The sequence below is a fragment of the Ips typographus genome, linkage group LG14 (assembly GCF_016097725.1).
Source record: "Ips typographus isolate SLU linkage group LG14, UJ_Ityp_2.0, whole genome shotgun sequence".
Classification (NCBI taxonomy): Eukaryota; Metazoa; Arthropoda; class Insecta; order Coleoptera; family Curculionidae; genus Ips; species Ips typographus.
Window position 1 is genome coordinate 3,079,885 of NC_138435.1, and position 108,839 is coordinate 3,188,723.

Here is a 108,839-nt window from a genome sequence, read left to right on the forward strand (position 1 = left end):
ATGGTAAAAATTACAAATCTCTAACCTAAACCGTTCCCGAGATATTTAGTAAAAGCGGTGAAAAGGTTTAGTCAACTTTGACGCCCTCTAGCGGCCAAACGGAGCAACTTAGCGCAGCCCGCTCAACGTCACGTGATAGCCCCATTTATTAGCTTTCTTTTGTTATTTAGTGTTTTTATACAGAATGTTTCAAATAAGCGAGTTATTAGCAATTTTTTACTAAAGTGCACCGAAATTGTGCTTAAAATGCCTGATTTTCCTGGCCTACTATACTGACAGTCGCCATATTGGATTTCAACCTGTCAAAGTGGTCATTTCTAATGACTAATTTCGGTCTGAAAAACACGAATTTTGGGTCCGTTTTGCCAAAATTGGTACCATTTCGGACATAACCTAAAAAATAGTGTTTTTTGGATTTTTTGGCAGTTTTCAGGGCGTGGCACCCGTAAAAAATGACATTTTTGACAAGTGACACTTGACGTCATGTTTCTAATGATAATTAAAAAATATTCGGCCAATCAAAAAAAAATTCAAAATTCAAAATTTTTTTCCTAAAATTTGGTGGAGGAACCCCCTTGAAAATTGTCAAGAAAACCGTTTTTGATTTTTCTCGGACAAACGGTACGTTTTTCGAAAAAACTGTATAAAAAGGAAAAGTTGCGTGGTACTGTTGTCCATCCATGGTAAAAATTACAAATCTCTAACCTAAACCGTTCCCGAGATATTTAGTAAAAACGGTGAAAAAGTTTGGTCAACTTTCACGCCCTCTAGCGGCCAAACGGCGCAACTTAGCGCCGCCCGCTCAACGTCACGTGATAGCCCCATTCATTAGCTTTCTTTTGTTATTCATCTGCTATATACAGAATGTTTCAAATAAGCGAGTTATTAGCGATTTTCTGGGTTGGTGCACCAAAATTTGGTCTAATTTTAAGGTTTTGGCTCAATATTGTAGGAACCGCCACCATTTTGTCACTATTTCAATGAAACCGTCCTTTTAGACTAATTTGGGTCTGAAAAACACGAATTTTGGGTCTGTTTTGCCAAAATTGGCACAGTTTCGGACATAACCTAAAAAATAGTGTTTTTTGTAATTTTTGACAGTTTTCAGGGCGTGGCACCCTTAAAAAATGACATTTTTGACAAGTGACACTTGACGTCATGTTTCTAATGATAATTAAAAAATATTCGGCCAATCAAAAAAAAATTTAAAATTCAAAATTTTTCTCCTAAAATTTGGTGGAGGAACCCCTTTAAAAATTGTCAAGAAAACCGTTTTTGATTTTTCTCGGACAATCGATACGTTTTTCAAAAAAACTGTATAAAAAGGAAAAGTTGCGTGGTACTGTTGTCTACCCATGGTAAAAATTTCAAACCTCTAACCTAAACCGTTCCTGAGATATTTAGTAAAAACGGTGAAAAAGTTTAATCAACTTTGACGCCCTCTAGCGGCCAAACGGTGCAACTTGGCGCCGCCCGCTCAACGTCACGTGATAGCCCCATTCAGTAGCTTTCTTTTGTTATTTAGTGTTTATATACAGAATGTTTCAAATAAGCGAGTTATTAGCGATTTTCTGGGTTGGTGCACCAAAATTTGGTGTAATTTTAAGGTTTTGGCTCAATATTGCAGGAACCGCCACCATTTTGTCACGATTTCAATGAAACCGTCCTTTTAGACTAATTTTGGTCTCGGAAACTCGAATCCACTGTCAGATTTGCCGTAAATGCCGCCATTTTGGCTGTGACCCTGAATTTAGGGTTTTCTTGACAGTTTTAAGGGCGTGGTCCCTTTATAAGGGTTGCAAAGGCCTTTTGGCGCCCAACCCTATCTTTTGACCGTTAATACAAAGACTTTTGTTTGGTCAAAAACAATTTTTAAAAATTAAAATTTTTCTCAAAAAATTCACTGGGTTTCCCATTAGAAATTTTTAAAATTTACAGTTTTTATTTTTTTACAGTAAAACGGTGCGTTGTACAGAAAAAGTGCTTATTAGGTAAAAGTTTCGTTTAGCAGAGGTGCGTCCATGGTAAAAATTTCAAATCTCTAACCTAAACCGTTCCCGAGATATTTAGTAAAAACGGTGAAAAAGTTTGGTCAACTTTGACGCCCTCTAGCGGCCAAACGGCGCAACTTAGCGCAGCCCGCTCAACGTCACGTGATAGCCCCATTCATTAGCTTTCTTTTGTTATTTAGTGCGTTTATACAGAATGTTTCAAATAAGCGAGTTATTAGCGATTTTTTGGGTTGGTGCACCAAAATTTGGTCTAATTTTAAGGTTTTGGCTCAATATTGTAGGAACCGCCACCATTTTGTCACTATTTCAATGAAACCGTCCTTTTAGACTAATTTTGGTCTGAAAAACACGAATTTTGGGTCTGTTTGGCCAAAATTGGCACCATTTCGGACATAACCTAAAAAAATTGTGTTTTTTGTCATTTTTGACAGTTTTCAGGGCGTGGCACACTTAAAAAATGACATTTTTGACAAGTGACACTTGACGTCATGTTTCTAATGATAATTAAAAAATATTCGGCCAATCAAAAAAAAATTCAAAATTCAAAATTTTTTTCCTAAAATTTGGTGGAGGAACCCCTTTGAAAAGTGTCAAGAAAACCGTTTTTGATTTTTCTCGGACAAACGGTACGTTTTTCGAAAAAACTGTATAAAAAGGAAAAGTTGCGTGGTACTGTTGTCCATTCATGGTAAAAATTACAAATCTCTAACCTAAACCGTTCCCGAGATATTTAGTAAAAACGGCGAAAAAGTTTGGTCAACTTTGACGCCCTCTAGCGACCAAACGGTGCAACTTAGCGACGCTCGCTCAACGTCACGTGACAGCCCCGTTTATTATCTTTCTTTTGTTATTTATTGTTTTTATACAGAATGTTTCAAATAAGCGAGTTATTAGCGATTTTTTGCTAAAATGCCTGATTTTTCTGGCCTACTATACTGACAGCGGCCATATTGGATTTCAACCTGTCAAAGTGGTCATTTTGACTAATTTCGGTCTGAAAAACACGAATTTTGGGTCCGTTTTGCCAAAATTGGTACCATTTCGGACATAACCTAAAAAATAGTGTTTTTTGGATTTTTTGGCAGTTTTCAGGGCGTGGCACCCGTAAAAAATGACATTTTTGACAAGTGACACTTGACGTCACGTTTGTACTGATAATTTAAAAATATTCGGCCAATCAAAAAAAATTTATAAATTCAAAATTTTTTTCTTCAAATTTGGTGGAGGAACCCCCTTGAAAATTGTCAAGAAAACCGTTTTTGATTTTTCTCGGACAAACGGTACGTTTTTCGAAAAAACTGTATAAAAAGGAAAAGTTGCGTTTTACAGTCGTGCATCCGTGGTAAAAATTTCAATCCTCTAACTTGCGTAGTTTCCGAGATATTTGCAAAAATGTTTGAAAATTTTTAATCAACTTTGACGCCCTCTAGCGGCCAAACGGCGCGACCTACCGATGCCCGCTTAACGTCACGTGATAGCCCCATTCAGTAGCTTTCTTTTGTTATTTACTGTTTTTATACAGAATGTTTCAAATAAGCGAGTTATTAGTGATTTTTTGCTAAAGTGCACTAAAATTGTGCTTAAAATGCCTGATTTTCCTGGCCTACTACACTGACAGCCGCCATATTGGATTTCAACCTGTCAAAGTTGTCATTTTAGTTAATTTCGGTCTGAAAAACCCGAATTTTGTATCTGTTTTGCCAAAATTGGCACCGTTTCGGACATAACCTAAAAAATAGTGTCTTTTGTAATTTTTGACAGTTTTCAGGGCGTGGCACCCTTAAAAATGACATTTTTGACAAGTGACACTTGACGTCACGTTTGTACCATTAATTTGAAACTATTTATTCAGACAAAAAAAATTTAAAATTCAAAATTTTGTGATTCTGACAATTTGGTGGGGAGACCCTTTTGAAAATTGTCAAGAAAACCGTTTTTGATTTTTCTCGGACAAACGGTACGTTTTTCGAAAAAACTGTATAAAAAGGAAAAGTTGCGTGGCACTGTTGTGCATCCCTGGTAAAAATTTCAAACCTCTAACTTGAGTAGTTTCCGAGATATTTGCAAAAATGTTTTAAAATTTTTAATCAACTTTGATGCCCTCTAGCGGCCAAACGGTGCAACTTAGCGCCGCCTGCTCAACGTCACGTGATAGCCCTATTCAATAGCTTTCTTTTCTTATTTAGTGTTTAGATACAGAATGTTTCAAATAAGCGAGTTATTAGCGATTTTCTGCGTTGGTGCACCAAAATTTGGTGTAATTTTAAGGTTTTGGCTCAATATTGTATGAACCGCCACCATTTTGTCACTATTTCAATTAAAATGTCCTTTTAGACTAATTTTGGTCTCGGAAACTCGAATCCACTGTCAGATTTGCCGTAAATGCCGCCATTTTGACTGTGACCTTGAAATTAGGGTTTTCTTGACAGTTTTAAGGGCGTGGTCCCTTTATAAGGGTTGCAAAGGCCCTTTGGCGCCCTACCCTATCTTTTGACCGTTAATACAAAGACTTTTGTTTGGTCAAAAACAATTTTTAAAAATTAAAATTTTTCTCAAAAAATCCACTGGGTTTCCCATTGGAAATTTTTAAAATTTACAGTTTTTATTTTTTTACAGTAAAACTGTGCGTTGTACAGAAAAAGTGCTTATTAGGTAAAAGTTTCGTTTAGCGGAGGTGCGTCCATGGTAAAAATTTCAAATCTCTAACCTAAACCGTTCCCGAGATATTTAGTAAAAACGGTGAAAAAGTTTGGTCAACTTTGACGGCCTCTAGCGGCCAAACGGCGCAACTTAGCGCTGCCCGCTCAACGTCACGTGATAGCCCGGTTCATTATCTTTCTTTTGTTATTTAGTGTTTTTATACAGAATGTTTCAAATAAGCGAGTTATTATCGATTTTTTGCTAAAGTGCACCGAAATTGTGCTTAAAATGCCTGGTTTCACTGGCCTACTACACTGACAGCGGCCATATTGGATTTCAACCTGTCAAAGTTGTCATTTTGACTAATTTCGGCCTGAAAAACACGAATTTTGGGTTTGTTTTGCCAAAATTGGCCCCATTTCGGACATAACCTAAAAAATAGTGTTTTTTGGAATTTTTGACAGTTTTCAGGGCGTGGCACCCTTAAAAAATGACATTTTTGACAAGTGACACTTGACATCACGTTTGTACCGTTAATCAAAAAATATTTCTTCAGAAAAAAAATTGTTAAATTCAAAATTTTGTGATTCTGACAATTTGGTGGGGAGACCCTTTTGAAAATTGTCAAGAAAACAGTTTTTGATTTTTCTCGGACAAACGGTACGTTTTTCGAAAAAACTGTATAAAAAGGAAAAGTTGCGTGGCACTGTTGTGCATCCATGGTAAAAATTTCAAACCTCTAACTTGAGTAGTTTCCGAGATATTTACAAAAAAGTTTAAAAAAATTTAATCAACTTTAACGCCCTCTAGCAGCCAAATGGTGCAACTTAGCGCAGCCCGCTTAACGTCACGTGATAGCCCCTTTCATTAGCTTTCTTTTGTTATTTATTATTTATATACAGAATGTTTCAAATAAGCGAGTTATTTACAATTTAGTGCAAAAATGCACCTAAAAATTGGTCCAATCCATAAATCACCCCTAACCTAACTTAACCTAAAAAAATAGCAATTTTCAGTGTTTTTTAGCGGTTTCAACTGTTCCGAAACGTCAAAGAAACTGTCATTTAAGTGAAAAACAATCGAATAGTCACTAAAGCTCAAATTGGCTTGAAATTTGTAGGTTTTTTACAGGGAATTTCCCATAAAAGCCCCAAAAGGCTGTCAAGCCAAAATGAGCCTTGAAAACACCAAAAATTAAGAAAAAAAACGGGAAAATTGATTATTTTTAACGCTTCCAGCGCCACCTACACGCAACCCCATCAAACTGCAACCAGAAATGACCGACTGACAAGTCAATCGATTGTTTTTAATTCAGTTTCACCGTTTGGCCACCAGAGGGCGCTCCACGCAAGCGTCGCGCTTATCATTTGTTTGCGACGTTGCCAAATCAAACCCGTTTTACAATTTTTTAGTTTTTTTTAGTAAAAAATTCCTAAAAATGTCATTAAAGCTCAAAAATTGGGTTGTAAATGTGTTTTCCCTGTAAAAGAGCACAAACCAAAATGACCTTTAAAGGAAAAGTGAAATTGAGGATTTTTCTGGCCTGAAACAGCCTGAAGGTTTAGTAGGTTGTGTCCAAGGTTTTTTTCCAAAATTTTCTTGGTCAAATTTGGGAGATTTTTGACCCCAAAATGGGGGGTTTTGGGTTCCAGCCAGTTTGGTGGGCAGCGCCACCTTTGATTGCCCACCAAAAATTCAGTTTTTAGGTTAGAAGGTTGATTTTTTTTGGTTAACACAGCCTTGGTACTGTAGATTTAGCCTGAATTTTTTCAAAATTTTCCCCCACCAAATTTGGGAGATTTTCCAAAAAAATGGGGGCTGTTGAGAAAGTAGGGTAAAGGTAAGTGCAACGCAACCTTTGATCCTTTGCCAAAATTGCAATTTTAAGGTTAGTGCCTTGATTTTTCGTGTGTGGACAGCCTTAGGCTGTGGCTTTACCCAGAAAAAAAAATCAATCAAATCAGTTGAGTAACAAAGTTTATTAACCACAAAAACTTAGTAGTAATCCTTGACAACGTCCACGAAGGAATCGTCCTCCAAGTAGCTGTCATCTGGGTCTTTTCCGTCACTTTCTTCCTCCGAAAGCTTCAGTTTCTTCGCAGCTGGTTCCAGACAATCCCCTTCTTCTTTCCCAGCTACTTCTTCCCCACTTCCATCATCATCTTTCAGAGAATCTTCTTCTGGAACTGCTTTGATCTCTGAAACGCCATTTTGGTTTGGTTCTTCTTCGTGAAGAACGTGAGTTTCTTCTGGAATTTGCGGTTGATCCAGCTCCGCTGCATCTTGACGCTTTTCTTCTGCGAAAGCTTCGCTTTCTTCGCGAATTTCATTTGGATCTTTGGAAGAACTGGGCGCTTCTTCTTCTTCGCGGTTCGGTTCCTCCGAATCGTCCAAAATTTCGTTTCCATCTTCGCTGGGAGCTGTCACTATCGGTGGACCGTGTGCTGGAGCTTCTGGAGCTTCTTCGCTGACTTCTTCGACGCTTAAATCGCGGTGAAGAGCGCCGCTTTCGCTCAAAGCATCTTCGATGGTCGATCTGTCCGATTCGGTGTACTTAACCTGATATTCCGTGACATCCTGGTCGCTTTCCTGGCCCTCTTGATTTGGTTCTATGGATTAGATTAAGCCTACTTACTTTCAAAACGGTTTGGGAAGAAACTAGGGAAGTTTTGAAGGAATCACATTTTTGGTCCATCGAACCAATTTTCGTGCAATTTTCGTAAATTAAGCAGGAAAGTGCGAATCACGTGACCTAAAACGTTCTGGGTAATATTGGATCACGTGACCAGAGGCCCTGACTATCCTAATTTAACCTAAAAAACAGTTTTTGGGAAGAAACTAAGGAAGTTTCTAAGAAAAGACACTTTTGGTCCATCGAACCGAATTTTGTGCAATTTTCGTCAATTGAGCAGGAAAGTGCGAATCACGTGACCGAAGACGTTCTGGGTAATGTTGGATCACGTGACCAGAAACACTGAGTAACCCAATTTAACCTAAAAAACAGTTTTTGGGAGAAACTACGGAAATTCTTGAGGAAAAACACTTTTGGTCCATCGAACCGAATTTCGTGCATTTTTCGTAAATTGAGCAAGAAAGTGCGAGTCACGTGACAGAAAACATTCTGGGTCACGTGACCAGAGAGCCTGATTATCCCAAATTAACCTGAAAAACAGTTTTTGGGAAGAAACTAAGGAAGTTTCGAAGGAAACACACTTTTGGTCCATCGAACCAAATTTTCAGCAATTTTCGTAAATCAAGCAGGAAAGTGCGAATCACGTGACCGAAGACGTTCTGGGTAATGTTGGATCACGTGACCAGAAGCCCTGATTATCCCAAATTAACCTGAAAAACAGTTTTTGGGAAGAAACTTTGTAAATTCCTGAGGAATCACACTTTTGGTTCATCGAACCAAATTTCGTGCGATTTTCGTAAATCAAGAAGGTGAGTGCAAATCACGTGACAGAAGACGTTCTGGGTTATGTTGGATCACGTGACCAGAGGCCCTGATTATCCTAATTTAACTTAAAAAACAGTTTTTGGGAAGAAACTTGGTAAATTCCTGAGGAAAAACACTTTTGGTCCATCAAACCAAATTTCGTGCAATTTTCGGAAATTAAGCAGGAAAGTGCGAATCACGTGACCGAAAATGTTCTGGGTAATGTGGGATCACGTGACCAGAGACCCTGATTAACCCAATTTGACCTAAAAAACAGTTTTTGGGGAGAAACCACGGAAATTTCTGAAGAAAAACACTTTTGGTCCTTCGAACCGAATTTCTTGTAGTTTTCATAAATTGAGCAGGAAAGTGCGAATCCCGTGACCGAAAAAGTTCTGGGTCACTTGACCAGACACATTGATAACCCAAATTAACCTGAAAGACAGTTTTTGGGAAGAAACTAAGAAAGCTCCTAAGAAAAGACACTTTTGGTCCATCGAACCACCAAAAAGTGAGCAACAAAATTTTGAAAATTCACATCTCCGAAACTATCCACTGGATTTCGTTGATTTTTGCTGTGTGGCAAGCTTAAGGCCTTGGCTTAACCCAGAAAAAAAATCATCAAAATCAGTCGAGTAACAGGACCGTACCGGAAGGGAATCCCACATTGTAACTTGGAGGCCCAAACTTCAGTTCTAACTGAAAGCAACTTGGAAAATTCACATCTCCTAAACCACTTGAAGGAGACATTCGATTTTTGGTGTGGCGCTAGCCAGAGGCTTTGGCAATGTACCGGAAAAAAATCATTAAAATCAGTTAAGTGACAGGGCCGTACTGGGCTAGAGTTCCAGGCCGTTGTCGGGAGGAGTTAAGTAGTGTAGGTTTCAAAAAATCTCCTACAAAAACTGCATGCAGGAAAATTCTGATTTTTTTATTGGAAACTGTTTAGGGTTAAGGGAGGGTGTGGTAAAAGTTTCATCGAATTCGGGTGAAAAACTGCACTGGAAGGGGCTAAAGTGTCCCTCCCCAGAAAAACTTACCATTTCCAGTAAAGTCCTCTGCGGGCTCCGCCCGCAAGTCCAACGAAGGACAAACGGGCTGACACAACCCCTCCAACACCCTCAACCCTTCTGCGCAAGCCTCTCGCGCGAATCGGTCGTTTCCGCCAGCTCCTCGGCTTAGAATCGTCAAAGCGGCGTGCAGAGGAGGCAAAAGGGGCACGTTTTGCTCGTAAAAACCCACCAAAATTTCGTAGAAACCCTGAGGATGAGCGACGAAACGTCGCCCCGATTGCCAATCGCGCAAAGTGTCGAAAACTGCTCGGTACAAACGCTGTTTTAAGCAAAAAATTCGGTTAAATTCGCTCAAAATTCACGGTGAAATCTGACCTTTAACAGCGACGCTCTAACTGACAGATTAGTGGTGCGCACGAGACACTTGACAGCTGTCAACGTCTGTTTGGCTGTCAGTTGTCTAAAAAACGTCAAATTCAGTGTGTAAGACACCTGTCAAAGTGAGACAGGTTCAAAATACAAACTCGTTGCGTTCGGTTGTCTCTGTCGCTCCCGCGATTATGCGATCGGTCATCGCTCTCCTTTTCGCTTTCCCAGTCAAATTGTCGGAAATTGTCAGCGTGATGGGGGCTTTGGCCGGCGCAATTTGTTCGATGAAATTTTCGAGCAAACGCGCTTGAAATTGCGGGTGCAACGAGCTTTTGCACACGCCCAACCACTCGGTTAGAGCGGCAAACGCCGATTCCCGGTACAAACTTCAAAAAAAGTCGTTTTTTTGAGGTTAGGGTTGGAGTTGGGCCATTAATTTTAGTTGCGTTGGATTCCGCGTCCCCGAATTAGTCGAAAACGAGTATAATGTCAATTTTTTGACGTTTCAATCTGTCATTTTGCTGTCATCTGTCAAAATGTCAAAAAATCGAGTTTATACTCTTTTTCGACTAAATCGGGGTCGGGGAGTTCAAAAACGTCACTTTTTTGCCAAAAATTTAGCGATTTCTGAGGTTAAGGTTAACGTAACGTGACTAAATCACTTTCAAGCAAAAAACTGATTTTGAGAATTTCTCCTGAAAAAACTAGTAGGCGGATTGTTACCATTTTTGGGTTGGGGCATCCCTAGAGGGTAGGCAACCACCAGAAAAATTTACAACAATGACAGTTAAATGACAGGTCTGTCATGAACCAAAATGTCGGATGGTGACTTAAAGGGCCAAAGGCAACTTCAAACAAAAAACTAATTTTAAGAATTTCTCCTGAAAAAACTAGTAGGCGGCTTGTCGCAATTTTTGGGTTGGGGCATCCCTAGAGGGTAGGCAACCACCAGAAAAATTTACAAGAATGACAGTTGAATGACAGGTTGGTAATGAACCAAAATGTCGCATGGTGACTTAAAGTGCCAAAGGCAACTTCAAACAAAAAACTAATTTTGAGAATTTCTCCTGAAAAAACTAGTAGGCGCATTGTCACAATTTTTGAGTTGGGGCATCCCTGGAGGGTAGGCAACCACCAGAAAAATTTACAAGAATGACAGTTGAATGACAGGTCTGTCATGAACCAAAATGTCGCATGGTGACTTAAAGTGCCAAAGGCAACTTCAAACAAAAAACTAATTTTGAGAATTTCTCCTGAAAAAACCTGATAGCGGATTGTTACCATTTTTGGGTTGGGGCATCCCTGAAGGGTAGGCAACCACCAGAAAAATTTACAACAATGACAGTTGAATGACAGGTTTGTCATAAACCAAAATGTCAGCTATCGTAAAACACTCAAAATGAGTGCGTTCCAGTCGATTTCCATTTGGCGGAGAGCCAAAATCAACCGAAACGTCACTGTCAAATGTCAAAATACCTGTCAAACTTGTAGCAGCGGCAGGAACTGGTACGTTCCACGCTCTCCACGATCATTCGGGAAATTTGATAGGAAAAGGGCAGCAAATTGGTTCCGAGCCTGCGCAGAAACGTTCATTACCGTGCGATACAACCTCAATATCGCCCATTTACCACGCGAGCATCAGTTTGAGGCATTTCAAGGCCTGCTGCTGTAGTCGCAGCAAAACAAACGAGCATCGGTACTCGTCTAGCGAGTGTTGATCGCTTTTTGACAGACATTTGTGAAATGACAGCGCCGTCGCTAGGATACCGAGCAACAGTGACGGTTTCACCTCTTTGGCCACCGGAAATCCCGTTCTGCAATTGTTTTTTTTAGTTTAGTGTGCGACCGCAACGACAGAGAGGGCGCTCAAACCTCATCGCGGTCTGCACGAATTCGAGAATGTTCTCGATTCGCTGAGAATTTAGCTGGAAATCGTCCGGAAGTTGGAAATTTATAATTTCGTCTCGATTTGGTTCGAACGAGTGGTCTTCCACAATTCGAGCGTAAAGCGAGCGGAAAGTGTGGCACAGTTTGTGCAGACTGCGAGCGAAATTGGTTTTGTGGTTGTCTCCGTTGGTGCCGGCTCCTCCCACCTTTAATTGGGGGAATACATTTTTGCAACAACGTTACACTTAATCTACGATATCTCAGCTAAATTCAGTAAAAAAATCAAGGCTGTAAGTTGAAAATTGAATTTTTGGCGACAGTTTAAAGGTACAGTGGTCCGGAGCGTTCTAACAACTCGCGCGGACGGCCATTTTGGGTCACCACCACCAAAGTTGACGTAGAAAAATGTTGTACTTCTTCCCACTTAATCTACTTGGTTTTAGCTGTATTATGTCAAAAAAATCAAGGCTGTAGCTCAAAAAGTGTAAATTTGGCAAGAGGACAAAGGTTTAGTGTGCCTGAGCGTTGCCACAACTGTGAAGGAGTCACACATTGGCTTCGCATTACTAGAGTTGAGGGAGTAGAATTTTGGTCCTCTTCCCACTTAATCTACTGGGTTTCAGCTGTATTATGTCAAAAAATCAAGGCTGTAGCTCAAAAAGTGTAAATTTGGTAAGAGGTCAAAGGTTTCGTCGCACTAAGTGTTTGCCTCAACTGTACTCACAAATTTGCTCACCACCACTAGAGTTGGGGGAGTAGAATTTTGGTCCTCTTCCCACTTAATCTACTTGGTTTCAGCTGTATTATGTCAAAAAAATCAAGACTGTAGCTCAAAAACGCTAAATTTGGCAAGAGGTCAAAGGTTTCGTCGCACTAAGTGTTTGCCTCAACTGTACTCACAAATTGGCTCACCACCACTAGAGTTGGGGGAGTAGAATTTTGAACCTCTTCCCACTTAATCTACTTGGTTTCAGCTGTATTATGTCAAAAAAATCAAGGCTGTAGCTCAAAAACTCTAAATTTGGCAAGAGGACAAAGGTTTAGTGTGTTTGAGCGTTGCCACAACTGTGAAGGAGTCACACATTGGCTTCGCATTACTAGAGTTGTGGGAGTAGAATTTTGAACCTCTTCCCACTTAATCTACTTAGTTTCAGCTGTATTGTGTGAAAAAATCAAGGCTGTAGCTCAAAAAGTGTAAATTTGGCAAGAGGTCAAAGGTTTAGTGTGTTTGAGCGTTGCGACAACTGTGAAGGAGTCACACATTGGCTTCGCATTACCAGAGTTGAGGGAGTAGAATTTTGAACCTCTTTCCACTTAATCTACTTGGTTTCAGCTGTATTATGTCAAAAAAATCAAGGCTGTAGCTCAAAAACGCTAAATTTGGCAAGAGGTCAAAGGTTTCGTCACACTAAGTGTTTGCCTCAACTGTACTCACAAATTGGCTCACCACCACTAGAGTTGGGGGAGTAGAATTTTGGTCCTCTTCCCACTTAATCTACTTGGTTTCAGCTGTATTATGTCAAAAAAATCAAGGCTGCAGCTCAAAAAGTGTAAATTTGGCAAGAGGACAAAGGTTTAGTGCGTTTGAGCGTTGCTACAACTGTAAAGGAGTCACACATTGGCTTCGCATTACTAGAGTTGAGGGAGTAGAATTTTGGTCCTCTTCCCACTTAATCTACTTAGTTTCAGCTGTATTGTGTCAAAAAAATCAAGGTTGTAAGTTAAAAACTGAATTTTTGGCGACAGTTTAAAGGTACAGTGGTCCTGAGCGTTCTAACAGCTCGCGCGGACGGCCATTTTGGGTCACCACCATCAAAGTTGACATGGAAAATTTTTGAAAAAATTACCACTCAATCTACGATATCTCAGCTATATTGTGTGAAAAAAATCAACGTTGTAAGTTAAAAACTGAATTTTTGGTGAGCGTTTAAAGATTAAGTACACTTGGCCCCCTCCCCGGAGAAACCCATTCGTTTCGATGGACCAAATTCCAGACCACTTTCAGTTTGTATGTCATATTGAGGCTAAATATGAGTGTCTTTGCGCATTAAAAATGATGAAATTGATGAAATTATTGTAAAATAATTCAACTTTTTGATGAAATTGTTGTAATTATTGTAAAATAATTAACACTTTTGGTCCATCGAACCGAATTTTCTGTAAATTTCGTAAATTAAGCAGAAAATTGCGAATCACGTGACCGAAAACACTGATTAAACCAACTTAACCTAAATCAAGGAAGTTCCGGTAGAAAGATACTTTTGGTCCATCGAACCACCAAAAATTGAGCAACAAAATTTTGAAAATTCATATCTCCTAAACTATCCACTGGATTTCGTTGATTTTTCGTGTGTGGCAAGCTTAAGGCCTTGGCTTTACCCAGAAAAAAAATCATTAAAATCAGTTGAGTGACAGTGCCGTACTGGAAGGGAATCCAAGATTGTAACTTAAGAGGCCCAAAGGTCAGTTTTCGGGAGTAGCAACTTTGAAAATTCACATCTCCTAAACTGCTTAAAGAAAAATTCTAATTTTTCTAGTGAACATAGCCAGAAGCATTGGAAATGTACAGAAAAAATGTCATTTGAATTGGTGGAATATCAGGGCCGTAACGAGCAAAAATGCAACTTTGTACACGAAACACCAAATCTCACCTGTTGCAAGTAGTGGAAAGCTTTGGCAGCAGCCCGAACCAACTCCTTGTCGTTATAATCCAGGAAAATCACTATAAAAGCCTCAATTTTCTCCCTGTACACCCCAAACCAGCTAGGGTAGGTTTGCATCAACACAGTTAGAGTGGTTAAGGCCGCTTTACACTCGTACGGGTTAACCCTAACTGTGGTTAAACACGTTTCGAACACTTTGGAGAGGTAATTGGTGACGAAACGTCGGTTAAAGTCGCTTTCCTTGTGGGAAAGTTGCACAATTTCACCTGGAAAAATTTAAAAAAAAAAAAAACCTCAATTTTAGTGCTTAAACCGTCATTTTTGCTGTTGAAACTTTGACAGCGCTTTTCTACCTGACTGTACTAAATTTTTAGTGTTTTTTCATGTCATTAAATAGGAGGAGAGAATGAGGATTCCAAAAATGTGCTTAAAAATGCGATTTGGTTACTCTGAGTGGGTTTTAAAAATGATTTTGTAGCAGACTGTCCTTTAACGCTGAGTGTTTTGCACTTTAAACTTTGACAGAGCTTTTCCACCTGACTGTACCGAATTTTTGAGTGTTTTTCAGGTTATTGGATAGGAAATTTAATGAGGATTCCAAAAATGTGCTTAGAATTGCGATTTGGTCACTCTAAGTGGGTTTTACAAACGATTTTGTAGCAGACTGTCCTTTAAAACTGAGTGTTTTGCACTTCAAACTTTAACAGCGCTTTTCTACCTGACTGTACTACATTTTTTAGTGTTTTTTCATGTCATTAGATAGAAAATTTAATGAGGATTCCAAAAATGTGCGCAAAAATGCGATTTGGTCACTCTAAGTGGGTTTTACAAACGATTTTGTAGCAGACTGTCCTTTAACACTGAGTGTTTTGCACTTTAAACTTTGACAGCGCTTTTCCACCTGACTGTACCGAATTTTTGAGTGTTTTTCAGGTTATTGGATAGGAAATTTAGTGAGGATTTCAAAAATGTGCTTAAAAATGCGATTTGGTCACTCTAAGTGGGTTTTACAAATGATTTTGTAGCAGACTGTCCTTTAAAACTGAGTGTTTTGCACTTCAAATTTTGATAGCGCTTTTCTACCTGACTGTACTAAATTTTTAGTGTTTTTTCATGTTGTTGGATAGGAAATTTAATGAGGATTCCAAAAATGTGCTTAAAAATGCGATTTGGTCACTCTAAGTGGGTTTTACAAACGATTTTGTAGCAGACTGTCCTTTAAAACTGAGTGTTTTGCACTTCAAACTTTAACAGCGCTTTTCTACCTGACTGTACTAAATTCTTAGTGTTTTTTCATGTTGTTGGATAGGAAATTTAATGAGGATTCCAAAAATGTGCTTAAAAATGCGATTTGGTCACTCTAAGTGGGTTTTACAAATGATTTTGTAGCAGACTGTCCTTGAAAACTGAGTGTTTTGCACTTTAAACTTTGACAGAGCTTTTCTACCTGACTGTACCGAATTTTTAGTGTTTTTTCATGTCATTAAATAGAAAATTTAATGAGGATTCCAAAAATGTGCTTAAAAATGCGATTTGGTCACTCTAAGTAGGTTTTACAAATGATTTTGTAGCAGACTGTCCTTTAAAACTGAGTGTTTTGCACTTTAAACTTTGACAGCGTTTTTCTACCTGACTGTACTACATTTTTTAGTATTTTTTCATGTCATTAGATAGAAAATTTAATGAAGATTCCAAAAATGTGCGTAATAATGCGATTTGGTCACTCTAAGTGGGTTTTACAAACGATTTTGTAGCAGACTGTCCTTTAACACTGAGTGTTTTGCACTTTAAACTTTGACAGCGCTTTTCTACCTGACTGTACTACATTTTTAGTGTTTTTTCAGGTTATTGGATAGGAAATTTAGTGAGGATTCCAAAAATGTGCTTTAAAATGCGATTTAGCCACTCTAAGTGGGTTTTACAAACGATTTTGTAGCAGACTGTCCTTTAACACTGAGTGTTTTGCACTTTAAACTTTGACAGCGCTTTTCTATCTGACTGTACCGAATTTTTTGTGTTTTTTCAGGTTATTGGATAGGAAATTTAGTGAGGATTCCAAAAATGTGCTTTAAAATGCGATTTAGCCACTCTGAGTGGGTTTTAAAAACGATTTTGTAGCAGACTGTCCTTTAAAACTGAGTGTTTTGCACTTCAAACTTTGACAGAGCTTTTCCACCTGACTGTACCGAATTTTTGAGTGTTTTTCAGGTTATTGGATAGGAAATTTAATGAGGATTGCAAAAATGTGCTTAGAATTGCGATTTGGTCACTCTAAGTACGTTTTACAAAGGATTTTGTAGCAGACTGTCCTTTAAAACTGAGTGTTTTGCACTTCAAATTTTGACAGCGCTTTTCTACCTGACTGTACTAAATTTTTAGTGTTTTTTCATGTCATTAGATAGGAAATTTAATGAGGATTCCAAAAATGTGTTTAAAAATGCGATTTGGTCACTCTAAGTGGGTTTTACAAACGATTTTGTAGCAGACTGTCCTTTAAAACTGAGTGTTTTGCACTTTAAACTTTGACAGCGCTTTTCTATCTGACTGTACCGAATTTTTAGTGTTTTTTTATGTTATTGGATAGGAAATTAAATAAAGATTCCAAAAATGTGCTTAAAAATGCGATTTGGTCACTCTAAGTGGGTTTTACAAACGATTTTGTAGCAGACTGTCCTTTAACACTGAGTGTTTTGCACTTTAAACTTTGACAGCGCTTTTCTATCTGACTGTACCGAATTTTTAGTGTTTTTTCAGGTTATTGGATAGGAAATTTAGTGAGGATTCCAAAAATGTGTTTAAAAATGCGATTTGGTCACTCTAAGTGGGTTTTACAAACGATTTTGTAGCAGACTGTCCTTTAAAACTGAGTGTTTTGCACTTCAAACTTTAACAGCGCTTTTCTACCTGACTGTACTACATTTTTTAGTGTTTTTTCATGTCATTAGATAGGAAATTTAATGAGGATTCCAAAAATGTGCTTAAAAATGCGATTTGGTCACTCTAAGTGGGTTTTACAAATGATTTTGTAGCAGACTGTCCTTGAAAACTGAGTGTTTTGCACTTCAAACTTTAACAGTGCTTTTCTACCTGACTGTACTAAATTTTTAGTGTTTTTTCCTGTCATTAGATAGGAAATTTAATGAGGATCCCAAAAATGTGCTTAAAAATGTGATTCGGTCACTCTAAGTAGGTTTTACAAATGATTTTGTAGCAGACTGTCCTTTAAAACTGAGTGTTTTGCACTTCAAACTTTAACAGCGCTTTTCTACCTGGCTGTACTACATTTTTAGTGTTTTTTCATGTCATTAGATAGGAAATTTAATGAGAAATCCAAAAATGTGCTTAAAAATGCGATTTGGTCACTCTAAGTGGGTTTTACAAGTGATTTTGTAGCAGACTGTCCTTTAAAACTGAGTGTTTTGCACTTCAAACTTTAACAGTGCTTTTCTACCTGACTGTACTAAATTTTTAGTGTTTTTTCATGTCATTAGATAGGAAATTTAATGAAGATCCCAAAAATGTGCTTAAAAATGTGATTCGGTCACTCTAAGTACGTTTTACAAATGATTTTGTAGCAGACTGTCCTTGAAAACTGAGTGTTTTGCACTTCAAACTTGAACAGCGCTTTTCTACCTCACTGTACTAAATTTTTAGTGTTTTTTCATGTCATTAGATAGAAAATTTAATGAGGCTTCCAAAAATGTGCTTAAAAATGCGATTTGGTCACTCTAAGTGGGTTTTACAAATGATTTTGTAGCAGACTGTCCTTTAAAACTGAGTGTTTTGCACTTTAAACTTTGACAGCGTTTTTCTACCTGACTGTACTACATTTTTTAGTATTTTTTCATGTCATTAGATAGAAAATTTAATGAGGATTCCAAAAATGTGCTTTAAAATGCGATTTGGTCACTTTAAGTGGGTTTTACAAACGATTTTGTAGCAGACTGTCCTTTAAAACTGAGTGTTTTGCACTTCAAATTTTGACAGCGCTTTTCTACCTGACTATACTAAATTTTTAGTGTTTTTTCAGGTTATTGGATAGGAAATTTAATGAGGATTCCAAAAATGTGCTTAAAAATGCGATTTGGTCACTCTAAGTAGGTTTTACAAATGATTTTGTAGCAGACTGTCCTTTAAAACTGAGTGTTTTGCACTTCAAATTTTGATAGCGCTTTTCTACCTGACTGTACTAAATTTTTAGTGTTTTTTCATGTCATTAGATAGGAAATTTAATGAGGATTCCAAAAATGTGCGTAAAAATGCGATTTGGTCACTCTAAGTAGGTTTCACAAATGATTTTGTAGCAGACTGTCTTTGAAACTGAGTGTTTAGCACTTCAAACTTTAACAGCGCTTTTCTACCTGACTGTACTACATTTTTTAGTATTTTTTCATGTCATTAGATAGAAAATTTAATGAGGATTCCAAAATTGTGCTTAAAAATGCGATTTGGTCACTTTAAGTGGGTTTTACAAACGATTTTGTAGCAGACTGTCCTTTAAAACTGAGTGTTTTGCACTTCAAATTTTGACAGCGCTTTTCTACCTGACTATACTAAATTTTTAGTGTTTTTTCAGGTTATTGGATAGGAAATTTAATGAGGATTCCAAAAATGTGCTTAAAAATGCGATTTGGTCACTCTAAGTAGGTTTTACAAATGATTTTGTAGCAGACTGTCCTTTAAAACTGAGTGTTTTGCACTTTAAACTTTGACAGCGTTTTTCTACCTGACTGTACCGAATTTTTAGTGTTTTTTCATGTCATTAGATAGGAAATTTAATGAGGATTTCAAAAATGTGCTTAAAAATGCGATTTGGTCACTCTAAGTGGGTTTTACAAATGATTTTGTAGCAGACTGTCCTTTAAAACTGAGTGTTTTGCACTTCAAATTTTGATAGCGCTTTTCTACCTGACTGTACTAAATTTTTAGTGTTTTTTCATGTTGTTGGATAGGAAATTTAATGAGGATTCCAAAAATGTGCTTAAAAATGCGATTTGGTCACTCTAAGTAGGTTTTACAAATGATTTTGTAGCAGACTGTCCTTTAAAACTGAGTGTTTTGCACTTTAAACTTTGACAGCGTTTTTCTACCTGACTGTACCGAATTTTTAGTGTTTTTTCATGTCATTAGATAGGAAATTTAATGAGGATTCCAAAAATGTGCTTAAAAATGCGATTTGGTCACTCTAAGTGGGTTTTACAAATGATTTTGTAGCAGACTGTCCTTTAAAACTGAGTGTTTTGCACTTCAAATTTTGATAGCGCTTTTCTACCTGACTGTACTAAATTTTTAGTGTTTTTTCATGTTGTTGGATAGGAAATTTAATGAGGATTCCAAAAATGTGCGTAAAAATGCGATTTGGTCACTCTAAGTAGGTTTTACAAATGATTTTGTAGCAGACTGTCCTTTAAAACTGAGTGTTTTGCACTTCAAACTTTAACAGCGCTTTTCTACCTGACTGTACTACATTTTTTAGTGTTTTTTCATGTCATTAGATAGGAAATTTAATGAGGATCCCAAAAATGTGCTTAAAAATGCAATTTGGTCACTCTAAGTACGTTTTACCAAGGATTTTGTAGCAGACTGTCCTTTAAAACTGAGTGTTTTGCACTTCAAATTTTGATAGCGCTTTTCTACCTGACTGTACTAAATTTTTAGTGTTTTTTCATGTCATTAGATAGGAAATTTAATGAGGATTCCAAAAATGTGCGTAAAAATGCGATTTGGTCACTCTAAGTAGGTTTCACAAATGATTTTGTAGCAGACTGTCTTTGAAACTGAGTGTTTAGCACTTCAAACTTTAACAGCGCTTTTCTACCTGACTGTACCGAATTTTTAGTGTTTTTTCATGTCATTAGATAGGAAATTTAATGAGGATTCCAAAAATGTGCTTAAAAATGTGATTTGGTCAATCTAAGTGGGTTTTACAAACGATTTTGTAGCAGACTGTTCTTTAAAACTGAGTGTTTTGCACTTCAAACCTGAATTTGACAATTCCCCCTGTAACACTCCATAACTCGGTTATTTTGACAGTTACAGGGTGATTCAAGATATCAAATTAAAGCCCTTTAAATCCTCTTTTAACCACCCTGTATAGTTCAACAGCGTAAAATGTCAAATAACAAAGCAATTTTAAAAAAATTACAGCTTAAACTACTGAAAAACCTGAATTTGACATTTTCCCCTGTAACACTCCATAACTCGGTTATTTTGACAGTTACAGGGTGATTCAATACGTCAAATTAAAGCCCTTTAAATCCACTTTTAACCACCCTGTATAGTACAACAGCGTAAAATGTCAAATAACAGAGTAATTTAAAAAAATGACAGCTTAAACTACTGAAAAACCTGAATTTGACATTTTCCCCTGTAACACTCCGTAACTCGATTATTTTGACAGTTACAGGGTGATTCAATATATCAAATTAAAGCACCCTGTATAGTTTAAAAGCAAAAAATGTCAAAAATACACTCGGTCAAAATAAACTTAGTTTAAAAACACACAAGTCACTTTTTGCCTGCATAACTCCTTAAGGAGGCCCTTAAGGGCTAAAACACCTCAATACAATCTTGTAGAGAATGAAATTTCCTACAACTTTCCTTATTTACACTTTTTTTTAACTCCCCAAGTAACAAAACTACCTTAAGTCGAAGGCGAGTCAGTTCGAAATAGGCAGTAATGTCACTTTTTGCCCGTCTAACTTAACCTTAAGGGTAAAAAGGCTTTTTTAAGGTGAAAAACTTACCTAAAACGCGCAGTTTCAGCTCCCTCAAACCATCATCAGTACCCTTAACCGTGCACAGCTCGACCCACGAAAAAGCATTATCTCTCACACTCGCAGGGCTTAAGGAAGTGATCACCTGACTCAGACACTCCAAACCGTGTCCACGGTACTTTTGAGCGGCTGTGAGCCGGTGAATTGCACTTAAAATCGCTTTTTCTGCCGTTTCGTTGGGGCCCTGAATGTGCAGTATGTGGGGCAGGTGGTTTTTCACGCTTTCCTCCCGGGAAATCGCTGCCTGCGCCACGTCCGTCGCTTGTAGAGGCATTTTAAGGCACCCAGAATCTTTTAAATGCGGTTTTTTCCGTGGATTTTGCCTGAAAATTACTAAAAAAACACCTAAAAAGGGGGGAAACTAAATTCAAGTGACATAACCTCAAATAGTGTCTAAACCACCAGGGGTGCGTTCCGCACCCGCACTGACTGAACTGTCAACTGTCAGAAATTACTCTTTTTTACCGTTTTTACGGTGAAAATCCGGTAAATTACCACTTTTCCATGATTGTCCAACATTTAAAGAACTTCTCCACTAATTTTCCATTAATTTTGTAGGAAAAATTCGAGTTTTAAACTAATTTGGGAACAACCTTCCCAGTTGACAGTTTTGACAGTCGCGATGTCACTTTGTTGTTATTTACTTACTTAATTACCAATTTACTAACATTTTTCAGGTTTGTTACGGTTAATTTAGCCGAAAATCACTTAATACAGCCTGAATTAACGTTCCAGACCAGTTTCCCGGCCATTTCCAGTCCCAAAAACCATCCAGACAACCTCTAGCTTGTGGACCCCCCAAAACCCCAAAAATCCACTTTTCCTGCCGCAATTCAGGTAAGAAACCACTGTAAACGCCCTAAACCACACGGTGGAACTCGTTTTGAGCCCTGGGGGCCCTTTTACCGCGCTTGGGAGCGATTTGGGGCAACCTAACCTTAAACCGAGCCTCCCACTGTTTACCTGGCTCTTAAAGCTCTAAAAACCTGTAAAAACCCGCCAAAACCCCACAAAATTCACTTTACTAGGGCTGAATATGATTGCCCTGTCCTGATTTGAAGTCGAAAAGTAGTTTTTTACTTAAATTATGGGTTTACTTAGTGTGTAACTGGGATAGTGTACTCGAGTGGTTAATACCACTAAAACTGGGGTTTTTAAGGGTTTTTACCCCTTAACCCACCCTAAACAGTCACCTTTTGGTGTTTTTGTGGTTGGGAATTGTTTCAGTTACATTGAAGTGCTTAACGAAGGCACTTTATGGGAAATGCCTCTCCAGAAGTGAATTTTTGGGCTAAATTTAACCTTCCTCGACCCATTTCAGGTTAGTTTTAAGGTTTTTACTTGAATTTGCGCTGCTGATTGGCTAGAAGTTGACATTTTTGGGGCTGTTTGTCATTATCGACAGCTCCACAAGTTAATTTTGACATTGTCAGGGTCTTCCGAGAACATTTTGGCATGTTCAAGTGTTCGGTTTAATGTTTGAGAGTCTTCTGGTCATTGTGGATGGCTCAGAAAGTAAATTTGATATTTTTCCGCTTTTTGATTGTCTCAGAAGTCAAATTTAGCAATTTAGGGTCTTCTGAATCCTTGTTGGATTTCTCAGAAGTCAAATTTGACATTTTCAGTGTCTTTTTAGTTTTACTGAAGGCTCAGAAAGCAAATTTGATATTTTCAGTGTCTTTAGTTTTACTGAAAGCTCAGAAAGCAAATTTGATACTTTTCAGCATTCTGAATGTTGCTGGACAGCTCAGAAGTCAAATTTGACATTTTCAGTGCGTTTTTAGTTTTACTGAAAGCTCAGAAAGCAAATTTGACATTTTTCAGCATTCTGAATGTTGCTGGACAGCTCAGAAGTCAAATTTGACATTGTCAGTGTCTCCTTAGTTTTACTGAAGGCTCAGAAAGCAAATTTGATACTTTTCAGCATTCTGAATGTTGCTGGACAGCTCAGAAGTCAAATTTGACATTTTCAGTGTCTTTTTAGTTTTACTGAAAGCTCAGAAAGCAAATTTGACATTTTTCAGCATTCTGAATGGTACTGGACAGCTCAGAAGTCAAATTTGACATTTTCAGTGTCTTCTTAATTTTACTGAAGGCTTAGAAAGCAAATTTGATATTTTCAGTGACTTTTTAGTTTTACTGAAAGCTCAGAAAGCAAATTTGATACTTTTCAGCATTCTGAATGTCACTGGATAGCTCAGAAGTCAAATTTGACATTTTCAGTGTCTTCTTAATTTTACTGAAGGCTCAGAAAGCAAATTTGACATTTTTCAGCATTCTGAATGTTGCTGGACAGCTCAGAAGTCAAATTTGACATTTTCAGTGTCTTTTTAGTTTTACTGAAAGCTCAGAAATCAAATTTGATACTTTTCAGCATTCTGAATGTTGCTGGACAGCTCAGAAGTCAAATTTGACATTTTCAGTGTCTCCTTAGTTTTACTGAAGGCTCAGAAAGCAAATTTGATATTTTCAGTGACTTTTTAGTTTTACTGAAAGCTCAGAAAGCAAATTTGATACTTTTCAGCATTCTGAATGTTGCTGGACAGCTCAGAAGTCAAATTTGACATTTTCAGTGTCTCCTTAGTTTTACTGAAGGCTCAGAAAGCAAATTTGACATTTTTCAGCATTCTGAATGTTGCTGGACAGCTCAGAAGTCAAATTTGACATTTTCAGTGTCTTCTTAATTTTACTGAAGGCTCAGAAAGCAAATTTGATATTTTCAGTGTCTTTTTAGTTTTACTGAAAGCTCAGAAAGCAAATTTGATACTTTTCAGCATTCTGAATGTTGCTGGACAGCTCAGAAGTCAAATTTGACATTTTCAGTGTCTTCTTAATTTTACTGAAGGCTCAGAAAGCAAATTTGATATTTTCAGTGTCTTTTTAGTTTTACTGAAAGCTCAGAAAGCAAATTTGATATTTTTCAGCATTTTGAATGTCACTGGATAGCTCAGAAGTCAAATTTGATATTTTCAGTGTCTTCTTAGTTTTACTGAAGGCTCAGAAAGCAAATTTGATATTTTTCAGCATTTTGAATGCTACTGGACAGCTCAGAAGTCAAATTTAGCAATTTAGGGTCTTCTGAATCCTTGTTGGATTTCTCAGAATTCAAATTTGACATTTTTCAGCATTCTGAATTTTATTTTTTTTTCAAATTAATTTTTTTTTTTTATTTCAAATTATAATTTTTTTTCCATTTCAAAAATTTCAAATTTTTATTTTTTTTTTCATTTCAAAATCTTCAATTTTTTTCCATTTCAAAAATCTGAAATTTTTTAATTTTATTTTTTTTTTCATTTCAAAATCTTCAATTTTTTTCCATTTCAAAAATCTGAAATTTTTTAATTTTATTTTTTTTTTCATTTCAAAAGCTTCAATTTTTTTTCCATTTCAAAAATTTCAAATTTTTATTTTTTTTTTCATTTCAAAATCTTCAATTTTTTTCCATTTCAAAAATCTGAAATTTTTTAATTTTATTTTTTTTTTCATTTTAAAATCTTCAATTTTTTTCCATTTCAAAAATTACAAATTTTTAATTTTTTTTTTTAATTTCAAATTTTAAAATTTTTTTCCATTTCAAAAATTTCAAATTTTAATTTTTTTTTCATTTCAAAAATTTCAAATTTTAGAGAGTTTCGAGTAACAAAAAACGCATCATCATCAGGAACTATTTAATACTGCATTTTATAATTATTTTTTTTTTAAATACAATTTGAAAATATCAACTAATTATTCCTATTAAACTCTCTCTAGTAACTTCAATATATTATTTTATTTATAGAATTTCAAATCAAATAACACCGTACCTATAACCTAACTGTTGGAATAGTCTCTCAGTTAATATGCTGAGAGTGAAAATAAGCCTAAAAATATCGACAAATATACAAAAAAAATACAAAAAAAAAAATCAAAGAAAGAGGCACTTAAATCACAAAAGTTTGAAAAGGTAACCGCCATCTTGACAAACCGTCATCACAATTTCATTTTCTTCCCAAAAAAAAAACCATAAAATGTATCTAATTTGTCTAGTTATTGTACTTTTTTTTTTAACTAAAGCTCCCTCTAGATTAGCAAGGAATTAAAAAAAAAAAAAAAAAAATTTTCAATTTCAAAAATTTGAAATTTCCATTTTTTTTTTCCATTTCAAAAATTTTAAATTTTAAATTTTGTCATTTCAAATTTTAAATTTTTGAAATGGAAAAAAAAAAATTGAAATTTGTAAATTTTTGAAATTTTCAAAATGAAAAAATTTAAAATTTGAAATTTTTGAAATGGAAAAAAAAAATTTGAAATTTGTAAATTTATATAAAAAAAAAAAAAATTTCAAAGTTATTTATTTTTTAAATTTCAAATTTCAATTTTTTTTTTCATTTTAAAAATTTCAAATTTTAAATTTTTTCATTTTGAAAATTTCAAAAATTTACAAATTTCAATTTTTTTTTTTCCATTTCAAAAATTTACAAATTTCAAATTTATTTATTTTATTTTTTTTTTTTATTTCAAAAATTTCAAATTTTAAATTTTTTTATTTTGAAAATTTCATAAATTTACAAATTTCAAATTTTTTTTTCCCCATTTCGAAAATTTCAAATTTCAAATTTTAATTTATTTATTTTTTTTTTTTTTCAAAAATTACACTTTTTCGAGCATGGTCAAGTTGAGACTGTCCGGTATATCGATTTCTTCCAATCGAATGTCCGACGGACTGTACACGATTTGTACTGGTAGATTGTACTTGATGTCCATCAGCAACGACTGAAAAAAATCACATTTCTATCGTTAGTAACATTTTTAAAAAATTCAGTTTGAAAGTGAGAATTTTGAAATTAAGGGCAATTGGTCAGTGGCCTTTGAAGCTTTTAACCTCAAATTTTCAGAATTTTTTGACTTCAGGTAACGAAGTTACAGCTCAAAATTGTTTTCGTGACTTCTAATGTTTGAAAAGACAATTCTGAAAAATTCAAACATTTTTAAAAAATTCAGTTTGAAAGTGAGAATTTTGAAATTAAGGGCAATTGGTCAGTGGTCTTTGAAGCTTTTAACCTCAAATTTTCAGAATTTTTTGACTTCAAGTAACGTAGTTACAGCTCAAAATTGTTTTCGTGACTTCTAATGTTTGAAAAGACAGTTTTGAAAAATTCAAACATTTTTAAAAAATTCAGTTTGAAAGTGAGAATTTTGAAATTAAGGGCAATTGGTCAGTGGTCTTTGAAGCTTTTAACCTCAAATTTTCAGAATTTTTTGACTTCAAGTAACGAAGTTACAGCTCAAAATTGTTTTCGTGACTTCTAATGTTTGAAAAGACAATTTTGAAAAATTCAAACATTTTTAAAAAATTCAGTTTGAAAGTGAGAATTTTGAAATTAAGGGCAATTGGTCAGTGGCCTTTGGAGCTTCTAACCTCAAATTTTCAGAATTTTTTGACTTCAGGTAACAAAGTTACAGCTTTAATTTGTTTTTGTGACTTCTAATGTTTGAAAAGACAATTTTGAAAAATTCAAACATTTTTAAAAAATTCAGTTTGAAAGTGAGAATTTTGAAATTAAGGGCAATTAGTCAGTGGCCTTTGAAGCTTCTAACCTCAAATTTTCAGAATTTTTTGACTTCAGGTAACGAAGTTACAGCTCAAAATTGTTTTCCTGGCTTCTAATGTTTGAAAAGACAATTTTGAAAAATTCAAACATTTTTAAAAAATTTAGTTTGAAAGTGAGAATTTTGAAATTAAGGGCAATTGGTCAGTGGCCTTTGAAGCTTCTAACCTCAAATTTTAAGAATTTTTTGACTTCAAGTAACGTAGTTACAGCTCAAAATTGTTTTCGTGACTTCTAATGTTTGAAAAGACAGTTTTGAAAAATTCAAACATTTTTAAAAAATTCAGTTTGAAAGTGAGAATTTTGAAATTAAGGGCAATTGGTCAGTGGCCTTTGGAGCTTCTAACCTCAAATTTTCAGAATTTTTTGACTTCACGTAACGAAGTTACAGCTCAAAATTGTTTTCGTGACTTCTAATGTTTGAAAAGACAATTTTGAAAAATTCAAACATTTTTAAAAAATTCAGTTTGAAAGTGAGAATTTTGAAATTAAGGGCAATTGGTCAGTGGCCTTTGAAGCTTTTAACCTCAAATTTTCAGAATTTTTTGACTTCAGGTAACGAAGTTACAGCTCAAAATTGTTTTCGTGACTTCTAATGTTTGAAAAGACAATTTTGAAAAATTCAAACATTTTTAAAAAATTCAGTTTGAAAGTGAGAATTTTGAAATTAAGGGCAATTAGTCAGTGGCCTTTGGAGTTTCTAACCTCAAATTTTCAGAATTTTTTGACTTCAAGTAACGTAGTTACAGCTCAAAATTGTTTTTGTGACTTCTAATGTTTGAAAAGACAATTTTGAAAAATTCAAACATTTTTAAAAAATTCAGTTTGAAAGTGAGAATTTTGAAATTAAGGGCAATTGGTCAGTGGCCTTTGGAGCTTCTAACCTCAAATTTTCAGAATCTTTTGACTTCAGGTAACGAAGTTACAGCTCAAAATTGTTTTTGTGACTTGAAAAGATAATTTTCAAACATGGAACATGATAAATGTTGTCAAAAGTGTGTAAACTAGTCCTTCAACATGATAAATGTTGTCAAAAATGTCTAAATTAGTCATTTCACATGATAAATGTTTAAAATTGTCTAAACTACCTTTGGAACATGATAAATGTTGTCAAAAATGTCTAAATTAGTCCTTCAACATGATAAATGTTTAAAATTGTCTAAACTAGCTTTGGAACATGATAAATGTTGTCAAAAATGTCTAAATTAGTCATTTCACATGATAAATATTCAAAATTGTTTAAACTAGTTTTGGAACATGATAAATGTTGTCAAAAATGTCTAAACTAGTCCTTCAACATGATAAATGTTCAAAATTGTCTAAACTAGCTCTGAAACATGATAAATGTTGTCAAAAGTGTCTAAAACTAGTCCTTCAACATGATAAATGTTCAAAATTGTCTAAATTAGCTTTGGAACATGAGAAATGTTGTCAAAAGTGTCTAAACTATTCCTTCAACATGATAAATGTTTAAAATTGTCTAAACTAGCTTTGGAACATGATAAATGTTGTCAAAAATGTCTAAATTAGTCCTTCAACATGATAAATGTTCAAAATTGTCTGAAATAGTCCTTCAACATGATAAATGTTGTCAAAAATGTCTAAACTAGTCCTTCAACATGATAAATGTTCAAAATTGTCTAAACTAGCTTTGGAACATGATAAATGTTGTCAAAAATGTCTAAATTAGTCCTTCAACATGATAAATGTTCAAAATTGTCTAAACTAGCTTTGGAACATGATAAATGTTGTCAAAAGTGTCTAAACTAGTCTTTCAACATGATAAATGTTCAAAATTGTCTAAACTAGCTTTGGAACATGATAAATGTTGTCAAAAGTGTCTAAACTAGTCCTTCAACATGATAAATGTTCAAAATTGTCTGAAATAGTCCTTCAACATGATAAATGTTCAAAATTGTCTAAACTAGCTTTGGAACATGATAAATGTGGTCAAAAGTGTCTAAACTAGTCCTTCAACATGATAAATGTTCAAAATTGTCTAAACTAGCTTTGGAACATGATAAATGTTATCAAAAATGTCTAAACTAGTCCTTCAACATGATAAATGTTTAAAATTGTCTAAACTAGCTTTGGAACATGATAAATGTTGTCAAAAGTGTCTAAATTAGTCCTTCAACATGATAAATGTTTAAAATTGTCTAAACTAGCTTTGGAACATGATAAATGTTGTCAAAAGTGTCTAAATTAGTCCTTCAACATGATAAATGTTTAAAATTGTCTAAACTAGCTTTGGAACATGATAAATGTTGTCAAAAGTGTCTAAATTAGTCCTTCAACATGATAAATGTTTAAAATTGTCTAAACTAGCTTTGGAACATGATAAATGTTGTCAAAAGTGTCTAAATTAGTCCTTCAACATGATAAATGTTCAAAATTGTCTAAACTAGCTTTGGAACATGATAAATGTTGTCAAAAGTGTCTAAATTAGTCATTTCACATGATAAATATTCAAAATTGTCTAAACTAGCTTTGGAACATGATAAATGTTGTCAAAAATGTCTAAATTAGTCTTTCAACATGATAAATGTTCAAAATTGTCTAAACTAGCTTTTAAACATGATAAATGTTGTCAAAAATGTCTAAATTAGTCCTTGAACATGATAAATGTTCAAAATTGTCTAAACCAGCATTGCAACATGATAATGTTGTGTAAAAGTCTACAAACATTGGGGGCAAACATTTATCATGTTGCTTAATCGTAAAACTGCATTTGGCAACATTAAAATTTTTAAAACAGTTCGAACACAACATTTATCATGTTTCAACGCTTCGAGTGAACATTTATCATGTTGTAAACTTTTCGAGAACTAGTTTGAAAGACTTTATCATGTTGGGAAAAGCTAGATTTGATGTTAAACAAAGTTAATACTTTAAGACAGTAATTTATCATGTTGCTTTCTTTGCAGGGTACACATTTATCATGTTTCCTTTGGAAGGTAAACATTTATCATGTTTCCTTTGGAAGGTAAACATTTATCATGTTTCCTTTAGAAGGTAAACATTTATCATGTTTTCTTTGGAGGGTAAACATTTTTCATGTTTTTTTGGGTAAACATTTATCATGTTTCCTTTGGAAGGTAAACATTTATCATGTTTTTTGGGTAAACATTTATCATGTTTCCTTTGGAAGGTAAACATTATTCATGTTTCCTTTGGAAGGTAAACATTTATCATGTTTTTTAGGGTAAACATTTATCATGTTTCCTTTGGAGGGTAAACATTTATCATGTTTTTTAGGGTAAACATTTATCATGTTGCGGTTACCTGTTGTTCCGTTTGGTTCTCGTGTCGTTCCTTCAGTCGATCTTGCACTTTTCTGATGAAAGAGTAGGGAATTTTGTCGTAATCGTCCACTGCACTGTAGAGGTTCAGCAGTTTGCAGATTTGTAGGGGCGAGAGGGCGCTGCACATGTCGCACAATTTGTTCACGTCCTCCTCGGTGTCGGTTTTGCGGGCTTGGAGCAATTGAGCCGCCTGGATGATCGGTTGCAACATCGCCTGGATCGGTCCTTCCTGGAAAGTTGATTTGGACGCGTGTCACTTTGACGGCCCGGTAACTCGGTTAATTTGACAGTTACCGGGTGGTTCAATGTGCCAAATTAAAGCCCGTGAAATTCTCTACGAATCATGCGGTATAGTAATTTTAGCGCACTTGTCTTGTAAGCGAGTTATTCGGCCTTAAAGGCCGAGCGGGCGGAGTCAAAGTGTGACATTGACGGAGGGAGTTTTGACGGCCCGTAACTCGGTTATTTTGACAGTTACGGCAAAATGTCACATAAATAAACTTGTAGCCCGTAGTTTTCTCTATAAACTGTCTTATAACAGGAAAATCGTAAAAGTGTCAAATAACCGAGTTATTTACGTTCAAAGTGAGTAACTGTATAATACTTCAACTTTGACGAGTTAGTTCGGTTCGAGGTCGTGTAACTCCGTTTCGGTGACTTGAAGAGCAAAAAGTGCGGTTAGGTGTTTTAAAGAGAATTTCCAGAGCTGCCCGACGCTTTTTTAGCGCACCCTGTAACGTGAAAAACAACAGAGTTGCGAGCTGTCAAAGTGACACGTTACATTACATTGTGGCTTGTCTGCCTGAGTTTTGGCTGCGTTTACCTCGTTTTCGGTGCCCCGAAACCGGCGCGTAAACCTAGTCATTCCGGTGCGCAAGAACATTCCGGACACTTTCGGTCTCTCGCAAAATGTCCGTAACTCTAACCGTTTCTGAGATATTTGATTTTTTTCAAAAGCATCAGCCCCCTCCCCAGAAAAGTTGATCTTGGCCGGTTTTAACCTCGCAAAACTCGGTTATTTGACAGGATACGTCAAAAATTCATAGAACCTGATTGGTTGACGGGTTTAAGACCTATCCAAATCAGGGTCGCGCGTTTTTCTAGCTTGACCAATAACGCCGCTAGAGGGCGTTAGAGGTAAATTGTCATTCGACTCGGTTGTTTTTCAAGTTACAGGGTGGTTCAATATACCAAACTTTGACAGCCTGACTGTACCACAATTTTTAGTGTTTTTTCATGTCGTTAGATAGGAAATTTAGTGAGGATTCCAAAAATGTGCGTAAAAATGCGATTTGGTCACTCTAAGTGGGTTTTACAAATGATTTTGTAGCAGACTGTCCTTAAAAACTGAGTGTTTTGCACTTCAAACTTTAACAGCGCTTTTCTACCTGACTGTACTACATTTTTAGTGTTTTTTCATGTCACTAGATAGGAAATTTAATGAGGATTCCAAAAATGTGGTTAAAAATGCGATTTGGTCACTCTAAGTGGGTTTTACAAATGATTTTGTAACAGACTGTCCTTTAAAACTGAGTGTTTTGCACTTCAAACTTAAACAGCACTTTTCTACCTGACTGTACTAGATTTTTTAGTGTTTTTTCATGTCGTTGGATAGGAAATTTAGTGAGAAATCCAAAAATGTGCTTAAAAATGCGATTTGGTCACTCTTAGTGGGTTTTACAAACGATTTTGTAGCAGACTGTCCTTAAAAACTCAGTGTTTTGCACTTCAAACTTGAACAGCGCTTTTCTACCTGACTGTACAGAATTTTTGAGTGTTTTTTCAGGTTATTGGATAGGAAATTTAATGAGGATTCCAAAAATGTACTTTAAAATGCGATTTGGTCACTCTAAGTGGGTTTTAGAAACGATTTTGTAGCAGACTGTCCTTAAAAACTGAGTGTTTTGCACTTCAAACTTTAACAGCGCTTTTCTACCTGACTGTACTACATTTTTAGTGTTTTTTCATGTCACTAGATAGGAAATTTAATGAGGATTCCAAAAATGTGCTTAAAAATGCGATTTGGTCACTCTAAGTGGGTTTTACAAATGATTTTGTAACAGACTGTCCTTTAAAACTGAGTGTTTTGCACTTCAAACTTAAACAGCACTTTTCTACCTGACTGTACTAGATTTTTTAGTGTTTTTTCATGTCGTTGGATAGGAAATTTAGTGAGAAATCCAAAAATGTGCTTAAAAATGCGATTTGGTCACTCTTAGTGGGTTTTACAAACGATTTTGTAGCAGACTGTCCTTAAAAACTCAGTGTTTTGCACTTCAAACTTGAACAGCGCTTTTCTACCTGACTGTACAGAATTTTTGAGTGTTTTTTCAGGTTATTGGATAGGAAATTTAATGAGGATTCCAAAAATGTACTTTAAAATGCGATTTGGTCACTCTAAGTGGGTTTTAGAAACGATTTTGTAGCAGACTGTCCTTAAAAACTCAGTGTTTTGCACTTCAAACTTTAACAGCGCTTTTCTACCTGACTGTACTACATTTTTAGTGTTTTTTCATGTCACTAGATAGGAAATTTAATGAGGATTCCAAAAATGTGCTTAAAAATGCGATTTGGTCACTCTAAGTGGGTTTTACAAATGATTTTGTAACAGACTGTCCTTTAAAACTGAGTGTTTTGCACTTCAAACTTAAACAGCACTTTTCTACCTGACTGTACTAGATTTTTTAGTGTTTTTTCATGTCGTTGGATAGGAAATTTAGTGAGAAATCCAAAAATGTGCTTAAAAATGCGATTTGGTCACTCTTAGTGGGTTTTACAAACGATTTTGTAGCAGACTGTCCTTAAAAACTCAGTGTTTTGCACTTCAAACTTGAACAGCGCTTTTCTACCTGACTGTACAGAATTTTTGAGTGTTTTTTCAGGTTATTGGATAGGAAATTTAATGAGGATTCCAAAAATGTACTTTAAAATGCGATTTGGTCACTCTAAGTGGGTTTTAGAAACGATTTTGTAGCAGACTGTCCTTTAAAACTGAGTGTTTTGCACTTCAAACTTTAACAGCGCTTTTCTACCTGACTGTACTACATTTTTAGTGTTTTTTCATGTCACTAGATAGGAAATTTAATGAGGATTCCAAAAATGTGCTTAAAAATGCGATTTGGTCACTCTTAGTGGGTTTTACAAATGATTTTGTAACAGACTGTCCTTTAAAACTGAGTGTTTTGCACTTCAAACTTTAACAGCGCTTTTCTACCTGACTGTACTACATTTTTAGTGTTTTTTCATGTCACTAGATAGGAAATTTAATGAGGATTCCAAAAATGTGCTTAAAAATGCGATTTGGTCACTCTTAGTGGGTTTTACAAACGATTTTGTAGCAGACTGTCCTTAAAAACTCAGTGTTTTGCACTTCAAACTTGAACAGCGCTTTTCTACCTGACTGTACAGAATTTTTGAGTGTTTTTTCAGGTTATTGGATAGGAAATTTAATGAGGATTCCAAAAATGTACTTTAAAATGCGATTTGGTCACTCTAAGTGGGTTTGAGAAACGATTTTGTAGCAGACTGTCCTTAAAAACTCAGTGTTTTGCACTTCAAACTTTAACAGCGCTTTTCTACCTGACTGTACCGAATTTTTGAGTGTTTTTTCAGGTTATTGGATAGGAAATTTAATGAGGATTCCAAAAATGTACTTTAAAATGCGATTTGGTCACTCTAAGTGGGTTTTAGAAACGATTTTGTAGCAGACTGTCCTTTAAAACTGAGTGTTTTGCACTTCAAACTTTAACAGCGCTTTTCTACCTGACTGTACTACATTTTTAGTGTTTTTTCATGTCACTAGATAGGAAATTTAATGAGGATTCCAAAAATGTGCTTCAAAATGCGATTTGGTCACTCTAAGTGGGTTTTACAAATGATTTTGTAACAGACTGTCCTTTAAAACTGAGTGTTTTGCACTTCAAACTTTAACAGCGCTTTTCTACCTGACTGTACTACATTTTTAGTGTTTTTTCATGTCACTAGATAGGAAATTTAATGAGGATTCCAAAAATGTGCTTAAAAATGCGATTTGGTCACTCTTAGTGGGTTTTACAAACGATTTTGTAGCAGACTGTCCTTAAAAACTCAGTGTTTTGCACTTCAAACTTGAACAGCGCTTTTCTACCTGACTGTACAGAATTTTTGAGTGTTTTTTCAGGTTATTGGATAGGAAATTTAATGAGGATTCCAAAAATGTACTTTAAAATGCGATTTGGTCACTCTAAGTGGGTTTTAGAAACGATTTTGTAGCAGACTGTCCTTAAAAACTCAGTGTTTTGCACTTCAAACTTTAACAGCGCTTTTCTACCTGACTGTACCGAATTTTTGAGTGTTTTTTCAGGTTATTGGATAGGAAATTTAATGAGGATTCCAAAAATGTACTTTAAAATGCGATTTGGTCACTCTAAGTGGGTTTTAGAAACGATTTTGTAGCAGACTGTCCTTTAAAACTGAGTGTTTTGCACTTCAAACTTTAACAGCGCTTTTCTACCTGACTGTACTACATTTTTAGTGTTTTTTCATGTCACTAGATAGGAAATTTAATGAGGATTCCAAAAATGTGCTTCAAAATGCGATTTGGTCACTCTAAGTGGGTTTTACAAATGATTTTGTAACAGACTGTCCTTTAAAACTGAGTGTTTTGCACTTCAAACTTTAACAGCGCTTTTCTACCTGACTGTACTAAATTTGTAGTGTTTATTTATGTCATTAGATAGGAAATTTAGTGAGGATTCCAAAAATGTACTTTAAAATGCGATTTGGTCACTCTAAGTGGGTTTTAGAAACGATTTTGTAGCAGACTGTCCTTTAAAACTGAGTGTTTTGCACTTTAAATTTTAACAGCGCTTTTCTACCTGACTGTACTAAATTTGTAGTGTTTTTTAAGGTTATTGGATAGGAAATTTAGTGAGGATTCCAAAAATGTGCTTAAAAATGCGATTTGGTCACTCTAAGTGGGTTTTAGAAACGATTTTGTAGCAGACTGCCCTTTAACACTGAGTGTTTTACACTTTAAACTTTAACAGCGCTTTTCTACCTGACTGTACTAAATTTGTAGGGTTTTTTTATGTCATTAGATAGGAAATTTAATGAGGATTCCAAAAATGTACCTTAAAATGCGATTTGGTCACTCTAAGTGGGTTTTACAAACGATTTTGTAGCAGACTGTCCTTCAAAACTGAGTGTTTTGCACTTCAAACTTTGACAGCGCTTTTCTACCTGACTGTACTACATTTTTAGTGTTTTTTCATGTCGTTGGATAGGAAATTTAGTGAGAAATCCAAAAATGTGCTTAAAAATGCGATTTGGTCACTCTTAGTGGGTTTTACAAACGATTTTGTAGCAGACTGTCCTTAAAAACTCAGTGTTTTGCACTTCAAACTTGAACAGCGCTTTTCTACCTGACTGTACCGAATTTTTGAGTGTTTTTTCAGGTTATTGGATAGGAAATTTAATGAGGATTCCAAAAATGTGCTTAAAAATGCGATTTGGTCACCCTAAGTGGGTTTTAGAAACGATTTTGTAGCAGACTGTCCTTAAAAACTGAGTGTTTTGCACTTCAAACTTTGACAGCGCTTTTCTACCTGACTGTACTACATTTTTTAGTGTTTTTTCAAGTTATTGGATAGGAAATTTAGTGAGGATTCCAAAAATGTGCTTAAAAATGCGATTTAGTCACTCTAAGTGGGTTTTACAAACGATTTTGTAGCAGACTGTCCTTAAAAACTGAGTGTTTTGCACTTCAAACTTTGACAGCGCTTTTCTACCTGACTGTACTAGATTTTTTAATGTTTTTTTATGTCACTAGATAGGAAATTTAATGAGGATTCCAAAAATGTGCTTAAAAATGCGATTTGGTCACTCTAAGTGGGTTTTACAAATGATTTTGTAGCAGACTGTCCTTTAAAACTGAGTGTTTTGCACTTCAAACTTAAACAGCACTTTTCTACCTGACTGTACTAGATTTTTTAGTGTTTTTTCATGTTATTGGATAGGAAATTTAATGAGGATTCCAAAAATGTGCTTAAAAATGCGAGTTGGTCACTCTAAGTGGGTTCTAGAAACGATTTTGTAGCAGACTGTCCTTTAAAACTGAGTGTTTTGCACTTTAAACTATGACAGCCCTTTTCTACCTGACTGTACCGAATTTTTGAGTGTTTTTCAGGTTATTGGATAGGAAATTTAATGAGGATTCCAAAAATGTGCTTAAAAACGCGATTTGGTCACCCTAAGTGTGTTTTACAAACGATTTTGTAGCAGACTGTCTTTTTCGTTTTCAAGCCCGCGAAATTCCCTTTAACCACCCAGAAATATGGCGTGTTTTGCACTTTAAATTTTAACAGCGCTTTTCTACCTGACTGTACTAAATTTGTAGTGTTTTTTAAGGTTATTGGATAGGAAATTTAGTGAGGATTCCAAAAATGTGCTTAAAAATGCGATTTGGTCACTCTAAGTGGGTTTTAGAAACGATTTTGTAGCAGACTGCCCTTTAACACTGAGTGTTTTACACTTTAAACTTTAACAGCGCTTTTCTACCTGATTGTACTAAATTTGTAGGGTTTTTTTATGTCATTAGATAGGAAATTTAATGAGGATTCCAAAAATGTACCTTAAAATGCGATTTGGTCACTCTAAGTGGGTTTTACAAACGATTTTGTAGCAGACTGTCCTTCAAAACTGAGTGTTTTGCACTTCAAACTTGAACAGCGCTTTTCTACCTGACTGTACAGAATTTTTGAGTGTTTTTTCAGGTTATTGGATAGGAAATTTAATGAGGATTCCAAAAATGTACTTTAAAATGCGATTTGGTCACTCTAAGTGGGTTTTAGAAACGATTTTGTAGCAGACTGTCCTTTAAAACTGAGTGTTTTACACTTCAAACTTAAACAGCACTTTTCTACCTGACTGTACTAGATTTTTTAGTGTTTTTTCATGTTATTGGATAGGAAATTTAATGAGGATTCCAAAAATGTGCTTAAAAATGCGAGTTGGTCACTCTAAGTGGGTTCTAGAAACGATTTTGTAGCAGACTGTCCTTTAAAACTGAGTGTTTTGCACTTTAAACTATGACAGCCCTTTTCTACCTGACTGTACCGAATTTTTGAGTGTTTTTCAGGTTATTGGATAGGAAATTTAATGAGGATTCCAAAAATGTGCTTAAAAACGCGATTTGGTCACCCTAAGTGTGTTTTACAAACGATTTTGTAGCAGACTGTCTTTTTCGTTTTCAAGCCCGCGAAATTCCCTTTAACCACCCAGAAATATGGCGCAAACTCTAAAAAAAAAAAAAAAAACAACTTTACATCCAAATTCCGGTCCCTGATCCACATCTCCAAGTGCGACAGGTTGTGCCTGATTTGACAGCCTTTCGCCCATTGGCAGAGTTCCTTTCTGAGCAGCAGATTGTTCAGACTGGACGCGCAGATAAAGTAGAAAACTTGCTTAAACAGGCAGGAAATCAGTTTCGAGTCCACGCCGTAAAAGACCAGTATCTGGGGGAAGAAAGTTTTGAGTCAAATCGCCTGTCAAATTGACAGGTTTCCGCTCACTTTGTGATGATTGGACAGTTCCTGGATCAGAGCGGCGGTGGGTTTCTGAGTCGGCGCTCCTTCGGGGCTGCTCACGCTGCCCACTCTGCTGCGCATGCCGCCCGGTTTGCCGCTCATTCCCGGCACCTCTTCGTGCTCCAAAATGGCCGGCACTATGAGCGGTTGCACCTTCTCTTCCAGGTTGTGCATCAGCGCTAAACAAAACCAAAAATTATTATTAGCGCATCGCATTGCCGCCATCCTGAACTGGTTTCCTACCAAAAATCACCGTCCTACCTCTAACCGTTTACGAGATATTCGCCTTCAAAAATTAGCGGACGCCATCTTGTTTATTTTGACAAGCGACAAGCGACAGCTGTCATCTGTCGGAAGGATGCGCGAGCGAATCAGCGCCGCCGTTCGATTTCCCCCCCCCCCCCGAATTAGCACAGAAACCGTCTGGTAATCGGGATTTTGTACCAAATTTGACAAGCGACAGCTGTCGTCCGTCTAAACGGTGAATTTTGGGTTAGGTTAGACGGTTTTGACGTTTGACGTGACGTTTTGGCTGCGTCACAAACGTCAAAACTGTCAAAAGCACTATTTAACATCAAACAAACCTGCAAAATGTGTACGGAACACATTTTGGACGCTATAATTGCATTTTTTAGCTTCTTGAATGGAATTTTGACAGTTTTGACGTTTGACAGAGTGTTTGACGTGACGTTTCGGCTGTCACACACGTCAAAACTGTCAAAAGTACTATTTAACATCAAACAACCTGCAAAATGTGTCTTGAACACATTTTGGAAGCTTTAATTGCATTTTTCTGTTTTCTGAATGGATTTTTGGCAGTTTTGACGTTTGACAGAGTGTTTGACGTGACGTTTTGGCTGTCACAAACGTCAAAACTGTCAAAAGCACTATTTAACATCAAACAAACCTGCAAAATGTGTCTTGAACACATTTTGGAAGCTTTAATTGCATTTTTCTGTTTTCTGAATGGATTTTTGGCAGTTTTGACGTTTGACAGAGTGGTGGACGTGACGTTTCGGCTGTCACACACGTCAAAACTGTCAAAAGCACTATTTAACATCAAACAATCAGCAAAATGTCTACTGAATACCTTTTGAAGGCTTTGATTGCATTTTTTGATTTCTGAATGGAATTTTGACAGTTGAGTGACACATTTGACAGAATTCGTACATAATTGTCTTTAGTCAACTGTCAAATACGTCACATCTGTCAAAATTTGACAGAAAACCATCTCGTTTACCTTACAAACATCTGGAAACCTGTGAAAGTAGCAGAAAGTACACTTTACGGAACGGATTTTGACAGTTACGTGTCAATTTTGAGGGCCAGACCAACGAGATGGTTTTCTGTCAAATTTTGACAGATGTGACGTGTTTGACAGTTGACTAAAGATAAAATTCTGTCAAATGTGTCACTCAACTGTCAAAATTCCATTCAGAAATCAAAAAAATGCAATCAAAGCCTTCAAAAGGTCTTCAGTAGACATTTTGCTGTTTGTTTGATGTTAAATAGTGCTTTTGACACTTTTGACGTTTGTGACAGTCCAAACGTCACGTCAAACACTCTGTCAAATGTCAAAACTGTCAAAATTCCATTCAGAAAACTGCAAAATGCAATTAAAGCTTCCAAAATGTCTAAATAAAAGACAGAAGGCTTCCAGATGTCTAGAAATTGTCAAATAAGAACCAGAAGGCATCTAGAAGTCTGGAAATTGTCAAATAAATGCCAGAAAGCTTCAAAGTGTCTAAATAAAAGACAGAAGGCTTCTAGATGTCTGGAAATAGTCAAATAAATGCCAGAAGGCTTCAAAATGTCTAAATAAAAGACAGAAAGCTTCAAAATGTCGAAATAAATTCCAGAAAGCTTCAAAATGTCTAAATAAAAGACAGAAGGCTTCCAGATGTCTAGAAATTGTCAAATAAGAGCCAGAAGGCTTCCAGATGTGTTGAAATTGTCAAATAAATGCCAGAAGGCTTCAAAATGTCTAAATAAATGCCAGAAAGCTTCAAAATGTCTAAATAAAAGACAGAAGGCTTCTGGAAGTTTAAATAAAAGACAGAAGGCTTCCAGATGTCTAGAAATTGTCAAATAAGAGCCAGAGAGCATCAAAATGTCTAAGCACACATCATTTTTTTTTAGTTTTTTAAATTTTTAATTTTTTTGTAATTTATTTAAATTTTTTTAAATTCTTTTCTTTAAATTTACATTCAATTTTTATTTTTATTATTTTCTTTTTTTTTATTTTTATTTTTTTGATTATTTTAAATTTTATTTTATTTTTTTTATTTATTTTATTATTATTTTGATTATTTAAAAAAAAAAAAAAAAAAAAATCAATTCATTCAGAAAGCAATTAAAGCGTCTAAAATTTTATGAATTTTATGTTTTATTAATTTTTTTTTATTATTTTTTTTAATTTTATTTATTTATTTTTTTTTTTGAGTCACCCTCATACAGCCAAATCGAAATATCGAACCAAAAAAAAAAAAAAAATCAATTCATTCAGAAAGCAATTAAAGCGTCTAAAATTTTATGAATTTTATGTTTTATTAATTTTTTTTTATTATTTTTTTTAATTTTATTTATTTATTTATTTTTTTTGACTCACCCTGATACAGCCAAATCAAAATATCGAACCAAAAAAAAAAAAAAAAAAATCAATTCATTCACAAAGCAATTAAAGCGTCTAAAATTTTTATGTTCCATTAATTTTTTTTAATTATTTTTTTTTAATTTTATTTATTTATTTATTTTTTTTTTGACTCACCCTGATACAGCCAAATCGAAATATCAAACCAAAAAAAAAAAAAAAAAAAAATCAATTCATTCAGAAAGCAATTAAAGCGTCTAAAATTTTTTGAATTTTATGTTTTATTAATTTTTTTTATTATTTTTTTTAATTTTATTTATTTATTTATTTTTTTGACTCACCCTGATACAGCCAAATCAAAATATCGAACCAGAAAAAAAAAAAAAAAATCAATTCACTCAGAAAGCAATTAAAGCGTCTAAAATTTTATGAATTTTATGTTTTATTAATTTTTTTTTTATTATTTTTTTTAATTTTATTTATTTATTTATTTTTTTTGACTCACCCTGATACAGCCAAATCGAAATGTCGAACCAAAAAAAAAAAAAAGAAATCAATTCATTCACAAAGCAATTAAAGCGTCTAAAATTTTTATGTTTCATTAATTTTTTTTTATTATTTTTTTTAATTTTATTTATTTATTTTTTTTGACTCACCCTGATACAGCCAAATCAAAATATCGAACCAAAAAAAAAATCAATTCATTCAGAAAGCAATTAAAGCGTCTAAAATTTTATGTTTTATTAATATTTTTTTTTATTATTTTTTTAAATTTTATTTATTTTTTTTTTTTTGACTCGTCCTGATGCAGCCAAATCGAAATATCGAACCAAAAAAAAAAAAAAAAAAAAAAAATATCAATTCATTCAGAAAGCAATTCTAAAATTTTATGAATTTTATGTTTTATTAATTTTTTTTTTATTATTTTTTTTAATTTTATTTATTTATTTATTTTTTTTGACTCACCCTGATACAGCCAAATCGAAATGTCGGACAACATTTGCCGGTACTCGGACAGATCGAAATTCTTCAAACTTTGCTCGTTTTGCGTTTGGGTGTTGGTCTTCTGGAATTGCGGTTCGCCGCTGTACTGCTTCAGACAGTGGACCAATCGGAGCACGTTCGCGATCCAGAGGGCGACACACTCGAAATCGTTGTGCTTCCGCTTAATAATTCGCTTCACGTTCCCGATGAAGGCCTGCAGCAGATTCTTCACTTTTTCCTCGTCGTTGACGTAGTCGGTGTGTCGGATGCACATGAACGTGACGTAGGCGGGCAGACCCGGCAACAGCGCCAGCGCCAATCGCGGCTTCAGCTCTGTCAAAATCAACGGTTAATTTGAATCGACCAATCCAAGCCGAGCGGCGTTGCCAAACCAATCACGAGTCGTTGCATGATTACTCCCTCGTCGCCCGCTTTGAACGAAAACATTCCCAGATACTCGCGATCCTTTTTGCGAATGGAGGGCTGCGCCCTCCCAACCGGCAACACCGCCTGTTCCTTCTTTGCCTCCTCCTGGTGGTCGATCCCCGCCTCCTTTAACCGTCTGGCTGAGCTTTTTAGCTGAAAAATCCACGAAAATCGTTAAATTGTGAAGGAAACAGTTTTGCGGGACGTTCCCGCACGTCGACAAGCTGATTTGACAACTCGAGGACAGTTGAACGACAAATTTTGACAACCGGGCGACATCTGGAAGCTTTCTCGCTCTTATTGGACAATTTCTAGACATTTGGAAGCTTTCTGTCTTTTATTTAGACATTTTGAAGTTTTCTGGAATTTATTTCGACATTTTGAAGCTTTCTGGCGTTTATTTGACAATTTACAGACATCTGGAAGCCTTCTGGCTCTTATTTGACAATTTCTAGACATCTGAAAGCCTTCTGTTTTTTATTTTGACATTTTGATGCTCTCTGGCATTTATTTGACAATTTCCAGACATCTAGAAGCCTTCTGGCTCTTATTTGACAATTTCTAGACATCTGGAAGCCTTCTGTCTTTTATTTAAACATTTTGAAGCTTTCTGGAATTTATTTGACAATTTACAGACATCTGGAAGCCTTCTGGCTCTTGTTTGACACAATCTAGACATCTGGAAGCCTTCTGTCTATTATTTAAACTTCCAGAAACCTTCTGTCTTTTATTTGACAATTTCTCGACATCTAGAAGCTTCCTGTCTTTATAAAGAAATCTTCCAGTTTTTTTATGTCACATAGGAAATTTAATGAGGATTCCAAAAATGTGCTTAAAAATGCGATTTGGTCACTCTAAGTGGGTTTTAAAAATGATTTTGTAGCAGACTGTCCTTTAAAACTGAGTGTTTTACACTTCAAACTTTGACAGAGCTTTTCTACCTGACTGTACTAAATTTTTAGTGTTTTTTCAGGTTATTGGATAGGAAATTAAATGAGTATTCCAAAAATGTGCTAAAAAATGCGATTTGGTCACTCTAAGTGGGTTTTACAAACGATTTTGTAGCAGACTGTCCTTTAAAACTGAGTGTTTTACACTTCAAACTTTGACAGCGCTTTTCTACCCGACTGTACTAAAATTTTTAATGTTTTTTTATGTCATTAGATAGGAAATTTAATGAGGATTCCAAAAATGTGCTTAAAAATGCGATTTGATCACTTTAAGTGGGTTTTAAAAATGATTTTGTAGCAGACTGTCCTTTAAAACTGAGTGTTTTACACTTCAAACTTTGACAGAGCTTTTCTACCTGACTGTACTAAATTTTTAGTGTTTTTTCAGGTTATTGGATAGGAAATTAAATGAGGATTCCAAAAATGTGCTTCAAAATGCGATTTGGTTACTCTTAGTGGGTTTTAAAAATGATTTTGTAGCAGACTGTCCGTTAAAACTGAGTGTTTTACACTTTAAATTTTAACAGCGCTTTTCTACCTGACTGTACTAAATTTTTAGTGTTTTTTCAGGTTATTGGATAGGAAATTTAGTGAAGATTCCAAAAATGTGCTTAAAAAAGTGATTTGGTCACTCTAAGTGGGTTTTACAAACGATTTTGTAGCAGACTGTCCTTTAAAACTGAGTGTTTTACACTTCAAACTTTGACAGCGCTTTTCTACCTGACTGTACTAAATTTTTAGTGTTTTTTTTATGTCATTAGATAGGAAATTTAATGAGGATTCCAAAAATGTGCTTCAAAATGCGATTTGGTCACTTTAAGTGGGTTTTAAAAATGATTTTGTAGCAGACTGTCCGTTAAAACTGAGTGTTTTACACTTTAAATTTTAACAGCGCTTTTCTACCTGACTGTACTAAATTTTTAGTGTTTTTTCAGGTTATTGGATAGGAAATTAAATGAGGATTCCAAAAATGTGCTTCAAAATGCGATTTGGTTACTCTAAGTGGGTTTTACAAATGATTTTGTAGCAGACTGTCCTTTAAAACTGAGTGTTTTGCACTTCAAACTTTGACAGAGCTTTTCTACCTGACTGTACTAAATTTTTAGTGTTTTTTTATGTTATTAGATAGAAAATTTGATGAGGATTCCAAAAATGTGCGTAAAAATGCGATTTGGTCACTCTAAGTAGGTTTTACAAACGATTTTGTAGCAGACTGTCCGTTAAAACTGAGTGTTTTACACTTTAAATTTTAACAGAGCTTTTCTACCTGACTGTACTAAATTTTTAGTGTTTTTTTATGTTATTAGATAGAAAATTTGATGAGGATTCCAAAAATGTGCTTAAAAATGCGATTTGGTCACTCTAAGTGGGTTTTAAAAAGGATTTTGTAGCAGACTGTCCTTTAACACTGAGTGTTTTGCACTTTAAACTTTGACAGCGCTTTTCTACCCGACTGTACTACAATTTTTAATGTTTTTTCATGTCATTAGATAGGAAATTTGATGAGGATTCCAAAAATGTGCTTAAAAATGCGATTTGGTCACTCTAAGTAGGTTTTACAAACGATTTTGTAGCAGACTGTCCGTTAAAACTGAGTGTTTTACACTTTAAATTTTAACAGCGCTTTTCTACCTGACTGTACTACAATTTTTAGTGTTTTTTTATGGTATTGGATAGGAAATTTAATGAGGATTCCAAAAATGTGCTTAAAAATGCGATTCGGTCACTCTAAGTGGGTTTAACTCTAACGGTTTCTGAGATAATTGATTTTTTTTTAAATTGTCAGCTCCTCCCCAGAAAAGTTGGTCTTGGCCGGTTTTAACCGCGAATAACTCGGTTATTTGACGAGATACGCCAAAAATTCATAGAACCCGATTGGTTGACGGGTTCGAGACCTATCCAAATCAGGGTCGCGCGTTTTTCTAGCTCGACCAATAACGCCGCTAGAGGGCGTTGTCGGTGTCCATGTTACTCACCTGTCGTTTCAGCCGTCTCACCTCCTCCGTCAGCGTCTCGTTCCTGTCAAACAACGTCAAATTGTCGGCCGTCAATCGGGCGATTTCGTGTTGCATAAACGCCTCCGATTGCGTCAGCGGCGACTCGTTCAGATTGGCCGACAGGAGGCGCTGTTGTCGTTCGTTGTCTTCGCGCAGTCGCTCGATTTCCAGCTTGTATTCCCGCTCGTGCGCCTTGTATTTCGCTTTTTCGTCTTGCAACTCCAATTCCAGTTGTTTGTTGATCGTTTTTTGCGTTTCGTACGCCAGCGCCAGCTCGCCGTCTTCGTTGATGTAGGCGCCTAGAATTGTAATATCAGACCACGTGACGTTGCAGGTTTTCGGTGGGTTTTTTGAGACGCACCAGTCACCTAAATCAAGCTGGGTTAGATCGAGCGTGAAATTCTCTACAATTTGCTTTTTTTAACTTTTTTCTAGCCCCGCAAATAACGGAGTTACGCTCGGTTAAAGTTCTTGACAACGCTGTCAAAATAACTTACCGTCTGGCGGTAATTTGACAACTTAATGACAGCGAGACGCTTAAAAAGGTTCCACGGCATTATTTGACAACTCGCTGACTGACTGAGAAACCTTCCGGTTGTAATTTGACAACTCACGGACGACGAGAAACATTCTGATTGTAATTTGACAATCCACGGACTTTGAGAAAGATTCTTATTGTAATTTGACAATCCGCGGAGGTTGAGAAACATTCTTATTGTAATTTGACAATCCATGGACGTTGAGAAACATTCTGATTGTAATTTGACAATCCACGGAAGTCGAGAAAGATTCTTATTGTAATTTGACAATCCATGGACGTTGAGAAACATTCTGATTGTAATTTGACAATCCACGGAGATCGAGAAACATTCTGATTGTAATTTGACAATCCACGGACTTTGAGAAACATTCTGATTGTAATTTGACAATCCACACAGATCGAGAAACATTCTGATTGTAATTTGACAATCCATGGAGGACGAGAAACATTCTGATTGTAATTTGACAATCCATGGAGGACGAGAAACATTCTGATTGTAATTTGACAATCCACGGAGATCGAGAAACATTCTGATTGTAATTTGACAATCTACTGAGGACGAAAAACATTCTGATTGTAATTTGACAATCCACGGAGGACGTGAAACTTTCTGATTGTAATTTGACAAACCACGGAGATCGAGAAACATTCTGATTGTAATTTGACAATCCACGGATATCGAGAAACATTCTGATTGTAATTTGACAATCCATGGAGGTTGAGAAACATTCTTATTGTAATTTGACAATCCATGGACGTTGAGAAACATTCTGATTGTAATTTGACAATCCACGGAAGTCGAGAAAGATTCTTATTGTAATTTGACAATCCATGGACGTTGAGAAACATTCTGATTGTAATTTGACAATCCACGGAGATCGAGAAACATTCTGATTGTAATTTGACAATCCACGGACTTTGAGAAACATTCTGATTGTAATTTGACAATCCACACAGATCGAGAAACATTCTGATTGTAATTTGACAATCCATGGAGGACGAGAAACATTCTGATTGTAATTTGACAATCCATGGAGGACGAGAAACATTCTGATTGTAATTTGACAATCCACGGAGATCGAGAAACATTCTGATTGTAATTTGACAATCTACTGAGGACGAAAAACATTCTGATTGTAATTTGACAATCCACGGAGGACGTGAAACTTTCTGATTGTAATTTGACAAACCACGGAGATCGAGAAACATTCTGATTGTAATTTGACAATCCACGGATATCGAGAAACATTCTGATTGTAATTTGACAATCCATGGAGGACGAGAAACATTCTGATTGTAATTTGACAATCCATGGAGGACGAGAAACATTCTGATTGTAATTTGACAATCCACGGAGATCGAGAAACATTCTGATTGTAATTTGACAATCTACTGAGGACGAAAAACATTCTGATTGTAATTTGACAATCCACGGAGGACGTGAAACATTCTGATTGTAATTTGTCAAACCACGGAGATCGAGAAACATTCTGATTGTAATTTGACAATCCACGGATATCGAGAAACATTCTGATTGTAATTTGACAATCCATGGAGGACGAGAAACATTCTGATTGTAATTTGACAATCCACGGAAGTCTAGAAACATTCTGATTGTAATTTGACAATCCACGGAAGTCGAGAAAGATTCTGATTGTAATTTGACAATCCACGGAGATCGAGAAACATTCTGATTGTAATTTGACAATCCATGGAGGACGAGAAATATTCTGATTGTAATTTGACAATCCACGGACATTGAGAAACATTCTGATTGTAATTTGACAATCCACGGAGATCGAGAAACATTCTGATTGTAATTTGACAATCCATGGAGATCGAGAAGCCTTCTGGCGGTAATTTGACAACTCGAAGACGTCGAGAAGCCTTCTGGTGATAATTTGACACTTCCTAGACATCAAAAAGCCATTAGGCGGTAATTTGACAACTCCAAGACATCTGGAAGACTTCCTCGACAAATCGAAGTTAGTAAACAGTTACCAAACTACAATTTTGACAACCAAAAGACAGTAAAATGATTTTGACATTGTAAAGACATGACAAACACTTCGGACAGCGTTTCTGACACTTTCCAGACATCGAGAAGCCTTCTGGTGGTAATTTGACACTTTCCAGACATCAAGAAGCCATTAGGCGGTAATTTGACAACTCCAAGACATCTGGGAAGACTTCCTCGACAAATCGAAGTTAGTAAACAGTTTCCAAACTACAATTTTGATAACCGGACGACAGTAAAACAGTTTTGACATTGTCAAGACATGACAAAGGCTTCGGACAGCGTTTTCGACACTTTCCAGACATCAAGAAGCCTTTAGGCGGTAATTTGACATTTCCTATACAACAAGAAGGTTTTAGGCGGTAATTTGACACTTTCCAGACATCAAGAAGGCTATTGGTGATAATTTGACACTTCCTAGACATCAAGAAGCCTTTGGGCGGTAATTTGACACTTTCCAGACATCAAGAAGCCTTTAGGCGGTAATTTGACAACTCCAAGACATCTAAAAGACTTCCTCGACAACTCGAAGTTAGTAAACAGTTTCATGATGAGACAGTAAAATGATTTTGACATTGTCAAGACATGACGCAGGCTTCGGACAGCGTTTCTGACACTTTTGACACTTTCTGGGGCAGAATTAGGTTAGTAATGCGCTCAATCCCCACCACCACACTGTCTGTGACACTCACCCAAATGATTACTGGAATTGACGATCGATTTCATGTTGTCCGTCTGATTGGCCAGCACGCTCTTCAGCTGGACCACTTCGTCGCTGCGCCGATCGAGTTCGATTTGCATTTGACGGAGCTGCGCGAGCAGTTTCGAGTGGACGGCGCCCTCTGCGACGCCGTTTTGAAGCTCGAACAATTGCGATTTGAGGTTGGAATTGCGCAGTTCGAGTTCGCCGATCCTGATTCGGTCTTTGGCCGCGTTTTCCGCCCTTGAAACGTCAAAATCTGGTTTGACGCATGTCAATTGGACTGTCACAAATGTCAAAAGTCGTATTTCAGACCAAACAGACTGTCAAACGTCATTCTAGAAGGTTTTTGGAGCGTCCGAGCATTGAATTGACAGTTTTGACGTACGACAGCGTTTGCGGTGACGTTTGAGCTGTCACAAACGTCAGAACCGTCAAATCCAGTTTGACACATGTCAATTGAACTGTCACAAACGTCAAAAGTCGTATTTCAAACCAAACAGACTGTCAAACGTCATTCTAGAAGGTTTTTGAAGCGTCCGAGCATTGAATTGACAGTTTTGACGTACGACAGCGTTTGCGGTGACGTTTGAGCTGTCATAAACGTCCAGAAACGTCAAATCTAGTTTGACACATGTCAATTGGACTGTCACAAACGTCAAAAGTCGTATTTCAGACCAAACAGACTGTCAAACGTCACTCGAGTAGGTTTTTGGAGCGTCCGAGCATTGAATTGACAGTTTTGACGTACGACAGCGTTTGCGGTAACGTTTGAGTTGTCACAAACGTCAGAACTGTCAAATCTAGTTTGACACATGTCAATTGGACTGTCACAAACGTCAAAAGTCGTATTTCAGACCAAACAGACTGTCAAACGTCACTCGAGTAGGTTTTTGGAGCGTCCGAGCATTGAATTGACAGTTTTGACGTACGACAGCGTTTGCGGTGACGTTTGAGCTGTCACAAACGTCAGAACTGTCAAATCTAGTTTGACACATGTCAATTGGACTGTCACAAACGTCAAAAGTCGTATTTCAAACCAAACAGACTGTCAAACGTCATTCTAGAAGGTTTTTGAAGCGTTCGTGCATTGAATTGACAGTTTTGACGTACGACAGCGTTTGCGGTGACGTTTGAGCTGTCACAAACGTCATAACCGTCAAATCTAGTTTGACACATGTCAATTGGACTGTCACAAACGTCAACACCGTGAAATATAATCTTTTAAAGTTCCAAGAGTGCATTTGGCCCCTCCCCAGAAAAACAACACTTTGACAGTTTCCAGTTTGACAGCTTGTAACTCGGTTATTTTGACAGCTACAGGGTGGTTCGATATGTCAAATTAAAGCCCTTGAAACCCACTTTAAGACCACCTTGCGTACCTTTCAGTGCGAGGTGACATGTCCAGTTCGTCCAGACGTTTCTGGACGCGCATCTTCTCCCTCTCCACCTCGGCCAGTTTGTTTTGCAGCTTGATCACTAAACCGATATCGATGTTGTTGTTATCGATCTCCGATTTGACGTTCGAGTCGCTCGTCGAGCTGGGACTTTCGTTGTTTGTGCCTGGAAAAAAATTTCGCTAAAATCGGTTGAAAATCAGAGCCCCCACTTGTCCCAAAATGGGTAGCGTAACTAAAATGGGTAACTTAAAAAAATTAATTTCTCCCAAACTACAACGAGTTGGGTCCTGATTTTTTTTAGGGATTAAACCTGTCAGGCAGTAGGTTAATCCCTGAAATTTTCAGAATTTTCGCCCCACTATTTCGGGAGATACTGGCACAAATAAGACTTGAACCAACTTGGAAGGGCTTGAAACTTTTTAGAGCCTCTTACCTCAGCCAAAGGACGAATCGCTCAAAATTTTTAAAGGTTGCATTAGTAGCTCCTTGGCCTTAGCAACACACTTGCGAAGGAATTTCTGCGACGCCTTTTACGGTTTTCGAGATATCTCAGCCTCCGTTTGACCTCCGCAAAATTTTGACACTGTCCGGAAATCGTTAGTTTTACATCGATTTAAATGATTTTTTTAGGGATTAAACCTGTCAGGCAGTAGGTTAATCACTGAAATTTTCAGAATTTTCGCCCCACTATTTTGGGAGATACAGGCCCAAATGAGGCTTGTCGCGAATGAACCAACTTGGAAGGGCTTGGAACTTTTTAGAGCCTCTTACCTCAGCCAAAGGACGTATCGCTCAAAATTTTTAAAGGTTGCATTAGTAGCTCCTGGGCCTTAGCACCACACCTGCGAAGGAATTTCTGCGACGCCTTTTACGGTTTTCGAGATATTTTAGCCTCCGTTTGACCTCCGCAAAATTTTGAAACTGTCCGGACATCGTTAGTTTTACATCGATTTAAATGATTTTTTTAGGGATTAAACCTGTCAGGCAGTACGTTAATCCCTGAAATTTTCAGAATTTTCGCCCCACTATTTCGGGAGATACAGGCCCAAATAAGGCTTGAACCAACTTGGAAGGGCTTGAAACTTTTTAGAGCCTCTTACCTCAGCCAAAGGACGAATCGCTCAAAATTTTTAAAGGTTGCATTAGTAGCTCCTTGGCCTTAGCAACACACCAGCGAAGGAATTTCTGCGACGCCTTTTACGGTTTTCGAGATATCTCTGCCTCCGCGAAATTTTGAAACTGTCCGGAAATCGTTAGTTTTACATCGATTTAAATAATTTTTTTAGGGATTAAACCTGTTAGGCAGTAGGTTAATCCCTGAAATTTTCAGAATTTTCGCCCCACTATTTCGGGAGATACAGGCCCAAATAAGGCTTGAACCAACTTGGAAGGGCTTGAAACTTTTTAGAGCCTCTTACCTCAGCCAAAGGACGAATCGCTCGAAATTTTTAAAGGTTGCATTAGTAGCTCTTTGGCCTTAGCAACACACCTGCGAAGGAATTTCTGCGACGCCTTTTACGGTTTTCGAGATATCTTAGCCTCCGTTTGACCTCCGCAAAATTTTGAAACTGTCCGGAAATCGTTAGTTTTACATCGATTTAAACGATTTTTTTAGGGATTAAACCTGTCAGGCAGTAGGTTAATCCCTGAAATTTTCAGAATTTTTGCCCCACTATTTTGGGAGATACAGGCCCAAATGAGGCTTGTCGCGAATGAACCAACTTGGAAGGGCTTGGAACTTTTTAGAGCCTCTTACCTCAGCCAAAGGACGAATGGCTAGAAATTTTTAAAGGTTGCATTAGTAGCTCCTAGGCCTTAGCAACACACATGCGAAGGAATTTCTGCGACGCCTTTTACGGTTTTCGAGATATCTTAGCCTCCGTTTGACCTCAGCAAAATTTTGAAACTGTCCGGAAATCGTTAGTTTTACATCGATTTAACTGATTTTTTTAGGGATTAAACCTGTCAGGCAGTAGGTTAATCCCTGAAATTTTCAGAATTTTCGCCCCACTATTTCAGGAGATACTGGCACAAATAAGACTTGAACCAACTTGGAAGGGCTTGAAACTTTTTAGAGCCTCTTACCTCAGCCAAAGGACGAATCGCTCGAAATTTTTAAAGGTTGCATTAGTAGCTCTTTGGCCTTAGCAACACACCTGCGAAGGAATTTCTGCGACGCCTTTTACGGTTTTCGAGATATCTTAGCCTCCGTTTGACCTCCGCAAAATTTTGAAACTGTCCGGAAATCGTTAGTTTTACATCGATTTAAATGATTTTTTTAGGGATTAAACCTGTCAGGCAGTAGGTTAATCCCTGAAATTTTCAGAATTTTTGCCCCACTATTTTGGGAGATACAGGCCCAAATGAGGCTTGTCGCGAATGAACCAACTTGGAAGGGCTTGGAACTTTTTAGAGCCTCTTACCTCAGCCAAAGGACGAATGGCTAGAAATTTTTAAAGGTTGCATTAGTAGCTCCTTGGCCTTAGCAACACACCAGCGAAGGAATTTCTGCGACGCCTTTTACGGTTTTCGAGATATTTTAGCCTCCGTTTGTCCACCGCAAAATTTTGAAACTGTCCGGAAATCGTTAGTTTTACATCGATTTAAATGATTCTTGCGCCAGTTTGTAGCAGGGTGTTGGTGGTTTAAGGGAGTGAAATTTCAAATTTTTATCTCCACAACTCCAAGAGTTGTGGGTTTAAATGTCAATCCGCCAGTGCCGAAAACTCCCCAAGTCCCCTTGGAAGGGGATTGGAAGGTTTAATACGTACCGTTCCAGTCGATATTCTCCAGTTTCTCTCTGGTACTGAGGGTGGATCGTACCGAACCATACCCATGGTCCTCGGTGGTAACATCCATACCTGAGACACCACTCAGATCGCTGATGTTCCTCTGGTGACCTCCCGCACTGTTCACTCGCTTCTCCAGCTCACCGCAGTGTTGCTCCAACGCGTGGTACTCTTCCAGAAGCTTCTGGTACGCTTGGCGTTCTTGGTCTGCCTCGCTGAGGATCTCTTTCTTCTCCTCCTCCATTTTGAGCTTCATGTTCTCCTCCGCTCCCCGTTCGTTCATTTTCAGCATTTCGATGATGTTTTCGTACTCCATTTTCAGTTTGGACGTCTCCTTTTCGTACATTTCCCCTTGGAGGGTCACCTCCTTTTGGAACTGTTCGTGGCGGTAGATTAGGTCGACTTTTTCCTCCTTTTCCGCTTGCAGTTCCTTGGTTAGTTGCTCGATTTGTTTGTTCTTGTCGATGAGAAGGTGGTTGAGGGTTTTCACCTCAATTTCCAGGGCTTTTAGCGGTGCCAGCTTGTTCCTGCAACACACCAAACAAGGTTACACCTATTTTATCAGCGCAAACATCGAAACATGAGGAAAATGGTTTTTGCGACCTGGGGGCGGCAGTTTGAGAGGTAAAATTCTGAAAAAATTCCCCCGGCATCCTTAAACCTCCCGGAAAATGGTAGTGAAGGAAACGTTTCGAAATTCCAGAAATCACTCATAATCCGCCCCTTTGTCCGCCCCCGGGGGCGGCATTTATGCCCCGCTCCCTCGTAAACCTCCACCCCAAATATGAACACAATCGGCCCAGTAGTTTCGGAGATAGACCAAAAAAACCACCTGAAAGCATGTTTTTTTCATAATTTTTCAAGGTACGACACACACCATTTGTTAGATAAGTTTGACAGGCTGTCACGTGGTTAGTTTGACAGTTACGCGATTCGTTCAAACGTCAAAATGTAGCTCAGACTTTTAGCTTTCTTTTGTTTCATTACGCATTTTACCATAAAACCACTAGCAAGCTTGATTTAGAGCTGGAACGGCAACACTGCACTTGAACAGCCAGTCAAACTTTGACAGGCTGTCACGTGGTTAGTTTGACAGTTACGCGATTCGTTCAAACGTCAAAATGCAGCTCAGACTCTGAGCTTTCTTTTGTTTTATAAAAAAATCAAAAAAACCTTAGACAGGTGTCTCGACTGACTCAGAGACAGCTGTCCAGACCGAATTGGTAAGACAGACAAGGGAAATGCTTCACTATTCCTGTCTAGACACATTTAAACCGTAAGAAGCTTAGACAGGTGTCTAGACTGTCTCAGAGACAGCTGTCCAGACCGAATTGGTGGGACAGGCAAGGAAAATGCCTCACTCTTCATGTCTAGACACATTTAAACCGTAAGAAGCATAGACAGGTGTCTAGACTGTCTCAGAGACAGCTGTCCAGACCGAATTGGTGGAACAGGCAAGCAAAATGCTTCACTCTTCCTGTCTGGACACATTTAAACCGTAAGAAGCTTAGACAGGTGTCTAGACTGACTCAGAGACACCTGTCCAGACAAATTTGGTAAGACAGACAAGGAAATACTTCACTCTTCCGGTCTAGACACATTTAAACCGTAAGAAGCTTAGACAGGTGTCTAGACTGTCTCAGAGACACCTGTCCAGACCAATTTGGTAAGACAGACAAGGAAAATGCTTTACTCTTCCTGTCTAGACACATTTAAACCGTAAGAAGCTTAGACAGGTGGCTAGAGTGACTCAGAGACACCTGTCCAGATCAATTTGGTAAGACAGACAAGGAAAATGCTTTACTCTTCCTGTCTAGACACATTTAAACCGTAAGAAGCTTAGACAGGTGGCTAGAGTGACTCAGAGACACCTGTCCAGATCAATTTGGTGGGACAGGCAAGGAAAATGCTTCACTCTTCCTGTCTAGACACATTTAAACCGTAAGAAGCTTAGACAGGTGTCTAGACTGTCTCAGAGACAGCTGTCCAGACCGAATTGGTGGGACAGGCAAGGAAAATGCCTCACTCTTCATGTCTAGACACATTTAAACCGTAAGAAGCATAGACAGGTGTCTAGACTGTCTCAGAGACAGCTGTCCAGACCGAATTGGTGGAACAGGCAAGCAAAATGCTTCACTCTTCCTGTCTGGACACATTTAAACCGTAAGAAGCTTAGACAGGTGTCTAGAATGACTCAGAGACACCTGTCCAGACCAATTTGGTAAGACAGACAAGGAAATACTTCACTCTTCCGGTCTAGACACATTTAAACCGTAAGAAGCTTAGACAGGTGTCTAGACTGTCTCAGAGACAGCTGTACAGACCGAATTGGTGTAACAGGCAAGCAAAATGCTTCACTCTTCCTATCTGGACACATTTAAACCGTAAGAAGCTTAGACAGGTGTCTAGACTGACTCAGAGACACCTGTCCAGACAAATTTGGTAAGACAGACAAGGAAAATGCTTCACTCTTCCTGTCTAGACACAATAAAACCGTAATAAGCTTAGACAGGTGTCTGGACTGTCTCAGAGACAGCTGTCCAGACCGAATTGGTAAGACAGACAAGGGAAATGCTTCACTCTTCCTGTCTAGACACATTTAAACCGTAAGAAGCTTAGACAGGTGTCTAGACTGTCTCAGAGACAGCTGTCCAGACCGAATTGGTGGGAGAGACAAGCAAAATGCTTCACTCTTCCTGTCTGGACACATTTAAACCGTAAGAAGCTTAGACAGGTGTCTAGACTGTCTCAGAGACACCTGTCCAGACCAATTTGGTAAGACAGACAAGGAAATACTTCACTCTTCCGGTCTAGACACATTTAAACCGTAAGAAGCTTAGACAGGTGTCTAGACTGACTCAGAGACAGCTGTCCAGACGGAATTGGTGGGACAGACAAGGGAAATGCTTCACTCTTCCTGTCTGGACACATTTAAACCGTAAGAAGCTTAGACAGGTGTCTAGACTGACTCAGAGACACCTGTCCAGACAAATTTGGTAAGACAGACAAGGAAAATGCTTCACTCTTCCTGTCTAGACACATTTAAACCGTAAGAAGCTTAGACAGGTGGCTAGAGTGACTCAGAGACACCTGTCCAGATCAATTTGGTGGGACAGGCAAGGGAAATGCTTCACTCTTCCTGTCTAGACACAATAAAACCGGAAAAAGCTTAGACAGGTGTCTACACTGACTCAGAGACAGCTGTCCAGACGGAATTGGTGGGACAGGCAAGGAAAATGCCTCACTCTTCATGTCTAGACACATTTAAACCGTAAGAAGCTTAGACAGGTGTCTAGACTGTCTCAGAGACAGCTGTCCAGACCGAATTGGTGGGACAGGCAAGCAAAATGCTTCACTCTTCCTGTCTGGATACATTTAAACCGTAAGAAGCTTAGACAGGTGTCTAGCCTGACTCAGAGACAGCTGTCCAGATCTGTCACTTACCTCAACTCGTTAACCTCATTCTTGTAGAGCACCAGTTCGGCAATTTGCTTGTTCAACTCGTCAATTCTCTGCTGTAGACTGATAATTTTGTTCTCCAGGCCTACGTTGAGCTTCTTGACGTGTTGAATGGACCTGGCCTCGATTCGCAGCCTCTTATACTGTCTGCGAGCCAGAAATCGGCGAATGGCAGCCTGACACACCACAATGTACCTGGTACGTTTGGCGAAACGTTTCCTCGCCAAAAATCCACGAATGTAGCGCTGTAACTCGATTGCCTAGACAGAGATCAGAAGAAGCAGGCTCAGAAACGGTGCTTCAGAAGCAAAAAGTCTTACCTTAGCGTGGTCGAGCATCGTTCTGAACCGCTCTCTAGCCTGGAAGCCTCTGATCCGGCACTGAAGCCTCAGAATGGTCTGACGCCGCTTCTGATACTCTTTTCGAACTAAAAAGCCTCTGGCGTAGCGTTGTATGGTTGTGGCAGCTCTTACGCGCCGAATCGACTTGGCAATCCTGCAAAATCAGGCTCAGAACCCTCCAAAAAGTCTTCTGATTCCCTTACCGGCGCGCCAACAGTCCTCGGCCGCGTTTCTGAAGCAGCAGCGCGGACTTTCTGATCCTCTCGAACTTTTTGCGCGCCACAAACGCTCTCACTGTCTTCTGCATCATGATGCAGCACGCTTTCAGCTTTTGGTAGCGCACTTTTTCCAGATAAGCCACCTGACCGGCTCTGAAGAAGATTTTCGTCCTTCCGAACTGGTACTGATCCGGATTTTTAATGTGCTTGGCCAGAACGTTCTGGCAGGTTTTCTGCATGTTGTTCCGGTCGATTTCGGTCAGTTTGCACAGGACGCGGTAGCGGTAGAAGAATTCGATGTAGTTCCATCGGCTGGGGAAACCTGCAAAGCAGTTTCAAAGTCAGTTTTCTCCCCAACCCCAACAGATATCAAGATGAAACCAGTTGCGTCCCATGAAACACACCAAAATACGCATTTTATGTTCTAAGACTTTTTGTCGTAGGACGCACCGTTTGGGAGTTGGTTGGGTTACAAAAATTTGACCCCTCCCCAGAAAAATCCGTGGGACACCTGGTGGGATTTCAGTCAATTACGGCCCTGTCCTGCCACCTATCGGGCTGATTTTTTTTTCTAGTACTGCCCTGACCCTAGACAGCCCACAAGCAAAAAATCACATTTTTCCTTTAAACCTTTCCAGAGATATTGAATTTTATAGAAATAAGTTACGTTCAGTACTCCGCACGACCCTAATTGAGGTTAGTGACACTGTTTCGTTTGAACCTCGATAACTACCTTATTTGACTGACTTTATTCGAACTTTTATATGTCAATGGATAGCTAATAAAATAAGCTTTCCAACGGTACATAAACATTGGTTGGTTGGTTAGATAATTTGACCGCTAGAGGGCTTCAAAGTTGACTAAACATTTTTCTGAAATTTTGATGCACCGTTTCGTTTGAACCTCAACAACTGCCTGATTTGACTGACTTGATACGGACTTTTATATGTCTATGGATAGCTAGTGAAATGTGCTTTCTAATGATATGCAACATTGGTTGAATAGTTTGGCCGCTAGAGGGCGTCAAAGTTGACTCTCTTTAAACCCTTCATAACTCGGTTATTCGTCAATTTTCAAAGTCAATTTTCTCCACAACCCCAACAGATATCGAGATGAAACCACTTGGGTCCCATGAAACACCCCAAAATACGAATTTTATGTTCTAAGATATTTTGTCGTAGGACGCACCGTTTGGGAGTTGGTTGGGTTACAAAAATTTGACCCCTCCCCAGAAAAATCCGTGGGACACCTGGTGGGATTTCAGTCAATTACGGCCCTATCCTGCCACCTATCGGGCTGATTTTTTTTTCTAGTACTGCCCTGACCCTAGACAGCCCACAAGCAAAAAATCACATTTTTCCTTTAAACCGTTCCGGAGATATTGAATTTTATAGAAATAAGTTACGTTCAGTACTCCGCACGACCCTTTTTGAGGATAGTGACACTGTTTCCTTTGAACCTCGATAACTACCTTATTTGACTGACTTGATAAGGACTTTTGTATGTCAATGGATAGCCAATAAAATGAGCTTTCCAACGGTACATAAACATTGGTTGGTTGGTTAGATAGTTTGACCGCTAGAGGGCTTCAAAGTTGACTAAACATTTTTCTGAAATTTTGATGCACCGTTTCGTTTGAACCTCAACAACTGTCTTATTTGACTGACTTGATACGGACTTTTATATGTCTATGGGTAGCTAGTGAAATGTGCTTTCTAATGGTATGCAACATTGGTTGATTGGTTGAATAGTTTGGCTGCTAGAGGGCGTCAAAGTTGACTCTCTTTAAACCCTTCATAACTCGGTTATTCGACTAGATAGAGCAAAAACGCTTTAAAAAGTAATGAATATAGGATTTTAAGGGCTTTCTGAGACTGACTAAAACGTTGCTCTTAGTTTGCATAAAACCCGGTAGCAAACCGTTCAAAGTCAATTTTCTCCACAACCCCAACAGATATCAAGATGAAACCACTTGCGTCCCATGAAACACCCCAAAATACGCATTTTATGTTCTGAGACATTTTGTCGTAGGACGCACCGTTTGGGAGTTAGTTGGGTTACAAAAATTTGACCCCTCCCCAGAAAAATCCGTGGGACACCTGGTGGGATTTCAGTCGATTACGGCCCTGTCCTGTCACCTATCGGGCTGATTTTTTTTTCTAGTACTGCCCTGACCCTAGACAGCCCACAAGCAAAAAATCACATTTTTTCTTTCAAGCGTTCCAGAGATATTGAATTTTATAGAAATAAGTTACGTTCAGTACTCCGCACGACCCTTTTTGAGGATAGTGACACTGTTTCCTTTGAACCTCGATAACTACCTTATTTGACTGACTTGATAAGGACTTTTATATGTCAATGGATAGCTAATAAAATGAGCTTTCCAACGGTACATAAACATTGGTTGGTTGGTTAGATAGTTTGACCGCTAGAGGGCTTCAAAGCTGACTAAACATTTTTCTGAAATTTTGATGCACCCTTTCGTTTGAACCTCAACAACTGTCTTATTTGACTGACTTGATACGGACTTTTATATGTCCATGGATAGCTAGTGAAATGTGCTTTCTAATGATATGCAACATTGGTTGATCGGTTGAATAGTTTGGCCGCTAGAGGGCGTCAAAGTTGACTCTCTTTAAACCCTTCATAACTCGGTTATTCGACTAGATAGAGCAAAACCGCTTTAAAAGGTAATGAATATAGGATTTTAAGGGCTTTCTGAGACTGACTAAAGCGTTGCTCTTAGTTTGCATAAAACCCGGTACCAAACCGTTCAAAGTCAATTTTCTCCCCAACCCCAACAGATATCAAGATGAAACCGCTTGCGTCCCATGAAACACCCCAAAATACGCATTTTACGTTCTAAGACTTTTTGTCGTAGGACGCACCGTTTGGGAGTTGGTTGGGTTACAAAAATATGACCCCTCCCCAGAAAAATCCGTGGGACACCTGGTGGGATTTCAGTCAATTACGGCCCTGTCCTGTCACCTATCGGGCTGATTTTTTTTTCTAGTACAGCCCTGACCCTAGACAGCCCACAAGCAAAAAATCACATTTTTTCTTTCAAGCGTTCCAGAGATATTAAATTTTATAGAAATAAGTTACGTTCAGTACTCCGCACGACCCTAATTGAGGTTGGTGACACTGTTTCGTTTGAATCTCAATAGCTACCTTATTTGACTGACTTTATACGAACTTTTATATGTCAATGGATAGCCAATAAAATAAGCTTTCCAACGGTACATAAACATTGGTTGGTTGGTTAGATAATTTGACCGCTAGAGGGCTTCAAAGTTGACTAAACATTTTTCTGAAATTTTGATGCACCCTTTCGTTTGAACCTCAACAACTGTCTTATTTGACTGACTTGATACGGACTTTTATATGTCTATGGATAGCTAGTGAAATGTGCTTTCTAATGATATGCAACATTGGTTGATCGGTTGAATAGTTTGGCCGCTAGAGGGCGTCAAAGTTGACTCTCTTTAAACCCTTCATAACTCGGTTATTCGTCAATTTTCAAAGTCAATTTTCTCCCCAACCTCAACAGATATCGAGATGAAACCACTTGCGTCCCATGAAACACCCCAAAATACGCATTTTGTGTTCTAAGACATTTTGTCGTAGGACGCACCGTTTGGGAGTTGGTTGGGTTACAAAAATTTGACCCCTCCCCAGAAAAATCAGTGTAAAGTAACTTAAACCTTCCCCTATCTCGCTTATTTGACTAATTGGAGGAAAAATGCTTAGAAGGTAATCGATAGAGAATTCAAAGGGCTTTCCAAAACCGTTTTGAACGTTGGGATAGATTGCGGGATAAGGCCGCTAGAGGGCGTTTTTATTTACCCGCAGCGGAGATCCTCACAGTCTCCAACACTCCGCATGCCCGCAGCTGTTGCACGGCTCGTTTCGGGTTGAACTCAAAACGGGTTTTGTTGTCGTTTGGTTTGATGCACCGGACGTAGTGGGGGGTGGTTGCATTGAGGGTGGACATCAGATCGTTGAGGGACTCGCGAAATTGCGATCCCACCGACTTTTTGTGCGACTTCTTCGCTCCCGATTCCACTTTGGCGGACACCACCTTCAGCTTGGCGCTGGAAGATTGAAGTTTCTGGTTGTCGGACAAGAAAAGTCGCTTGAGGAGGGCGTTTTCGCTGTTCTTGATCACGTTGATTTGCTCCTCGACCACCGTGTCGCGGTTTTTCTCCAAAAAACCGCGACTGTCGTATTCCACCTTGTCGGCAAAGTGGTCGATGACGAAGCTGGACCGTCCGAAACGACTCTTGGCAAAGTGAGAGTACTTGGAGCACTTGGAGTAGAGTTTTTCGGTCCAGGAACCGTCGCTTCCTCGCGGCATCTTGCATTCCTCGTCCAGCAGGTCCAAGATTCCCAATTTGGTCTCGATCAGATCGATGCAAGGCTGATTGTCGTAGAAATCGATCATGCTCCATTCGATTCCCTCCTTGATGTACTCCTCCTGCTCCAGCTTGAACACGTGCAAGTTGAACTGTTGCTGGAGCTTCTCGTTGGCGTAGTTGATGCAAAACTGCTCGAACGAGTTGGTTTCGAACGTTTCAAACCCTGGAACCAAAATCGCCTTGTAAGTCTGTTGGTTTGTACGGGAAATTTGCGAAAATTTTGTCAGAACAACCTACCAGCCTACTGAACTATCCCAGGAAATTACAAGTTTCTAGTGGAAAAAGTGAATTTTTTAAAAATGTTTGAAAGTTGTGTGGTTTGGGTGAGGGGCTTCCTGACCAGCCAAACTGGTTTCACCCTGTAACTCGCTTACCCTAGCAGTGAGAATTGTGAAAAAACTACCAAAAGAGCTTCAAAGGGTGTTGATTAATTGTGCAAAATTACAGGGTGGTACTGGGGAAATTAAGGCTGGGAAAAATCCCTGGAAGTCTCAGCGCAGATGAGTCACTTTAGTGGTTTAAACAGTTTTGTGTTCCACCCTGTAACTTCGTTACCCGGGCATGAAAAATTGTGAAAATTTTGTCAGAAGAGCTCACTAGGCTACTGAACTATCCCAGAAAATGACAAGTTTCTAGTGGGAAAAGTGAATTTTTTAAAATTGTTTGAAAGTTGTGTGGTTTTGGTGAGGGGCTTCCTGACCAGCCAAACTGGTTTCACCCTGTAACTCGCTTACCCTAGCAGTGAGAATTGTGAAAAAACTACCAAAAGAGCTTCAAAGGGTGTTGATTAATTGTGCAAAATTACAGGGTGGTACTGGGGAAATTAAGGCTGGGAAAAATCCCTGGAAGTCTCAGCGCAGATGAGTCACTTTAGTGGTTTAAACAGTTTTGTGTTCCACCCTGTAACTTCGTTACCCGGGCATGAAAAATTGTGAAAATTTTGTCAGAAGAGCTCACTAGGCTACTGAACTATCCCAGAAAATGACAAGTTTCTAGTGGGAAAAGTGAATTTTTTAAAATTGTTTGAAAGTTGTGTGGTTTTGGTGAGGGGCTTCCTGACCAGCCAAACTGGTTCCACCCTGTAACTCCCTTACCCTAGCAGTGAGAATTGTGAAAAAACTACCAAAAGAGCTTCAAAGGGTGTTGATTAATTGTGCAAAATTACAGGGTGGTACTGGAGAAATTAAGGCTGGGAAAAATTCCTAAAGCTCTCAGCGCAGATGAGTCACTTTAGTGGTTTAAACAGTTTGGTGTTCCACCCTGTAACTTCGTTACCCGGGCATGAAAAATTATGAAAATTTTGTCAGAAGAGCCTACTAGGCTACTGAACTATCCCAGGAAATTACAAGTTTCTAGTGGGAAAAGTGAATTTTTTAAAAATGTTTGAAAGTTGTGTGGTTTGGGTGAGGGGCTTCCTGACCAGCCAAACTGGTTTCACCCTGTAACTCCCTTACCCTGGCAGTGAGAATTGTGAAAAAACTACCAAAAGAGCTTCAAAGGGTGTTGATTAAGTGTGCAAAATTACAGGGTGGTACTAGGGAAATTGAGGCTGGGAAAAATTCCTGAAAATCTCAGCGCAGATGAGTCCCTTTAGGGGTTTAAACAGTTTTGTGTTCCACCCTGTAACTTCGTTACCAGGGCATGAAAAATTGTGAAAATTTTGTCAGAAGAGCTCACTAGGCTACTGAACTATCCCAGAAAATTACAAGTTTCTAGTGGGAAAAGTTATTTTTTTAAAAATGTTTGAAAGTTGTGTGGTTTGGGTGAGGGGCTTCCTGACCAGCCAAACTGGTTCCACCCTGTAAATCCCTTACCCTAGCAGTGAGAATTGTGAAAAAACTACCAAAAGAGCTTCAAAGGGTGTTGATTAAGTGTGCAAAATTACAGGGTTGTACTGGGGAAATTAAGGCTGGGAAAAATTCCTGAAGGTCTCAGCGCAGATGAGTCACTTTAGGGGTTTAAACAGTTTTGTGTTCCACCCTGTAACTTCGTTACCCGGGCATGAAAAATTGTGAAAATTTTGTCAGAAGAGCCTACCAACCTACTGAACTATCCCAGAAAATTACAAGTTTCTAGTGGGAAAAGTGAATTTTTTAAAAATGTTTGAAAGTTGTGTGGTTTGGGTGAGGGGCTTCCTGACCAGCCAAACTGGTTCCACCCTGTAACTCCCTTACCCTAGCAGTGAGAATTGTGAAAAAATTACCAAAAGAGCTTCAAAGGGTGTTGATTAATTGTGCAAAACTACAGGGTGGTACTGGGGAAATTAAGGCTGGGAAAAATTCCTAAAGCTCTCAGCGCAGATGAGTCACTTTAGTGGTTTAAACAGTTTGGTGTTCCACCCTGTAACTTCGTTACCCGGGCATGAAAAATTATGAAAATTTTGTCAGAAGAGCCTACTAGGCTACTGAACTATCCCAGGAAATTACAAGTTTCTAGTGGGAAAAGTGAATTTTTTAAAAATGTTTGAAAGTTGTGTGGTTTGGGTGAGGGGCTTCCTGACCAGCCAAACTGGTTTCACCCTGTAACTCCCTTACCCTGGCAGTGAGAATTGTGAAAAAACTACCAAAAGAGCTTCAAAGGGTGTTGATTAAGTGTGCAAAATTACAGGGTGGTACTAGGGAAATTGAGGCTGGGAAAAATTCCTGAAAATCTCAGCGCAGATGAGTCCCTTTAGGGGTTTAAACAGTTTTGTGTTCCACCCTGTAACTTCGTTACCAGGGCATGAAAAATTGTGAAAATTTTGTCAGAAGAGCTCACTAGGCTACTGAACTATCCCAGAAAATTACAAGTTTCTAGTGGGAAAAGTTATTTTTTTAAAAATGTTTGAAAGTTGTGTGGTTTGGGTGAGGGGCTTCCTGACCAGCCAAACTGGTTCCACCCTGTAAATCCCTTACCCTAGCAGTGAGAATTGTGAAAAAACTACCAAAAGAGCTTCAAAGGGTGTTGATTAAGTGTGCAAAATTACAGGGTTGTACTGGGGAAATTAAGGCTGGGAAAAATTCCTGAAGCTTTCAGCGCAGATGAGTCCCTTTAGGGGTTTAAACAGTTTTGGGTTCCACCCTGTAACTTCGTTACCCGGTCATGAAAAATGATGAAAATTTTGTCAGAAGAACCTACTAGCCTACTGAACTATCACAGGAAATTACAAGTTTCTAGTGGGAAAAGTGAATTTTTTTAAATTGTTTGAAAGTTGTGTGGTTTTGGTGAGGGGCTTCCTGACCAGCCAAACTGGTTTCACCCTGTAACTCCCTTACTCTAGCAGTGAGAATGGTGAAAAAATTACCAAAAGAGCTTCAAAGGGTGTTGATTAAGTGTGCAAAATTACAGGGTTGTACTGGGGAAATTAAGGCTGGGAAAAATTTCTGAAGCTTTCAGCGCAGATGAGTCACTTTAGTGGTTTAAACAGTTTGGTGTTCCACCCTGTAACTTCGTTACCCGGGCATGAAAAATTATGAAAATTTTGTCAGAAGAGCCTACTAGCCTACTGAACTATCCCAGAAAATTACAAGTTTCTAGTGGGAAAAGTAAATTTTTTAAAAATGTTTGAAAGTTGTGTGGTTTGGGTGAGGAGCTTCCTGACCAGCCAAACTGGTTCCACCCTGTAACTCCCTTACCCTGGCAGTGAGAATGGTGAAAAAATTACCAAAAGAGCTTCAAAGGGTGTTGATTAATTGTGCAAAATTACAGGGTGGTACTGGGGAAATTAAGGCTGGGAAAAATTCCTGAAAATCTCAGCGCAGATGAGTCCCTTTAGGGGTTTAAACAGTTTTGTGTTCCACCCTGTAACTTCGTTACCAGGGCATGAAAAATGATGAAAATTTTGTCAGAAGAGCCTACCAACCTACTGAACTATCCCAGAAAATTACAAGTTTCTAGTGGGAAAAGTGAATTTTTTAAAAATGTTTGAAAGTTGTGTGGTTTGGGTGAGGGGCTTCCTGACCAGCCAAACTGGTTCCACCCTGTAACTCCCTTACCCTGGCAGTGAGAATGATGAAAAAATTACCAAAAGAGCTTCAAAGGGTGTTGATTAAGTGTGCAAAATTACAGGGTGGTACTGGGGAAATTAAGGCTGGAAAAAATTCCTGAAAATCTCAGCGCAGATGAGTCCCTTTAGGGGTTTAAACAGTTTTGTGTTCCACCCTGTAACTTCGTTACCAGGGCATGAAAAGTTACGAAAATTTTGTCAGAAGAGCCTACTAGGCTACTGAACTATCCCAGGAAATTACAAGTTTCTATTGGGAAAAGTAAATTTTTTAAAAATGTTTGAAAGTTGTGTGGTTTTGGTGAGGGGCTTCCTGACCAGCCAAACTGGTTCCACCCTGTAACTCCCTTACCCTAGCAGTGAGAATTGTGAAAAAATTACCAAAAGAGCTTCAAAGGGTGTTGATTAAGTGTGCAAAATTACAGGGTGGTACTGGGAAAATTAAGGCTGGGAAAAATTCCTAAAGGTCTCAGCGCAGATGAGTCACTTTAGTGGTTTAAACAGTTTTGTGTTCCACTCTGTAACTTCGTTACCAGGGCATGAAAAATGATGAAAATTTTGTCAGAAGAACCTACTAGGCTACTGAACTATCCCAGGAAATTACAAGTTTCTAGTGGTAAAAGTGAATTTTTTAAAAATGTTTGAAAGTTGTGTGGTTTGGGTGAGGGGCTTCCTGACCAGCCAAACTGGTTCCACCCTGTAACTCCCTTACCCTGGCAGTGAGAATGATGAAAAAATTACCAAAAGAGCTTCAAAGGGTGTTGATTAAGTGTGCAAAATTACAGGGTTGTACTGGGGAAATTAAGGCTGGGAAAAATTCCTGAAAATCTCAGCGCAGATGAGTCCCTTTAGGGGTTTAAACAGTTTTGTGTTCCACCCTGTAACTTCGTTACCAGGGCATGAAAAGTTACGAAAATTTTGTCAGAAGAGCCTACTAGGCTACTGAACTATCCCAGGAAATTACAAGTTTCTATTGGGAAAAGTAAATTTTTTAAAAATGTTTGAAAGTTGTGTGGTTTGGGTGAGGAGCTTCCTGACCAGCCAAACTGGTTTCACCCTGTAACTCCCTTACCCTGGCAGTGAGAATGGTGAAAAAATTACCAAAAGAGCTTCAAAGGGTGTTGATTAATTGTGCAAAATTACAGGGTTGTACTGGGGAAATTAAGGCTGGAAAAAATTCCTGAAAGTCTCAGCGCAGATGAGTCCCTTTAGGGGTTTAAACAGTTTGGTGTTCCACCCTGTAACTTCGTTACCCGGGCATGAAAAATTGTGAAAATTTTGTCAGAAGAGCCTACTAGGCTACTGAACTATCCCAGGAAATTACAAGTTTCTAGTGGGAAAAGTAAATTTTTTAAAAATGTTTGAAAGTTGTGTGGTTTTGGTGAGGGGCTTCCTGACCAGCCAAACTGGTTCCACCCTGTAACTCCCTTACCCTAGCAGTGAGAATTGTGAAAAAATTACCAAAAGAGCTTCAAAGGGTGTTGATTAAGTGTGCAAAATTACAGGGTGGTACTGGGAAAATTAAGGCTGGGAAAAATTCCTAAAGGTCTCAGCGCAGATGAGTCCCTTTAGGGGTTTAAACAGTTTGGTGTTCCACCCTGTAACTTCGTTACCCGGGCATGAAAAATTGTGAAAATTTTGTCAGAAGAGCCTACTAGGCTACTGAACTATCCCAGGAAATTACAAGTTTCTAGTGGTAAAAGTGAATTTTTTAAAAATGTTTGAAAGTTGTGTGGTTTGGGTGAGGGGCTTCCTGACCAGCCAAACTGGTTCCACCCTGTAACTCCCTTACCCTGGCAGTGAGAATTGTGAAAAAACTACCAAAAGAGCTTCAAAGGGTGTTGATTAATTGTGCAAAATTACAGGGTGGTACTGGGGAAATTAAGGCTGGAAAAAATTCCTAAAGGTCTCAGCGCAGATGAGTCACTTTAGTGGTTTAAACAGTTTTGTGTTCCACCCTGTAACTTCGTTACCAGGGCATGAAAAATGATGAAAATTTTGTCAGAAGAACCTACTAGGCTACTGAACTATCCCAGGAAATTACAAGTTTCTAGTGGGAAAAGTGAATTTTTTAAAAATGTTTGAAAGTTGTGTGGTTTGGGTGAGGGGCTTCCTGACCAGCCAAACTGGTTCCACCCTGTAACTCCCTTACCCTGGCAGTGAGAATGATGAAAAAATTACCAAAAGAGCTTCAAAGGGTGTTGATTAAGTGTGCAAAATTACAGGGTTGTACTGGGGAAATTAAGGCTGGAAAAAATTCCTGAAAATCTCAGCGCAGATGAGTCCCTTTAGGGGTTTAAACAGTTTTGTGTTCCACCCTGTAACTTCGTTACCAGGGCATGAAAAGTTACGAAAATTTTGTCAGAAGAGCCTACTAGGCTACTGAACTATCCCAGGAAATTACAAGTTTCTATTGGGAAAAGTAAATTTTTTAAAAATGTTTGAAAGTTGTGTGGTTTGGGTGAGGAGCTTCCTGACCAGCCAAACTGGTTTCACCCTGTAACTCCCTTACCCTGGCAGTGAGAATGGTGAAAAAATTACCAAAAGAGCTTCAAAGGGTGTTGATTAATTGTGCAAAATTACAGGGTTGTACTGGGGAAATTAAGGCTGGAAAAAATTCCTGAAAGTCTCAGCGCAGATGAGTCCCTTTAGGGGTTTAAACAGTTTGGTGTTCCACCCTGTAACTTCGTTACCCGGGCATGAAAAATTGTGAAAATTTTGTCAGAAGAGCCTATTAGGCTACTGAGCTATCCCAGGAAATTACAAGTTTCTATTGGGAAAAGTAAATTTTTTATAAATGTTTGAAAGTTGTGTGGTTTTGGTGAGGGGCTTCCTGACCAGCCAAACTGGTTCCACCCTGTAACTCCCTTACCCTAGCAGTGAGAATTGTGAAAAAATTACCAAAAGAGCTTCAAAGGGTGTTGATTAAGTGTGCAAAATTACAGGGTGGTACTGGGAAAATTAAGGCTGGGAAAAATTCCTAAAGGTCTCAGCGCAGATGAGTCCCTTTAGGGGTTTAAACAGTTTGGTGTTCCACCCTGTAACTTCGTTACCCGGGCATGAAAAATTGTGAAAATTTTGTCAGAAGAGCCTACTAGGCTACTGAACTATCCCAGGAAATTACAAGTTTCTAGTGGTAAAAGTGAATTTTTTAAAAATGTTTGAAAGTTGTGTGGTTTGGGTGAGGGGCTTCCTGACCAGCCAAACTGGTTCCACCCTGTAACTCCCTTACCCTGGCAGTGAGAATTGTGAAAAAACTACCAAAAGAGCTTCAAAGGGTGTTGATTAATTGTGCAAAATTACAGGGTGGTACTGGGGAAATTAAGGCTGGGAAAAATTCCTGAAGGTCTCAGCGCAGATGAGTCCCTTTAGGGGTTTAAACAGTTTTGGGTTCCACCCTGTAACTTCGTTACCCGGGCATGAAAAATTGTGAAAATTTTGTCAGAAGAGCCTATTAGGCTACTGAACTATCCCAGGAAATTACAAGTTTCTATTGGGAAAAGTAAATTTTTTAAAAATGTTTGAAAGTTGTGTGGTTTTGGTGAGGGGCTTCCTGACCAGCCAAACTGGTTCCACCCTGTAACTCCCTTACCCTAGCAGTGAGAATTGTGAAAAAATTACCAAAAGAGCTTCAAAGGGTGTTGATTAAGTGTGCAAAATTACAGGGTGGTACTGGGGAAATTAAGGCTGAAAAAAATTCCTAAAGGTGTTGGAGCAGTTGAAGGGTTCTCAGGTTTGTGAGGTTGTGGGTTGTAAACTGGGGATATTCCTGCTACCACGAAGGGTGGACGTGTCAGCTAAGGTAACAAACTACCTAACTAAGGAGGCCCGTGTGGGACCCTTTATCCCTTCACCCCCTTTCACCCCCTTACCGTAAATATCCAACACTCCAATAAACTTATGCTTGGGCACGTTATTCTCCAAGGCCTTGTTGATCACCAAAACGATCCAATTGAACAATTCGGCGTAGATATGCTTGGCCAAGGCGTCTCGAGCGAAAGCGGCCTCCTCAGTGCTCATCGGTTTCAAGTAAACGTCCCTCATCGAAACAATCTTTCTGGTAACCAGCCATTGCTCCAATTCCTCCCTTCTGAGCCCCAGAAGATCAGAAAGGATTCTCAGATGCTGGTCGGACTTCTGTCGGATGGTAGAATGGTTAGTCGGGTGGTTCTCAGAAGGATCAGAATCTCGCTTACCCGAATCAGGCATCCGTCCTGATCCTGTTCGTTCTGAAGCTGGACGAGGCACTGTTCGAACTGGATGTTGCCCAAATGGAGGATTCCGGCCAGGATTTTGAACAGATCGTTCTGATCCTGATTGGAGAAGCCCAGCGTGGTCAAGGCGGTCACCGTTTTGCCAAATTCCTCTAGGTCGTTCAGTCCTTGGACGTCTGGACTGTTGCCCTGGTTCAGGTAGTGGAAAGTGTCTTGGTGATCTGTGAAATTATTGTTTTTTTGAGTCATTTTCGCGTGTTCTGACCCAACTTGACCTAACCTAACTTGAGTGGGGGTTGTAGAACGAAAAATTTAAAAAAAATTCCTAATTTTGGGAAATTTAGACTTGAAAGTAGGTGAGTAGAGCTGAAAAGTGCAAATTGAGCCAAAATAACGTTTGAAAATTCAAATTAACGGTCAACAGTGTCAGAATTTCGAATTTTGCGATTCTGAAAACGTCCAAAAGCTTCTAGAACAACCTGGAAACTCCCAGATGCTCCTAAAAGCTTCTGAGAACCATCAAAACTGTCTAGAAACCTCTAGAAACTTCCAAAAACTTCTGAAATTCAAATTAACCGTCAATAATGTCAGAAATTCGAATTTTGTGAATCTGAGAGCGTTCAAAACTGTCTAGAACCTTCCAGAAACTTTCAAAAGCTTCTAAAACATTCTGAACATCACGAAAACTGTCCAGAAACCTCCAGAGACTTCCAAAAACTTCTGGAATTCAAATTAACCGTCAATAAGGTCAGAAATTCGAATTTTGTCAATCTGAAAAGTGTTCTAAACTGTCTAGAACCTTCCAGAAACCTCTGAAAACTTCCAAAAGCTCTCAAAACGTTCTGAATGCCTTCAAATTCGAATTTTTAGCTAAATTTCAATTTAAAATTATGAGAAAATTCAAATTAACGGTCAATAACGTCAATTCTGTTGGAAAATCGCATTTTTTCGAATTCCAATCCTGTTTTTCACTCATTTGAGTTGAAATTTGTACTGAATACTGCTCTGACGTTAGGGAATCTACTAGTTGATGAAAAAAATTCAAATTAACGGTCAATAATGTCAGAAATTTGAATTTTGTACATCTGAAAGCCTTTAAAACTGTCTAGAAACTTCCAGAAACCTCTAGAAACTTTCAAAAGCTTCTAGAACAACCTGGAAACTTCAAAATGCTCCCAAAACATCCTGAACACAATGAAAACAGTCCAGAAACTCTCAGAGACTTCCAAAAACTTTTGGAATTCAAATTAACGGTCAAAAATTCAAATTAACGGTCAAAAATTCAAATTAACGGTCAAAAATTCAAATTAACGGTCAAAAATTCAAATTAACGGTCACAAATTCAAATTAACGGTCACAAATTCAAATTAACGGTCAATAACGTCAATTCTGTTGGAAAATCGCATTTTTTCGAATTCCAATCCTGTTTTTCACTCATTTGAGTTGAAATTTGTACTGAATACTGCTCTGACGTTAGGGAATCTACTAGTTGATGAAAAAAATTCAAATTAACGGTCAATAATGTCAGAAATTTGAATTTTGTACATCTGAAAGCCTTTAAAACTGTCTAGAAACTTCCAGAAACCTCTAGAAACTTTCAAAAGCTTCTAGAACAACCTGGAAACTTCAAAATGCTCCCAAAACATCCTGAACACAATGAAAACAGTCCAGAAACTCTCAGAGACTTCCAAAAACTTTTGGAATTCAAATTAACGGTCAAAAATTCAAATTAACGGTCAAAAATTCAAATTAACGGTCAAAAATTCAAATTAACGGTCAAAAATTCAAATTAACGGTCACAAATTCAAATTAACGGTCACAAATTCAAATTAACGGTCAATAACGTCAATTCTGTTGGAAAATCGCATTTTTTCGAATTCCAACCCTGTTTTTCACTCATTCGAGCTGAAATTTGTACTGAATACTGCTCTGACGTTAGGGAATCTACTAGTTGATGAAAAAAAATTCAAATTAACGGTCAATAATGTTAGAAATTTGAATTTTGTAAATCTGAGAGCCTTTAAAACTGTCTAGAAACTTCCAGAAACCTCTAGAAACTTTCAAAAGCTTCTAGAACAACCTGGAAACTGCCAAACGCTCCTAAAACATTCTGAACACTACAAAAATTGTCTAGAAACCTCCAGAGACTTCCAAAAGCTTCTGGAATTCAAATTAACGGTTGAAAATTCAAATTAACCGTCAATAATGTCAGAAATTCCAATTTTGTACATCTGAAAGACTTCAAAACTGTCTAGAACCTTCCAGAAACCTCTAAAAACTTCCAAAAGCTTCTAGAAGAACTTGGAAACTTCCAACCGCTCCCAAAACATCCTGAACACAATGAAAACAGTCTAGAAACCCTCAGAGACTTCCAAAAAGTTTTGGAATTCAAATTAACGGTCAAAAATTTAAATTAACGGTCACAAATTCAAATTAACGGTCAAAAATTCAAATTAACGGTCAAAAATTCAAATTAACGGTCTTTAATGTCAGTAATTAGTTGTTTTGGGGGAATTCTAACCTAACTTAGCTTGAGAGACGGTTGTGGAACGAAAAATGAGGGTAAAACTCTTAATTTTGTGAAATCTAGACTTGAAAGTAGGTAAATTGGCCTAAAACGACCAAATTTAGCCAAATTGACGGTTGAAAATTCAAATTAACGGTCAATAATGTCAGAATTTCGAATTTTGCGACCAAACGTCCAAAAGCTTCTAGAACAGCCTGGAAACTCCCAGATGCTCCTAAAAGCTTCTGAGAACCATCAAAACTGTCTAGAAACCTCTAGAAACTTCCAAAAACTTCTGAAATTCAAATTAACCGTCAATAATGTCAGAAATTCGAATTTTGTGAATCTGAGAGCGTTCAAAACTGTCTAGAACCTTCCAGAAACTTTCAAAAGCTTCTAAAACATTCTGAACATCACGAAAACTGTCCAGAAACCTCCAGAGACTTCCAAAAACTTCTGGAATTCAAATTAACCGTCAATAAGGTCAGAAATTCGAATTTTGTCAATCTGAAAAGTGTTCTAAACTGTCTAGAACCTTCCAGAAACCTCTGAAAACTTCCAAAAGCTCTCAAAACATTCTGAATGCCTTCAAATTCAAATATTTAGCTAAAATTCAATTTAAAATTATGAGAAAATTCAAATTAACGGTCAATAACGTCAATTCTGTTGGAAAATCGCATTTTTTCGAATTCCAATCCTGTTTTTCACTCATTCGAGCTGAAATTTGTACTGAATACTGCTCTGACGTTAGGGAATCTACTAGTTGTTGAAAAAAATTCAAATTAACGGTCAATAATGTCAGAAATTTGAATTTTGTAAATCTGAAAGCCTTTAAAACTGTCTAGAAACTTCCAGAAACCTCTAGAAACTTTCAAAAGCTTCTAGAACAACCTGGAAACTGCCAAACGCTCCTAAAACATTTTGAACCCTACAAAAATTGTCTAGAAACCTCCAGAGACTTCCAAAAGCTCCTGGAATTCAAATTAACGGTCAAAAATTCAAATTAACGGTCAAAAATTCAAATTAACGGTCAAAAATTCAAATTAACGGTCAATACTGTCAGAAATTTGAATTTTGTACATCTGAAAGCCTTCAAAACTGTCTAGAACCTTCTAGAAACCTCTAGAAACTTCCAAAAGCTCTCAAAACATTCTGAATGCCTTCAAAATCGGATTTTTAGCTAAATTTCAATTTAAAATTATGAAATAATTCAAATTAACGGTCAAAAATTCAAATTAACGGTCAATAACGTCAATTCTGTTGGAAAATCGCATTTTTTCGAATTCCAACCCTGTTTTTCACTCAATCGAGCTGAAATTTGTACTGAATACTCCTCTGACTCTAGGGAATCTAATAGTTGAAGAAAAAAATTCAATTTTCAAGTTTCTACCTCTCTAATCAACCCACCTAAGTGTAGATGAGGAAATTGCGCTCTGGCAGCGCAAATTTGATAGAAAATGTGATAGTTTCGTTCTTCCGGAGCCTGGAACACCACTCGCGACTTCTCCAGCAAATAAGTCCTCATCGAAGCTCCGCTGATGTTGAATTGCTTGTTGAATTGCAGTTCGATGAACTTCCCGAACCTGGAACTGTTGTCGTTCCTCGTCGTTTTCGCATTTCCAATCGACTGCAACGAAAAAATCACTTTTTCCAACTGATTAGAAGCATCCGGAAACCTCTAGACGTTTCCGGAACATTCTAGAAGCTTTGAAAAGTTTCCAGAACATTCTAGAAGCTTTTAGAAACCTCTAGAAGCTTTCAAAAGCTTCTAGAAAATTTAAAAATCATCTAGAAGCTTTCAGAAACCTCTAAATATTCCCAAAAACTTCTAGAATCTTTAAAAACCGTCTAAAAGCTTCCAGAAACCTCTAGAAACTTGCCAGAAGTTTCCAAAAGCCTCTAGATCAATCCAGAACTTTCTAAATACTCTTGAAACAGTCTAACAGCTTCCAGAACGATCTAGATCTTTCAGAAACTTCTAGAACCATCTAGGAACTTTCAAAATTATCTAGAAGCTTCCAGAAACCTTGAGATATTCCCAAAAACTTCTAGAAGCTTCCAGAAACCTCTAGATATTTCCAGAAACTTCTAGAAACTTTCAAAACCGTCTGAAAACATCCAGAAACTTCTATAAGTTTGCAAGAAGTTTCTAAATGCTCTTAGAACAGTCTAAAATCTTCCAGAATGATCTAGAAGCTTTCAACTACTTCCAAAACAATCAAACAGCTTCCAGAACATTCTAGAAGCTTTGAAAAGTTTCTAGAACAATCTAGAAAATTTAAAAATCATCTAGAATTTTTCAGAAACCTCTGGATATTACCGAAAACTTCTAGAAACTTTCAAAACTGTCTGAAAACATCCAGAAACTTCTAGAAGCTTGCAAGAAGTTTCCAAAAGCTCCTAGATCGTTCCAGAAATTTCTAAATGCTCTTAAAACGGTTCAACAGCTTCCGGAACAATCTAGAAGCTTCTAGAAACACGAAGAACAATTTAGAAACTTTCAAAATGATCTAGAAGCTTTGAACTACTTCCAAACCAGTCTAACAGCTTCCAGAACATTCTAGAAGCTTTTAGAAACCTCTAGAAATTTACAAAAACACCTAGAACAATCTAGAAACTTTCAAAAATTGTTTAGAAATTTCCCAAAACTTCTAGAGCCTTCCAGATATTCCCAAAAACTTCTAGAAACTTTCAAAATCATATGAAAACATCCAGAAACTTCTAGAAGCTTGCAAGAAGTTTCTAAAGGATTCTAGATCATTCGCTTCTAGAAACATGAAGAACAATCTAGAAACTTTCAAAATAATCTAGAAGCTTTGAACTACTTCCAAACCAGTCTAACAGCTTCCAGAACATTCTAGAAGCTTTTAGAAACCTCTAGAAATTTACAAAAACACCTAGAACAATCTAGAAACTTTCAAAAATTGTTTAGAAATTTCCCAAAACTTCTAGAGCCTTCCAGATATTCCCAAAAACTTCTAGAAACTTTCAAAATCATATGAAAACATCCAGAAACTTCTAGAAGCTTGCAAGAAGTTTCTAAAAGCTTCTAGATCATTCTAGAAATTTCTAAATGCTCTTAAAACAGTCTAACATTTTCCAGAATGATCTAGAAGCATCTAGAAACATCTAGAAATTTACAAAAATATCTAGAGCAATCTATAAATTTTCAAAATTGTTTAGAAATTTTCAAAAACTTCTAGAACCTTCCAGATGGCTTTTAGATATTCCCAAAAACTTCTAGAAACTTTCAAAACTGTCTGAAAACATCCGGAAACTTCTAGAAGCTTGCAAGAAGTTTCAAAAAGCTTCTAGATCATTCTAGAACTTTCTAAATGCTCTTAAAACAGTCTAACATTTTCCAGAATGATCTAGAAGCATCCAGAAACATCTAGAAAATTACAAAAACATCTAGAACAATCTAGAAACTTTCAAAATTGTTTCGAAATTCCCAAAATCTTCTAGAAACTTCCAAACCATCCTGAAAACTTCCAGAAACCTCAAGAAGTTTCCAAAAGCGTCTAGAACCATCTAGGAACTTTCAAAATTATCTAGAAGCTTCTAAAATCGTCTAGAAATTTCCAAAAACTTCTAGAAGCTTCCAGAAGCCTCTAGATATTCCCAAAAACTTCTATAAACTTTCAAAATCATATGAAAGCTTCCAGAAACCTCTATAAACTTTCCCAGAAGTTTCTAAAAGCTCCCAGAAACTTCTATAAACTTCCGGATACTCTCAAAACAGTCTAGCAGCTCCAAGAAGCTTCCAGAAACTTCCGGATGCTCCCAAAACAGCCTAGCAGCTTCCGGAAAGATCTGGAAGCCTCCAGAAGCTCCCAGAAGCTTCTAGAAACTTCTGGATACTCCCAAAACATTCTAACAGCTTCCGGAACGATCTGGAAGCCTCCAGAAGCTTCCAGAAGCTCCCAGAAGCTTCTAGAAACTTCCGGATGCTCCCAAAACAGTCTAGCAGCTTCCGGAAAGATATGGAAGCCTCCAGAAGCTCCCAGAAGCTTCCAGAAGCTCCCGAAAGCTTCTAGAAACTTCCGGATGCTCCCAAAACAGTCTAGCAACTTCCGGAACGATCTGGAAGCCTCCAGAAGCTCCCCGAAGCTTCTAGAAACTTCCGGATACTCTCAAAACAGTCTAGCAGCTTCCGGAATGATCTGGAAGCCTCCAGAAGCTCTCAGAAGCTTCTAGAAACTTCCGGATGCTCCCAAAACAGTCTAGCAGCTTCCGGAACGATCTGGAAGCCTCCAGAAGCTTCCAGAAGCTCCCAGAAGCTTCTAGAAACTTCCAGAAGCTTCTAGAAACTTCCGGATACTCTCAAAACAGCCTAGCAGCTTCCGGAAAGATCTGGAAGCCTCCAGAAGCTCCCAGAAGCTTCTAGAAACTTCTGGATACTCCCAAAACATTCTAACAGCTTCCGGAACGATCTGGAAGCCTCCAGAAGCTTCCAGAAGCTCCCAGAAGCTTCTAGAAACTTCCGGATGCTCCCAAAACAGTCTAGCAGCTTCCGGAAAGATATGGAAGCCTCCAGAAGCTCCCAGAAGCTTCCAGAAGCTCCCAAAAGCTTCTAGAAACTTCCGGATGCTTCCAAAACAGTCTAGCAACTTCCGGAACGATCTGGAAGCCTCCAGAAGCTCCCCGAAGCTTCTAGAAACTTCCAGAAGCTTCTAGAAACTTCCGGATACTCTCAAAACAGTCTAGCAGCTTCCGGAATGATCTGGAAGCCTCCAGAAGCTCTCAGAAGCTTCTAGAAACTTCCGGATGCTCCCAAAACAGTCTAGCAGCTTCCGGAAAGATATGGAAGCCTCCAGAAGCTCCCAGAAGCTTCCAGAAGCTCCCAAAAGCTTCTAGAAACTTCCGGATGCTTCCAAAACAGTCTAGCAACTTCCGGAACGATCTGGAAGCCTCCAGAAGCTCCCCGAAGCTTCTAGAAACTTCCAGAAGCTTCTAGAAACTTCCGGATACTCTCAAAACAGTCTAGCAGCTTCCGGAATGATCTGGAAGCCTCCAGAAGCTCTCAGAAGCTTCTAGAAACTTCCGGATGCTCCCAAAACAGTCTAGCAGCTTCCGGAACGATCTGGAAGCCTCCAGAACCTTCCAGAAGCTCCCAGAAGCTTCTAGAAACTTCCGGATGCTCCCAAAACAGTCTAGCAGCCTCCGGAAAGATATGGAAGCCTCCAGAAGCTCCCAAAAGCTTCTAGAAACTTCCGGATGCTCCCAAAACAGTCTAGCAGCTTCCGGAACAATATGGAAGCCTCCAGAAGCTCCCAGAAGCTTCCAGAAGCTCCCAAAAGCTTCTAGAAACTTCCGGATGCTCCCAAAATAATCTAGCAGCTTCCGGAACGATATGGAAGCCTCCAGAAGCTCCCAGAAGCTTCCAGAAGCTTCTAGAAACTTCCGGATGCTCCCCTTCCGGATGCTCCCAAAACAGTCTAGCAGCTCCCAGAAGCTTCTAGAAACTTCTGGATGCTCCCAAAACAGTCTAGCAGGTTCCGGAACGATCTGGAAGCCTCCAGAAGCTCCCAGAAGCTTCTAGAAACTTCTGGATACTCCCAAAACAGTCTAACAGCTTTCGGAACAATCTGGAAGCCTCCAAAAGCTCCCAGAAGCTTCCAGAAGCTCCCAGAAGCTTCTAGAAACTTCCGGATGCTCCCAAAACAGTCTAGCAGCTTCCGGAACGATCTGGAAGCTTCCAGAAGCTCCCAGAAACTTCCAGAAGCTCCCATAAAATTCCACTCACCTCCATGATGGGACTACTGGACAGAACCTTCTTTTCCACCTGAGTTTCGGTGGCGTTTCCGCCCACCGTGGCAAAGTATCGCATCGCATATTTGGCGCTCACTGTTTTACCGGCACCACTTTCCCCCGACACGATGATGCTTTGGTCTTTCTGCTCTCGCTCCAATTTGGTGAAGGCTTCCTCGGCCACCGCGAAAATGTGCGGTTCCAAATCGCCCATCGCTTGTCCGCGATACGCGCGCATCGTGTCGATATCTGCCCAAAAGAGGAACACGGATGAGACTCACATTTTGAAAGTGCCGCCAAAAATTCAGTTTTTCACTTAGAACCTCGATTTTTGGTACCGCAGAAGCGTACCCCCTGTAGATTAGGTGGGAATTTTTTCAAAAATTTTCAGGGCCAAACGGCCAAGTTATGGGGCTTTTTTGGTTTTGCTGGGTGGTGATGGATGGTCGCATCAACGCAACCTTCAAAATGGCGCCAATTTAACAGTTTTAAGGTTAAAATTGTGATTTTTGGCTCACTGAAAGCCTAAACCGAGTAGATTAACCAGAAAAATTTTCAAAATGTTTGCTAGTCAATTGACTGAGTTTTTAAGCAAAATGGCCGACTTGCTTAGAAGCACCTCCCAGCCAGTGCAACTTAACCTTCAAAATGGCGCCAAATTTACAGTTTTAAGGTTAAAATTGTGATTTTTGGCTCACTGAAAGCCCAAACCGAGTAGATTAACCAGAAAATTTTTCAAAATGTTTGCTAGTCAATTGACTGAGTTTTTAAGCAAAATGGCCGACTGGCTTAGAAGCAACTCCCAGCCAGTGCAACGTAACCTTCAAAATGGCGCCAAATTGACAGTTTTAAGGTTAAAATTGTGATTTTTGGTTCACTGAAAGCCCAAACCGTGTAGATTAACCGGAAAAATTTTCAAAATGTTTGCTAGTCAATTGACTGAGTTTTTAAGCAAAATGGCCGACTTGCTTAGAAGCACCTCCCAGCCAGTGCAACTTAACCTTCAAAATGGCGCCAAATTGACAGTTTTAAGGTTAAAATTGTGATTTTTGGTTCACTGAAAGCCCAAACCGTGTAGATTAACCGGAAAAATTTTCAAAATGTTTGCTAGTCAATTGACTGAGTTTTTAAGCAAAATGGCCGACTTGCTTAGAAGCAACTCTCAGCCAGTGCAACTTAACCTTCAAAATGGCGCCAAATTGACAGTTTTAAGGTTAAAATTGTGATTTTTGGTTCACTGAAAGCCCAAACCGTGTAGATTAACCAGAAAAATTTTCAAAATGTTTGCTAGTCAATTGACTGAGTTTTTAAGCAAAATGGCGGACTTGCTTGAAAGCGCTTCTCTGCCAGTGCAACGTAACCTTCAAAATGGCGCCAAATTGACAGTTTTAAGGTTAAAATTGTGATTTTTGGCTCACAGAAAGCCTAAACCGAGTAGATTAACCAGAAAAATTTTCAAAATGTTTGCTAGTCAATTGACTGAGTTTTAAAGCAAAATGGCGGACTTGCTTGAAAGCGCTTCTCAGCCAGTGCAACTTAACCTTCAAAATGGCGCCAAATTGACAGTTTTAAAGCTAAAATTGTGATTTTTGGCTCACTGGAAGCCTAAACCGAGTAGATTAACCGGAAAAATTTTCAAAATGTTTGCTAGTCAATTGACTGAGTTTTTAAGCAAAATGGCGGACTTGCTTGAAAGCAACTCTCAGCCAGTGCAACGTAACCTTCAAAATGGCGCCAAATTGACAGTTTTAAGGTTAAAATTGTGATTTTTGGCTCACAGAAAGCCCAAACCGAGTAGATTAACCAGAAAAATTTTCAAAATGTTTGCTAGTCAATTGACTGAGTTTTTAAGCAAAATGGCCGACTTGCTTGAAAGCGCTTCTCTGCCAGTGCAACTTAACCTTCAAAATGGCGCCAAATTGACAGTTTTAAGGTTAAAATTGTGATTTTTGGCTCACTGAAAGCCCAAACCGTGTAGATTAACCAGAAAAATTTTCAAAATGTTTGCTAGTCAATTGACTGAGTTTTTAAGCAAAATGGCGGACTTGCTTGAAAGCGCTTCTCTGCCAGTGCAACGTAACCTTCAAAATGGCGCCAAATTGACAGTTTTAAGGTTAAAATTGTGATTTTTGGCTCACAGAAAGCCTAAACCGAGTAGATTAACCAGAAAAATTTTCAAAATGTTTGCTAGTCAATTGACTGAGTTTTAAAGCAAAATGGCGGACTTGCTTGAAAGCGCTTCTCAGCCAGTGCAACTTAACCTTCAAAATGGCGCCAAATTGACAGTTTTAAAGCTAAAATTGTGATTTTTGGCTCACTGGAAGCCTAAACCGAGTAGATTAACCGGAAAAATTTTCAAAATGTTTGCTAGTCAATTGACTGAGTTTTTAAGCAAAATGGCGGACTTGCTTGAAAGCAACTCTCAGCCAGTGCAACGTAACCTTCAAAATGGCGCCAAATTGACAGTTTTAAGGTTAAAATTGTGATTTTTGGCTCACAGAAAGCCCAAACCGAGTAGATTAACCAGAAAAATTTTCAAAATGTTTGCTAGTCAATTGACTGAGTTTTTAAGCAAAATGGCCGACTTGCTTGAAAGCGCTTCTCTGCCAGTGCAACTTAACCTTCAAAATGGCGCCAAATTGACAGTTTTAAGGTTAAAATTGTGATTTTTGGCTCACTGAAAGCCCAAACCGAGTAGATTAACCAGAAAAATTTTCAAAATGTTTGCTAGTCAATTGACTGAGTTTTTAAGCAAAATGGCCGACTTGCTTAGAAGCACCTCCCAGCCAGTGCAACTTAACCTTCAAAATGGCGCCAAATTGACAGTTTTAAGGTTAAAATTGTGATTTTTGGTTCACTGAAAGCCCAAACCGTGTAGATTAACCGGAAAAATTTTCAAAATGTTTGCTAGTCAATTGACTGAGTTTTTAAGCAAAATGGCCGACTTGCTTAGAAGCAACTCTCAGCCAGTGCAACTTAACCTTCAAAATGGCGCCAAATTGACAGTTTTAAGGTTAAAATTGTGATTTTTGGTTCACTGAAAGCCCAAACCGTGTAGATTAACCAGAAAAATTTTCAAAATGTTTGCTAGTCAATTGACTGAGTTTTTAAGCAAAATGGCGGACTTGCTTGAAAGCGCTTCTCTGCCAGTGCAACGTAACCTTCAAAATGGCGCCAAATTGACAGTTTTAAGGTTAAAATTGTGATTTTTGGCTCACAGAAAGCCTAAACCGAGTAGATTAACCAGAAAAATTTTCAAAATGTTTGCTAGTCAATTGACTGAGTTTTAAAGCAAAATGGCGGACTTGCTTGAAAGCGCTTCTCAGCCAGTGCAACTTAACCTTCAAAATGGCGCCAAATTGACAGTTTTAAAGCTAAAATTGTGATTTTTGGCTCACTGGAAGCCTAAACCGAGTAGATTAACCGGAAAAATTTTCAAAATGTTTGCTAGTCAATTGACTGAGTTTTTAAGCAAAATGGCGGACTTGCTTGAAAGCAACTCTCAGCCAGTGCAACGTAACCTTCAAAATGGCGCCAAATTGACAGTTTTAAGGTTAAAATTGTGATTTTTGGCTCACAGAAAGCCCAAACCGAGTAGATTAACCAGAAAAATTTTCAAAATGTTTGCTAGTCAATTGACTGAGTTTTTAAGCAAAATGGCCGACTTGCTTGAAAGCGCTTCTCTGCCAGTGCAACTTAACCTTCAAAATGGCGCCAAATTGACAGTTTTAAGGTTAAAATTGTGATTTTTGGCTCACTGAAAGCCCAAACCGTGTAGATTAACCAGAAAAATTTTCAAAATGTTTGCTAGTCAATTGACTGAGTTTTTAAGCAAAATGGCGGACTTGCTTGAAAGCGCTTCTCAGCCAGTGCAACTTAACCTTCAAAATGGCGCCAAATTGACAGTTTTTAGTTTAAAATTGTGATTTTTGGCTCACTGGAAGCATAAACCGAGTAGATTAACCAGAAAAATTTTCAAAATGTTCGCTTGTCAATTGACTGAGTTTTTAAGCAAAATGGCCGACTTGCTTACAAGCAACTCCCAGCCAGTGCAACGTAACCTTCAAAATGGCGCCAAATTGACAGTTTTAAGGTTAAAATTGTGATTTTTGGCTCACAGGAAGCCCAAACCGAGTAGATTAACCGGAAAAATTTTCAAAATGTTTGCTAGTCAATTGACTGAGTTTTTAAGCAAAATGGCCGGCTTGCTTAGAAGCAACTCCCAGCCAGTGCAACGTAACCTTCAAAATGGCGCCAAATTGACAGTTTTAAGGTAAAAATTGTGATTTTTGGTTCACTGAAAGCCTAAACCGAGTAGATTAACCGGAAAAATTTTCAAAATGTTTGCTAGTCAATTGACTGAGTTTTTAAGCAAAATGGCGGACTTGCTTAGAAGCAACTCTCAGCCAGTGCAACTTAACCTTCAAAATGGCGCCAAATTGACAGTTTTAAGGTGAAAATTGTGATTTTTGGTTCACTGAAAGCCCAAACCGTGTAGATTAACCAGAAAAATTTTCAAAATGTTTGCTAGTCAATTGACTGAGTTTTTAAGCAAAATGGCGGACTTGCTTAGAAGCAACTCTCAGCCAGTGCAACGTAACCTTCAAAATGGCGCCAAATTGACAGTTTTAAGGTTAAAATTGTGATTTTTGGCTCACAGAAAGCCTAAACCGAGTAGATTAACCAGAAAAATTTTCAAAATGTTTGCTAGTCAATTGACTGAGTTTTAAAGCAAAATGGCGGACTTGCTTGAAAGCGCTTCTCAGCCAGTGCAACTTAACCTTCAAAATGGCGCCAAATTGACAGTTTTAAAGCTAAAATTGTGATTTTTGGCTCACTGGAAGCCTAAACCGAGTAGATTAACCAGAAAAATTTTCAAAATGTTTGCTAGTCAATTGACTGAGTTTTTAAGCAAAATGGCGGACTTGCTTAGAAGCAACTCTCAGCCAGTGCAACGTAACCTTCAAAATGGCGCCAAATTGACAGTTTTAAGGTTAAAATTGTGATTTTTGGCTCACAGAAAGCCTAAACCGAGTAGATTAACCAGAAAAATTTTCAAAATGTTTGCTAGTCAATTGACTGAGTTTTAAAGCAAAATGGCGGACTTGCTTGAAAGCGCTTCTCAGCCAGTGCAACTTAACCTTCAAAATGGCGCCAAATTGACAGTTTTAAAGCTAAAATTGTGATTTTTGGCTCACTGGAAGCCTAAACCGAGTAGATTAACCGGAAAAATTTTCAAAATGTTTGCTAGTCAATTGACTGAGTTTTTAAGCAAAATGGCCGACTTGCTTGAAAGCGCTTCTCTGCCAGTGCAACTTAACCTTCAAAATGGCGCCAAATTGACAGTTTTAAGGTTAAAATTGTGATTTTTGGCTCACTGAAAGCCCAAACCGTGTAGATTAACCAGAAAAATTTTCAAAATGTTTGCTAGTCAATTGACTGAGTTTTTAAGCAAAATGGCGGACTTGCTTGAAAGCGCTTCTCAGCCAGTGCAACTTAACCTTCAAAATGGCGCCAAATTGACAGTTTTTAGTTTAAAATTGTGATTTTTGGCTCACTGGAAGCATAAACCGAGTAGATTAACCAGAAAAATTTTCAAAATGTTCGCTTGTCAATTGACTGAGTTTTTAAGCAAAATGGCCGACTTGCTTACAAGCAACTCCCAGCCAGTGCAACGTAACCTTCAAAATGGCGCCAAATTGACAGTTTTAAGGTTAAAATTGTGATTTTTGGCTCACAGGAAGCCCAAACCGAGTAGATTAACCGGAAAAATTTTCAAAATGTTTGCTAGTCAATTGACTGAGTTTTTAAGCAAAATGGCCGGCTTGCTTAGAAGCAACTCCCAGCCAGTGCAACGTAACCTTCAAAATGGCGCCAAATTGACAGTTTTAAGGTAAAAATTGTGATTTTTGGTTCACTGAAAGCCTAAACCGAGTAGATTAACCGGAAAAATTTTCAAAATGTTTGCTAGTCAATTGACTGAGTTTTTAAGCAAAATGGCGGACTTGCTTAGAAGCAACTCTCAGCCAGTGCAACTTAACCTTCAAAATGGCGCCAAATTGACAGTTTTAAGGTGAAAATTGTGATTTTTGGTTCACTGAAAGCCCAAACCGTGTAGATTAACCAGAAAAATTTTCAAAATGTTTGCTAGTCAATTGACTGAGTTTTTAAGCAAAATGGCGGACTTGCTTAGAAGCAACTCTCAGCCAGTGCAACTTAACCTTCAAAATGGCACCAAATTGACAGTTTTAGGGTTAAAATTGTGATTTTTGGTTCACAGAAAGCCTAAACCGAGTAGATTAACCGGAAAAATTTTCAAAATGTTTGCTAGTCAATTGACTGAGTTTTTAAGCAAAATGGCCGACTTGCTTAAAAGCAACTCTCAGCCAGTGCAACGTAACTTTCAAAATGGCGCCAAATTGACAGTTTTAAGGTTAAAATTGTGATTTTTGGTTCACTGAAAGCCCAAACCGAGTAGATTAACCGGAAAATTTTTCAAAATGTTTGCTAGTCAATTGACTGAGTTTTTAAGCAAAATGGCCGACTTGCTTAGAAGCAACTCTGAGCCAGTGCAACGTAACCTTCAAAATGGCGCCAAATTGACAGTTTTAGGGTTAAAATTGTGATTTTTGGCTCACTGAAAGCCTAAACCGAGTAGATTAACCAGAAAAATTTTCAAAATGTTTGCTAGTCAATTGACTGAGTTTTTAAGCAAAATGGCCGACTTGCTTAGAAGCAACTCCCAGCCAGTGCAACTTAACCTTCAAAATGGCGCCAAATTGACAGTTTTTAGGTTAGAACCTTCATTTTTGGCTCACAGAAAGCCTAAACCGTGTAGATTACCCAGAAATTTAAAAAAAAAATTTCCCTTACCAGGAAACCCAGAAAACTTACCATAAATTGGTAATTCATCGTAAGGATTAATGGCCACTAGAACGATGCCACAATAAGTGTAAATGTCCTTTCTTTCGCAAAATCTAACCTAAAAATCATCGGGTAAGTCACTAAGACCTCGAAAATGGTAAGACTTACCTGTAAATTGTTCAAAACCGCCGGTTCATGAAGGTAAGACAAAGAGGTAAGATCGTTCTCGCCAATCAGAATGTCGGGATTGCGCAAAAATGGTAAGTCGCTCTCCTTTTTCAATTCAATCGTTTCGGTGGCTCCCTCTTCCGTTTCCACCACCAAACTACCCTTTTTGGGGCTGTAGTCCTCTTTCAAGATGGCCGCCTGCCACACTTTGCGCACGTCCGGCATCCATACTCGAGTTCCCTGGAAAAGTGAAATTTTTTGAAAAATTTCAGGTTAACCTGCAATGTCTTGGCTGGTTAACCTGAAAAAATCAAGGCGATAACCTGAAAATTGAATTTTTCGCGACCGTTTTTAGGTTAGCTTGCACGATTTTGGTTTGCCAGGCAACCGCCATTTTTAATTTATAACTCATAAATTTGAAGAGTGAAATTTTTGAAAAAATTTTGGGTTAATCTACAATGCCTAGGCTGGTTAACCTAAAAAAATCAAGGCGATAACCTAAAAACTGAGTTTTTGGTGACACTTTAAAGGTAAAGAGAAAGAAATAACCGAAAAAAAAATCAAATTTTTGTAATTTTTTGACAATTTCTGGGCGTGGCACCCTTAAAAATGACTTTTTTGACAAATGACACTTTACGTCATGTTTCTAACGTTAATTCAAATATGTTCGGACAGAAAAATAAAAATTCAAAATTTAAAAATTTTTTTCCAAAATTTAGTGGAGAGACTCATTTGAAAAATGTCAAGAAAACGGTTTTTGTTTTTTCCAGGACAAACGGTCAGTTTTTCTAAAAAAGTATATAGATGAGAAAAGTTGCGTTCCAGTGTGGTACACTCACGGTAAAAATTTCAAGTCTCTAACTTAAGTAGTTTTCGAGATATTTGCAAAAATGTTTTAAAATTTTTCATCAACTTTGACGCCCTCTAGCGGCCAAACGGTCCAACTTAGCGCAGCCCGCTCAACGTCACGTGATAGCCCTTTTAATTAGCTTTATTTTGTCATATGACATATTTATACAGAATGTGTCAAATAAGCGAGTTATTGGCGATTTTCTGCTAAATTACACCGAATTTGTTCTAAAAATGGCACAATTTCAGAAATAACCGAAAAAAAAAAACAAATTTTTGAAATTTTTTGACAATTTCTGGGCGTGGCACCTTTAAAAATGACTTTTTTGACAAATGACACTTTACGTCATGTTTCTAACGTTAATTCAAAAATATTCGGACAGAAAAATAAAAATTCAAAATTTAAAATTTTTTTCCAAAATTTGCTGGAGAGACTCATTTGAAAACTGTCAAGAATACGGTTTTTATTTTTTCCAGGACAAACGATCAGTTTTTCGAAAAAAGTGTATAGATGAGAAAAGTTGCGTTCCAGTGTGGTACACTCATGGTAAAAATTTCAAGTCTCTAACTTAAGCAGTTTTCGAGATATTTGCAAAAATGTTTTAAAATTTTTGATCAACTTTGACGCCCTCTAGCGGCCAAACGGTCCAACTTAGCGCAGCTCGCTCAACGTCACGTGATAGCCCTTTTAATTAGCTTTGTTTTGTCATATGACATATTTATACAGAATGTGTCAAATAAGCGAGTTATTGGCGATTTTCTGCTAAATTACACCGAATTTGTTCTAAAAATGACTGGTTTTCCTGACCTACTATACCGACAGCCGCCATATTGGATTTCAACCTGTCAAAGTGGTCATTTTAGTTAATTTCGGTCTCAAAAACACGATTTTTAGGTTTGTTTTGCCAAAAGTGGCACAATTTCAGAAATAACCGAAAAAAAAATCAAACTTTTGTAATTTTAATTAAAAAATAAAAAAAAAAAAAATAATTTTAATTTTTTTTTTTTATTTTTTTTTTAATTTATTTTTTATTATTTATTTTTTTTGTATTTTATTTATTTATTTTTTTTATTTTTTTTTAATTTTTTTTTAATTTTTTTTTGAACTTAGTTTCAAAACCGAACACACCCGCCATTTTTAATTTGTAACTCGTGTATTTGAAGAGCAAAAAATTTGGAATTTTTTTAGGTTAACCTACAGTGCCAAGGCTGTGTTAACCTAAAAAATCAAGGTCATAACCTAAAAATTGAATTTTTGGCGACCGTTTTTAGGTTAGGTTGCACAATTCTGGTTTGCAAGACAACCGCCATTTTTAATTTCTAACTCATAAATTTGAAGAGCTGAATTTTTGAAAAAATTTTGGGTTAATCTACAATGCCTAGGCTGGTTAACCTAAAAAAGTCAAGGCCATAACCTAAAAACTGAATTTTTGGTGACACTTTAAAAGTAAAAGAGAAAGAAATAACCGAAAAAAAATCAAATTTTTGTAATTTTTTGACAATTTCTGGGCGTGGCACCCTTAAAAATGACTTTTTTGACAAATGACACTTTACGTCATGTTTCTAACGTTAATTCAAATATATTCGGGCAGAAAAATAAAAATTCAAAATTTAAATTTTTTTCCCAAAATTTGGTGGGGGGGACCCTTTGAAAAATGTCAAGAAAACGGTTTTTGTTTTTTCCAGGACAAACGGTCAGTTTTTCGAAAAAAGTGTATAGATGAGAAAAGTTGCGTTCCAGTGTGGTACACTCACGGTAAAAATTTCAAGTCTCTAACTTAAGCAGTTTTCGAGATATTTGCAAAAATGTTTTAAAATTTTTCATCAACTTTGACGCCCTCTAGCGGCCAAACGGTCCAACTTAGCGCAGCCCGCTCAACGTCACGTGATAGCCCTATTTATTAGCTTTGTTTTGTCATATGACACATTTATACAGAATGTGTCAAATAAGCGAGTTATTGGCGATTTTCTGCTAAATTGCACCGAAATTGTGCTAAAAATGGCTGGTTTTCCTGACCTACTATACCGACAGCCGCCATATTGGATTTCAACCTGTCAAAGTCGTCATTTTAGTTAATTTTGGTCTGGAAAATACAAATTTTGTGTCTGTTTTGCCAAAAGTGGCATCGTTTCGGAAATAACCTGAAAATATGACATTTTTTGTATAATTTTGACAGGTTTTAGGGCGTGGCACCCTTAAAAATTACTTTTTTGACAAATGACACTTTACGTTTGATTTGAACGGTTATTACAAAGATATTAGGGCAGTCAAAATAAAAATTCAAAATTCAAAATTTTTTTCCAAAATTTGGTTGGGGGGACCCTTTGAAAAATGTCAAGAATACGGTTTTTATTTTTTCCAGGACAAACGGTAGGTTTTTCGAAAAAAGTGTATAGATGAGAAAAGTTGCGTTCCAGTGTGGTACACTCACGGTAAAAATTTCAAGTCTCTAACTTAAGTAATTTTCGAGATATTTGCAAAAATGTTTTAAAATTTTTCATCAACTTTGACGCCCTCTAGCGGCCAAACGGTCCAACTTAGCGCAGCCCGCTCAACGCCACGTGATAGCCCTTTTAATTAGCTTTGTTTTGTCATATGACATATTTATACAGAATGTGTCAAATAAGCGAGTTATTGGCGATTTTCTGCTAAATTGCACCGAATTTGTGCTAAAAATGGCTGGTTTTCGTGACCTACTATACCGACAGACGCCATATTGGATTTCAACCTGTCAAAGTGGTCATTTTAGTTAATTTCGGTCTCAAAAACACGAATTTTAGGTTTGTTTTGCCAAAAGTGGCACAATTTCAGAAATAACCGAAAAAAAATCAAACTTTTGTAATTTTAATTAAAAAATAAAAAAAATTAAATAATTGTAATTTTTTTTTTATTTTTTTTTTAATTTATTTTTTATTATTTTTTTTTTTTGTATTTTATTTATTTATTTTTTTTATTTTTTTTTAATTTTTTTTAAATTTTTTTTAAATTTTTTTTTGAACTTAGTTTCAAAACCGAACACACCCGCCATTTTTAATTTGTAACTCGTGTATTTGAAGAGCAAAAAATTTGGAATTTTTTTAGGTTAACCTACAATGCCAAGGCTGTGTTAACCTAAAAAATCAAGGTCATAACCTAAAAATTGAATTTTTGGCGACCGTTTTTAGGTTAGGTTGCACAATTCTGGTTTGCAAGACAACCGCCATTTTTAATTTCTAACTCATAAATTTGAAGAGTTAAATTTTTGAAAAAATTTTGGGTTAATCTACAATGCCTAGGCTGGTTAACCTAAAAAAATCAAGGCGATAACCTAAAAACTGAATTTTTGGTGACACTTTAAAGGTAAAGAGAAAGAAATAACCGAAAAAAAATCCAATTTTTGTAATTTTTTGACAATTTCTGGGCGTGGCACCCTTAAAAATTACTTTTTTGACAAATGACACTTTACGTCATGTTTCTAACGTTAATTCAAATATATTCGGACAGAAAAATAAAAATTCAAAATTTAAAATTTTTTTTCCAAAATTTGCTGGAGAGACTCATTTGAAAACTGTCAAGAATACGGTTTTTATTTTTTCCAGGACAAACGATCAGTTTTTCGAAAAAAGTGTATAGATGAGAAAAGTTGCGTTCCAGTGTGGTACACTCACGGTAAAAATTTCAAGTCTCTAACTTAAGCAGTTTTCGAGATATTTGCAAAAATGTTTTAAAATTTTTCATCAACTTTGACGCCCTCTAGCGGCCAAACGGTCCAACTTAGCGCAGCCCGCTCAACGCCACGTGATAGCCCTTTTAATTAGCTTTGTTTTGTCATATGACATATTTATACAAAATGTGTCAAATAAGCGAGTTATTGGCGATTTTCTGCTAAATTGCACCGAAATTGTGCTAAAAATGGCTGGTTTTCCTGACCTACTATACCGACAGACGCCATATTGGATTTCAACCTGTCAAAATGGTCATTTTAGTTAATTTCGGTCTCAAAAACACGATTTTTAGGTTTGTTTTGCCAAAAGTGGCACAATTTCAGAAATAACCGAAAAAAAAAACAAATTTTTGTAATTTTAATTAAAAAATAAAAAAAAATAAATAATTTTAATTTTTTTTTTAAATTTATTTTTTATTATTTATTTTTTTTGTATTTTATTTATTTATTTTTTTATTTTTATTTTTTTTTTTAATTTTTTTTTGAACTTAGTTTCAAAACCGAACACACCCGCCATTTTTAGTTTGTAATTCGTGTATTTGAAGAGCAAAAAATTTGGATTTTTTTTAGGTTAACCTACAATGCCAAGGCAGCATAACCTAAAAAAATCAAAGTCATAACCTAAAAATTGAATTTTTGGCGACATTTTTAAGGTTAGGTTGCACAACTTAGTTTTGAAGTCCAACACACCCGCCATTTTTAATTCCTAACTCGTGTATTTGAAGAGCTAAAAATTTGGAATTTTTTTAGGTTAACCTACAATGCCAAGGCTGGTTAACCTAAAAAAATCAAGGTCATAACCTAAAAATTGAATTTTTGGTGACACTTCAAAAGTTAAGTGGCACAATTCAGTTTTGAAGTCCAACACACCCGCCATTTTTAATTTCTAACTCGTGTATTTAAAAAGCTAAAAATGTGGAATTTTTTTAGGTTAACCTACAATGCCAAGGCAGCATAACCTAAAAAAATCAAGGTCATAACCTAAAAATTGAATTTTTTATGACAGTTTTAAGGTTAAGTGGCACAATTCAGTTTTGAAGTCCAACACACCCGCCATTTTTAATTTCTAACTCGTGTATTTGAAGAGCAAAAAATTTGGAATTTTTTTAGGTTAACCTACAATGCCAAGGCTGTGTTAACCTAAAAAATCAGGGTGATAACCTAAAAACTGAATTTTTTGCGACACTTCAAAGGTTAAGTGGCCCTGGCAAGGCACACAGAAACTTCTAGACCGTTCTAGTGGGTGTGCTGGCGCGCCATTTTGCTGGCAATTTTTCCCAACAACGTTTCGGCCTTTCTTAAGGTATCCTCAGTGTTTTTGTAAAATTTTTCCGATTGCCGACCAGAAAAAAAATCAATTTTCAAGCACTTTGTTTGTAATCGCACCAATTTCAATTATCTCCGCTGATAAGGCTGCGTTTACACTGTACACAGTGTGAATCATTCAGTTTTAAGTGATTTTAAGTCGTTTTATCTTATTTGTACGTATATTCCAATTTTTGACCACGTTTACACGAAAATACGAGATATTTACAGTGCTTACAGCAGAAATGGGTGTTTACCCCTCCCCCCCCTCAAACAAGACATTTTTGTAAACGTCACAGCTCGGTTCCTGATGAGCCGATCGTGACGAAACTTGGTCTACTAATACACCACCCTTTTGGCTATCATTGGTGCAAATTTCAGATTTTTAGTTCACTCCCTTTATACAGGGTGAGCACTTAAACGTGACTCGCACAAATTCAGAAAACTCACCCCCTCCCCCCCCCAAACAAGACATTTTTGAAAACGTCACAGCTCGGTTCCTGATGATCCGATCGTGACGAAACTTGGTCTACTAATACACCACCCTTTTGGCTATCATTGGTGCAAATTTCAGATTTTTAGCTCACTCCCTTTATACAGGGTGAGCACTTAAACGTGACTCGCACAAATTCAGAAAACTCGCTACGTAGCTCAGCTCCTGATGATCCGATCGTGACGAAACTTGGGCTGCTAATAAATCGCAGTGTGCCTAGTCCTTTCCAAGGCTACTGAGACGGTTAAAAGCAAAATTTAGACCAAAAAAAAACAAAAGAAAGTGTAACATTTGAAAAACAGCTGAACTGCACTACTTTCGGGTATACAATCGACCAAACAAAGGTTGCTAGTGAAAGTTGTCTAATTAGCTGGGAACTTGTATACAAGTTAACCTTTTTGCCCTCCTGGGAAGAAAAAACGAAGAGAATGTCTTGTAAATGGCTTCAAATCTTGTTCTTCAAAACCTGATGAGGCCGCGGTGGAAAAAAAATTCCTGTTTTCTTCCCATACCAGTGAGACTGCTCATTTTTTTATGGTGAGTTGGCAACACTGTAAGGTATCCTCACTAAAAATTTCAGCCTTCTAGAGTGAGTAGTAAGGGCGTGGTTGAGGGAAGATCACTTGGGCGACTCGACTCACTTAAACTGTTTCATGAGTCACTTTTAAAAAATTCCTGTCCTCCACTCATACCAACTAGAGTGCTCATTTTTTTAGTGTGACTTGGCAACACTGTAAGGTATCCTCACTAAAAATTTCAGTCTTCTAGAGTGAGTAGTAAGGGCGTGGTTGAGGGAAGATCACTTAGGCGACTTAACTCACTTAAACTGTTTTAAGAGTCACTTTTAAAAAATTCCTGTTCTCCACTCATACCAACTAGAGTGCTCATTTTTTTAATGTGACTTGGCAACACTGTAAGGTATCCTCACTAAAAATTTCAGTCTTCTAGAGTGAGTAGTAAGGGCGTGGTTGAGGGAAGATCACTTAGGCGACTTAACTCACTTAAACTGTTTTAAGAGTCACTTTTAAAAAATTCCTGTTCTCCACTCATACCAACTAGAGTGCTCATTTTTTTAGTGTGACTTGGCAACACTGTAAGGTATCCTCACTAAAAATTTCAACCTTCTAGAGTGAGTAGTAAGGGCGTGGTTGAGGGAAGATCACTTAGGCGACTTAACTCACCTAAACTGTTTTAAGAGTCACTTTTAAAAAATTCCTGTTCTCCACTCATACCAACTAGAGTGCTCATTTTTTTAGTGTGACTTGGCAACACTGTAAGGTATCCTCACTAAAAATTTCAACCTTCTAGAGTGAGTAGTAATGACGTGGTTGAGGGAAGATCACTTAGGCGACTTAACTCACTTAAACTGTTTTATAAGTCACTTTTAAAAAATTCCTGTTTCCTAACCATACTAGTGAGACTGCTCATTTTTTTATGGTGAGTTGGCAACACTATAAGGTATCCTCACTAAAAATTTCAACCTTCTATAGTGAGTAGTAAGGGCGTGGTTGAGGAAAGATCACTTAGGCGACTTGACTCACTAAAACTGTTTTGTGAGTCACCAAATTCAAAAATTCCCCCTGTCTATACAGGGTGAGCTAAAAATCTGAAATTTTCAGGTTTAGTAGAGGACAGTATAAGGGACTTAAGTCCCAAGTTTCGTCCAGTTCGGATCATCAGGAACTGAGCTAGGTTCGATAGAAATGTGAACTTTGAACTACAATTTCTGAGTTCAACAAGACCAAATTCAAAAATTCCCCCTGTCTATACAGGGTGAGCTAGAAATCTGAAATTTTCAGGTTTAGTAGAGGACAGTATAAGGGAGTTAAGTCCCAAGTTTCGTCCAATTCGGATCATCAGGAACTGAGCTAGGTTGGATAGAAATGTGAACTTTGAACTACAATTTCTGAGTTCAACTAGACCAAATTCAAAAATTCACCCTGTCTATACAGGGTGAGCTAAAAATCTGAAATTTTCAGGATTAATAGAGGACAGTATAAGGGACTTAAGTCCCAAGTTTCGTCCAGTTCGGATCATCAGGGACTGAGCTAGGTTCGATAGAAATGTGAACTTTGAACTACAATTTCTGAGTTCTACTAAGGCAAATTCAAAAATTCACCCTGTCTATACAGGGTGAGCTAAAAATCTGAAATTTTCAGGATTAATAGAGGACAGTATAAGGGACTTAAGTCCCAAGTTTCGTCCAGTTCGGATCATCAGGGACTGAGCTAGGTTCGATAGAAATGTGAACTTTGAACTACAATTTCTGAGTTCTACTAAGGCAAATTCAAAAATTCACCCTGTCTATACAGGGTGAGCTAAAAATCTGAAATTTTCAGGATTAATAGAGGACAGTATAAGGGACTTAAGTCCCAAGTTTCGTCCAATTCGGATCATCAGGAACTGAGCTAGGTTCGATAGAAATGTGAACTTTGAACTACAATTTCTGAGTTCAACTAGACCAAATTCAAAAATTCACCCTGTCTATACAGGGTGAGCTAAAAATCTGAAATTTTCAGGTTTAGTAGAGGACAGTATAAGGGACTTAAGTCCCAAGTTTCGTCCAATTCGGATCATCAGGAACTGAGCTAGGTTCGATAGAAGTGTGAATTTTGAAGTACAATTTCTGAGTTCAACAGACCAAATTCAAAAATTCACCCTGTCTATACAGGGTGAGCTAAAAATCTGAAATTTTCAGGTTTAGTAGAGGACAGTATAAGGGACTTAAGTCCCAAGTTTCGTCCAGTTCGGATCATCAGGAACTGAGCTAGGTTGGATAGAAGTGTGAACTTTGAAGTACAATTTCTGAGTTCAACTAGACCAAATTCAAAAATTCACCCTGTCTATACAGGGTGAGCTAAAAATCTGAAATTTTCAGGTTTAGTAGAGGACAGTATAAGGGACTTAAGTCCCAAGTTTCGTCCAATTCGGATCATCAGGGACTGAGCTAGATTGGATAGAAGTGTGAACTTTGAAGTACAATTTCTGAGTTCAACTAGACCAAATTCAAAAATTCACCCTGTCTATACAGGGTGAGCTAAAAATCTGAAATTTTCAGGTTTAGTAGAGGACAGTATAAGGGAGTTAAGTCCCAAGTTTCGTCCAATTCGGATCATCAGGAACTGAGCTAGGTTGGATAGAAATGTGAACTTTGAACTACAATTTCTGAGTTCAACTAGACCAAATTCAAAAATTCACCCTGTCTATACAGGGTGAGCTAAAAATCTGAAATTTTCAGGATTAATAGAGGACAGTATAAGGGACTTAAGTCCCAAGTTTCGTCCAGTTCGGATCATCAGGGACTGAGCTAGGTTCGATAGAAATGTGAACTTTGAACTACAATTTCTGAGTTCTACTAAGGCAAATTCAAAAATTCACCCTGTCTATACAGGGTGAGCTAAAAATCTGAAATTTTCAGGATTAATAGAGGACAGTATAAGGGACTTAAGTCCCAAGTTTCGTCCAGTTCGGATCATCAGGGACTGAGCTAGGTTCGATAGAAATGTGAACTTTGAACTACAATTTCTGAGTTCTACTAAGGCAAATTCAAAAATTCACCCTGTCTATACAGGGTGAGCTAAAAATCTGAAATTTTCAGGATTAATAGAGGACAGTATAAGGGACTTAAGTCCCAAGTTTCGTCCAATTCGGATCATCAGGAACTGAGCTAGGTTCGATAGAAATGTGAACTTTGAACTACAATTTCTGAGTTCAACTAGACCAAATTCAAAAATTCACCCTGTCTATACAGGGTGAGCTAAAAATCTGAAATTTTCAGGTTTAGTAGAGGACAGTATAAGGGACTTAAGTCCCAAGTTTCGTCCAATTCGGATCATCAGGAACTGAGCTAGGTTCGATAGAAGTGTGAATTTTGAAGTACAATTTCTGAGTTCAACAGACCAAATTCAAAAATTCACCCTGTCTATACAGGGTGAGCTAAAAATCTGAAATTTTCAGGTTTAGTAGAGGACAGTATAAGGGACTTAAGTCCCAAGTTTCGTCCAGTTCGGATCATCAGGAACTGAGCTAGGTTGGATAGAAGTGTGAACTTTGAAGTACAATTTCTGAGTTCAACTAGACCAAATTCAAAAATTCACCCTGTCTATACAGGGTGAGCTAAAAATCTGAAATTTTCAGGTTTAGTAGAGGACAGTATAAGGGACTTAAGTCCCAAGTTTCGTCCAGTTCGGATCATCAGGGACTGAGCTAGATTGGATAGAAATGTTTAGACTGATTTCAGTGGAAAAAGGCCTACGAAACTGGTTTCAGGCCGGAATTTCCCACAAAAAGTGTCCGAAATGCTTCTAGCACGTTTTATAACGGCCTTACCTTGGTATACAATTCCACTGTTGTCATTTTTCTTCGAGTTTTCAACGATTTTCACCGAAAATTCGCACTTTTTCCACTTCTGAGCGAATCGTACTCAGAAACACCATATTTTCGTACACCGATCACATTTTCCGGATTTTGGCGTGTTTTGTTTGACAAAAAGTACCATTCAGACTGGTTCGAGTGTGCTTTGGCATCATCGATTTACCTTGGAAATGCGCGGTTGCCGCTTTGCCGCTCTCGGTTTTCCTTAGACGATTTTTTCTTCCTTCACCATCCGACATTTTTGTTCATTACGGACCTGTCATTCAACTGTCATTCTTGTAAATTTTTCTGGTGGTTGCCTACCCTCCAGGGATACCCCAACCCAAAAATTGCGACAATCCGCCTACTAGTTTTTTCAGGAGAAATTCTGAAAATTAGTTTTTTGTTTGAAGTTGCATTTGTGCACTTAAAGCCACCATGCGACATTTTGGTTCATGACAGACCTGTCATTCAACTGTCATTGTTGTGAATTTTTCTGGTGGTTGCCTACCCTCCAGGGATGCCCCAACCCAAAAATTACGACAATCCGCCCACTAGTTTTTTCAGGAGAAATTCTTAAAATTAGATTTTTGTTTGAATTTGCCTTTCGCACTTCAAGTCACCATGCGACATTTTGGTTCATGACAGACCTGTCATTCAACTGTCATTGTTGTAAATTTTTCTGGTGGTTGCCTACCCTCTAGGGATGCCCCAGCCCAAAAATTTGGACAATCCGCCTACTAGTTTTTTCAGGAGAAATTCTCAAAATTAGTTTTTTGTTTGAAGTTGCCTTTGGCGCTTTAAGTCACCATGCGACATTTTGGTTCGTGACAGACCTGTCATTCAACTGTCATTCTTGTGAATTTTTCTGGTGGTTGCCTACCCTCCAGGGATGCCCCAACCCAAAAATTGCGACAATCCGCCCACTAGTTTTTTCAGCAAAAATTCTTAAAATTAGTTTTTTGTTTGAAGTTGCCTTTCGCACTTCAAGTCACCATGCGACATTTTGGTTCATGACAGACCTGTCATTCAACTGTCATTCTTGTAAATTTTTCTGGTGGTTGCCTACCCTCTAGGGATACCCCAACCCAAAAATTGCGACAATCCGCCCACTACTTTTTTCAGGAGAAATTCTCAAAATTAGTTTTTTGTTTGAACTTGCTTTTGGCACTTTAGTCACCATCCAACATTTTGGTTCATTACCAACCTGTCATGCAACTGTCATTCTTGTAAATTTTTCTGGTGGTTGCCTACCCTCCAGGGATGCCCCAACCCAAAAATTGCAACAATCCGCTTACTAGTTTTTTCAGGAGAAATTCTGAAAATTAGTTTTTTGTTTGAAGTTGCCTTTCGCACTTTAAGTCACCATGCGACATTTTTGGTCATTACGGACCTGTCATTCAACTGTCATTCTTGTGAATTTTTCTGGTGGTTGCCTACCCTCCAGGGATGCCCCAACCCAAAAATTGCGACAATCCGCCCACTACTTTTTTCAGGAGAAATTCTTAAAATTAGTTTTTTGTTTGAAGTTGTCTTTGTGCACTTAAAGCCACCATGCGACATTTTGGTTCATGACAGACCTGTCATTCAACTGTCATTCTTGTAAATTTTTCTGGTGGTTGCCTACCCTTCAGGGATACCCCAACCCAAAAATTTTGACAATCCGCCTCCTAGTTTTTTCAGGAGAAATTCTCAAAATTAGTTTTTTGTTTGGAGTTGCCTTTGGCACTTTAAGTCACCATGCGACATTTTGGTTCATGACAGACCTGTCATTCAACTGTCATTCTTGTGAATTTTTCTGGTGGTTGCCTACCCTCCAGGGATGCCCCAACCCAAAAATAGTGACAATCCGCCTACTAGTTTTTTCAGGAGAAATTCTCCAAATTAGTTTTTTGTTTGAAGTTGCCTTTGGCACTTTAAGTCACCATGCGACATTTTGGTTCGTGACAGACCTGTCATTCCTGTAAATTTTTCTGGTGGTTGCCTACCCTGTAGGGATGCCCCAACCCAAAAATTTGGACAATCCGCCTACTAGTTTTTTCAGGAGAAATTCTCAAATTTTTTTTTTTATTTGAAGTTGCCTTTGGCACTTTAAGTCACCACCCAACATTTTGGTTTATGACAGACCTGTCATTCAACTGTCATTCTTGTAAATTTTTCTGGTGGTTGCCTACCCTCCAGGGATGCCCCAACCCAAAAATTTGGACAATCCGCTCACTAGTTTTTTCAGGAGAAATTCTCCAAATTAGTTTTTTGTTTGAAGTTGCCTTTGGCACTTTAAGTCACCATCCAACATTTTGGTTCATGACAGACCTGTCATTCAACTGTCATTCTTGTGAATTTTTCTGGTGGTTGCCTACCCTCCAGGGATGCCCCAACCCAAAAATAGTGACAATCCGCCTACTAGTTTTTTCAGGAGAAATTCTTAAAATTAGTTTTTTGTTTGAAGTTGCCTTTGGCACTTTAAGTCACCATCCAACATTTTGGTTCGTGACAGACTTGTCATTCAACTGTCATTCTTGTAAATTTTTCTGGTGGTTGCCTACCCTCTAGGGATGCTCCAACCCAAAAATGGTAACAATCCGCCTACTAGTTTTTTCAGGAGAAATTCTTAAAATTAGTTTTTTGTTTGAAGTTGCTTTTGGCACTTTAAGTCACCATCCGACATTTTGGTTCGTGACAGACCTGTCATTCTTGTAAATTTTTCTGGTGGTTGCCTACCCTCCAGGGATGCCCCAACCCAAAAATTGCGCCAATCCGCCCACTAGTTTTTTCAGGAGAAATTCTCAAAATTAGTTTTTTGTTTGAAGTTGCCTTTGGCACTTTAAGTCACCATGCGACATTTTGGTTCATTACCAACCTGTCATTCAACTGTCATTCTTGTAAATTTTTCTGGTGGTTGCCTACCCTCTAGGGATGTCCCAACCCAAAAATTTGGACAATCCGCTTTCTGGTTTTTTCAGGAGAAATTCTCAAAATTAGTTTTTTGCTTGAAAGTGATTTAATCACGTTACTGTAACCTTAACCTCAGAAATCGCTAAATTTTTGGCAAAAAAGTGACGTTTTTGAACTCCCCGACCCCGATTTAGTCGAAATAGAGCATAAACTCGATTTTTTGACATTTTGACAGATGACAGCTGAATGACAGGTTGAAACGTCAAAAAATCCAGTTTATACCCTTTTTGGACTAATTCGGAGGTGGGGAGTGCAAAAAACGCTAAATCAGGTGCTTGTCTAGTTAAGACACTTAAAAACCACTTTCCAGCCACAAATATTTGATTTGTGAGGTTAGGGTTGGAGTTGCGCGATTCATTTTAGTTGCGTTGGATTCCCCGTCCCCGAATTAGTCGAAAAGGAGTATAAACTCGATTTTTTGACATTTTGACAGATGACAGCAAAATGACAGATTGAAACGTCAAAAAATTGACATTATACTCGTTTTCGACTAATTCGGGGACGCGGAATCCAACGCAACTAAAATTAATCGCCCAAGTCCAACCCTAACCTCAAAAAAACGACTTTTTTTGAAGTTTGTACCGGGAATCGGCGTTTGCCGCTCTAACCGAGTGGTTGGGCGTGTGCAAAAGCTCGTTGCACCCGCAATTTCAAGCGCGTTTGCTCGAAAATTTCATCGAACAAATTGCGCCGGCCAAAGCCCCCATCACGCTGACAATTTCCGACAATTTGACTGGGAAAGCGAAAAGGAGAGCGATGACCGATCGCATAATCGCGGGAGCGACAGAGACAACCGAACGCAACGAGTTTGTATTTTGTACCTGTCAATTTGACAGGTGTCTTACACACTGAATTTGACGTTTTTTAGACAACTGACAGCCAAACAGACGTTGACAGCTGTCAAGTGTCTGGTGCGCACCACTAATCTGTCGGTTAGAGCGTCGCTGTTAAAGGTCAGATTTCACCGTGAATTTTGAGCGAATTTAACCGAATTTTTTGCTTAAAACAGCGTTTGTACCGAGCAGTTTTCGACACTTTGCGCGATTGGCAATCGGGGCGACGTTTCGTCGCTCATCCTCAGGGTTTCTACGAAATTTTGGTGGGTTTTTACGAGCAAAACGTGCCCCTTTTGCCTCCTCTGCACGCCGCTTTGACGATTCTAAGCCGAGGAGCTGGCGGAAACGACCGATTCGCGCGAGAGGCTTGCGCAGAAGGGTTGAGGGTGTTGGAGGGGTTGTGTCAGCCCGTTTGTCCTTCGTTGGACTTGCGGGCGGAGCCCGCAGAGGACTTTACTGGAAATGGTAAGTTTTTCTGGGGAGGGACACTTTAGCCCCTTCCAGTGCAGTTTTTCACCCGAATTTGATGAAACTTATACCTTCACACTCCCTTAACCCTAAACAGTTTCCAGTAAAAAAATCAGAATTTTCCTGCATGTAGTTTTTGTAGGAGATTTTTTGAAACCTACACTACTTAACTCCTCCCGACAACGGCCTGGAACTCTAGCCCAGTACGGCCCTGTCACTTAACTGATTTTAATGATTTTTTTCCGGTACATTGCCAAAGCCTCTGGCTAGCGCCACACCAAAAATCGAATGTCTCCTTCAAGTGGTTTAGGAGGTGTGAATTTTCCAAGTTGCTTTCAGTTAGAACTGAAGTTTGGGCCTCCAAGTTACAATGTGGGATTCCCTTCCGGTACGGCCCTGTTACTCGACTGATTTTGATGATTTTTTTTCTGGGTAAAGCCAAGGCCTTAAGCTTGCCACACAGCAAGAATCAACGAAATCCAGTGGATAGTTTCGGAGATGTGAATTTTCAAAATTTTGTTGCTCACTTTTTGGTGGTTCGATGGGCCAAAAGTGTCTTTTCTTAGGAGCTTTCTTAGTTTCTTCCCAAAAACTGTCTTTCAGGTTAATTTGGGTTATCAATGTGTCTGGTCAGGTGACCCAGAACTTTTTCGGTCACGGGATTCGCACTTTCCTGCTCAATTTATGAAAACTACAAGAAATTCGGTTCGAAGGACCAAAAGTGTTTTTCTTCAGAAATTTCCGTGGTTTCTCCCCAAAAACTGTATTTTAGGTCAAATTGGGTTAATCAGGGTCTCTGGTCACGTGATCCCACATTACCCAGAACATTTTCGGTCACGTGATTCGCACTTTCCTGCTCAATTTACGAAAATTGCACGAAATTTGGTTCGATGGACCAAAAGTGTCTTTCCTTCAGGAATTTACGAAGTTTCTCCCCCAAAACTGTTTTTCAGGTTAATTTGGGATAATCAGGGCCTCTGGTCACATGATCCAACATTACCCAGAACGTTTTCGGTCACGTGATTCGCACTTTCCTGCTCAATTTACAAAAATTGTTGAAAATTTGGTTCGATGGACCAAAAGTGTTTTTCCTCAGGAATTTACGTAGTTTCTTCCAAAAACTGTTTTTTAGGTTAAATTGGGTTACTTAGGGTCTCTGGTCACGTGATCCAACATTACCCAGAGCGTTTTCGGTCACGTGATTTGCAATTTCCTGCTCAATTTACGAAAATTGCGCGAAATTTGGTTCGATGGACCAAAAGTGTTTTTCCTCAGAAATTTACGAAGTTTCTCCCCCAAAACTGTTTTTCAGGTTAATTTGGGATAATCAGAGTCTCTGTTCACGTGATCCAGAACGTTTTAGGTCACGTGATTCGCACTTTCCTGCTTAATTTCCGAAAATTGCACGAAATTTGGTTCGATGGACCAAAAGTGTCTTTCCTCAGGAATTTACGAAGTTTCTTCCCAAAAACGTTTTTTTAGGTTAACTTGGGATAATCAGGGCCTCTGGTCACATGATCCAACATTACCCAGAACGTCTTCGGTCACGTGATTCTCAATTTCCTGCTTAATTTCCGAAAATTGCACGAAATTTGGTTCGATGGACCAAAAGTGTGGTTCCTCAGGAATTTACGAAGTTTCTTCCAAAAACTGTTTTTTAGGTTAAATTGGGTTACTTAGGGTCTCTGGTCACATGATCCAACATTACCCAGAACGTTTTCGGTCACGTGATTCGCACTTTCCTGCTCAATTTACAAAAATTGTTGAAAATTTGGTTCGATGGACCAAAAGTGTTTTTCCTCAGGAATTTACCAAGTTTCTTCCCAAAAACTGTTTTTTAAGTTAAATTAGGATAATCAGGGCCTCTGGTCACGTGATCCAACATAACCCAGAACGTCTTCTGTCACGTGATTTGCACTCACCTTCTTGATTTACGAAAATCGCACGAAATTTGGTTCGATGGACCAAAAGTGTGTTTCCTCAGGAATTTACAAAGTTTCTTCCCAAAAACTGTTTTTCAGGTTAATTTGGGATAATCAGGGCCTCTGGTCACGTGATCCAACATTACCCAGAACGTCTTTGGTCACGTGATTCGCACTTTCCTGCTCAATTTACGAAAAATGCACGAAATTTGGTTCGATGGACCAAAAGTGTTTTTCCTTAGGAATTTCCGTGTTTCTTCCCAAAAACTGTTTTTCAGGTTAAATTGGGATAATCAGGGTTTCTCGTCACGTGATTTAACATTACCCAGAACGTTTTCGGTCACGTGATTTGCACTTTCCTGCTCAATTGACGAAAATTGCACGAAATTCGGTTCGATGGACCAAAAGTGTCTTTTCTTAGAAACTTCCTTAGTTTCTTCCCAAAAACTGTTTTTTAGGTTAAATTAGGATAGTCAGAGCCTCTGGTCACGTGATCCAATATTACCCAGAACGTTTTCGGTCACGTGATTCGCACTTTCCTGCTTAATTTACGAAAATTGCACGAAAATTGGTTCGATGGACCAAAAGTGTCTTTCCTTCAAAACTTTCCTAGTTTCTTCCCAAACCGTTTTGAGAGTAAGTAGGCTTAATCTAATCCATAGAACCAAATCAAGAGGGCCAGGAAAGCGACCAGGATGTCACAGAATATCAGGTTAAGTACACCGAATCGGACAGATCGACCATCGAAGATGCTTTGAGCGAAAGCGGCGCTCTTCACCGCGATTTAAGCGTCGAAGAAGTCAGCGAAGAAGCTCCAGAAGCTCCAGCACACGGTCCACCGATAGTGACGGCTCCCAGCGAAGATGGAAACGAAATTTTGGACGATTCGGAGGAACCGAACCGCGAAGAAGAAGAAGCGCCCAGTTCTTCCACAGATCCAAATCAAATTCGCGAAGAAAGCGAAGCTTTCGCAGAAGAAAAGCGCGAAGATGCAGCGGAGCTGGATCAACCGCAAATTCCAGAAGAAACTCACGTTCTTCACGAAGAAGAACCAAACCAAAATGGCGTTTCAGAGATCAAAGCAGTTCCAGAAGAAGATTCTCTGAAAGATGATGATGGAAGTGGGGAAGAAGTAGCTGGGAAAGAAGAAGGGGATTGTCTGGAACCAGCTGCGAAGAAACTGAAGCTTTCGGAGGAAGAAAGTGACGGAAAAGACCCAGATGACAGCTACTTGGAGGACGATTCCTTCGTGGACGTTGTCAAGGATTACTACTAAGTTTTTGTGGTTAATAAACTTTGTTACTCAACTGATTTGAATGATTTTTTTTCTGGGTAAAGCCACAGCCTAAGGCTGTCCACACACGAAAAATCAACTAAATCCAGTGGATATTTTAGGAGATATGAATTTTCAAAGTTGCTACTCCCGAAAACTAACTTTTAGGCCTCTTAAGTTACAATCTTGGATTCCCTTCCAGTACGGCCCTGTCACTCAACCGATTTGAATGATTTTTTTTCTGGGTAAAGCCACAGCCTAAAGCTGTCCACACACCAAAAATCAACTAAGTCCAGTGGATAGTTTAGGAGATATGAATTTTCAAAGTTGCTACTCTTGAAAACTGACCTTTGGGCCTCTTAAGCTACAATCTTGGATTCCCGTCCAGTACGGCCCTGCCACTCAACTGATTTGAATTATTTTTTTTCTGGGTAAAGCCACAGCCTAAGGCTGTCCACACACGAAAAATCAAGGCTCTAACCTTAAAATTGCAATTTTGGCAAAGGATCAAAGGTTGCGTTGCACTTACCTTTACCCAACTTCTACAACAGCCCCCATTTTTTGGGAAAATCTCCCAAATTTGGTGGGGGAAAATTTTGAAAAAATTCAGGCTAAATCTACAGTACCAAGGCTGTGTTAACCAAAAAAAATCAACCTTCTAACCTAAAAACTGAATTTTTGGTGGGCAATCAAAGGTGGCGCTGCCCACCAAACTGGCTGGAACCCAAAACCCCCCATTTTGGGGTCAAAAATCTCCCAAATTTGACCAAGAAAATTTTGGAAAAAACCTTGGACACAACCTACTAAACCTTCAGGCTGTTTCAGGCCAGAAAAATCATCAATTTCACTTTTCCTTTAAAGGTCATTTTGGTTTGTGCTCTTTTACAGGGAAAACACATTTAGAAACCAAATTTTGAGCTTCAGTGACATTTTTAGTAATTTTTTACTGAAAAAACCACCAAAAATTGTAAAACGGGTTTGATTTGGCAACGTCGCAAACAAATGATAAGCGCGACGCTTGCGTGGAGCGCCCTCTGGTGGCCAAACGGTGAAACTGAATTAAAAACAATCGATTGACTTGTCAGTCGGTCATTTCTGGTTGCAGTTTGATGGAATTGAGTGTAGGTGGCGCTGGAAGCGTTAAAAAAAATCAATTTTCCCGTTTTTTCCTTAATTTTTGGTGTTTTTAAGGCTCATTTTGGCTTGACAGCCTTTTAGGGCTTTTATGGGAAATTCCCTATAAAAAACCCTAAAATTTCAAGCCAATTTGAGCTTTAGTGACTATTCGATTGTTTTTCACTTAAATGACACTTTTTTTGACGTTTCGGAACAGTTGAAATCGCTAAAAAACACTGAAAATTACAATTTTTTTAGGTTAGGTTAGGTTAGGGGTGATTTATGGATTGGACCAATTTTTAGGTGCATTTTTGCACTAAATTGCTAATAACTCGCTTATTTGAAACATTCTGTATAAAGACGTTAATAACAAAAGAAAGCTAATGAATGGGGCTATCACGTGACGTTGAGCGGGCTGCGCTAGGTTGCACCGTTTGGCCGCTAGAGGGCGTCAAAGTTGATTAAAAATTTTAAAACATTTTTGCCAATATCTCGAAAACTACTCAAGTTAGAGGTTTGAAATTTTTACCATGGATGCACAACAGCACCACGCAACTTTTCTTTTTTATGCACTTTTTTCGAGAAACGTACCGTTTGTCCGAGAAAAATCAAAAACGGTTTTCTTGACACTTTACAAAGGGGTTCCTCCACCAAATTTTAGGAAAAAAATTTTGAATTTAAATTTTTTTTTTAATTGGCCGAATATTTTTGAATTATCAGTACAAACATGACGTCAAGTGTCACTTGTCAAAAAATGTCACTTTTTAAGGGTGCCACGCCCTGAAAACTGTCAAAAATTCCAAAAAACACTATTTTTTAGGTTATGTCCGAAATAGTGCCAATTTTCTCAAAGCGGACCCAAAATTCGTGTTTTTTAGACCAAAATTAGTCTAAAAGCACAGTTTCATTGAAATAGTGACAAAATGGTGGCGGTTCCTACAATATTGAGCCAAAACCTTAAAATTAGACCAAATTTTAGTGCACCAACCCATAAAATCGCTAATAACTCGCTTATTTAAAACATTCTGTATATAAACACTAAATAACAAAAGAAAGCTAATGAATGGGGCTATCACGTGACGTTGAGCGGGCTGCGCTAGGTTGCACCGTTTGGCCGCTAGAGGGCGTCAAAGTTGATTAAAAATTTTAAAACATTTTTGCAAATATCTCGGAAACTACGCAATTTAGAGGTTTGAAATTTTTACCATAGATGCACAACAGTACCACGCAACTTTTCCTTTTTATACAATTTTTTCGAAAAACGTACCGTTTGTCCGAGAAAAATCAAAAACTGTTTTCTTGACACTTTTCAAAGGGGTTACCCCACCAAATTATGAGAATCAAAAAATTTTGAATTAAAATTTTTTTTTTCTGCAGAAATATTTTTAAATTAACGGTACAAACGTGACGTCAAGTGTCACTTGTCAAAAATGTCATTTTTTAAGGGTGCCACGCCCTGAAAACTGTCAAAAATTCCAAAATTTGCAAAGTTTTTAGGTTATGTCCGAAATAGTGCCAATTTTCTCAAAGCGGACCCAAAATTCGTGTTTTTTAGACCAAAATTAGTCTAAAAGCACAGTTTCATTGAAATAGTGACAAAATGGTGGCGGTTCCTGCAATATTGAGCCAAAACCTTAAAATTAGACCAAATTTTGGTGCACCAACTCAGAAAATGGGACATAACTCGCTTATTTGAAACATTCTGTATAAAAATACTAAATAATAAAAAAAGCTAATGAAAAGGGCTATCACGTGACGTTGAGCGGGCGGCGCTAGGTTGCTCCGTTCGGCCGCTAGAGGGCGTCAAATTTGACTAAACTTTTCCACAGTTTTTACTAAATATATCGGGAACGGTTTAGGTTAGAGATTTGAAATTTTTATCATGAACAGATCTCGGTCAAGCAAAACTTTTACCTAGTAAGCACTTTTTCTGTACAACGCACCGTTTTACTGTAAAAAATTAAAAACTGTAAATTTTAAAAATTTTCAGGGGGGTACCCAGTAGATTTTTTGAGAAAAATTTAAATTTTTCAAAATTGTTTTTGACCAAACAAAAGTCTTTGTATTAACGGAAAAAAAATATGGTAGGGCGCCAAAGGGCCTTTGCAACCCTTATAAAGGGACCACGCCCTTAAAACTGTCAAGAAAACCCTAATTTCAAGGTCACAGTCAAAATGGCGGCATTTACGGCAAATCTGACAGTGGATTCGAGTTTCCGAGACCAAAATTAGTCTAAAAGGACATTTTCAATGAAATAGTGACAAAATGGTGGCGGATCCTGCAATATTGAGCCAAAACCTTAAAATTACACCAAATTTTGGTGCATCAACCCAGAAAATCGCTAATAACTCGCTTATTTGAAACATTCTGTATATAGAAGATGAATAACAAAAGAAAGCTAATGAATGGGGCTATCACGTGACGTTGAGCGGGCAGCGCTAAGTTGCACCGTTTGGCCGCTAGAGGGCGTCAAAGTTGACTAAACTTTTTCACCGTTTTTACTAAATATCTCGGGAATGGTTTAGGTTAGAGATTTGTAATTTTTACCATGGATGGACAACAGTACCACGCAACTTTTCCTTTTTATACAGTTTTTTCGAAAAACGTACCGATTGTATGAGAAAAATAAAAAACGGTTTTCTTGACAATTTTTAAAGGGGTTTCTCCACCAAATTTTAGGAAAAAAATTTTGAATTAAAATTTTTTTTTTTTGATTGGCCGAATATTTTTGAATTATCATTAGAAACATGACGTCAAGTGTCACTTGTCAAAAATGTAATTTTTAAGGGGGCCACGCCCTGAAAACTGTCAAAAATTCCAAAATTTGCAAATTTTTTAGGTTATGTCCGAAATGGTGCCAATTTTGGCAAAACGGACCCAAAATTTGGGTTTTTCAGACCGAAATTAGTCAAAATGACAACTTTGACAGATTGAAATCCAATATGGCGGCTGTCAGTATAGTAGGCCAGGAAAATCAGGCATTTGAAGCACAATTTCGGTGCACTTTAGCAAAAAGTCGCTAATAACTCGCTTATTTGAAACATTCTGTGTATAGACACTAAATAACAAAAGAAAGCTAATGAATTGTGCTATCACGTGACGTTGAGCGGGCTGCGATAAGTTGCACCGTTCGCCCGCTAGAGGGCGTCAAAGTAGACCCAACTTTTTCCGTCAATATCTCCAAAACTGGTTGAGTTATCAAACTGAAATTTTCACCACAAATCCCCAAATAACATGGCGGTACTAGTGGTACCAATTACAGTGCGATTCTTTTGTTTTCCTGGCCAATATGGCCGCCCTTTTGCGCCTCCACCACAACGTCATGATTTCCCACCGGAAAAATGTAGTGAAAAAAAAAAACTATTCTAGATCTAGAGCTTCTAGAACCTTTTAAGGAGTATTCTAGATTATTCCAGGGTGGAATCCTAAAAAATTTTTGAGGAAAACCGGTTTGAATGACACTAAATTGACTTGAGTGGACCGAACCAAATTGTTTGCACGTTTCACCCTGTATCTCCCCTTCAGGGCTGGGGAAATATCTGAAAAAATTCCTGGGGATACTACAGGACCACCCTGTAAATCAGTGAAAATTTCAGGTCCGTACTGCAAAAATTGCGGTGGGGAGAAAATTCCAAACATTGTTAAGCTGGGTAAGTGGGTTTGGTGGACCACTAAAGGGGACCACCCTGTATCTCCCTTATACTGGGCGGGAAAGTTTTGAAAAAATTTTTCAAGGAACCTACTAGGGTACAGAACAATCCCCTAAAATTACAGGTCCGTACTAGGAAAGTTGAATTTTAAAAAAATAATTTAAGTTGCCCTCCTGTAGGTGAGGCACTTTTTAAGTGGGTTAACATGTGTCGCACTGTAAATCCCTTGCCAGGGCAAGGAAAAATCTGAAAAAATTACCAGAAGTACCTACAAAGGTACTAAACCATTCCCAAAAGGACCAGGTTCGTACTGGGAAATTTGAATTTTTTAAAAATAATTTAAGTTGCCCTCCTGTAGGTGAGACACTTTTTAAGTGGGTTAATACGACTCGCACTGTAAGTCCCTTACCAGGGCAAGGAAAAATCTGAAAAAATTACCTAAAATACCTACAAAAGTACTAAACAATCCCCGAAAATTACAGGTCCGTACTAGGAAAGTTGAATTTTTTAAAAATATTTAAAGTCGTTGGTTTAGTGAAGCCAACCCTGTTTCTGACCTTTGTGACCCAAACCGGCTCGTTTTACGGGCTTCTAAGGGGTGGATCCGGTTAAAAAAAAGCCTCGTGCCATCCATTATAAGTGGGAAAAATGGACCAGCTGCATCCGTACCGCACGTGTGCTCTTTGAATGGCTCTCCCTCAAGAAACAGGAATCAAATTACGCACATTTCACTCTTTAAACGGTTCGGAAGCTTTGAAATTACACAAAACGTGGGTAAAAAAGGACGTAGGTCCCATTTTGACACTTGTCAAACGTCAAAAATCGTTGAAGCGTCAAAAGTCAGCGTGACAATCGGACGTTTCCGCTGTCAAATGTGTCAAAATGTCTGATATGCGAGTTTGAACGGTGGGGTAAGTGGAGCGGTCCATATCTCAGAAACGGTGCGTTGGAGGGAAAATTGCCTAACCTGGTAAAAGTTGCCTAGTGGCTTGAAGAGCACCGTGACCAAATTTCAACCTCCTCACTGTTTCGTGAGAGGAGTTCTGGTTGAAAATGTGTCTTGGAGGAGTGTTACTGAGGTTGGCAGATAAACTCTCCTCGATATCTCAAAAACGGTAGATTGAAGGGAAAATTGCCTAACTTGGTAAAAGTTGTCTAATGACTTGTAAAGTCACGTGACTAAATTTCAACCTCCTCACTGTTCTGTGAGGGGAGTTGTGATTGAAAATGTGTCTTGGAGGAGGGTTAACGAGGTTGGCAGATAAACTCTCCTCAATATCTCAGAAACGGTGCGGTGGAGGGAAAATTGCCTAACTTGGTAAAAGTTGCCTAGTGGTCTGAAGAGTTAGGTGACCAAATTTCAACCTCCTCACTGTTCTGTGAGAGGAGTTCTGCTTGAAAATGTGTCTTGGAGGAGGGTTAAGGAGGTTGGCAGATAAACTCTCCTCAATATCTCAGAAACGGTGCGTTGGAGGGAAAATTGCCTAACTTGGTAAAAGTTTCCTAATGACTTGTAAAGTCACGTGACTAAATTTCAACCTCCTCACTGTTCTGAGAGGGGAGTTGTGATTGAAAATGTTGCTTGGAGGAGGGTTAACGAGGTTGGCAGATAAACTCTCCTCGATATCTCAGAAACAGTAGATTGGAGGGAAAATTGCCTAACTTGGTAAAAGTTGCCTAGTGGTTTGTAGAGTCACGTGACCAAATTTGAACCTCCTCACTGTTCTGTGAGGGGAGTTGTGATTGAAAATGTGTCATGGAGTACTAAATAGTGAATTGAACACTTGAATTTTGAAAATTGAATATTCCCGCCATTTTTTGAGCTACAGGGTGCGCAAACCACTCAAACGAAAGCTGGTTCAGTGCAGTTTCCTGTCATGTAACACACTCGACCTTTTTGTGTGAAATTTATACGGGGTGTGGCAAAAAACAGGGTTGGGCTAGTTTTTCGGCGCCTGAGGGCCCCTAGGGGCTTTGGATCGTTTTCAAAGTTACTCAATCAGATTCTACGGACAATACTGAGCAATTTTGCTCCTTTTCAAAATTTCCGTATCTTTAACCGTTTTCGAGATATTCGAAATTTACGGCTTCTCCCTCTTGAGGGAGAAGTTTCCAAAACCCCATAACTCCGTTATTTTTCCAGTTAAAAGGCTGAAATTTTTACAGAAGAAACTAGAGGCTGTTTGGTAAGTTGGGTAAAAAAATCATTAAAATCCCTCATGCAGTTTGGGAGATATTAAATTTTCTAAAATTTCACCCTTAAATCAGGTAGTTTCTTTGAATTTCAATAACTTTGTTAATTTGGCAGTAAGAGACCTGAAATTTTCAGGGTGAATACTTCCGACA

At 38.0% G+C, this 108,839-nt stretch overlaps 3 protein-coding genes across 4 annotated transcripts; 1 reads left to right on the forward strand and 2 right to left on the reverse strand.

Annotated features, from left to right (window-relative positions):
* Positions 1-6,612: 6,612 nt before the first annotated feature.
* LOC145738005 (proline-, glutamic acid- and leucine-rich protein 1-like) lies at positions 6,613-21,103 on the reverse strand. Its single transcript, XM_081992870.1, has 9 exons — positions 20,767-21,103; positions 14,009-14,286; positions 11,343-11,563; positions 11,099-11,284; positions 10,947-11,045; positions 9,626-9,856; positions 9,477-9,561; positions 9,129-9,420; positions 6,613-7,261 (listed from the first exon to the last, which is right to left on the reverse strand). The coding sequence occupies exons 1-9, from the start codon at positions 21,068-21,070 to the stop codon at positions 6,648-6,650; spliced, it is 2,310 nt and encodes a 769-aa protein (XP_081848996.1). The 5' UTR covers positions 21,071-21,103; the 3' UTR covers positions 6,613-6,647.
* A 4,265-nt stretch (positions 21,104-25,368) lies between these two features.
* On the reverse strand, positions 25,369-94,441 carry didum (dilute class unconventional myosin). 2 transcript variants are annotated; one of them, XM_081992896.1, is made up of 21 exons: positions 94,250-94,441; positions 83,570-83,809; positions 83,432-83,519; positions 76,533-76,786; positions 72,194-72,413; positions 68,263-68,501; positions 67,939-68,203; positions 59,513-60,247; positions 55,652-55,988; positions 55,428-55,602; positions 55,093-55,367; positions 51,631-52,175; positions 48,842-49,022; positions 47,452-47,702; positions 44,181-44,482; positions 41,221-41,407; positions 40,811-41,161; positions 37,240-37,433; positions 36,994-37,182; positions 29,670-29,918; positions 25,369-25,548 (listed from the first exon to the last, which is right to left on the reverse strand). In XM_081992896.1, exons 1-21 carry the CDS (start codon positions 94,274-94,276, stop codon positions 25,426-25,428), a joined length of 5,427 nt encoding a protein of 1,808 aa, XP_081849022.1. In that variant the 5' UTR covers positions 94,277-94,441; the 3' UTR covers positions 25,369-25,425. The 2 variants fall into 2 exon arrangements, with proteins under 2 accessions (XP_081849022.1, XP_081849021.1); XM_081992895.1 differs by having other exon boundaries at positions 44,181-44,500.
* A 3,347-nt stretch (positions 94,442-97,788) lies between these two features.
* LOC145737515 (uncharacterized) lies at positions 97,789-101,765 on the forward strand. Its single transcript, XM_081992218.1, has 4 exons — positions 97,789-98,034; positions 98,097-98,181; positions 98,238-98,529; positions 101,117-101,765. The coding sequence occupies exons 1-4, from the start codon at positions 97,985-97,987 to the stop codon at positions 101,728-101,730; spliced, it is 1,041 nt and encodes a 346-aa protein (XP_081848344.1). The 5' UTR covers positions 97,789-97,984; the 3' UTR covers positions 101,731-101,765.
* The last annotated feature ends 7,074 nt before the right edge of the window (positions 101,766-108,839 follow it).

What these genes read in the sequence shown, in the direction of transcription:
- LOC145738005 (XM_081992870.1), bottom strand. Translation starts at nt 21,070, where the DNA reads ATGCCTCTACAAGCGACGGACGTGGCGCAGGCAGCGATTTCCCGGGAG. An exon ending in GAGACAACCGAACGCAACGA is followed by an intron (nt 9,562 to 9,625) that starts GTTTGTATTTTG and finishes GACGTTTTTTAG; the next exon opens with ACAACTGACAGCCAAACAGA. An exon ending in TTAGAGCGTCGCTGTTAAAG is followed by an intron (nt 9,421 to 9,476) that starts GTCAGATTTCAC and finishes TGCTTAAAACAG; the next exon opens with CGTTTGTACCGAGCAGTTTT.
- didum (XM_081992895.1), bottom strand. Translation starts at nt 94,276, where the DNA reads ATGACAACAGTGGAATTGTATACCAAG. An exon ending in AGGACGGATGCCTGATTCGG is followed by an intron (nt 68,204 to 68,262) that starts GTAAGCGAGATT and finishes ACCATCCGACAG; the next exon opens with AAGTCCGACCAGCATCTGAG. An exon ending in CATGCAACGACTCGTGATTG is followed by an intron (nt 41,162 to 41,220) that starts GTTTGGCAACGC and finishes TGATTTTGACAG; the next exon opens with AGCTGAAGCCGCGATTGGCG.
- LOC145737515 (XM_081992218.1), top strand. Translation starts at nt 97,985, where the DNA reads ATGACCGATCGCATAATCGCGGGAGCGACAGAGACAACCGAACGCAAC. An exon ending in TTAGAGCGTCGCTGTTAAAG is followed by an intron (nt 98,182 to 98,237) that starts GTCAGATTTCAC and finishes TGCTTAAAACAG; the next exon opens with CGTTTGTACCGAGCAGTTTT. An exon ending in AGAGGACTTTACTGGAAATG is followed by an intron (nt 98,530 to 101,116) that starts GTAAGTTTTTCT and finishes TCTAATCCATAG; the next exon opens with AACCAAATCAAGAGGGCCAG.